This window comes from Pinus tabuliformis, chromosome 4_1 (genome assembly GCF_031772625.1).
Source record: "Pinus tabuliformis cultivar Carrire ecotype Pingquan chromosome 4_1, CPIR1, whole genome shotgun sequence".
Lineage (NCBI taxonomy): Eukaryota > Viridiplantae > Streptophyta > Pinopsida > Pinales > Pinaceae > Pinus > Pinus tabuliformis.
The window spans coordinates 440423616-440567794 of record NC_142303.1 but is presented as its reverse complement, the minus strand read 5'-3'; the positions used below and the strand labels follow the sequence as shown (position 1 = coordinate 440567794).

General features: G+C 35.9%; 1 pseudogene; it reads left to right on the top strand.

Moving 5' to 3' along the window:
* The first annotated feature begins 133109 nt into the window (after window positions 1-133109).
* LOC149176218 (ethylene-responsive transcription factor ERF017 pseudogene) lies at window positions 133110-133559 on the top strand (annotated as a pseudogene).
* Window positions 133560-144179: the final 10620 nt, after the last annotated feature.

Here is a 144179-nt window from a genome sequence, read left to right as displayed (position 1 = left end):
CTAGACTAGCATTTGGGAACTCACAGTGACAACTCACAACACATGGAAGACATGGAACCATTACTTCCAATACCCTCCCTTAATGCTTACATGACAAATAGAGAAAATAGACATTACAACAATAAATGAATCATTGTCAATTTGTCCGATATGGTCATCACTAGCACTCATATCCACTCTGAAATCTGAAGGTTTTCGCTCTTTTCTTCTCCACACTTTCAAACTTCCCACTTGATCCATTTAAGACATAATCACTTCATACCATCATTGACGTGCTTTGAGGAATTGACACTTCTCAACCTCCAGGAGCACAACAAGTCAGTCTCAATAATGAAGCATCCTATGGAACTGGCATCATCTCTTGAATATATGGTCTTCCGCTATATTCACCGTTTATCTAGGATATCATTCTAAGTACAAAATGTCTTCAGCAGACAATTCTACAACTTGACCTTGTATAAAATAACTTGTACTCACGCTCCTGGAGCACGACGGGCCACACCAACTTGACCTTATTAAGAACTATCTGTGACTAATTCTCCCGGAGCATGACAGGTCACATTAGCTTATTCAATGGTTCGTCTGTTCTTTGTGGTTCTACATCATTTTATTTTTTCACAATATAATAGTGTATTGCAACTTTAATAAAAATATAAATCACACCACACAGTACATATGAAACCCTAAAAAAAAACCCAAAATTCAATGCTAGAATCCTGTTGAAGGCTCAAAATTCTTTGCCTCAACATTATAAGGGAGACCACCTGATCGGGACCTTAGAGTAGCTCTTTTTCCATTTGGAATGGTGGTTCCAATTGGTAAAACTAGGTCATGTTACCTTTTCTCTAACTCTACCGACTTAAAGTATGATTTTCATTTACCAATAGAGAAGAGACATCAGATAAGCTCTCTTGCTCATCAGGCAAGAAAGTGATCCTTAAGCATATCTAGGGCTCAGCCAAGCCACAACTAAAGTTTGCCTCTTTGATAAGGGGACTTTTGGGAATTCAATGATTAATCTAAATGCAAACTAATCCTAGAATACAAGCAACAAGAAAGAAATCATAAACATATCTTGATTAGGAAGATGTATATCTAACCCAACCGAGAGCAAAGTAATTAAATGATTGAGATTTCAACACGTCTGGTTTATGATGAATATATGTCTAATGAAATAGTTCAATTAAGTTATAATATAATTACCAGATATGTTGTTTAGAGATCTATTAAAATTTAATGATGAACCAATAACATTAGGAAGTAGTTCTCATAATGTCAATGGAAATTAAATTAGAATTAGATGACATATTTTTGAGTAAATAGTTACTGAGAAATCTAGGTTAACCATAAGAGAAAAAGAGGTAATTAACAACAGATCTATGAAACTAATGAACTAGATAGCTAATTCAAAAATATCTTCATTTTCACATTAAACAATAGTTCTCAACATGAAAAACATTTTTACGCAAAGATGTCATTAAAAAGATGAAATTTACATTAAAACTAATAGTATTTAAAATATAAACTGATTTAAACATGGTCTCTTGCTCTGTTCCTTGAATTGATTTCCAACAATCCTTTTCAAAACATAAACTCTGCTGCTAAAAGTAAGAGCTAAAATAGTGCAAACTTTTCCTCTCATACATAGTTCAGAATGGAGAAAACAAATCCAGATAATTCCCATATCTGAGGTTGATCCTCTCTACCGACAGCCTGAAACTCTTATTACAATAATGATTTAAGAATTTAAAAAGTTGCAGAAGAGTGAACTTTGTTGTACATTCTACAAACCATGATTTATAATTTACAAAATGAATTCCAAATAGGAGAGTTGTTGAAGCGTAATTTTGCTCCAACAATTTTCATTGGTCCAAATTATTTTTCTTTTATTCTTGGATCAATTCCATTGATTTAAATCTTGTTTTCCTCATTTCTTCAACTGTCTTCCTACCAAAATCATCTAAAATTCAATTTAAAATACAAATTAAAATCAAATTATCAAATATGGAACACAAAATATCTTCAATCAAAACTTAAATAAATAAATAAATAAAAGAAAATCTAAGTTTTTCATTGATCCCTGTAAAGTTCTAATTGGTCAAGGAGAACATAGTCGAATGGATCTGTATTCAATAGAGGTTATGAACAAATGAAAATGCAAAAAATTAAACTCAGAAATTATTTTTTTAAAAAAATTCAAATTTTGATCTTCTGCTAAATTTTAGACTCATCAATTGATAAAATCTGGTTATGAAACCACTTTAGAAATATTTTCCATGATTTTATCTATCCAACGAGCCGTCCTGGGTATCATTTGGCCAAACTCAACTTATGAGCTACCAAAGTTGAAGTGTCAAAATTGTGAGAATTCTCGAATATTCGCTACCTAGGCTAAAATTAGGAAATTTTAATTAAAATTTAATTTTAAATTACAATTACAATTACCTCTTGTCTGGCTAGGGTAGCTCAAGTGGCGATGGTCGTGGAATGAAGTCTCACCGAACTAGAGATCTTGGGTTCAAATCTTGTACTACCCTCCCTCATTGCGGGGTGAATAATGGACATGTAAAATCGAAAATCAGAGTCGTACCAAACTTAACAAAAAAAATTACAATTACTTCCTAATTAATATTAATTTAATTGTAATTAAAAAATTAAATTAATTACTTACAAATTAATTATATACCATTGAAATTAATTTTAATTAAAAATCAAAATGAATTTAAAAACTTAATTAAAATTAAAATTAAAAATATATTATATTATAATTAAATTATATTAAAATTATAATTAAAATATAATATATTATAATATAAAATTTATATAACAAACATCAAACAAAAAAATATACGTGGAGATGAAATAAGAGGAGGAGGGATTTAATGGAAGAACGTGAGTTATAAGGTGAAGAACTTTATATTAAAATTAAATAATCATGACATAAAATCAAATATTGGAGGTCTGAGGTGAATACTAATACCGCAAGTTTTAAAATGCACACAAACAAAAGACCCCAATATCCGATATTTTGATATCGAAATATCGGAAGAATTTCATATCGGATTTTTTAAATATCCGGGCTTTTTGAAAATATCAAGGCTTTTGAAAAGGAAGGGAGGAGGTGAGGTGAAGTGGGGTCCACTTGGAGTGGAACCAAAAATTATACAAAAGGAACTACAATCACTTTGCGATTTTGATAATTCAGGTTTCATAATTTATTTTAAAATTATGAATTGGAATAAATTACCAAGATCTCAAAAGCACATTATTTTAATTGTTCTACAATTTGGCTACGCGATTTTGTAGGACCATTAGTGAAAATTGAAGAAATTAGTGAAAATTGACTAGGAATGAATATTTGCAATCAATTACTAATTTATTTATAAAAAATTAAATAATATACATTTTGCACATTTTTTAACCTAGGCGGTAAAAATTATCGAACTTCGGATGAGCACTATTTGCAAACCATGTAACCAAATGAGATGAAACAAGTACCGATGGAAAGCTAGAGAAAATTAGAACTCAATGAAGAAATCAAAATAGAAATCCACCGAGAATGAAAAAATGACAAAATTGTAAGACACTTAACTAGAAGAAAATATAAAAATGTGATTTAGCCAAAAATTTATGGAAAGGGTCCCCATTATTTGAATTAAATAAGTCAAAAATGGGGGGTGTTGGGTTTTCCCTACAACAAAGCCCTACATAAAATCATAGCATCAAATTTATCCATCGACTTCACCCACCCTATCACTTCATGCATCTCATAGATTCCTATCTGATGCTTAATCTTTTGCGTATACAAATGATTGAATCATCTCCCTATATCTTCTCACCATCCCTAGTAATCCAAGATCTCAAAGATGAGTGGCAAACATTTGTGGAAGAACAAAACTGATGGCCTTCCTAGATCGTCAAGAACGTTGTTATTGGTGTCCATTGATTCCATTGCCTTACAAGTTCTCCAACAGAAGGGACTATATTTCCGTTGTTCAGACGAAGCAATTCAGACAATTTTCTCAATCTTCTCAAAACCTCAATTCTGCGAACCTCTCCGTCTTCGAAGATCAAGCTCCATTCTTTGTTGAACATTCAGATCATGGAGTTGGAAATTAAGCAAGGCCTTAGAACCGCGCATCTTATGGAAAGGGTCCCCATTATTTGAAGTAAATAAGTCAAAAATCAGGGGTGTTGGGTTTTCCCTACAACAAAACCCTACATAAAATCATAGCATCAAATTTATCCATTGACTTCACCCACACTGTCACTTCATGCATCCCGTAGATTCCTATCTGATTATTAATATTATGCGTATACAAATGATTGAATAATCTCCCTGCCTCTGCTCACCATCGCTAGTAATGCAACATCTCAAAGATGAGTGCCAACCATTTGTGGACGAACAAAACTGATGGCCTTCCTACATCATCAAGAATGCTGCTATTGGTGTCCATCAATTCCATTTCCCTACAAGTTCTCCAACAAAAAGGACTATATTTCCATTGTTGAGACAAAGCAATTTAGAGAATTCTCTCAATGTGGTCAACACCTCAATTCTGTGAACCTCTCCGTCTTTGAAGATGAAGCTCCATTCTTTGTTGAACATTCAAATCGTAGAGTGGGAAATTAAGAAAGGCCGTAGAACCCCGCATCTTATAATGACATGGTCATAGGCATGATCCACCTCCTCCACGGTATTAAAGGCATTGAGCCTAATTCTAGCCTCCTGTAGTGCATGGTCCCTTATCTCCATTGCGATTTTCAAATAAAATTGAGACTGAAATAGATGGGAGTGCTAATCTATATTTAGTTTATGGGTCAGAATATAATATCATTACATCATCAAACTAATCCACTAGATCTTGAAAGAAATACTGTGAGATTCTTCTTGTTGTGGTGAATGAGGTGAATTAGACTGTAAGATCTTTGGATGCAGAACATAATAAAGAGACCTTAATTACAATGATGATATACTAATTGATTTTCCGTAGATCAATATGACTGGAGCAGCTAACTCGTGACTTCATTTCTTCACACTTTGGCTCTGTGTCTTTCTATGCTTGAATAAATCTGGATGATGGGCCTTGTTAGTGCTAAGGTGAATACTCATCACAAAGATGGATCAAGTCCATAAAAAATAGCATCCATTTATTTTGACAAGAATTAGCATAGATCCACTATGTAGAATTATAGTGATAGATGCATAATGTTTGACTTGATTGAATAGGTGGAGGGAAATTTTTGACAGAATGCACGGAGGGAAGCCAAACAGTAGTTAAACATACCTTCTAGATCTCACTAGCTGCAAATCTCCTAATAAAGGATGAAGCTAAAAAAAAAATAAACTCCCCTTAACTTTGCCTCCAAACAAGAAGATCCCAACAACCCACATAGTCTTCGCAAGTTGCAGTCGCACCTCTTCAAGAAATGTATCCCACAGCAAACAAAACACCAATATGAATCTCACAAGTTTAGTGATCTTACATGTAGATCTATAGATCTCAAAAATCGCCACAATAGAACTCTTCAGTAAAGCATCATACTCCACAAAACAATTTAGATCTACACACTAAAAATAAACTCTCACATACCTATACTAATATGTACATAAACATTAAAACATAGGATCCTTCACATCTTCTTGGCCCTGCCTTGAGGGAGTCAATCTAGTAGCAACTCTGATACCATGTTAGAAATTGAGAGACGAGAGAGATTTCACACCAAAAACACACATTTCAATATTTTGTTGATCATATTAGTTACAAACATATAATACATAATACACTAACTTCGACACATCTAGATCATGATTCCAACTCATAACATAGGGATCAACAATTTCTAGACTAATGCTTGGGAACTCACAATGGCAACTCACAACATATGGAAGACATGGAAGAATTACTTTCAATACCATTTTACTAATATTACAAACTTTCTGTTGACACCTAATCATCAGGATTGGGTGAATAAGTGTAACTGATGTAAATAAATAATAAGAAATATGAATAGTCATCGGGAGATGAAGTGAACAGTCTCTCCCTCATGTATATAATAAAGACCAACCTGAATGAATAAATGTGAATTGATTTGGAGGAGTTACTGCCTGGCCTGGCATGGTTTCCGAGCCAACTCCTGAAATTAGTTTTTGTGTAACTCATAGTGTCAGTTTCATGCCTATATTCTGCCTAGTTGCCTGAAGCCTACTCCAGGCAGTGTCATATACATTTTTGATATTGTATGTGTTTTTCAAATCTACACCCTCTTTCAAATCTGTGCCCTCTGTCAAGTCTATGCCCTCGGGAATCTATGTTGAGAGTGAGATATGAACCCATGCCGTTTCGGACCAGAACGCTGCTGCTCCATGGTTCCGTTGCTGCTCCAACATACGCTGTGTTGAGAGCAGGATATGAACCCACGGTGGTGTGCGAATGCTGAGACCTAGTGTAAACACTGGTGTAAATATGCTAGACCCATTTTCAATTAAAATTTTGTTCCATTACTGCTCCATTGCTGCTCTGTGAAGCCATTCTCACGCGTTCCCCGACTCTCTAAGGTGCATGACACTTTCTGGAAGAAAGTTGCCAAACCTTTGCTAGCGAGTCTGACTGCGTTGAACTGCGTATATTCCAGGAGCTGTGTTGAACTGTGGTAATATTCCAATTGCTTCAGCCGAGAGGGTGCTTCCACACAGGAATGAAGAACAGTAGTGCAGCGTAACAGCCTTTTGCTTTAAAATTCTCAAGCAATCGACTCTCGCTATTTTTGCAGTATATTTTAAAACATATTAGAAAGCTGTTAGTGTATAATTCTATGCGGTAAAGAACAAAAAAAATGTGGCGCCAAACATTGAACTGCTAATCTTCACATAAAATAGAATTCAGTTAATGGTAGAGGGTAATCAAAAAATTGATAGGATAAATTGATCATTATTTGTTGCAGCGTTTGTCTACCTAAATGTTGGTTGTGCTCCAAATGGATTGGAACTTGGTTGTCTGACATGATATTATTCATTGTTTTCCAAAAGAAGCATTAAAATATTTGTGCAGCTTGTTTCTTGGTTTTCATAAGAATTCAAAATATTGCTACTACAGTGCATTTTTTTCCATCAAAAGCAGAAGTATTTTTTTATAGTATGCATTCAATCATATCTATTGTGGGAATAGTTCTCACTGGCAAGGAGAACTATCCTGAGTGGTCCCGGATGATAAAACACACCCTCATTTTCAATGAGTTATGGAAGGGAGTGTGTATTGGAGATGGAGGCAAAGAGCCAGAACAACCTATCTCTGACAAAGAGTTCACCATTTGGGAAAATAAGAACAGCAAAGCCTATGCATTAATTGCAACATCTGTAAGTGAAGAGGTGAGTCGCCATATTTCGCCATTTTCAACTGCTTTCGAAGCCTTACAAAATATGAAAGAATTCTCTGACTCACATTCTGCACTTGAAGTTTTTCAACTCATGATTAAACTCTTCACTCTTGAATTGCAAAATAATGATCCTCTTGCTCTTGCATCCGATGTAAAATCTATAATGCATGATATCAAAGCCACTAAGGTTGAATTGGATATTCCTCTTATCACTTTTCTCAGGACACTTTATCCTACTTACTCCAATTATCTTGAGTCATTGCAAGCAAATGGAAATCTCAAAGATATTACCTTTGACTCTCTTGTGAAAAAATTTGCTGAAAGAGAGAAAGCTTTTGGAAAGAACACAACCCCTGAATCTTCTGAAGAGGTTGTGTGCCTTGCTCATAAAGAAAATAATCTTGCTCAAGATTCTTCCAGAGGAAGAGGTGGTCGAAGAGGAAGAGGAAGATATTTCAGAGGGAGGGGGCAGACACTCTCAAGGAGAAAAGTCAGATTTGCATTGCATATGCTGCAAAAGAAATGGATCACATGATGCCTCCACATGCAAGTTACCATGGGACAAAATTGAGCAGCAAAGAAACCAACAGAAAGGTAAAACTAATGACATAGAAAAAGGTAAAAGCACCTGAATCCACTCATTATGTTGTGGCGCAATGTAATATTGGAGTAAATGAAGAACTATTTAATGCTTCACTTGCTTCTTGGAAAAATGACTGGTTGCTTGATTTAGGAGCAACTTGCCACATGACTCATAGAAAATATTTTTTTGAAGAATTTACTGACAATGTTGATGGAGCAGTATACTTTGCAGACCAATCAAAAATCAAGCCATCAGGGCTTGGCATAGTCAGGCACAAACTGCCTGGTCTTCCAGACTTCCTTCTGTATCATGTTCTATATCTCCCATAGCTGAAGAGAAACTTGCTGACCTTAGTCCACACCCCCCAGCAAGGTCACTCCATTCATATGTTTGATGGCAAGCTTGAGGTGAGAAAATCATCTGACCACTCACTTGTCATGAGGAGAATAGAAGAAGAAAGGCTTCTCAAATTGCAAGGTACCTCTGCTTGTGCACAACATTTCTCATACAATTCTCATTATGAAGAAGGTACACTTCCATCAAGTTTATTATGGCATGCTAGATTTGGACATTTGAACTATGACAACCTCCGCTGGTTGAAGAAAAATGGTCTTGCTGATTTGCCTAAAATTCCTAGGAAACTTAAGCAATGTGATGCTTGCATTCTAAGAAAGCATAGCAAACAGTCTTTTCATGATTCACATTCAAGAGCACATAGAAAAATTGAACTCATTCATTTAGATTTATGTGGTCCAATGCCTGTTCCTTCTGCGAATGGAAATAAATATATGATGACATTTATTGATGACTACACCAGAATGTGTTGGGTTTATTTATTGAAGAACAAATCTGATGCCTTTTAAACATTCAAGAACTTTCATACATGGATTGAAAATGATGCACAATCTCATATTGGATCTATTCGCACTCATAATGGAAATAATATACTTCAAATGAATTTGAAAACTATCTTCGCCAACATGGGATCAAACATCAAACAACTGTGCCTTATAATCCCCAACAGAACGGTGTAGCTGAAAGAATGAATAGGACAATCTTAAATATGGTACGCTCCATGATGTTTTTCAAAAATGTAAAGTTGATGTTTTGGGTTGATACAGTTCTATGTGTTGTATATATAAAGAATACATGTCCATCTAATGCTATTAGAAACAAGACTCCATGATCCAAATCAGATCGATAAAGAACTGTCAAAGAACCACAACTGTATCAGGTTGGGACAAATCTCTAAAGAATTCCAAAACAGCGATCAAAAACACCCTGAACCAGTGGCAATGGCAGCCAGCGTGGAACGACGAGGACCTCGGTCAAAGCACACTGACCGAGGCCCATGGAGACTGCGCGGGAGGTCAAAGTAGCCCCTGGGAGGCTCAGATCAGGAAAATAAGGAGGTTTTTGATGCGCAATTAAGCCCGAGCACTCGGATGCATGGGAAGCCAGAGAACCACGGGCGAAAAGCGCCAAAAGGACAAAGGCAAGACCCGTGCTCTGGAAACCAACAGTATTGATCGAGGCGCCCTCAAATGGTAAGTGGTTTTGGATGTAAGCAGAGCGATCCCATTCATCGATCGATGTGTGGCAAGTGGAGGTGAGAGAAAACTGCCGTTGATCATGCGCTAATGGTCGAGCAAGTCAACCGTCTGAAACATGCGTATGGCGTCAGATCTAGAGGCCCTAGATCGGACGGCTGAGGTCATGCCCAATGGACGAAGCAGAATCGACGGAGGATTAAGCCGCGACTAGAAGGATTTGAAGTCCATTTGACCGCCACGGTGGAGGAAGAACTCATTCCACGATGTAACCAAAGAAATGAACCAACGAAGCAGGCTGGCACCATTTAGAGGAGGACATGTGGCCACTCCCTGAGAGCTGATGATGATGCCAAACAGGGAACTCCAAGTGCAGATGCAGAAGGTGATTCGACGGAGGTGGAAGAGGAACCGAACAGTCTTGGAATGAATGGCTTCAAAGCCATGAACAAAGACAGAATACACAGTCAAGTCCGAGAGACGAAGAGAGGGATAGAGAACCCCGAAGACAGAGAGACCAGAATCTCGAGAGGAGGACGGAACACAGAGAAAAGAAGACAGTAAAGGAAAACCAGAAAGAGGACAGAGGGCCGAGCTGACTAGAGGTAGCGTTGAGCACCAGAGGCTTGAGAGATCCGAGCCATCCCAGAGAGGATCTGTCCGGGCTGAGCACCACATTGGGCTCTCCATTGTAGACCAGAAGGTCACAGAGCTGGTAGGAAGAAGAAGTCTGTGTACTCAAGTGGCTTGGGGAAACCAAGAACCACCCTGCCAAGCAAATCTGTTTCAGGTGACTCATATTGAGCTCCTGCATTGTAATTCTCTGCTTAAAGACACAATGAAACAAGGGCACCACTAAAAGATGGACCGGAGATGTAGCCTTGGAGAATAGGGTGAACTCCTTATTAATTTCTTGTGTTTTTGTATTGCTTACTGTATTTCTCTGATGTCTTTCCATTTAATTGTCTGTGTATTGGCAATATGATCAATCTATTGCTTAAATAACATAGAACACACACCAGCACATGAGTCTGTAATACCTTTAATCAATAAATATTTAACTAATGTCACTCATAGGGTGAATATTAGATCAAGTGGTATCGGAGCTCTAGGTTGTAAGGTTAGACAAGCTTGTGTTGGTCTAGCTGTGAATGCTCACTAGATCAAAGCTCAAATTAGGAGAAGGAGAGTTGGTGGAAACTAATCCTGAAATTGGGAGAGTCTATCCTCGGAAGACAATGTTAGGGGAAGGTTCTGTGGTGCCAGACCCTCAATTCATAGAAAGTTTCCTAGCTATAAAGTCTATGGTAGAAGAAATGTATAAGGACTTTAGAAAGCATAGGAATGAAGACTCCTAAGGTTCTAAACAAGATAAAGTAGAAGATGAGACTCACTTCCATGATGTTCTGTATTGCAGGGTACAGAACATAGACTTAGACAAGAGTAAGATTCAGCTGGCAAGCCTACGCCTAGGAGGCACTGCCTTGGTTTGGTGGGAAGGAAAAACCCAAGCTAATATGAAAAGACATGGTAAGACCATCTCTGTCTGGAGTGAATTTGTTGCTGCAATCAAAAAGCAGTTCTATCCATTGGCCTACATAAAACAAGCCATGATGAGTTGGCAAACTCTTTGACAGTTGAAAGGGCAAGGTGTGCAAGGGTATAGTCAAGAATTTAGAAAGAGAGAATTGATGTTGGGTATCTCATTAGACTCACCAAAGACTCTTTTGAAGTACATTGGTGGTCTACACAGCTACATGAGGCATACCATCCTCATGTTTAATCCCACTAGTATAGATGAGGTATCTGTACAAGCTACTCATCTAGAAGTTAGAGGAAAGAATGGAAATCCAGAAGTTGGGGGACCATCCCAACTCACTGTAAGTAAGAGAAAGGAGAAAATAAAGCAAAAGTGGAAAGCAAGGAGGGCTAACACTGCACAGAAAAGAAAAGCTTCATGCACTCACTGTAAAAAGGATGGGCATGATGATGAGCATTGTTGGATTCTGCATCCAGAGCTGAGACCTAAGAAGTCTGAGGGAAAGAAGAAGAAGACTGCTGCAGCTATTCAGAAAGATTTGGGATCAGACTCAGGAGATGAAACAACTATAGCAGCCACAGGTATAAAAGGTAAGAATTCTGAAGCATCTACTAGTAATTCTGCTCAATCTTTTATTGATGATGAAAATGAGAGAAAAAGACATGAGCTTTTCCATATTCGAGTTATTTCCAAAAATCAAAAGATTGATACTTTGTTTGATAGTGGCTCATAAGTAAATCTAATTTCTCAAGCAATTGTAAAGAAATTGGGATTAGAAACTACACCTCACAAGAAACCATACCCATTAGGATGGTTGAATGATAAAGCACAACTACAAGTGACTAGACAGTGCAAACTCAAGTTTTCTTTTAGGTTAGCATTTAGAGATGAGGTTGAGTTAGACATAATTCCTTTGGATATATGTGGAATTGTTTTAGGAAGCCTTTACTTGTATGATAGAAAGGCTATTTTCTATAGAGCTGAGAACAAGTATCTACTTGTTAAAGATGGAATCAAATACTTTGTAAGAGCTCACAAGCTCAAGAATAATTATATTGTCATAAACTCAGGGTAGATGAAAAGAATCATAAATTCAGGCAAACAATTCTTACTGATGGTTGTAAAGGAAAAGAAACCTGATAAAACCAATGTATTTGAGGGTTGTAATGCTTAACAACAAGCTGATATAGAAAAGGTTGTTTCAGAGTATGATGTCTTATTTCAAGAACCTAAAGGTATGCCACCCAAAAAGGAAATAGTACATGATATTATTTTGTAGCAAGATGTTCCATCGTCTAACATTTGGATGTACAGGTTGTTTGCTTTAGAGAATGTTGAAATCAAGAAGAACGCGCAGGAGTTGCTCGAGAAAGGGTTCATCAGGCCTAGCACCTCACCATGTGGATCACCAATCATTTTGGTGAGAAAGAAAGATGGCTAGTGGAGAATGTGCATTGACTACCAAGCACTGAATAAGATAACAATCAAAAATCATTATCCCCTTCCTCGCATAGATGATCTTTTAGATCAATTAAAGGAAGCTGTTTATTTCACCAAGCTCTATTTGCGCAATGGATACCATTAGGTCAAAGTTGCAAAGCAAGATGCATGGAAGACTGCTTTCAAAACAAAGCAAGGATTGTATCAATGGCTGGTTATGCCTTTTGGCTTAACTAATGCTCCTGCTACTTTCATGAGATTAATGAATGATGTACTCAGACCTTTTCTTGATGATTTTTTTATTGTGTATCTGGATGACATTCTGATTTTTAGTAAAATGTGGGAAGAACATTTAAATCATGTTAAGCAGACATTAGATGTTTTTAAAAGAGAAAAACTTTATGTTAAACTCTCAAAATGTGAATTTGGTATAACCTCTCTAAACTACTTGGGCCATATAGTAGGGGGAGGTTAATTGAAAATAGATCCCTCTAAAGTGGCAGTCATTGTGAACTGGCCTAAACCCAGGTCTGCTACAAAAGTGAGAAGCTTCTTAGGAGCAGCAAAATATTGGAGGAAGTTCATTTCTAATTTTTCCTCAATCGCAGCTCCCTTACATGCTTTAACAAGATTGAATAAGGTGTTTCAGTGGGGAGGCAAACATCAAAAAGCCTTCGATACCTTGAAAGAGAAAATACCTGTACTAGCACAACTAGATCTACAAAGACCATTTGAGATCCAAAGTGATGCCAGTGACTATGCCATGGGAGCAGTGTTGACACAGCACGGTAAACCCATATGTTATCATTCTGAGACTTTTAATCCTGCAGTAGTTAACTATCCTACATATGATAAAGAATTGTATGCATTAGTTCAGAGTGTGAAAAAGTGGAAACATTACTTAATGGGCAAAGAGAGAGTAATACATACTAATCATCAACCACTTCAATATCTACACTCTCAAACTAAGTTGCAGCAATCAAGACATTACAGATGGATGGGTTTTCTACAACAGTTTCATTTAGTCATCAGATATAAAAAGGGAATACATAACAAGGTTGCAGACATGTTATCTAGACCCATTATAAATGCATCTACCATACTTAAGCATAATTCTGTGTTACATGAAAGCTACATAGAACAATATGCTCGGGATATGGACTTTAAAGATGTATATGCAACTTTCACTCAAGGCAAAAGAGTAGAAGAATTGGACTATCATGTGAAGGACCGACTCTTATATCGTTGTGGGAAACTATGTATTCCACAAACTGAGAGAGTAAAGATAATTAGGGAAGCACACACTTCTCTGATATCAGGTCACTTTGGGGTAAGTAAAACAGTTGCACAGCTGCAAAGATTCTGCTATTGGCCGAAAATGAATGAGACAGTTTCTAGATATGTAAGAGGGTGTGCCATGTGTGCTAAAAGCAAGCCCATCAATAGAAAACTAGGCTTGTACACTCCATTTCTAGTTCCTTCTCACCCTTGGGAAAGTGTTTCCATGGATTTTGTTGGAGGACTGCCTAAATCTAGGAAAGGTCATGATTATCTATATGTTGTTGTGGATAGGTTCAGCAAAATGTGTATTTTGATACCTTGTAGTAAATAGATTACAGCTGAATAGACTGCAAAATTGTTCTTTGAACATGTATGGGTTCATTTTGGATTACCCACTTCCATTGTATCTGATCGAGACACCCGATTTGTGGGGAAGTTTTGATCTAGTCTGTGGGAACTGATGGACACCAAACTAAAGAAAAGCACAACTTTTCATCCACAAACAGATGGCCAGATAGAAGTAGTAAACATGATAGTGATCTAGTTACTGAGAGGATATTGCAGCAAACATCCTAAGCTTTGGGATGAACACTTGTGTTATGTGCAACATGCTTACAAAAGAGCAAAACACTCTTCTACACAGAGATCTCCTTTTGAGACCTGTTTTGGTTTCACACCAAGGTCTCCTTTGGATTTTGTCTTTGGTAAACATACCTTGGTTGATGGACACAGTGATGTGGGCAAGGCAACTAGATTCATTGAACAGATCCAAGAGATCCACCAGGCAGTACAGGAACAACTGGAAAAGAGCCAAGCCAAGTACAAGGCTAGGCATGATAGGCATCGGATGGAGCATAGTTTTCAAGTTGGAGACCAAGTCTAGCAGTATATCAGCAAGGACAAGATGCAAGGTGAAGGTAAAAAGCTAAAGCCTATCAGGTATGGACCCTTTAGAATACTTGAGAAGATTGGTGAAAATGCTTTTTGCCTTGATCTACCAGCTTAAATGCACATCTACTCAGTCGTAAATGTAGATTGCTTGAGATTGTTTGAACCTTCAATGATTGAGGACCTTGAAGAGCAGAGTCAATTGCCTTCTATTGATGACCTGCTACCTGAATATCTTAATGAGTTACAGGAAGACACAGTGCTGGACAAGAAGGTGAGGACAATGCACATGGGATATGTGGAGTACCTCAGGATTGGGCTCAAAGGTTCAAAGTCGAGCAGTGCAAAGTGGAGTGAGATTGGGCAAGTGAGAAAACAATACCCTCACTTAGTCGATGCTTGAAAACCAAATTTTGGTGGTCTAAAAGCTTTTTCAGTGGGAAGGTCATGATCCGAATTGGATCCATAAAGAACTGTCAAAGAACCATGACTGTATCAGATCGGGACAAATCTCTAAAGAATTCCAAAACAACGATAAAAAACAACATGGACCAGTGGCAATGGTAGCCAGCGTGGAACGACAAGGACCTTGGTCAAAGCGTGCTGACCGAGGCCCATGGAGACTGCATAGGAGGTCAAAGTAGCCCCTGGGAGGCCTGGAGCAGGAAAATAAGGAGGTTTTTGATGCGCAATCTCTGGGCGAATAGGGCCAAAATGGAGGAAGCTCGAGCAATCGGATGCATGGGAAGCCAGAGAACAGCGGGCGAAAAGGTGAAAAGCGCTAAAAGGACAAAGGCGGGACCCGCGCTTTGGAAACCAGCGGTATTGATTAGGGCGCCCTCAAACGATAAGTGGTTTTGGATGTAAGCGGAGCGATCCCATTCATTGATCGACGCGTGAAAAGCGGAGGTGAGAGAAAACCATCATTAATCGAGTGCTAACGGTTACGCAAGTCAACCGCGCGAAACGTGCGTATGGCGTCAAATCTGGAGGCCCCAGATTGGATGGCTGAGATTGCGCCCGATGGAGGAAGTGGAATCGATGGAGGATTAAGCGCGACTAGAAGGATTTGAAGTCCGTTTGACCGCCACTGTGGAGGAAGAACTCATTCCACGATGTAACCGAAGAAACGAACTGACAAAGAAGGCTGGTGCCATTTAGAGGAGGACATATGGCCACTCCTTGAGAGCTGATGATGACGCCGAATAGGGAACTCCAAGCACAGATGCAGAAGGTGATTTGACGGAGGCGGAAGAGGAACCGAACAATCTTGGAACGAATGGCTTCAAAGCCATGAACAGAGACAGAATACACAGTCAAGTCCGAGAGATGAAGAGAGGGACAGAGAACCCCGAAGACAGAGAGACCAGAATCTTGAGAGGAGGATGAAACATAGAGAAAAGAAGACAGTAAAGCAAAACCAGAAAGAGGACAGAGGGCTGAGCTGACCAGAGGCAGCGCCGAGCACCAAAGGCTTGAGAGATCCGAGCCATCCTATAGAGGATCTGTTCGGGCTGAGCACCACATTAGGCTCTCTATTGCAGAACAGAAGGTCACAGAGCTGGTAGGAAGAAGAAGTCTGTGTACTCAAGTGGCTTGGGGAAACCAAGGGCCACCCCGCCAAGCAAATCTGTTTCAGGTGACTCATATTGAGCTCTTGCATTGTAATTCTTTGCTTAAAGACACAATAAAACAAGGCCACCACTGAAAGCTGGACCAGAGATGTAGCCCTGGAGAATAGGGTGAACTCCTTATTAATTTCTTGTGTTCTTGTATTGCTTATGATATTTCTCTATTGTCTTTCCATTTAATTGTCTGTGTATTGGCAATCTGATCGATCCATTGCTTAAATAACACAGAACACACACCAGCACATGAGTTTGTAATACCTTTAATCAATAAATCTTTAACTGATGTCACTCATAGGGTGAATATCAGATCACGCCATATGAAATGTGGTATGGGCACATTCCTTCGGTAAAGCATCTCAGGGTCTTTGGTTCCACCTGTTATGCCTTGATACCAAAGGTACATAGAAACAAACTTGGTGCAAGAAGTCCTAAGTGTATCTTCCTAGGGTATTCAAACATCTCCAAAGCATACCATCTCTATGATGAAGTCAATAAAAATTTTGTTGTATCTAGAGATGTAATATTTCTTGAATCATCCAAAACTGACAATGTTGTTGAGCGGCAACTTGATCACTTGGATAGATTCACAAATGCAAAATCATTTCAAGAATTTGATAATCAGATTCCACATCTTGAAGGGGGTATTCCTATACTAGATCAACATGTGGAATCTTCTTCTAAAGAACTCTCTCCCCCACCTGAAACTCCAACAACGGATGATGCTTTAAGTGATGTGATTGATAGGATTGGGAGACTCAATCTTGATTCAGTCCCAACTCAATCAACGGAGCAGCCTGGACCATCTGAGCAAGGTCCTCCAAAGTGGCTGATAAAGACACTTGAAAGTGTTCATCCTGATGAGGTTGGGAAGACAAGAACTAGAAATTCAAACTGGCAAAATGGAGGTGATGTAGATGACTCTGATTCACCTGTTGATATGGATGTTTCTTATGATTGTGAATTGAATTTGTCTACAGATTTCGAACCAACTTCCTTCAAAGAAGTTGCTTCTCATGATGAATGGAAAGAAGCGATGCAAAAGGAGTATGATGCCCTGATAAAGAATGGCACTTGGAAGCTGGTTGATCCTCCAATAGAAACCAAACCAATTGGCTGCAAGTGGGTCTACAAGAACAAGTATAAAGCTGATGGCTCACTTGACAAGCACAAAGCTAGGCTTGTGGCAAAAGGTTTTGCATAGAAGGAAGGGGTCGATTATGAGGAGACTTTTTCCCCCACAGCAAAATGGGCTACCATCCGGACACTCTTTTCCCTAGTAGCTCAGAACGGTTGGAAAGTCCATCAAATGGATGTAAAAACTACTTTCTTGAATGGAGATCTAAAAGAGAATGTTTTTATGTCCCAGCCTGAAGGATTTGCTGTGAAAGGACATGAACATAAAGTATGCAAACTTGTGAAATCCTTGTATGGCCTCAAACAAGCACCGCGAGCCTAGTATGAAAAACTAACTGAGCATCTTTTGAAACTCAATTTCAAACATTATGATCTTGATGATGCAACTTTATTTGTCAAGAAAGTTGGCAAAACAGTTGTATATCTTGTGGTATATGTAGATGATATTTTGAGGACAGGGAACAATGAAAGCTACATTGCATCCATAAATAAGAAATTGAGGAAAGGTTTTGAAATGACTGATTTGGGCTATGTTCATTACTATCTTGGTATTGAAGTAACTCAACATCCAAAGTCCATATTCCTTTCTCAAAAGAAGTACACTAGAGATCTGTTGAATAGGTTTGGCATGATAGAATGCAATCCTCTTACTACCCCAATGGAATAAAACTTAAAGCTCACATCCATTGAAGAAAAAGAATTTGAGGATGCAACAAAGTATAGACAGCTTGTAGGAAGTCTCAACTACCTAACTAGTATCAGACCAGACATTTCATTTGTTGTTGGAATCCTCTCCAGGTTTATGCAAAAGCCTTGTGAGGGACATTGATCTGCTGCAAAAAGAGTTCTAAGGTACTTGAAAGGAACTCAAGACTTTGGAATCAAGTATACACAGGTGGACGACTTCAACTTGATTGGATACTCTTTTTCAGACTTCGATGGAGACAAAGAAACTGGGGTATCTACTTCAGGTTATGCTATGAGTCTTAGATCAGACGCTGTCTCCTGGAGATCACGCAAACAATTAGTTCCAGTAGATTCCACAATAGAAGTAGAATATGTGGCAGCAGCTAAAGCAACAAAAGAAATTGTGTGGCTCAGGAAAATTCTTGAAGATTTGCAGGTAAAACAAGAATAATCGACTCCACTCATGATTAACAATACCTCGACAATAAAGTTGGCCAAGAACCCAAATTTCCATGATCGAACGAAGCACATCAATACTAAATATCATCTGATTCGACATTATGTTGAGGCCAAAACAATCCATCTCCACCATTGTTCCACTAATGAGAAAATTTCAGACATCTTCACCAAAGTTCTTGGAAGAAAAAAACTTGAACGATTCAAAACGATGCTTGGACTCACCAACATCCCTTCAGATTAAGGGGGGGGGGGGGAATGTTTACACCTAATCATCAGGATTGGGTGAATAAGTGTAACTGATGTAAATAAATAATAAGAAATATGAATAGTCACCGGGAGATGAAGTGAACAATCTCTCCCTCATGTATATATTAAAGACCAACATGAATGAATAAATGTGAATTGATTTGGAGGAGTTACTACCTGGCCTAACACTTTCATCCATATTATCACTAACAGGAACAATTAAACACTAATAGGCTCAGGGCCTAGAGCACTAGAACCTAGAGGTGCAGGTGAAGATGTTAAACATAGGATGTGATGCTTGATCTTAGCCACTTGGGTGTCCATTCTCTCCATGTGAAAACATATGTTTTAAAGAAGGAAATATGACATATTGATCAACTTCTCCTTCCATTAAAATTCTACCCATTAAAGTCTTAATTTTGTAATATAGGAATAACTGAAAATATTTCTTGCGTCAACCCCTAGTATGACTTGGATCTGTAATTAACTACCCAAATTCCTCTAGTAGCTCAGAATATCAGAGTGCATGTTGATCATTGGAATTAATTGTCTCTAATTGTTGCATCTCATCTCTAATTTCTATAATAATTACTGACTGGAAAGAGTTTTCCACCTCTCTAACATGCTCTTGATCCCATTTTTGGCCTTCAGGGCCTCGTCCACCACCCCCTTTCCCTTCTACAAATATTCATGTGTTTCCTTTTCATGTTATATGGCCAAGGAAAGTATAGTATGATACTATAAAAATCACTGACGTGGGTCAATGAATAGATATTAAATCCCAACTAAGAGACATCCTTGGCCTGCCAGATCATACACTCGCCACTCGCCACCACAAGGTCACTTTTTCCACTGGGCACTTGCTGAAGGAAACTTCCAACCAAAAAAACTCAAACCAATATTACACTATATACTTGTTGAATTTTATCCATGAGTCAAATAAGAGAGAGAAAAACTCTCTCCAAAACCCACTTGTAAATACACAAAGTTTGTGAAGATTCCTAGTGTGAGAAGAGCCACAAGCTAGATGTCAATCTGTCTTTACCCTATAGATAATTACAAGAAACAAAATCATACAAATGTTGGGCCTGAACCTCTTGGTGAAGCAATACCAAATAACTTGGGCTGAGACAGTGACAACATAAGTCCTCTTTGAGACACCACGCATGGAACCCTAGACTAAGAGTCAACTAATAGATATAGGACTAGGATTTAAATGTGGAAAAATAAAATTATACTTAGACCTTTCGACTGTTAACTTTTTCTAACAGAATATTGCATTCAAACTCCACACAAACACCAAAATAGTAAATGGGATAGTGAAAGACCCTCTCCCAGATCTTCAACCTAACTCAATGCAATCTAGTTATTTCTTTTACAACTAGAAACTGAGTCACAAGGCAATTTTACTGAAGCAAGTGCAACATATAGCACTTGATGATTTTGAATACTACTAATCCGCAGTGAAATTGATAGCCAAGAAAGAATTAGAGTTACCTATAGTAGATGTAGATACCTCTTCTAGTGACACATCCTTGGACTTTTCTTCTACATAATTGCTACAAGAGCTGACCACAATCTGCTTGCAGTGGAAGGGTGTTGATGAACCAAGGGAGCTCAATAACTGAAGATGCAATTTCAATGAACACCTCCATTTCTCTATGCACAATAACCCTACTAAATAACACATACTCTTCCCTGCTAATTGTGCCTAAATACCAAAAGAAAGCCATTGATTTCCTTGACAGGTAGAGGAACTGGTGTGCCCCCAATTGAGTTGAGCATATAACTTCTTCCCTCAAATGTCTTCTACAAGCATAAACTTCACGTGGATTTTTACTGAACAAGTCTAATTACAATGAAAAATATGTTATCTTGGATACTTAGATTATTAGATATGGTTAAGAAAATATTCGGTATGTCTTTTTGAAATATTTTAAAAACAATAAAAATTCTAATTCTTTCTATCATATCAGAGTTAAGTAAATATTTAAATATTTGTATAATAAATAATGAAAATGATTAAATTTATTAATTACTAGGGTACTTATATAAATCAAATGGCTAGTAAATTCCCACTTATTTTATGATACATCTTACATTGTTAAAAAAAAAACACATAAAAATTAACTAGATTATAAATTTATTATTATTAGTAATAAAAATAATTAATATATAAGTTAAAAGTAATTCATTTCATATGAATTTTGTTCATTTCCTATTTTTTCTAATTAATCAAATTAATTCAAAGGGAAGAAAATACATAACTATTTTGAAGATAAATCTCAACCTTTAATTTGTGAATACTACTACGAATGTTCTATAATATAATGTGGAGGTTAAATCCCTACCATCCACCTAATAATTATCAATAATTAGAGTAAAATTTTCGAAGCCCTATTCCAAAATAGACATGTCTATCAACATAATAACTATATATAGTGTACTGTTAGAGTTAATGAGAGGAATATAGTATTCAATGCATTCTTTTAGATTATCATAGTTCTAATCTAGTCTTCTAAAACGTTTTTTATTTCCAATGTAAGAGTGGATTTTAGCTACATAAGCATCATCATCTTCTATGTTGTTAAATTTCCATAAAGGAAATTTATATTCCATTAATCAAATATGATATTACATATATACAAGAAATGTTGTCTCAATATAGGGAAACTATCTTCGACACACAATCAGTTGGTTGAGAGAATATCTCAACCACACACCAAGCTAGGGAAACCACGCCTATATAATAGGAACAGACTCTTTACATAGAAATTCACAGTGGAGATAAGTGGAATTACATTTTCCAACGCTCCCCGTTAATGACTACTTGTCTCGATATCAATCTACAAGATCTACATCTAGCCTAGTCTCGTAATTACACCTTGTACCTTGTTCATGCAATTGTCGATGTCCATATAAAGGAACAACCATCTACCAGAATGCATGGGTTCCCAACCGCTGCAATCGCCAGTCTATTAGGAAGTCCTTCACATACATGGTTCATCTAACCTCTCGATGAACTCCCCCTAAATCTAAAATTTCACCTCATGGAGTCTAAAACCAATATGGCCCACCCAAGTGTATCCATCCTGCATGACATACTCTTCCAAGGTGTTAAAAATCTCTTATAGAGGGAACACATAACAAAGGGTATGCATGCCTCTCTAGGTCTTACAACAGGTACATAAAACATTTCAAGACAACAACTAGCCATTACAAAAGAGTATATGACATGTAGATTTATTCTAATTACAATATGTGACTCAAACTACACCATGAATCTATTCCACAAACTCACACTAATTCACGCAAACTTGATTGTCCATCATCCTCCAATTTCTCATGCAGCTCCTCTAATGCCATCTTCACTGTCATGTCTTCATTATATCTCATGGTTAATCTTTCCTGCAGTTAAATTTGTCTATTGTTGGAATGGGCATTTCCAACATAGACACAAACTGGTGACAATAGTTGGCCAGACTAAATGTCACAATAATACAACATCCAATTCTTTTAACTAGATTTACATGAATGAAATTTTTACCTAAAATACATGCATCTTGACAAAATAAAGATTGGAGTCAGGGCACCATGTGATTTCTCTCTGACTTCATCTTAAATCTCTAATAAATCATATGGTATGCCATCTAGAATATGATCTAGTTCTTTGGTCAAAGCATGGAATCTATAGGAAATTGCTTCACTGTCCAAAATCATGTATAGTTTTCTACCATCATGGCATATTTGAAGAAGTCTTCTCGCAGAATGGAATGTTTTTCGCAGCAAATAAAAGGACTCCACTGCCATGTAAGGAAGGGGTCCCACATTCTAACATCATCACTCTACTTTTGATTTAGAAATACTACAAACAATCGCACAGATTCGTTCATGGCTTCGTAGAACTCCATCTGAGCACTGGTCCCCACACCAATCGACGATCCATTGGTTCTTTTTAACATAACTTGTATGCCCCCATTACTATTGTAGTTGTATCCCTTATTAATATTGTTGTGCCCCTATTGTCCCCATAGAATCCCTCTATTGTTATTTTTGTGCCTTTATATTATTATTGTTAGGTCGGCTTGGTTATATTGTGACCCCTTAGACTCCTATATATAGAAAGGAGGTTTTTTCATTTGTATCATCCAAGAATTGTTCATTTGTGTAATGTAAAGGAGGTTGCCCCCTTGAAGAGGCTGAACTCTAAAGTGTTCAACTATTTTTTCTATCTTTTTGTGAGCTGGTTTCATAACATTTGGCATTAGAGCTTTGGATTCTAGGGTTTCACTACTCCAAATAAGTCATTGTGGCATTTTTGTTATAATTTTTTCTGTGATGTTTCAGAAGTGAAACAAAAAACCCATTTGAGACGAAATTGCGCTGAACCTAGGGTACAAATTTCAGAGCTTTTTGCACTATATTTGTGGAGGTATTATCTGAGGAAGTTGGCCTTTTTGCAGACTCCTGAAATGCATTCCAAACAGGTGACCTTGGGAAAATCGTCATAACATTTGTTTCGAGCATCAAATTGAAATTTCATAAGAAGTTACAGAAAGAGGACGGACTATAGTTTCCTGTGTATATTTTTTAGATACTAAGGTCATAACAGTGACACGTGGCACTTCATACAAGTTCGCTCTTCTGGAAAGGTCTATAATCAGGTCATCTTGGGAGATTGTGCATAACTCTGCCTTGGAAAATTTAAATTCGATCAGACTGGTGGCATTGGAAAGAGGACACAGAGGGCTACTGCAGGTCGAAATTTCAGAACTGGATGATCTGAAATTACAGAGATACATCAGATTCAATATCGAGCTCCTACAAAGTGAAAAAAGGTGTGTAGTTTTTTTTTAATCTTTGCATAAGCTTGGTTTGAAAAATTAGTTTGAAGGAATTCAAAGGGCATAGTAAAGCATTATTATCGGTAATTGATGCCCCAAGGAAAGAAAATGCAAACATGTAGTAAGCAACCTGAACGTTCTAGCATGACTTATGAAGAAGAGGAAGAAATGCAACATTATATATCAAAATTACGAGACTAAGTGCAACAAATGTCACTTGCACAAAAAGCAACAGAATCTAAGATGGATGGTTTAAAGAAAGATGTAGAAGCTAAGATGGATGGTTTAAAGAAAGGCATAGAAGCTAAGATGGATTGCTTAAAGAAAGGCGTAGAAGCTAAGATGGATGGCATGGAAGCTAAGATGAATGGCATGGACACTAAAATGGATGGCATGGATGATAAGATGGAAGAATTGAAGATAAATTTGAATAAGTTGCCACAAGAAATGGTCACTAATGGTGAAAGGGTAGTAAAGAAAACTCATGATGAGAACAAAAGAAATGTTAATCATGATTTCATAGACTCCGATGTTGGATCGAAGAGCCACCATATTCCAAAAATCGATATGAGGAAGTTTAATGGCAAGGATCCCGCAACATGGATACTACAGAATGATCAATTTTTCGATCTCAATAATGTGCAAAACACACAAAAGGTATGTATTGCAACTTTATATTTGGAATCAAATCAGTTTATATGGTATCAATGGCTTTTCTCTCGTAAACAAATTATCGCTTGGGCAATTTTTACGGAAGAAATGATAGCACATTATGAGGATACAAAAAACAACACTTTTTTTAGCCAATTGATAAGTCTCAAACAAAAGAGTTCAATGATGGAGCACATTGACGAGTTCCAAAAATTGAACATAAGGGTAAAAAAGATTCCAGAGGAGCATATGATTGATGTGTTCATAGGGACTTTAAAGGATAATATCCAACATGATGTTCGCCTTTGGGAACCTGATTCATTAGAGAAGGCATTCATGTTAGCAAGAAAAATGCAAAGCAAAAATATGGCAACCAGGAACCCTACCACTCACAACTATAAAGATGGAATTGTTGTTGCCCCTAGCCTTTCACAACCTATAAGGTTTACACGACAACAATTGGAAGAAAAAATAGCAAAAGGGTTTTGTTACAGTTGTGATAGCAAATACACTAAAGGTCATAAGTGTGTTGAGAAGAAATTATTCTACATAGATTGTGAAGAGGAAGAAGAAAAGGAACAAGAAATGTCAAAAGAAGAGGATATACTCCAGGAACAAAGCCGAGATAAAGAAGAAATGAATCCGACCATATCTTGTAATGCATTGGCTAGAATTACCACTCCTCAAACCATCAAGATAGAAGGACATATCAAGAAGAAAAGGGTAATAGTGTTGATTGATTCAGGAAGTACCCACAATTTTATTCATTGTAAGATAGCAAAAGAATTGAATTGCTTCCTATATCCAACACTAGAATGTCAAGTGATGGTTGCAAATGGAGGAACGATAAATTTCTCTGGAAAGTGCCATAATATCAAGCTATCCATGGGAGAATATGTATTGAATAGCCTAACGCTTTCCATTCCAATGGGAGGCGTTGATGTTGTACTAGGATTCCAATGGCTACAATCCTTGGGTACAATAGCTTTTAACTTTCAAGAACATTTCATGAAATTTTATGTCAAAGGAAATGAAGTTGAATTAAGGGGTATTGCAGCGAAACCGGGAAAGATAATAAGCTCTAACGGTATGACAAAGGTTCTAAAAAAGAAACAACGTGGTGTAATTGCACAATTATGTTCGTTAGATGTTTCCACATCGAAATCATCTATTTCTTCAGATCTCCAAAAAGTCTTCGACAATCATTCCAAGGTATTTGAGACCCCCAAAGGTCTCCCACCTATTCGTGATCATGGTATTGATTTGATTCCAGGAAGTGTTCCTCCAAACATCAGGCCATACAGATATCCCTATGCCCAAAAGAGTGAAATTGAACGTATGGTTGCAGAAATGCTTGAGGCTGGTATAATTAAACCTAGCCAAAGTTATTTCTCTGCTCCAGTGGCATTGGTGCACAAGAAGGATGGATCATGGCGCATGTGTTCGGATTATAGGGCGCTCAATAAGCTCACTATTAAAGATAAGTTTCTCATTCCTGTGGTTGATGAATTATTGGATCAATTGCATGGATCAATTTACTTCACCAAGTTAGATCTTCATTTAGGATATCATCAAATGAGAATGAAGACTCAAGACATTCCGAAAACAACATTTAGAACTCATGAGGGTCACTATGAGTTTTTGGTCATGCCTTTTGGCCTTACCAATGCACCTTCTACATTTCAAGGTTTGATGAATTCCATTTTCAAACCCTTAGAAAATTTGTGTTAGTATTTTTTGATGATATACTAATCTACAACAAGTCTTGGAAGGATCATGTTGAATAGGTTGATAGGGTGCTACAACTATTGGAGGAGAAACAGTTATATGCAAAAAGATCCAAATGTTTCTTTGGAGTACAAGAGGTGGAATATCTGGGTCATATTGTATCTCATGAAGGGGTTAAGGTAGACCCTAGCAAAATTAAAGCCATTAAGGAATGGGAAATCCCCACATCCATAAAGCATTTGCGAGGATTTCTTGGGTTGATAGGGTATTATCGCAAGTTTGTTAAGAATTATGGGAAAGTAGTAGCACCTCTAACAAGATTGTTGAAGAAAGATCCATTTTCATGGACTCCAGAAGCAACAAAGGCCTTCAAACATCTTAAAGAAGCAATGTGCCAAGCACCGGTCTTAGCTACACCAGACTTCACAAAAACCTTTATTGTGGAATGTGATGCTTTCGGAAATGGAATTGGTGCTGTTTTAATGCAAGATGAAAGACCCATTGCTTTCGAAAGTCGTCCAATCAAGGGAAAGTATTTACACAAAGCTATTTATGAGAAGGAAATGTTGGCAATACTACATGCACTTAAGAAATGGCGACCCTACCTGATGGGAAGACACTTCAAGGTAAAAACGGATCAAGATAGCCTTAAATACTTTTTAGAACAAAGATTATCCTCTGAAGAACAACAAAAATGGGTCACAAAGATGTTGGGTTATGACTTTGAAATCATATACAAAAAAGGAAAGAAAAATGTTGTGGCAGATGCACTCTCAAGAAAGGATGAGGATGTGGAAGCATTTTTGTGCGCCATTTCTATTATCCAACCAGATTGGATAAACAAAGCAAGGGAGGAATGGAAGAATGACAAAGAAGTGTGGGAACTTATTCGAAAGTTACAACAAGATTCCAGTACATCTGATACATTTAGCTAGAAAAATGATTCATTATGGTACAAATATCGCTTATACCTCTGTAAGAATTCCCAAATCAAACAAAATATTCTTCTGGAATTTCACCTTCTCCCTTAGGAGGGCACTCAATATTTTTAAAAACTTACCACAGGGTTAAGAAGGAATTTTTTTGGGATGGCCTTAAATCAGATTTTCAAAAGTTTGTGGCGGAATGTTTGGTATGCCAACAAAATAAAGCTGAAACAATTAAGACACCGGGTCTATTACAACCTTTATCCATTCCAAGCCAACTTTGGGAGGAGGTTTCAATGGATTGTATCATAGGTTTACCCAAGTCTGAGGGAAAGAGTGTCATCATGGTTGTAGTTGAGAGACTTACCAAGTATGCACACTTTTGGGCATTATCACATCCATTTAAAGCCAATATCGTTTCTACGGCATTTATGGAAACAATCCAAAAGCTACATGGAAACCCAAAGATTATTGTAAGTGACAGAGATCCCATTTTTACTGGAAATTTTTGGATAGAATTATTTTCTTGTCTTGGTACTCAGTTAGCTCATAACTCATCTTATCATCCTTAATCTGATGGGAAAACTGAGATAGTAAACAAATTTTTGGAAGGATATCTTCGTTGCTTTGTATCTGATAAACACACACAATGGGTCAAATGGTTGCCTCTGGCTGAATGGTGGTATAACACTTCCTTTCATACTACAACAAAAATGACCCCATTTATGGCACTTTATGGATATCAGCCACCATCCATCACATCACATTTAAGAGAAAATTCTAAGGTTCAAGTAGTGGAACATCACATCAAGCATCAACAACAAGTTCTCCAACTCTTAAAGGATAACCTCGTGTTGGCGCATAATAGAATGAAACAACAAGCAAATCAACATCGCAGCGAAAGAAGTTTTGATGTAGGTGATTGGGTATTCTTACGGCTACAACCATATAAACAAATGTCCCTCAAGCAAGCTAAGAAGTATAATAAATTGTCACCAAAGTATTATGGTCCGTACAAGGTGTTGCAAAAGATTGGTACTATGGCATACAAATTGGTGCTTCCTACAGCTTCTAGAGTGCACCCAGTTTTCCATGTTTCATGTTTAAAGAAGGTTATAGGCGACAAGCTCCTAGTTCAAACAATATTGCCAGAACTTGATGAGGAAGGAAAAATTATATTGGAATCGGAAGCAGTCATAGAAACAAGAAATCGACAGCTACGAAATCAATCCATTTCAGAGTATCTCATCATGTGGAAGAACTTATCCGATGAAGATTCCACATGGGAGGATGAGAATTTTATACATAAGCATCCAGAACTACTCAAGCATTGAGGACAACACTTTTTTGAAGGAGAGGGGCATGTTAGGTCCCTATAATACTAGTGATGCCCCCATTGCTATTGGAGTTGTATCCCTTATTAATATTGTTGTGCCCCTATTGTCCCCATAGAATCCCTCTATTATTATTTTTGGTGCCTTTATATTATTATTGTTAGGTTGGCTTGGTTATATTGTGACCCCTTAGACTCCTATATATAGAAAGGAGGTTTTGTCATTTGTATCATCCAAGAATTGTTCATTTGTGTAATGTAAAGGAGGTTGCCCCCTCTAAGAGGCTGAATTCTAAGGCGTTCAACTATCTTTTCTATCTTTTTGTGAGCTAGTTTCATAACATAACTCGTATCTCTTGACCGATCATAGCGGAAACTAATCCTTCTATAATGGAACCACACCCACTAACAAATATTCTGTCGATCTTAAAAATGCACTGCATTAACGAACTCTTGGGTGTGTTCAATAACCCAAAACCTAAAATGAATAGTTGCGCCAATCAACTTTCCACCAAGCCGATCCCAAACACTGGAAACTGGAAGCCTCTTGGGAGCGCCACGAGCTCCTGTGCCTCCTCTGATACCACCGTTCCACGAGCGATCTGCTATAATTTTGGTTAGCCACTGCGGTTCGTAGGCTTCCGCACTAGTTGATTTATTTTCCTCGGCCTCTGAGCCTGCTTGATTTTTATCATTAAAAGCAGTAAACGACAAAGATAGTTGCAAAGGAAAGTTCAGGTCATGTACAAGATGCTATTTCGAATTCTTGGAATCCTTTGCGGGAACGATGCAATTATGGAAATAAACTTCTCCTACATTCATGTCAAGACGCTTCTCCCATCTAAGCAGCAGAGGCATCTGAGCAAACATGACTGGTGGAGCAGATACAACCACGAATTGTGCAAGAAAAAAACTCCTGCTGCTCCATGAGCGGATACAACACCCTGCTACTCCATGCTAATTAGATCAATGCTTCTACTGCAGCCATGGGGTAGTCAATAAAAAATGGCATCACCTTGAATCCATGGCAGGGATACCTAAGTAAAAATAAATACACTCCACGCCAATAGTAGCCACAGAGTTCAGACTTGCATCCATGAAAGGGTGCCTCTGTAGAGACGAAAACTTGACCTCGACCTCGACTTCCCACATCTTTTGTTGCGACCTTCCACACTTCCACTATAAAACGACAAGAACATCTCATCTAGGTATTTGGAGGTCTCAAAAGTTGAGTTGTATTCACAACCAAATCCAGATGAATCCCTATTCATAGCATCATAAATTTACGTGTCGAAAATAATGTTTCAAAATCGTTGAATTCTATAAATGAAAGGGAAGAGAAACAGTTAACCATAAAAGCAATCAATTAAATATGAGATCAACATATCACCACGGCAATGACACGAGGGCGATCTGCTGCACACCACAATTCTGCAGTAATTCACGATCCACTACTTGGCTTCCACTGTAGTTGATAGATTAGACCCCTACCTTAGATCAAGTCGATCCGCCTACGTAAACTCGACCCTCCTCACGCTGCCTTGTCAACTGAGGATCTGATGGATCTTAGTCATAGATATAAAATTCCGCAACTCCAACTCAATCTGTTGGTTACCAACGTCACCTTCACACTGTTGCTACAATCCACGAGCAACAAATATGAACGCTACTCCTCCTAATGCAACTCTTGTGTAAAAAGTAATCAGCGAAACAATTGAATAATGGACAAACATTCGCAACCTTTCACTTTACTTATTTCCTTCATCCTAGGACGGGCCAAGCCTAGGAGGGTCCGGGCCCTTAGGGGCTCTGATAACATGTTAAATTTCCATAAAGGAAATCTATATTCCTTTAATCAAATACGATATTACATATATACAATAAGTGTTGTCCCAAGATAGGGAAACTATCTTGGACACACAATTAGTTGGTTGAGAGAATATTCAATCACACACCAAACTAGGGAAACCACTCCTATAGAATAGGAACATACTCTTTACATAGAAAGTCACAACCGAGACAAGTGGAATTACATTTTCCAACATAGGTTTTTGTTATTATGTAGTCCATTGATCACATAACTATAAAATGGGACTCTATTATGACATGTTAAGCGTATGGGATTCTATTAATAAAATATATTAGTGTTATAGTTCAATAATTTTTGTGTTTCCTTTGTTTTTCTAATTTGGTACTAGAAAAGGTTCTTCAAATTGTATTTGGGTTCAGATTCTAGAAACAAGAGTAGGAGATTTAGAAAAGGGAGTGCATCAAATTCAGTTTGAATATCTAGCACATGAAGAATTAAATTGGGTGATGTTGCATGAGAAGTACCAATGTCTTGGATTCAATGCTCCATGTCCTTCTCTAACCATATGATTTCTACAAATATTATTTTGAATCACGAGTAGTGCTTCTATAAGTGGCCTCTTTCGATCGTAACATCATATAGATTCCTATTGATAACTGACATGGAGTTGAAGGCACTTCATGTTGTCATCTCATGGTATATTCAGGCAATGTAGCTCTATCATCACCTGCAACACTTGCGAACATGTTTGGATCATAGGATTTCCATTGGACTTCAGTTTTTGGCGCTTTCGATGCTTCTAGGTCAATGGATAGCTAAGTGTAATTTAACAATGTTCGAGTAGAAAATGCATTGAACCCATACAATACAGTCGATGCTATGAGATGTTGTGTGGTATTTTTAATAGGGCAAAATATCATTGTTACTATATAATTGAGATCCAAAATCATTTTAGCATCATGGTGGTTTTTTATTTAGATTGTAAATAGTTTTTCTCATGGTTAATGCTTAGGATGTTACAACCTATTTAGATACCATGCAACAAATTTGTATAAGCATTTTGAGAATTGACATGATATTCATGGAGACTCACATGATTCAAATGACTATAGGTTATTTTGATGTTCGTATGGTCTTACATTGAGACATACAATGATTTTTCTTCTCATTGGAATAGTTGAGTGCAGGTTGGAAATGATAGGCTGGGGAAGAGACATGTTGTTGAATGTTAGGCTTGGGTTAGCATAAACCTATAACACTGTGAGATTTATTATTATTCCATGAATAAAGTAGATGATGAGCATGCAAAAATATGGACTCAATATTCATTATTATAAATTTCTTTCTTGTACGGCATGATAAATAAAGTCTTCAAGGTCAACTTAGCATGGGGAAACCATCAAACATTTAGGCACCAGATATTCACCTTAATAGTTAAAATAAGAAGAAGAGTGTGGAATGTGTAATTTGTGGGAACACATAATACCTAATATATCAACATTTTTAAAACAATGTGCTTAATATTTTGACCACTTGAATTAGATACACTACACAACTTAAACTTTCATTATTAGATTTCCTAAAAAAATTGATCTGAAAAATATATGTGAAAAAGAGTCAAACTATAGAATAGTGAAACTACTTGAAATATTTTATCTATAGGGTATTATTTTTTTTAATATATATATATATATATTCCATTGTAATATTTTATGTATGATCCACATTGAATTTTTTAATCATTAGTTATATTTTTTAAATGAATTTTTTAATCATTAGTTATATTTTTTAAATGTTACATATTGATTTTTATATTAATATTTAAATGAATTACACATAGATATTTTGTTCATAGAGTCTTGGATAAACAGTGTTGGGTTGCTTTAAGTTATTGTAGCCTCACCAATGTTCATCTTACAAAAAATATAGAGATCTAGCCTTTATTAGTTTTATACATAAATAATTGAGATTTTTTTCCCTTTAATTGTCTTTTCTTTGAAATATTTTATTTTGGTTCTCACACACACACATATACTTTTTCTCTTTATATACAATTACATTATAGTGAAATATTTTATTTCTAGCTTAGAGTGACTGTGAAATATTTTTACCACATTTTTTTATGCCAACCAACATAGATCCATCTTAAATATGGATCTAACATAAGTCGAGAGAGATCCAATTTCTTCAGTTGCAAATTTTTTTATGAGTGTACATTATTTAAATGTTTTGTATAGTTATTTATTTTTTTATTATTTAAGTTTGGCCGACATGAGCAAAATTTCAACTTTCATGATGATCCAATTTCTTCACTTGCAAATTTTTTTATGAGTGTACATTATTTAAATGTTTTGTATAGTTATTTATTTTTTTATTATATATAATTTTGGCCGACATGAGCAAAATTTCAACTTTGATGACAGATTGAGTGTTACACATCATACAGACTGACAATGTTACCAAATCACACATTGCCTCATACTAAGATGTTGAATGTGCACACATTGCCTCATACTAAGATGTTGAATGTGTCTCTGAGCTTAGAAAAATGTCATAAAACTAAATTAAAATAAAATATATTAAAAAAATTTGACCATGAAATTAGTTGTGGTATTTTTCGGCATGTGCTATTCATAAGTCATAGTGTTAGGCCCATGGTATTGTAATAAAACCTCTTTACAAGTTAATAATCTCTATAGAAAGAATATTGTTGCATGCTTAATGTACACATGTTTAAATAATATATTATTTATTTTTAAATAATAACAATAATTTAAAATAAAATTATAACTATTTTTTTTTATGATTTTAAAATCTTGAAACTATAAATGTATAACTAAACAAGTGTTTTGACCCAATATATGATGGACCATGTGTTTTTATAGCTATTAATATTTTTAATTTATATGACTTTTCAATTAATAAATAATTACTTATGTGCATATTTATTTAATTCAAAAGAATAATTAAACTACTATATATGGTTGAATTGAGGCTTCTGTGATCCATGTCGAGATTAAGAGAATTCTTCGGCTAAAGTCACATGATAAAATATTTGTCGACGTGTTTCGGACCAACCAGTGTGGTTCATCATCAGGACAAGTTGAAGAATCAGATCTAGAATGCATGTTAAATAGTTAGAGCAGAACTTCCAACAACTATAATTATTGACCAGGTAACGGCTAAATTGATTACCTAACGGCTATATTAGAAGAGGAAATGGCTAGTTATCAACCTTTTTTAAATGTTCTTTTTATCATTTAATAAAAACTTGACGTATCACATAAGATTGAATAATTAAAAAATTTACACTTCGAAAAGAAATTGATTCTTTTAATACGAATCTAGTTTTCTTAACAAACAACAATCGGTTATCTAAAAAATCAGTGACATATAGTTTAATAAAACCAATTTAAAACTCTTTGACTTTATTGTTGCCTCCCGGTATGGCCAGCCTGACGCTAGGTCTGGTCGCTCTGTAGACTTTTCTCACACTGCAACGCTATCAAACATTCTGGAGAGTTGTTTCGATCTGTAGAAAAAAATTTAGAATCAATGGTCTCTCTCCACATTACTATTATTTTGTTGTACACATGGTATTTACACTCCACAAGCTGTCCACATCGGACTTGTACGGTGTAATGGCGTCAACACACTTTGTAGAAGCGTTGTTTATTTTGCTATGAAGTGCTTGACATCAAAATGATGGAAAGGTAGAGAAGACAAAACACAATTCACACATAAAACATGAGCTGCTTCTCTTCTATTGATCACACAAAGCATAATGATTACAATGAATCTAGTGAAGGGAATTTAAACCTTTTCCAACTAGCTAACTGCCTAAAATATCTTGACATGCAAGTACATGCAATCTCACACTCAAAGTAGTCTATCACTTAACTCACTTGACTCAACACTCAAACACTCAATCATGCAATCACTCAGTTAACTGACTCTCTATTTTTAGCTAACTCCTCATGTAGGAGTAATTATCTTATTTTAACACTCCCCTTTAATTACGATTGCTAAACTAAAACATGACTCATGACAACTCAAACATGTCTGCTGGTCTATGTCTCAGCTAGGCTTACAACACCCAAGTTTTTTCTATGAAACTTAAACACATCTTGTGCTAATGACTTAGTAAATATATCAACCAATTGATCACTAGATTTACAAGGCTTCAAGTGAACTTCTCCATTGCTCACAAGTTCTCTAATAAAGTGATATCTAGTATCAATATGCTTGCTTTTCTGATGAAACACGCTATTCTTGGATAGTGCAATCGTTGAGGTGTTGTCACAATATATTGTTGTTGATCTTTGTTGTTTCTGCTTGAGTCCATCAAGTACTCTTCTTAACCACACTGCTTGACATGCTGCTGATGTTGCTGCTACATATTCTGCTTCTGTTGACGAAAGTGTCACAATGGGATGCTTCTTAGATGCCCATGAAATCACACCTGAACTGAGGTGGAACACAAAAACAAAATTTCTCTTCCTATCATCCAAACTGCCTACAAAATCACTATGTATCCAATCAATTCTTTCTTTTCTATGCTTGCATATATTATGCCACAATCTCTAGTTCCTGCTATGTATCTCAGAATTCGTTTTCTTGCACTCCAATGTGTGTCTTTTGGAGTCTCCATAAATCTGGAAATCAAACTCACTCCTTGCATGATATCCAGTCTTGTAGCTGTGAGATACATGAGGCTAACATCTAATCTTTTGAATGAAGTTGGATTGACCTCTGATCCTTCATCATCCTTGCTTAACTTTGTACCTGTTGCAATTGGTGTAGGGACAGGTTTGAAATTTTCCATCTTGAATCTTTTCAACAAATCCTTGGAATATTTATTTTGACAAATAAAAATTCTTTTTTTTCAGATTGCTCAACTTCTATGCCAATAAAATATTTCATGAGACCAAGATCTGTCATCTCAAATTCTTTCATCATGGCTGCTTTAAACCCATCTATGTCAAAATCATCTGTAAAAATCATGTCATCAACATATAACAAACAATCAAAATCTTTCCATGCTCATTTACCTTTGTTTACAAGGTAGGCTCAATGTTGCTTCTACAAGATTCATTCTTGATCATGTAATTGTCAATTCTTCTACACCAAGCTCTAGGCGCTTGCTTCAGTCCATAGAGCGCTTTCTTCAACCTGTAAACTTTGTCTTCGTTACTTTCAACTTCATATCCTATAGGTTGTTGCACATAAATTTCTTCTTCTAGAATTCCATTCAAGAAGGCTGATTTCACATCCATCTGATATACTTTCCACTTGTTCTGAGCTGTTGTGGCTAGAACTACTCTTACAGTATCCAATTTGGCTACCGGAGCAAACGTTTCTCCAAAGTCTATTCCTAGTTGCTACGAGAATACTTTTGCTACAAGTCTCGCTTTAAATTTGTCAATTTCACCTTTCTCATTCAACTTTGTCTTGTACACCCACTTCACACCAATGAGATTTTTGTCCTTTGGTAAATCAACCAAATCCCATGCAGGGAAAATTTTAAGAACCCCCCCTAAATTTATAAATATAATAAATGGGCGAATCTCCATGGTATATAGGAAAAATGGAAGGCGATTTTATCAATAATATAATATGTATATATAATTTTTTGGCGAATCTCTCACCAGGCATGGCGAATATTTTACTTAATTATAAAATCTTGTAAGATCTTGGTGAGTCTTTCACTAAATAATAAAACTTTGTAAAGTCCTAGTGAATCTTAGCATAGGCTACATGCTGGTTAAATTCCCCCATTTAAATAGGCTACATTCCAGGTGAATACCATGGGTCAATACCATGTTCCATTTTTATTTTTATTAGAATATTTTACTCAATTATAAAATCTTGTAAGATCTTGGCGAGTGTTTCACTAAATAATAAACTTTGTAAAGTCCTATTAAATCTTAGCATAGGCTACATCCTGGTTTAATTCCCCCATTTAAACAGGCTACATTCCAGGTGAATACGATGGGTCAATACCATGTGCCATTTTGGTGAATACCATGGGTCAATACCATGTGCCATTTTTATTTTTATTAATTCTAATACTAGGGTTAATAATGGTTTTTTGCATGGCATTAATAACAATCTAGTCCATGGTATTTGTCCCATAGTATTTTGGCCATAGGTTTCACCTAAATATAACCCATTTTTTGAGTGTTCGTAAATATAAGGTGACTTATGGAGTAAATATAAAAAAATATTTTATTTGTTTACCATACCTCTCGTTTATTTATATTTTTATTAATTTACCATACCTCTTTTACAAATATGGTATTTGGCCCATAGGATTCACTTAAATAAAACCTCTTTCTTGAGCCTTCATAAATAGAATGAGGGTTATGGACTAAATATAAAAAGAGGTTTTATTTATTTACGATACGTCTAGTTTATTTATATTTTTATTTATTTACCATACCTTTTGAGTAAGTATAAAAAAACGTTTTATTTATTTACCATACCTCCACTTTACTTATATTTTTATTTGTTTACACCCTTACATGTATATAAGGCGACTTATTGAGTAAATATAAAAAATGTTTTATTTATTTACCATACCTCTCATTTATTTATATTTTTATTAATTTACCATACCTCTTTTATAAATATGGTATTTGGCCCATAGGATTCACTTAAATAAAACCTATTCTTGAAAATGGGCGAATGGATTCACTTAAATAAAACCTATTCTTGAAAATGGGCGAATGGAAGGTTGTAAGTCCTAATTTCAAGGGCTAAATTTACCTGTTTTACCCTCTCCCTTAAAATAAGGTGGGCTATTTGAGGTGATTTGTAAAAATGTACTATGATATAAAATATTCGCCCACTAAAAATTTAAAACCCCTTAATTTCGCCAAAGGGCGAACATTCGCCCCTAAAATTATCCTTGATCCCATGTGTCATTCTTTTCAATAGCTTCAATTTCTTCATCCATCACTTGCACCCAATTTTCATCTTATTGCTTCTTCAAACGAAGAAGGTTGGAATGAGAACAATGCAAAATTTGAACTAACATCCAAATCATCATAAATATCTTTCAAACTTCTTGTCTTTCTCTTACCATTGCTTGATTCATCACCTAATTGATTGCTGGGAGAATCTTGATCTATTGATCTGCTTGAGGATCCATGCTTCTCTCAAAATCTTGGAGTCCTTGTTGGTGTGTCTCTATTTGGTGTTTTCACCTGTGATTCTTGCTGCTCCTTTTCTGCTACATCATCTTCTTCCATCAGTGGCACTTGTGCATCAACTGTTTTGTCTGCAGTTCCATTCCAGGACTCTTGTTCCTTGAACACAACATCTCTGCTAATTATGGTCTTCTTTGAGACAGGGTTATTCACTATAACCAATGAATATGCATTTTTCACTTTTATCATCCAATTTTCCCCTTCGCTCCTTATGCACATGTGCATAAGCTACACATCCAAATAATCTGAGATGAAATATGCTACAATACATACCTGACCATGCTTGTTCTGGTACTCTGTTCATCACACTCTTTGTAGGAGATCTGTTGATCACATAAATAGCACATGCAACTACTTCTTCCCAATACTCATTAGACAAGTTTCTACCTTTCAACATGATTCTTACCATGTTCATAATTGTCCTATTCTTTCTCTCTGCTACACCATTGTGCTATAGTATGTACTTGGTTGTAAATTGTCTTTTGATCCAATGTTGTTTGTAGTAATCATGGAATGCCTTTGAGTCATATTCTCCACCATGATCTGACCTCAATACCTTGATCTGTCGATCACTTTGGTTCTCTACTAAGGCTTTGAATTCTTTGAACTTTGCAAAAGTTTCAGACTTCTGCTTCAAAAAGTAAATCCAAGTCTTTTTGCTGTAGTCATCAATGAAAGTGAGGAAGTAGCAACTTCCACCAATCGACTATGTTCTCAAATGTCCACGCAAGTCTGTATGCACTAGCTCAAGAGGTTTCTTTTCTTTGTATGCAAATCTCTTTAGAAAACTTTCACGGTGTTGTTTTCCCAAGATGCAACACTCACAAGTACTAGCAGGTTCTTTGATGGGAGGTAATCCTTTGACCATCTGTTTCTACTACGACAATCTTAAACCAGAAAAGTGCAAGTGACCAAATTGAAAGTGCCATAACCAATAATCATCAGAACATGCAACTGTAAAAGAACTCACCTGACCACTATAATTCAAAATGAGAGGAAAGAGTCTATTCCTTGTCATCTGCACCTTTGCTATCAGCTGCTTGCTTGGGGGCTTGTCATATATAACAACTTCTTGACCTTGAAAGATAACTCTATATCCTTTCTATGTCAATTTACCAACATTTAACAAATTATGTTTGAGACTAGGAACATAATATACCTCTGAGATTGTCTTCGGCTCCCCCTGTTTGGTCAGAATGTTGACCACTCCTTTGCCATCTACTTCCACTGTCTTGTCAGTCCCAAACTTTACCTCTGTTTTCACAGATTCATCGAAATTTGCAACCAAATCCTTGTTGCATGTGATGTGGTTACTAGAACCACTGTCTAACAACCACACACTAGCAGAGGGTTCATGCATGGTATGGCAAGCTAGGAACATAGAGTTAGTACTCTATGTAGTGACATTAGCTCTCTGGTTCCCTTGATAAGCTATTTTCTTCCCACAATCACGAGCAAAATGACCAAATTTATTGCAGTAATAACATCTCACCTTTGATTTGTCAACTCTTTGATTATTGTTGAAGCTTTTGCAGTTGCTTCCATTTGCATGTTCGTGATCTTCTCGGTCATCTCTTTGACCACCATATCTCCTGCTTCGTCCTCTACCTCTGTCTCTTGAAATAGAAACTTGACTTTTGAAAGCTGTCTCTAAAGTGGAATCCTTATTTCTGTCTATCCTATCCTCATGTGATAGAAGTGATCCCATAAGCTCATCAACTGTCAATGATGCCAAATCCTTGGCTTCTTCTATGGCTGCTACCACAACATCAAATTTGGTAGACAAAGATTAGAGGACTTTCTCAACCACTCTTTGATCTTTTATATCTTCACCATAAATCTTTAACTGATTTACAATAGTTATGACCCGATTCATGAAAGAATCGATGTCCTATGTCTCCTTCATCTGCAGACTTTCAAAATCTCTCTTAGTATTCTGCAACTTAACAATATTGACTTTGGCCATACCTTTATATTTTGTCGCCAAAGTATCCCATGCTACTTTTGCTGAAGACGTGGTCATGATCTTCTGAAACACTGCTAGGTCCACTCCTTGTTGAATAAGCTACAACGCATGTGCATTATTTTTCTTGTCTTTCTTCCATTGTTCCCTCTCAGCATTAATGAGAGCTTGTTCTTCTTCTTTGTTCATAGGTTTTGAAAACCCAAACTTCACATAATCCCAAACATCATGTACCTGCAACGTGGTCGCCATATTAATGGCCCACACATCATAATCTTTCCTTGTAAACGGTGGGAATTGGAACTGCAAATTTGAGAAAGCCATCTTTCTCCAAAAATTTCTCTTTAAAAATAAACTTTGAAAAACTTCTCCTTTAATAAACTTTGCAAAACTTTTTTTTTTTTTTTTAAATACCCCTTTTAAAAACTTTAGTTTTTTTATTTAAAAAAAAAAAAAAAAAAAAACTTTTTTAAAAACCTTAAAAAAACCCTTTGAAAAAACTTTAAAACAACTTTTCACCGCACCTTTTAAAAAAAAAATCCTTTTATAGATCTTCATAAACCAATTAATAAAAGCCCTTTATCCATGCAATAAATCTCAAACTTAGTTTTCACGTATACCCTACTTTTTACTTTTCGAAAAGAGCGTGCTTATTTTGTTGTGTTGACTTTTCTTGGAGTCCATCGCAACTATCGAGGCCTTATCGATTCTCAGAGGACTGATGACAGTTGCGGACGCCGGGGCAGAATTTTTTTTTGTGACTTCTCCTCACACACTTTGGCGCTGCAAGCTATGGCTGCAGGCTCTCTACCTCTTTGGCTCTGTTGTGGTTTTGTAAGGTGACTCACAGACCGCAACTCTATTGCTCACGGCGGTGGCTATGATGCCAAAAAAACTTTTGATACTCTTCACACGATGGTAATCTGCAAATTGATGTTCTTTTTTAATTAGAGTTTGCAATTTAATTGGTTAAACCTTGCTTTGATATCAATTTGTTAGAAAAGAAGAGAATACAAAACACAATTCACACATAAAACATGAGTTGCTATTCTTCTATTGATCACACAAAACATAATGATTACAATGAACCTGGTGAAAGGTATTTAAACATTTTCCAACTAGCTAACTGCCTAAAATATATTGACATGCAACTACATGCAATCTCACACTCAAAGTAGTCTATCACTTAACTCACTTGACTCAACACTTAATCATGCAATCACTCAACTCAACACTCAATCATGCAATCACTCAATTAACTGACTCTCTATTTTTAGCTAACTCCTCATGCAGAAGTAATTATTTTATTTTAACACAACACGCTTTACCACAACATTTGTTATTTTGCTATGAAGTGTTTGCACACTAGAGCTCGCCTCGATCGCAGTTCAAATTGCCAACAATCTTTTGTTCAGATATTATTTTGGCTGTGTGATATTAGTGAGTATGGTCAGAATAAAAATTCAATGAATGGGGCCATGGTCTGTGTTATGGCCTGGCAGTAACCCTGGTACGATGACAACAGTCTAAGAATTTCATACGCTAAGGATTCCTTTCTCCCAGAAAATCTTGTACGATGACGACAGTCTAAGAATTTCATAAGCTGAGGATTCCTTTCTACCAGAAAATCTGTGGTCGTGTGAATATGCAAATCAATGATCAACTCTGTATTTTGTTTTTTAATGAGAAAAAAGTGATAATCAGTACCTGGAATTAAAAAAACAATAAATTAATAATTGATTTTGTGTATAGTGTTTAATATTTGTTTAAGTAAATCACTAAAAAAAACTATGGCACCAAATATTAATATTGAGATATTAAAGATTGAAGTGAAATAATTATTAGTTTGTTATATTTTCTTTATGTCTTGTAATTGTTTTTTTTTTTTTTTGAATCTAGGATAATGGGTAACTGGTGAGAGTTTATGCCTTGTAATTGTTACTTTCCAAACAATTTATAATTTAAGGAGTTGGAAGAATTAGAAGACTGGAATTTGGATAATTTTTTTTTAGAAACAATATTTAAATTATATTTTTGAGGATAGAAATAACACTAAATTTCCATTACTACGACATTGTTCAATGTGCTGTATGCTTCCGACAAATTGTGCAAGCTTCCTCCCCGCAGAAAGTGCACATGCCACATATCGTTCACCCACAAAAGACACATGGCCAATTTCAGTTTCTCCGCTTACAGTCCTGTATAGGATTATGTTTCACTCCTCCCCCACAACTGCCTTCAGCGTCTCCAAATATGGAGAAACCTTCCCCGCGAAAACGTGACGATGAGAGGGCCCAAAGCTAAATTCAACTTCCCCGAGTCCGTGCCCTCGATTCCTTGATCGTCTTCTCTTTCTCGTCAGCAAATTCGTGTTGCCGCGGCCAAATATGCCTTCAACGAACTCCCTTCAAGTAAAGACGAGCCCTCTCTCCACCATAAAATCGACAATAATGGAAACGAGGAGCCCTCGCGGTTATGTTCTGCTTCAGAAATGAAGCTGTGGAGCAACGAGCAGCAGAAATCGGAGGAGTTGGCATTTTGGCAATCTCTGTTTGCGAGATCAGATTCCGTTTGGTACCTTAATTTGGAAAAAATCCCGTCCATAGACGAAGCGCTGCGTTTCGAGCTCGTACCAACTTCGCAGGATGATGAGGTCGACATCTCTGTTGACACAGAGCTCTGGAACTTCGAAGACGAATAGGGTTTCTAGGACTGGACCGCCACAAAATCCAAATTCAAACTGTCCTTCTTGCCTGGGATTGGGCCACTGGGATTTGTGGGGACCAACTTCAACCCATCGACATTGTACCACAACCTCCTTACTCTGTAACCTTATCATCATTACCAACAATAATATGTAGGATCATCTTAATAAAGATGTAGGTTTTGTTAATGTACAATCATTTCAAGTAAAATGTATTTTTTGGGTTTATAGTAACTATCTGTAACAACATTGTCCCATACTTTTTTAAACAATTTAAATTCACCTTTTAACCAAAAAAATTATATGAAGTAAGAAACATTTAATATATTGATAAAAAAAAAAGACTTGAAGTTATAAATTTTCTATATTTATATCATATGCGATTTAGCGTAAGTCAATATATTGCTATTTTATTTTTTTATTGTATATTATGTATATATCTATATATTTTTCAGAGAGAAAAACGATATGTATTATATTAAGGAAATATAAATATCAGATACATGAAATTTCAGTATCACATCCATTAAGGATCATCATCATAGTTTTGGGATCCCAGCAGATTGGATCTGTAAAAAAGACTGTTCAGATAGAAGCAAAAATGAAATGCTGTATGGAGACTCGTATATAGAGCTCAGTAGATTTTACATAATGGTGAGAAAAAGCTTTTTATGTGAGCCCGCCTAGTCCTGTGGGGGCATGAGCGCCGATATAGTAGTCAGGATAGAAGATAAAGGCAGAGAGCAGCCTTGAAAAATTCTGTCATTGCGCCATTTCCAAAGGTGCCAGCATGTGAGGATGAGGAGAGCATGCCCGGAAGGACATTGTGAGCTCCACCAAACAAATGCGTCCTGCACAGAAGCAAAGGATCGGTGATGGAAACCATAAGAGAGCGAGAGATCATACCATATTACAGAGGAGGCAGGGCAGTCAAAGAACATATGGTAATTTGATTCTGGCGCAGCTGAGCAAAACTGGCAAGCGCTGGGGCCCTGCCAACCTTTTTTTTGTAAGACCTCCCAGGTGAGGTTCTTATTTGAGAAGAGGAGCCATGAGAAAAGGATGGATTTGAGGGGGCAGTGGGCTTTCCAGAGCTTAACGGGGAAGGAAGGGGAGGGGAGCGGGGATGGAGGAGATAGGGCAGTGTAGAGGCTTTTGACGGTGATGGGGCGGATCGAATTGCCAATGGACCAAGTGAGTGCATCCCTCGTCCCAATCTGAGAAAAAGCACTGTGAGTGAAACGATTGGTGAAGGAGAGCCAGTGGGAGCGAAGGCGAGGAGGCAAGGCCAATTGGAGGTCAGTTTTCCAGATAGGCTCCTGGGAGGACCATGCATGAATAAGCTTATCCCAGGTGATATGGTCCCTTGCATGGAAGAAGGAGAGAAGGGGCGGAGGGATCATGGATTCCAGGTTATGGAGGGTGGGATCAATACCAATATAGACATTAGAACCAGAAAAGATAGTCCATTTAAGATGCAGCATAAAAAAAGGATGTAGTTTTCTGAAGCAGGTCCAAATGGGGGAGCCCGTTCGGATACCGAGAGATGCCTTTCTGAACCAGTACTCAATGGATTTGCCTTTTAGATACTTTTGGTTGACAAGAGTACTCCATGGGCTGGATCCAAAGATGGCTCTGTGCAGCGATTTGCAGATGAGAGCGAGACCAAAGAATTTCATATTTAGAAGCCCCCAACCTCCCGCCTTTTTTGGCCTAGAAATAGAGTCCATGTTAGCAAGGTGAAATTTCGATTGGAAAGAACGGCCACCCCACATAAAGTTTGCAGCGATTGATTTCATTTTCCTAGAGACTGAAGCTGGAAGAAGAAAGAGATGTCCCCAGTATACCGCGAGCTGGGTGAGAACAGATTGAACCAAAATGAACCTGCCCGCAAGTGATAGAAGTCGCATTTCCCAACCTGCAATTTTGTTGTAGAAGCGATCCAGCAACCATTTCCAGTCATGACTGCGGTATCCTCTTGCTTTCAATCGAAAACCCAGATATGTGAACCCGTCTTTTATCAAGCCAAGTTTGATACCGAAGCGGTCAGCAATCCATAGAGCCAGATCAGGGCTGGTATCGTTATGATAAAGCACTGATTTAGCCTTGTTTATATTGAGACCTGTAGCAGAATGAAATTTTTGTAGAATCACAAAAAGAGAGACCCAAGTAGACTTGCACAGCATTGCAAAAATGAGGATGTCATCGACGAAAATATTGTGTGAGAGAGAGATCTCCCGACACATCTTAACAGGTCTGCACCTGCCATCTCGAACATCAAGATTGATATGGGAGCTAAGTGTATTCATTACCAGAATAAAGAGGATGGGGGAGAGAGGGCATCCCTGGCGGAGCCCCCTCTCTGCACGAAAGAAGGAAGACGGAATGCCATTGATAATGACAGAGAAGGATACACTTTCGACGCATGCCATAATCCAACTAATAGCGCGGGGACTTAAGCCAATTTTTGCTAGGAGGATTCTGAGGAAGCTCCAGTCAACACAGTCGAATGCCTTTTGAAGATCGATCTTGAGAGCAGCAGCATCGATATTTTTAGAGGAGATAGAGAAGAGGCATTCCTGGGCCATGGCGACTGCATCCAGAATGAGCCTGTCTTTAAGGAAAGCATGTTGATCATTTGTAATAAAGGAGCCGAGAACCTTTTTCAATCTTTCAGCAATTATTTTAGAAATAATTTTGTACAGCGAGTTGCATAGAGCGATCGGCCTGTAGTCCCCCATGGATAAAGACTTGTCTTTCTTGGGAATAAGCGCTATGAAGGAAGCCGATAGGGCACTGTTTATGTTCCCCGAAACACGGGAGGCGTCCACCATGTCCAGCAAGTCCTTTTTGAATAGGTCATAGAAGTGAGTGAAAAATTCTATCGGCCATCCGTCTGGCCCAGGGCTTTTGTCCTTCTTGAAGCTCTTGATCGTCTCTGAAAGCTCCCCTTCCGTAATGGGCCTCATGAAAACTTCGTTGGCGGCATCATCAAACATCATAGGAAGTTGTTCGACCGCCCAAAACATGTCGTTTAGATCACTGTTCCGCCTCTTATATTGCTCTTTGAAAAACCTTGTAGCTTCGGCAGAAATGTCCTGCTGGGAGGATAGGAGAGTACCTTCCCCATTTACAATTTGCCATATAGAGTTCTTTGTTCTTCGAGCATTTGCAAAATTGTGGAAAAACCGAGTGTTGCGATCTCCCTCCCTGAGCCACGTGGCGCGGCTTTTTAACTTCCAGGTTACTTCCTCTTTTTGCAGAAGATCATTTTTTTTCCTTTCCAAAGATCTGAGAAGGACTTTTTTGTCCAGCGACATGCCACAGGAGGGAATAGAGGAGGAGAGCCGGTCTATCTCCTGTTTAATGTCGAGAAGATCCTGTTGATCCTTCTTTTTTTGATTAATCTGCCACGATTTCGCATGATCCTTCAGCATATGAATTTTGTCTCTAAAAGTAAGAAGGAAGGCATCCTCGGATTGGAGAATGTTAGACCAACATGATCTGATGAAGTCGTTGAAGGCTTGATCTTGAAGGTGAATTCTATTTAATTTGAAGGAATATCCCATCCGGCAGGTCGAAGACGTCCATGACAGAAAGATGGGAACGTGGTCGGAGGTAAGGCCAGCTCTAGTTTTTGCGTTTGGCATGCCCCACAAATCAATAATGCTGGACTTTAAGAGAAATCGGTCGATTCTCTTTGCTATAAAGGCGGAGCCCATTCTGCCGTTGTTCCACGTCGGGGCCATTCTGTCAGGAATAATGTCGACTATATCCCTCCTTAAAATCTCCCTTCTCATTTTATGTGCGAGGTCGTCCACAGCTCTGCTTTGACCCCAGCATTCGTCTGGATTAAGGGTCAAATTAAGATCGCCTGCAATTAACAAAAATTTTATGTCTAGTATGTCAGAATTAAACAAAGAATTCCAAAAAGGGAGTCTGTTCCTGCATGGAGCGTAGATGTTCAAGAGATTGAGAATCTGAGATCTGCCTCTTATATGAGCAGAGATAAGAATTCCGGCACAACACTTGTATGCCCTTGCATTGACCAGTAGCGGATCCCACATGGCCACAAGACCTCCCGACAGGCCATCTGCATTGGTGGCGACCATGTGCCATTTGGGGAACATTCTCCGGAAATAAAGCAGAGAGACCGTGCTGGAGTGCATTGTCTCCTGGATGAAGATGATGAGGGGTCGAGCTGAAACAAGAGAATCCTTGAGTGCCTGGAATTTAGGGGCAGCACCCAGGCCCCTGATGTTGTAAGAGACCAGAAAGGTCATTTGGATGACTGTCCAGCCGTGCATGCTCTAAGGGGCTGTGGATCAGCAGATTCCATGATGGGAACTTCGACCAGAGGAAGATTTAACACACCCAGTGCAGAGGCAATCGTCCTGCCTCGGAAATGACGGCTGTCTCCTCTTTTTTTTTTTCTAACAGTGATGTTTTTGGCAGAGTTTGGGCTGATGGAAGGGAAAGACGGCCGATGGATGGTCAGCGGCTCGAGAATCGGTGGATTGCACTGAAGAAGGCGGTCTATGTCACTGTCATAGGTGTTTGATGGAGAGCCTGTAGGAGAGTTGCAGGGGGTCGGAGTCGGCCGAGGCTCATTTTCAGCAGGGGGCGAATGGGTTGGGGAGGGCGGGGATGATGAAATAAGGATGGGATGGGATCCCACAACAAAATCCGCTTTGCTCATTGCAGGGGGGGAGGGGACGGCAGGCTCCTCAAACTGTTGTGGGACTGGCTGACTGGAGAAATCTGCAGCGTCTTTTAGCTCGGACGAAAAAGGGGGGCACTTGAAATCAGCTAAGTTTGGGGATTCCGGCCTGTCCTGAATAGTCTCCTGAGTGCTTAGAAGCTCTGAAGATTTGAAGGAGAAATGAGTTCCCGATGCACTGACATCCTCAGAATGAGTTTCTGAGCCCGTTTGCCTCGGCCTTTGAGAAGGGAAGGAGAAAGGCTTGCGGCGGCGGTATTTACAATCTCTGATGAGGTGTCCTGTTCTGTGGCAGGAGGAGCACCGGAACGGGATCCCCCAAAAATCAAGCCGCTGATTAATCTTTTGACCATCCCAGGAGAGATCGATCTGGTCAGGGTAGCAGCCCTTGTAAGGCTTCTCTATGAGAATCCATGCGATTCTTTTATCCCTCTCGCCCCTGACCCATGGGTCCACGTAAACAAACTTTCCGATAGCATTTCCAATTAAGGCCATGATCTCCGGCGTCCAGAGCTCGAGCGGGAGATTAGGTAGCTTTACCCAGATCATACTATGGGAGGGAGTGTTTTTGAGAGGGTCAAAGCCGAGAAACCACCTTGACAGAGACAAAAAACTTCTCCCCGAGACCCAAGGTTTGCTGAGAACGAGATCCAGATCAGACTCCTTTTGGAAATGGAACGAGAACCAATCCTTCATAAGACGTGAGATGATTGGGGAATACCCAATTATTGGGGACCAATATTTTGAGATCCACTGCCGCATATGGTCCTCGTTCATTTCTGGGAAATACCATTTTCCCACCAAAGCATATTTCTGAAGACTATGGATTCGCTCAGAGAGGGATGTACCAGAGATCGACACTGCCTTTGGGGGGGGAGCCGTTTTCACCGGGGCATTTTTCTTGAGACGTGTGTGATCCTGACTATGGAGACCCTTTGAAAGAAGAGGACCCTTTTTATGTTGTTGATTGGCAGAATACCCGTTGAGAGGGGGGTCCCGCAGCCCAGCAGGGAGCATTGTTGACAGCGAGGCATGCCAACTGGGATTCCGGCTGCCAGTTACCCGAGCTGTTTCGGACTCAATGGCGGCAGCAAATAAAGCTTTGGTGGCAGGGGAGTCGCTGTCTTCTGCCATCCCCGACAGAGGAGAAATCCAAAAAAGGAGATCCCTCGTACTAATTTGTACCAAAAGATGATCCCAAGAAAGAAAGCCTGCAGAGAATGTAACCTGGAGATAAAGATTTCTGAGGGGAAAAGCTATGGGAAGGACGGGATTAGATCATTCTCGAGGGTATCTGGCAAGCATGACAGACGTTCACTTAAGATGAGCCCTGCTGGACAGGAAAATGAAGACTCTAGAAGTGTACAGCAAGAGGACCGATGACGATGGCCGGCCTCCAAAAGACCATGATCGAGAAAAAAAGGAGGGAGGGGCATTAATTGGCCTGGATAAGAAATCTGATTTTGATCAGGGAGACATCAAGAGTCATTGGAAAAGGTTTGAATATGGAAAAAAACGGGGTGGTTGCCGGAAAAAGGATTTGAAAATTACCGGAGGCCTGAGAGGCAGCAGAGGGATTCAAAAGGAGGTCTGTGGAGTCAGGGATTCTATTGCATTTCAGACCATTTGTTGCAGTCAAAACAGCAGCAAAAAACCTGAAAGACGCACCACCACTTCCCTATACGAAAGCGGATGTCTTTGCAAGGACTGTCAATGTAGAATGAGGATTTTAGCCTGATTAGGAAAGCTATCAACATCCCTGTGGCGCAAAATAGACAGGAGGTCTACTGATTTCGAGAGCCGTATGAGACAGGCCCTTAAGGCTAGACAGACCGTTACCTTCCGAAACAGTCGAGAGAAGGAAGAGAACACCACTATCGATTTGTAATAAACGATAGACCAACAGCCAGCAAGAGTATGTAATAGATTACACAGTTACAGCATGTAGAGGATTATACTATTACACAGAAAGATGTATAGTAAAATAACGGAAAATAGTGGAACGTAAAACGTCCATAATCTATCAGCATGCTAAATAGAAAAACTGACAAAAACACTAAAAAGAGAGGATGAAACCTTAACTGACCTGTGAACGGAGACGCGCAAAACGCCAACGACGGAGAGCCGGGAGCCAGTGAAGGAGTAAGGACCGCCAGCCCGGCGGGCTGGAGGAGGAAAACCCCTGATAGCTGAAGAGAGGAAGGTTATATAGCAGAGAGGGAGAAGCTGCTAAGCAACATGTGTCCGGGAGACTTGCATGTCGGGAAAGCAAGTGAGGAGCCACGTTCCGTGATGCTACGAGAATGCTACGTGGGGATATTGAGATCTCCTGGACATGCAGCAGGTGAGGGTGGCATACCAAAAAGAGCTAGTGGCCTTTGAGGATTTCGATGACTGGCTGCATGTTATTCGGAAAGCTCCAAAGGCGAGGGATGCAAGAGAGTGATTGGTCGGCCGCCTAGTAGGATGCAGTGTGAGGTACCGGTTGGTAGGAGGATAACTGGTTGCTGGAGAGAAGCTCACGAACATTCATGGCGTCCCTGATTGGCCGCTCCGTCTTGACGCGCGCTCCGAAATCATGTATATGTATATATATATATATATATATATATATATATATATATATGATGTTTTTCATAAGAGGCCCTTTACAATTTTTATATAGGAAAATGTTGTAACTAAAAGTTAAAATATAATGTTGATTTTTTTATTATTAAAATTAGATAAGAGTTAATGTAATTTTTTATTGATATTTTTTAAGAAATGAATTATTTTTATTTTTTTAATGTAAAGATTAAAAAAATTTCAAACTTCAAAAAATTTAATTTGTTATTATTCCTATAAATATTTATTAGATATCAAATTAAAATAAATAAATATTAATTCTTAATAATATTATTTACATTTATATAAATTTAGTACTTATAAATAAATGAAAATATTTATTTTATTTTATTTTTAATTTTAATAAAATATTTATTATTATTAGGTGGTATGTCTTTGTTTATTTCAGAGATTATGTTTTATAATTTTTATAATTTATTTTTTTTCATGTGATATGTATAGCATTAATTATATATATGTTTATTAAATTTTAATTTACAAAATATAATAATTATAAATAAAAATTTATATTTTTTTCCACACTAAAAATAATAAAATTTTATTAATAATTAACAAAAATTATATTCTATAATCATATTCTTCAAAGTTAACTAATTTTCTAGAAGCTTTTTCATAAATTCTTCATACATATTTATACCCTTCAAACCATACAAATAAGACAAAAATTATTAATGAGATTGTTCGTCCTTTAGTCCTACTTAAAACTTTAAAAGACGGAAAATGAAAATAACACTGTATTCGGGGGGAGAGAATGATCAAATCTCCCTCCCACTTTAAAAGACGGAAAATAAAAATAAAACTATATTCGGGGGAGAGAATGATCAAATCTCCCTCCCATGCCCAGGAGAGGATGGCCCGGAGCGTGGCTATATGATTTAGTCATGTAATACCATTGATCACTTAGTCATGTAATACCATTGATCACATTTGAGACGTGCCAAAAATATTTTTCCAAAGTAAGCACCACTTTAAAATATTATAGTTATAAATATTAATTTTAATTTATTCTAATATGATATGAATATAATATTTTATTAATGAAAATAAAAATTTAATAAATTGAATTGATTTATTATTAGTTTTTATTGAATAAATATTATATTTTATCATTATTTTTTTATTTGTTAGAAATTAAGAGACGATAGAAATTCACTTCGACACATCTAGATTATGATTTCAACTCATAACACAGGAATCAACAACTTCCAGAGTGACGCTTGAGAACTCATAGTGACAACTCAGAATACATGGAATACACGGAACCATTACTTTCAATACCCTCCCTTAATGCTTATATGACAAATATAGAAAATAGACATTACAATAATAAATGAATCGTTGTCAAATTTGTCTGATATGGTCATCACTAGCACTCATATCCACTCTAAAATCTAACGGTTTTCGCTCTTTTCTTCACCACACTTTCGAGCTTCCCCTTGATCCATTTAAGACATAATCACTTCATACCATCATTGACGTGCTTTGAGAAATTGACGGTTCTCAACCTCCAGGACCCCAACGGGTCAGTCTCGATAATGAAGCATCCTATGGAACTGCCATCATCTGTTGAATATATGTTCTTCCGCTATATTCGCTTTTTATCTAGGATAACATTATGAGTAAAAAAATTTCTTTAGCACACAATTCTACAACTTGACCTTGTATAAAATAACTTGTACTGACGCTCCCGAAGCACGACAGGCCACACCAGCTTACCCTGATTAAGAACTACCTATGACTAATTCTCTCGGAACATGACATGTCACATTAGTCTATTCAATAGTTGGCCTGTTCTTTGTGGTTCTGCATCATTTGATTTTTTCACAATATAATAACATACTACAACTTTAATAAAAATACAAACCACACCACATAATACGTATGAAACCCTAAAAAAAGACCCAAAATTCAATGCTGGAAGCTTGTTGAAGGCTCGAAATTCTTTGCATCAACATTATAAGGAAGACCATTCGATCGGGACTTTAGAGTAACTATTTTTCCATTTGGAATGGTGGTTCCAAATGGTTAAACTAGATCCTGTTACCTTCTTTCTAACTCTGCTGGCTTAAAGTATGACTTTCACTTACCAATAGAGAAGAGACATCATATCAACTTTCTTGCTGATGAGGCAAGAAAGTGATCCTTAATCTTATTTGGGGCTCAGCCAAGCCAGAACTAAAGTTTTCCTCTTTGATAAGAGGACTTCTAGGAATTGAATGATTAATCTAGATGCAAACTAATCCTAGAATGCAAGCAACAGGAAGGAAATCCTAAACCTATCTTGATTAGGAAGATGTAGATCTAACCCATCCGAGAGCAAAGTAATTAAATGATTGAGATTTCAACACGTCTGGTTTATGATGAATATTTGTCTAATGAAATAGTTAAATTAACTGATATTATAATTACCAAACATGTTGTTTAGAGATCTGTTAAAATTTAATGATGAACCAATAACATTAGGAAGTAGTTCTCATAATGCCAATGGAAATTAAATCAGAATTAGATGACATATTTATGAGTAAATAGTTACTCAGAAATCTAGCTTAAGCATAAGAGAAAAAGAGGTGATTGACAATAGATCTATAAAGCTAATGAACTAGATAGCTAATTCAAAAATATCTTCATTTTCACATTAAACAATAGTGCTCAACATGAAAAGCATTTTTACGCAAATTTGTCATTAAAAAGATGAAATTTGTATTAAAAATAATAGTATTTAAAATACAAACTGATTTAAACATGGTCTCTTGCTCTGTTCCTTGAATTGATTTCCAACAGTCCTCAAAACATAAACTCTGCTACTAAAAGTAAGAGCTACAGTAGTGCAAACTTTTCCTCTCATACATAGTTCAGAATGGAAAAAGACAAATCCAAATAATTCTCATATCTGAGGTTGATCCTCTCTACCGACACCCTGGAACTCTTATTACAATAATGATTTAAGAATTTACAAAGTTGTAGAAGAGAGAAGTTCATTGTACATTCTAAAAACCACTATTTATAATTTACAAAATGAATTCCAAATAGGAGAGTGGTTGAAAGTTAATTATACTCCAACAATTTTTATTGGTCCAAATTATTTTTTCTTCTATTGTTGGAGAAATTCCATTGATTTAAATCTTCTTTTCCTCACCTCTTCAACTATTTTCCTACCAAAACCATTTAAAATTCAATTAAAATACAAATTAAAATCAACACACCAAATATGGAACACAAAATATCTTTAATCAAAACTTAAATAAATAAATGGAAATCTGAGTGTTTCATTGATTCTTGTAAAGTTCTAATTGGTCAAGGAGAACATAGTTGAATGGATTTGTATTCAACAGAGGTTATGAACAAATGAAAATGCAAAAAATTAAACTCAGAAAATTAATTTTGTTTAAAAATTTAGAGCTTGATCTTCTGCTAAATCTTAGGCTCATTAACTGATAAAATCTGGTTACGAAACCACCTCAGAAATATTTTCCATGATATTATCTATCCAACGAGCTATCCTGGGTATAATTTGGCCATGTATATCTCAACTTATGAGCTTTCAAAGTTGAAATGCTAAAATTGCCAAAATTCTCGAAAATTCGCTCCCTAGACTAAAATTAGGAAATTTTAATTAAAATTTAATTTTAAATAAAATTGAAATTACTTCTTAATTAATATTAATTTAATTGTAATTACAAAATTAAATTAATTACTTACAAATTAATTATACACCATTGAAATTATTTTTAATTAAAAATAAAAATGAATTTAAACAATTAATTAAAATTAAAATTATATTATATTATCATTAAATTATATTAAAATTATAATTAAAATATAATATCTGATAATATATATTATAATATGAAATTTATATAACAAAAGTCAAACCAAAAAAACATACGTGGACATGAAATAAGAGGAGGAGGGATTTAATGGAAGAGCCGGAGTTATAAGGTGAAGAACTTTATGTTAAAATTAAAAAGTTATGACATAAAATCAAATATTGGAGGTCGGAGGCGAATACTAATACGGCAAGTTATAAAATGCACACAAATAAAAGACTCTGATATTTTGATATCAAAATATCGGAAAAATTTCATATTGGATTTTTTTAAATATCGGGACTTTTCGAAAATATTGAGACTTTTGAAAAGGAAGGGAGGAGGTGAGGTGAAGTGGGGTCCACTTGGAGTGGAACAAAAAATTCTACAAAATGAACTACAACCACTTTGCGATTTTGATAATTCGGGTTTCATAATTTCATTTAAAATTAGGAATTAGAATAAATTACCAAGATCTCGAAAGCACATCATTTTAACTTTTCTACAATTTGGCTCGACGATTTTGTAGGACTTTTAGTGAAAAATGAAGAAATTAGTGAACCTTGAATAGGAATTAATATTTACAATCAATTAGTAATTTATCTACAAAAAATTAAAATAATATGCATTTTGTACATCTTTTAACCTAGGCGGCAAAAATTATCGAACTTCGAATGAGCGCTATTTGCAAACCGTGTAACCAAATGAGATGAAACAAGTACCGATGGAAAGCTAGAGAAAATTATAACTTAATGAAGAAATCAAAATAGAAGTCTGGTGAGAATGAAAAAATGACAAAATTGTAGGACACTTAACCAAAAGAAAATATAAAAAGGTGATTTAGCCAAAAATTTATGGAAAAGGTCCCCATTATTTGAAGTAAATAAGTAAAAAATGGGGGGTGTTGTATTTTCCCTACAACAAAGCCCTACATAAAATCATAGCATCAAATTTATCCATCGACTTCGCCCACACTATCACTTCATGCATCCTGTAGATTCCTATCTGATGCTTAATCCTTTTCGTATACAAATGACTGAATCATTTCCCTGTCTCTACTCACCATCCTTAGTAATGCAAGATCTCAGAGATGAGTGCCAACCATTTGTGGACGAACAAAACTGATGGCCTACCTAGATCATCAAGAACAATGTTATTGGTGTCCATCGATTCCATTTCCCTACAAATTATCCAACATAAAGGACTATATTTTCATTGTTCAAACGAAGAAATTCAGACAATTCTCTCAATGTGGTTAACAACTCAATTCTGTGAACTTCTCCATCTTCGAAGATCAAGCTCCATTCTTTGTTGAACATTCAGATTGTGGAGTGGGAAATGAAGCAAGGCCTTAGAACCCCGCATCTTTTGAAAAGGGTCCCCATTATTATAAGTAAATAAGTCAAAAATGGGAGGTGTTGGGTTTTCCCTACAACAAATCTCTATATAAAATCATAACATCAAATTTATCCATTGACTTCTCACATGTTATCACTTCATGCATCCCGTATATTCCTATCTGATGCTTAATCCTTTGTGTATACAAATGACTGAATCATCCCCCTATCTCTACTCACCATCCCTAGTAATGCAAGATCTCAAAGATGAGTGCCAACTATTTGTGAACAAACAAAACTGATGACCTTCCTAGATCATCAAGAACGCTGCTATTGGTGTCCATCGATTCCATTGCCCTACAAGTTCTCCAACAGAAAGGACTATATTTCCATTGTTCAGACGAAGCAATTTAGACAATTCCCTCAATGTGGTCAACACCTCAATTCTCTGACCCTCTTTTTCTTCGAAGATCAAGCTCCATTCTTTGTTGAACATTCAGATTATGGAGTGGGAAATTAAGCAAGGCCTTAGAACCCTGCATATTATAATGACATGGTCATAGGCATGAGCCACCTTCTCCATTGTATTGAAGGCATTAAGCCTAATTCTAGCCTCCTGCAATGCACGGTCCCTTATCCCCACTGATACTTTCAAATAAAATTGGGACTGAAATATATGGGAGTTCTAATCTATAGTTATTTATGGAACTTCAAACACAAAATTAAAACATATGAGCCTGAAGAATAGGATTCGAGCGCCAATATATACTTATCTGATAGTTTATGGGTCAGAATATAATATCATTACATCATCAAACTGCTCCCCTAGATCTTGAAAGAAATACTATGAGATTTTTGTTGTTATGGTGAATGAGGTGAATTAGACAGTTAGATCTTTGAATGTAGAACATAACAAAGAGACCTTAATTGCAATGATGATATACTAATTTTTTTGGTAGATCAATATGACTTGAGCAACTAACTCGTGACTGCATTTCTTCACACTTTGGCTCCGTGTCTTTCTATGCTTGAATAAATTTGGATGACGGGTCTTATTGGCACTAAGGTGAATATTCATCAGAAATATGGATCAAGTCCATATAAAATATCATCCATTTATTATGACAAAAACAAGCATAGATCCACTATGTGGAAATATAGCAATGGATGCACAATGTTCGACTTGATAGAATAGGTGGAGGGAAATTTTTTATATAATGCCCAAAGGGAAGCCAAAAAATCGTTAAACATACCTTCTAGATCTAACTAGCCACAAATCTCCTAATGAAGGATGAAGTTAAGAAAAAAATAAACTCCCCTTAACTTTGCCTCCAAACAAGAAGATCCTGACAACTCACACAGTCTTCGCAAGTTGTAGTCACACCTTCTCAGGAAACGTATCCCACATTAAACAAAACACCAATATGAATCTCACAAGTTTATTGATCTTACACATAGATCTATAGAGCTCAGAAACCGCCACAATAGAACTCTTAATCATCATACTCCATGAAACAATTTAGATCTACACACTCGCTCACAAAAACAAAAATCTCACACACTAAAAATAAACTCTCACATACCTATACTAATATGTACATAAACATTAAAACATAGGCTCCTTCACATCTTCTTGTCCCTCCCTTGAGGGAGTCAAGCCAGTAGCAGCTCTGATACCATGTTAGAAATTGAGAGACGAGAGAGATTTCACACACAAAACACACATTTCAATATTTTGTTCATCACATTAGTTACAAAAATATAGGACATAACACACTAACTTCGACACGTCTAGATCATGATTCCAACTCATAACATAAGAATCAACAACTTCTAGATTGATCCTTGGGAACTCACAATGACAACTCATAATACATGGAATACATGGAAGAATTACTTGCAATACCATTTTACTAATATTACAAACTTTCATCCATATTATCACTAACAGGAACAATCAAACACTAATAGGCTCAGTGCCTGGAGCACTAGAACCTAGAGGTGTAGGTGAAGATGTTAAACCTGGGATGTGCTACTTGATCTTAGCCACTCGGGTGTCCATTCTCTCCATGTGAAAACACATGTTGTAAAGAAGGAAGTATGAAATATTGATCAACCTCTCCTTCCATTAAAATTCTGTCCATTAAAGTCCCAATTTTATAATACAGGAATAACTAAAAATATTTCCTGCGTCAACCCCTAGTATGACTTGGATCTGTAATTAACTTCCCAAATTTCTCTAGTAGCTCGGAATATGAAAATGCATGTTGATCATTGGAGTTAATTGTCTCTAAGTGTTGCATCTCATCTCTAATTTGTATAAGAATTATTGACTAGAAAGAATTTTCCACCTCTCTAACATGCTCTTGATCCTCGTTCTGGCCTTCAGGGCCTCGTCCACCACCCCCTTTCCCTTCTACAAATCTTCAATTGTTTCTTTGGCATGTTAACTAGCCAATGAAAGTATAGTATGACACTAGAAAAATCACTGACGTGGGTCAATGAATAGATATTAACTCCCAACTAAAAAACATCCTTGCCCTATTAGCTCATACACTCGCCACCACAAGGTCACGTTTTCCACCTAGCACTTGTTGAAGGAAACTTCCAACCAAAAAAATAAAACCAATATTCCACTGTATACTTGTTGAATTTTGTCCATGAGTCAACTAAGAGAGAGAAAAACTCTCTGCAAAACCCACTTGTAAATACACAAAGTTTGTGGAGATTCCTATTATGAGAAGGGACACAAGCTAGAGGTCAATCCGTCTTTACCCTATAGACAATTACAAGAAAACAAATCCTACAAATGTTGGGCCTGAACCTCTTAGTGAAGAATTACCAAATAACTTGGGCTGAGATAGTGACAGCATGAGCCCTCTTTGAGACACCATGCACAAAACCCTAGACTAAGAGTCAATTAATAGATATAGCAATAGGATTTAAATGTTGAAAAATAAAATTATACTTAGGCCTTTCGACTGCCAACTTTTTCCAACAGAATCTTGCGTTCAAACTCCACACAAACACCAAAATAGTAAATGGGATAGTGAAAGACCCTCCCCTACGTCTTCAACCTAACTCGGATACAATCCAATTGTTTCTTTTACAACTAAATAATGAGTCACAAGACAATTTTGTTGAACCAAGTGAAACATATAGCATTCGATGATTCTGAATAATACTAACTCGCAGTGAAATTGATAGCCAAGGAAGAATTAGAGTTACCTTGAGTAGATGTAGATACCTCTTCCAGTGACACATCCTTGCACATTTCTTATAGTCAATTGCTACAAGAGCCAACTGCAATGTTCTTGTAGCGGAAGGGTGTTGATTAACCAGGGGAGCTCAATGACTGAAGATGCAATTTCAACGAACATCTCCATTTCTCTATGCATAGTAACCCTACTAAATAGCACATACTCTTCATATGATTTTTTTTCATTTCCTATTTTTTCTAATTAATCAAATTAATTCAAAGGGAAGAAAAGACATAACTATTTTGAAGATACATCTCAACCTTTAATTTGTTAATACTACTAAGAATATTCTAGAATATAATATGGAGATTAGATCCCTCCCATCCACCTAATAATTATCAATAATCAGAGTAAAATTTTGGAAGCCCAATTCCAAAGTAGACATGTCTATCAACATAATAACTATATATAATATACTGTTAGAGTTAATGAGAGGAATATATTGTTCCAATGCATTCTTCTAGATTATCATAGTTCTAATCTAGTCTTCTAAAAAGTAGTTTGTTTCCAATGTAAGAGTGAATTTTAGCTACATAAGCATCATCATCTTCTAGGTTGTTAAATTTCCATAAAGGAAATCTATATTCCATTAATCAAATATGATATTACATATATAAACGAAGTGTTGTCTCAAGATAGGGAAACTATCTTGGACACACAATCAGTTGGTTGAGAGAATATCTCAACCACACACCAAACTAGGGAAACAACTCCTATAAAATAGGAACAAACTCTTTACATAGAACGTCATAACTCAGACAAGTGGAATTACATTTTCCAACACTCCCCCTTAATGACTACTTGTCTTGATATCAATCTGCAAGATCTACATCTGGTCCAGTCTCGTAATTACACCTTGTACCTTGTTCATGCAATTGTTGATGTCCATATAAAGGAACAACCATCTACCACAATGCATGGGTTCCCAACCGTTGCAACCGCCAGTCTACTAGGAAGTGCTTCACATACATGGTTCATCCAACCTCTCAATGAACTCCCCCTAAATCTAAAATTTCACCTCATGGAGTCTAAAACCAATATGGCCCACCCAAGTGTTTCCATCCTGCATGACACACTCTTCCAGGGTGTTAAAAATCTCTTACAGAGGGATCCCATAACAAAGGGTATGCATGCCTCTCTGGGTCTTACAGCAGGTGCATAAAACATTTCGAGAACACAAATAACCATTACAAACAAGTATATGACATGTATATTTGTCCTAATTACAATATGTGACTCATACTACACCATGAATTTGTTCCACACACTCACACTAATTCACACAAACTCGATTGTCCATCATCCTCTAATTTCTCATTCAGCTCCTCTAATGCCATCTTCACTGTCATGTCTTCATTATATCTCATGGTTAATCATTCCTAAAGTTAAATTTTTTTATTGTTGGAATGGTCAATTCCAACAAAGACACAAACTCTTGACAATAGTTGGCTAGACTAAATGTCACAACAATACAACATCTAATTATTTTAACTGGATTTACATGAATGACATTTTTACCTGAAATATATGCATCTTGACAAAATAGAGGTTGGAGTCAAGGAACCATGTGATTGCTCTCGAACATCGTCTTAAATCTATAATAAATCATATGGTATGCCATCTATAATATGATCTAGTTCTTCGGTCAAAGCATGGAATCTACAGGAAATTGCTTTACTGTCTGTTGACGGTGCCGGATCTGCCAACATCAGGGGATCACCCCGGTATGAAGTCCCAAATAGACCTCACACCGTTTGGTGTGGGAGTCCCATGCAGTACGTGGCTTGGTTGCCATTATCTTAAGGATTTGCCTCAAATCTTTCTTGTCAGCACATGAGAGTGGTCTGCTTTGCCTTCGAGAAGTGAGGTTCACATGCCTGGTGAGTGCTAGTGTACTCGTGTCAATGGTTCTTTCACTATAATGGGAGAGGGTGAAAGTGAGTCCCAAGTTGGTTGGGATGCAGTCCCAAATCGACTAGGAACACACAGCACAACAAGCCGTTCACAACTTCCAGAGGAGCAATCCACATGGATGCGGCAGTCACAACATACAAGGTAAGATAACACGTACAACACTCAATGAATGAGTCCGAACGAGTCCAACAGTTGTCACAGAAAGCTTCATGTGAAAGGTCTGTCTGATGTCTTGGAGAGTAGTCTACATGGGTGAGACAACATTAATAGCATATACAACACATTTCCATTCATAGATTATGTATTACAACAAGTGAAATAGTTCAGATGTAGAACACCGGTTAAAGCAACATGCATTACAAGTGTTAAATATTAGTCTTACAACAGATACAATACATGTGTGAAAACTTGGTGGCATGTTAGTAGGCTTCTCAATTAAGAAAAAGTTCGAAGACACATTGTTACACCATACATCACTAACCCCGAGTGAGGGGCATTGGAGCCACTACTTAATCCTCAAAGAAAAGATTACAGACTCTCTTGGCTATGTGGGAGGAGCTGAGGTGAAAAGTCTTTTGCAGGTACAAATGAGGGGTTATTTATAGCCAAGAGTGAAAACTGACCCTTGTGGCTGCTCGACTACCCTCATGACTGTTTGACTTCCATGACTTTTCGACTTTACATGACTCTTTGAACAACAAGTGGGTCTCTTGGACTTCCACGTTACATTACATTGATTGACAACATAACCCATAATGGAGATGTGGGTGACATGACTCATGACATGACTCGACATGACAGTGCTGGTACATTCGTGCTACTGCTAGAGTGCATGTCAAGCTACAGTGCTGCTAGGTGATGGATGTCTTCATGGTGTATCACAGCTTCACTTCCACATGGCAAAGTGCGTGAAGTCTTCGATGGTGTTTGGTTCGTTTGATGATGCTTAGGCATGTTGCTCCTTGCTTACATGTTGGAAGGCTTGATAGGCTCATCTGTTCATGAAAGTTCCATGTCTTTCCGTTCGTCTGTTCGTGAGCACATCTTGTATGTTTGCTCGTCTGTCCATCCGCGAACATATCTTTGCATGATCATCCATTCACAATCACATCTCTTCGCATGCATCATTCATTCATCTTTTGGTGAACCTGTCCTTCTGCATGTGCTCCATTCATTCATCCCATTCGTCATCTTGCGATGTTTGTTGGTGTACATATACTTGTAGTCACTCATGACGAGACAACATGAAATCCAAAACCTCATAGTCTACCACAACACATGATCATTTCAGATGCAGGTGACTGGTAGAGGCAGCAAGGTTGTTAAGCGGGATGATGGCTTGAGGCACTACTGATGAAAACTGCACAAGAGTCACTAAGTGATGGATATGGGCAATCCAAGTCAACAGTGATTGTCTGCGAGGTCTGGCTCGGCTAGAAGGCAAAATTGCGCAAATTTTGGGAGGGATAATCCGAGCGGCAAGAAGGCAAAGTAGGAAAGATCTGCATAGTTTCCAGAACGAGCAGGTAGCAGGGGTTGGAAGGCAAAATTTGCACAGTTTTCTAGAGGAACAAGTCAGGCTGCAAGGAGGGCTAACAGGCAGAGATTGCGTAGTTTTTGGGAGGAATTGCCAGGCAGCCTGGCAGCCAAAACTATGCAATTCCCAAAGGGAACTGGCAGTTGGTTGTTAGGGTCATTGGCAACAAAAACTGTGCAATTCCCATAGGGAATTGGCAATTGTCTGCTGGGGTCATTAGCAGCTGAAACTGCATAATTCCTGGAGGGAATTCTCGGTCTGTTGCTAGGAGCTATTGGCAAACAAAACTGCACTGAGGCTGGGAGGTTGAACTACTGGGCCGCAAAAGGTCTACTCATGAAAAGTACGCAATTGCTAGGATTAGCTGTCGGTCGACTACTGGGATGACTGACTGGGAAAATTGCGCATTTTTCCGAGGGAGACAAGGATGGGAACTTGGTGTCTGTCCGACTTGTCTACGCAATTTCCTCAGTCAGCTGAGCAAGTAAGATCAGTGGCCTCTACACAATTTCTGAGGGGATTCAATCCCGGGGTGACTTCCGAGTCTGACTATCCAGGTGGTCAGTATGAAAGTGGATTGAATTGCTTGCAGGCAGCGCAACTTGAAAGGACTTGCTTGATTCTTCTCCATTGTTCTGGTTGACATTCGATCGAGTCGATGGTGGGGTGATGGTCTGGATGTCATAGGGGAGTCTGGTTGTCAGAACTTCAGCAAAAATGACTAAGTGTGTGAATGATTGAAAGATGAATAGGTGATCATGCAAACACACACTCACATGACTCGACAACGAAATGACTGAAACCATCTAGACACACATGTTCAACATGACTGATTGACGGTGCAAGTGAAAAGCGCGACACTCGGGATTGACCGTCCATTGATCGAGATGATGCTTGCATGACATTGAATGTGACTCCATGTGTGAGTGCGACAGATGCATTCATAGAGAACACAACAAGAACATACGAAGTGAAGACTTTGAGCATAACCAAAACATGGTCGCAAGCATGACTTAGACACCAGCATGCAAAAAATTGAATGAAATGAATAAGCAAGGTGGATGCAAAGACTCACATGAGATCACGGAGTGAACTCGAGTGTGTGCAGTCATCAAGTGAAACTCTCAAGGGAGGCTTTGAAATTGGGTGCAAGCCAAAATTTTGGAGGGTGGTTGTATCCGCTACAACACTTGGTGACATACTTGAAGAACTCCAACTTCTCTGGTTCAGTTCATTGCTAGCACAGGGCCTTGGTCTTTCGGGGTGTATTGAATCGCTGTGTGGGTTACCTCAGCTTTCCCACTTATCCCATGGACATACATGGTCAAACCTTTGACAACATAGTCAAACACAATCAAAAGTTCAGCTTGATCTCAGTGTTTCGAATTCGGGAAGGGTAGTTTAGCTCGCGAGTTGAAGATTTTCATAGTATAAGTTTTCATCTCTGGTGTTGTTCTGCTATGAGTAGGCCTAGACAGTACCTTGGCAGAGTCATGCAGGAACACACACATTGCTCCACTGCTAACGAGCCTAGACAGTACACCAGTGGAGTTGCATGCTTCACCTCTTCGTGTAGGAAGCCTTTCTCTTCTTTCGCCTTTGTTCTTTTCAAGAGGATTGTGCGTAGGCACTTATTTATTTTTGGGGTGGAAGAGGGATCTTGACTTATTGAGAGAAGAAGAGGTTGTTCCTTCAGAGAAGCATGTAAGACCTCTAACATAGGTTTGCTCATTTAGATTTTCCCCTTCTCCATTTCTACTAGTTGGATGAGCTTGAACACACAGAGCAGAAGGCTGAGTATAGGCATGGGGCTTCCCAGTGTGGACACAGGTTCATGGTTGGACCAAAACTTCCCTTGCAGACGATTCGTATTTTCCGTCAAGACTTCATCGGCTGAAGGTTATAACCAAGCACAGAGAAGACGGACACAAGACTGGCCAAGTGCTGTAGTGTCACAAGTCTCTTCAAATTTCAACCACATACTCTATTCAAAAGCCAGAACGTAGTAGTTGGCAGCACTTATTTTCAGAAACAAAAATAGTAATATACCAAGCAAACAAAACAAACGTAAACAAAAATAATAAGCAAAGAAAATAAAGTGAAAATAACAACAAGCAAGCAAAGCAACCAAGTCAGCAAGCAAACTATCATGCAAACCTAAAAGCAAAGACAAGCGAAGAAGCAAACACTACTCCTACTCCTACGTTAAATGGTCAGGGTTATGTGAAATAAAATTTCCAATGAAGCCACCGTAGGCATACCCGACCTATAGTCACAAAGATATGAGCGATTAAAACAGATAAAAAATAGTGTGCAACAGAAAATGAAAAAACTATAAAACCTTGCACACAAGAGAGAAGGTCTCACATGTGGGTGGAAGAATGTGTCACAACCACCCAACACACATGCTTACCTCTTCTGTGACTACCATTTTTCAACCAACCTCAAAGGCCTCTTGCGAGTGTGTGTTGTTCTACAGCAAGTTTCTCAGCGAGTGCGAGGAAGGACTGAAGCTTGTTACCTACAACATGACTTGCTGGGTAAGATTGTTCCAGCCATTAAGCGATTGGATCATAAGACCCGTGATGGATGTTCTGAAAGATTTGTGATCTTGGAGAAGATGGATTCCTGATTCAAGAGACAGGATCATGATGGGAATCTAATACAGATAGATATATCTGGTCATTCTCATCAGTCATGTCAAGACAGTGAGGGCCTGCCATAGCCATCAGTGCAGACCGAAGTGCCTCACTTGCTTGATAAAAGTCTAAGAAGAAAGATGTTACATGGTGAAGATCATAGTGCGTGGAGCGACTATCATTGGATGAATGATAAGCTACATGACAACCACCCAATATAGAAGAGAAATCAAACCAGTCAGTCGAGATGTCGAATTCCCAGTTTGACATGAACAAAGAAACCTTTTGAACAATTGTACGAACTCTCTGTATGACGGAACCAAGTTCGTTGTGCGCTAGGCATGATAGAACACCCACCTGTAACTGGTGAAAAAGTGCGAGGCATCATGGTCATCACAGAAATGTAGAAAGGATGCCAACACTGTGAATGTGTGAAACAGGTTTGGGTGTGGCGAAATGAGAGTGACTTGATTCACGCAATAGGTTGTGCACTCGTCATCACACAGGGAGATTTCTGGTGTGATGAGTGGGCAGATTTGACGTGCAAAATTTCCAAAAAGACCAAGGAGTTAATTACGAGAGAGAACATCAGATAAGTGTGATTTCGGATAGAGATGATTAACTTCACTATCCCATGATTGGATGAGGGATGGACACTCCCAACCTGAACTGGATGTAAGAGAGTTGCATGAAGACATACATGTTGTAATGGACTCATGGATTTGATCATTAGCGAAAATATGAAATTTTGAAATATCATACCACAAACAGTAAATATTCTTTACACGGGGATCCACGTCGAGTGCAACCATGCAGATAGATAGATTGTGCATGAGAAACAAGATCTGATTTGGTTTGTCAGGCTTACCAGAGTTGCGAGGTCCTGACATAACCATCAACGGATGTTGAAGTGCCTCGAATCCCTGGCATGTCCCGAAACTTTCCAGAATTGAAAAATTGCATTTTGGGATGTGAACCAGATCATGCATGGCTTGAGGATGGCTGTTGTTACTGATTTCAAAACTTCTCTTAGGATGACAACCATCTCTGTCACAAGCTTCATCAAAATTTTCAACAAGCTGACTTGACAAGATGTTTTCATGCAACACACAAGATGATGACGAGTGGGAAGAGTCCTGTGTGTTGAAACGATTTTCATCATGGACAACCTCATTACCTTGTGTCAATCAAGGAGATAACTCAGAAGATGAAGAAGGAAGAGGATTCGGAGTGTCTTCGGCGCATGTTGATATGTTGTGAATGATATGACACACAGGCAAGTGAGGTGCAGAGGAAGCTTCAATATGGATGTCTATTTGATCGGTGCGCATTCCATATCTGAGTTAAAGTGTACATGAGATGAAAATAGATCATATGATGTGCTTGGGTGTTCATCACAACATATAAAAGTGTGGGACTGATGACATCGCAAGACTGGAGGTTGATTGAAAGAATTGATTGTTCATGATGTTTCACCAAGATTCACGGATCGAGGATCGATCAAGAATGGAAGCTCAATGTTTTGAGAGGAATTGATTGTATCTTCACCATCCTGCTCCTCTGCTTGTATGATGAGACTGCCTTGCACATGACTGCAAGCCAGCAACTCGAGAATCAAGAGAGTGCGCACAACTAGCTTGTGAAGTAGATTGCTCAAGCGAGTCATGGTGTGAGGAGTCATGGCTTGTAGATGATGGAGGATGGTAGAGATGCATATTAGACTCAAGATTTGGATTAGGAACGGTGATGTCCTCTTGCAAAATGGAGGGATGATTTTTTGCCATAGACTTTCCTAACCATTTTGGAATTTCCTCCGTTGGGGCAGGAGACAGTTGAGCAGATGGATTGGGAAAATGCTGTGCAGATCTCTCAGCTTTGCAACCGCTGCGAGGGGGCACCCTCTTCGAAAGATGGGGTGTCTCGTGATCCGCAAGAGTTAAGGAAGAAGGGAAATTGGGAATTTTACCATTACAGGAGACATGAACCAAGCATTTCAGCTCTTGGCTCACGAAGTTAAGATCCACAAAATGCGAAGGAATTTCATGACATAGGTGAAGGAAGCAGGTAGAAAATTCCCTAACTAATTCACCAGGCTTCATTCTTAAATGAGAGATTATTTCATAGACATCTTAGTGGTCACTTATCAAAGGCTTGATGGAGCTCTATGACAAAAGTGAGAAGGGAATGGACGGAAGCAGGTGGCAGGGTCTAACACCACCGATTAGCACGACCTTCAAGGGTGAGGAATAAGAGTATACAAACAATCTCATCACTATCGATTTCATGAGATTCACAGAAATGAAGAAAATCAGAAATGTGCTTGGTTACGGACGTTCTGTCCTCATCGTCAAACTTTAACAAGGACAAGTGATCGAGAAGCTCATCGGGGATTGATAACTAATTAAGGGAGAAATGAGAGAAACACCCCGGGAGCACGAATTGTGTATTATTCATTGGGTAAGAGATTCAACCCATATGTATGGGCTCAACTTGTCATTTGGCCCTCCTTCTAGTGCCAAAATGTTGACGATGCTAGATCCGCCAACATCAGGGGATCACCTTGGTATGAAGTCCCAAATAGACTTCACACCATTTGGTGTGGGAGTCCAATCTGGAATGATGTCTCGGTTGCCATTATCTTAAGGGTTTGCCTCAATTCTTTCTTGTCAGCACAGGAGAGTGGCCTGCTTTTCCTTCGAGAAGTGAGGTTCGTGTGCCTGGTGAGTGCTAGTGTACTCATATCAATGGTTCTTTCACTGTATATGGAGAGGGTAAAAGTGAGTCCCAAGTTGGTTGGGATGTAGTACCAACTTGGCTAGGAACACACAACACAACAGGACGTTCACAACTTCCGGAGGAGCAGTCCACACGGATACGGGAGTCACAACATACAAGGTAAGATAACACGTACAACACTCGATGGATGAGTTCGAATGAGTGCAACGGTTGTCCCAAAAATCTCCATGTGAAAGGTCTATCTGATGTCCAGGAGAGTAGTCTACATGGGCGAGACAGTGTTAACATCATATACAACACATTTCCATTAATATATTATGTATTACAACAAGTGAAATAGTTCAGATGTAGAACACAGGTTAAAGAAAAATGCATTACAAGTGTTAAAGATCAGTCTTACAACAGATACAATACATGTGTGAAAATGAGCTGGCCTGTTAGCAAGCTTCTGAATTAAGCGAAAGTTCCAAGACACATTGTTACACCATACATCACTAACCCTGAGTGCGCGACATTGGAGCCACTACTTACCCGTCAAAGAAAAGATTACAAATTCTCTTAGCTATGTGGGAGGAGATTAGGTGAAAAGTCTTTTGTGTGTACAAATGAGGGGGTATTTATAGCCAAGGGTGAAAACTGACCCTTATGGTTGCTCGACTACCCTCATGATTGTTTTACTTCCATGACTTTTCGACTTTACATGACTCTTTGTACAACAAGTGGGTCTCTTGGACTTCCATGTTACATTACATTGATTGATAACATAGCCCATAGTGGAGATGTGGGCGACATGACTCGACATGACAGTGCTGGTACATTCATGTTGCTACTGGAGTGCTTGTCGAGCTACAATGTTGCTGGGTGATGGATGTCTTCATGGTGTATCACAGCTTCAACTTTGCATGGCAAAGTGCTTGAAGTTTGCGATGGTCTTTGGTTTTCTTGATGATGCTTAAGCATGTTACTCCTTGCTTACATATTGGAAGGCTTGACAGGCTCATCTGTTCACGAAAGGCGCATGTTCGCCCATTTGTCTGTTCATGAGCACATCTTGTATGTTTGCTTGTCCATTTGTCCGTGAACATATCTTTTCATGATCATCCGTTCGCGAGCATATCTTTTTACATGCATCATTCCTTCATCCATTGGTGAACCTCTCCTTCTGCATGTGCTCCTTTCGTTCATCCCCTTCGTCGTCTTGCCACGTTTGTTGGTGTACCTATAGATGCAGTCACTCATGAAGAGATGTTATCAAATCCAAAACCTCCTAGTCTACCACGACACATGATCATCTCAGATGCAGGTGACCGAGAAGGGCAGCAACGTTATGAAGCAGGATGATGGCTCCGGGAACTGATGATGAAAATTGTCCAAGAATCACTGAGTGATGAAGATAGTGGCAGAGGAAAGTTCAGGTCATGTACAAGATGCTCTTTCGAATTCTTGGCGTCCTTTGCGGGACCGACGCAATTATGGAAATAAAATTCTCGTGACTTCATGTCAAGACGCTTCTCCCATCCAGACGGCAGAGGCATCTGAGAAACCACGACTGCTGGAGCAGACACAACCATGAATTGTGCAAAAAAAAACTCTCACTACTCCACACTAATCAGATCAATGCTACTACTGCAGCCATGGGGCAGTCAATGCAAAACAACATCACCTTGGATCCACAACAGGGATACCTCAATAAAAATAAATACACTCCACACCAACAATAGCCACATAGTTCAGACCTACAGCCACAAAAGGTTGCCTCTACAGAGACGACAACTTGACCTCGACCTCGATCTCCCGCGCTTGTTGTTGCGAACTTGCATGCTTCCACTATAAAATGAGATGAAAATCACATCTGGGTATTCAGAAGTCTCAAAAGTTGATTTGTATTCAAAACCGAATCTAGATGCATCCCTATTCACAACCTCATAAATTTATATGCCCAAAATAGTGTTTCCAAATCGTTGATTTCTCCAAATGAAATGGAAGCGAAATAGTTAACCAGCTAACCGATCGGTTAACTATGAGATTAGCATATCACCGCACCAACAACACGAGGGCGATATGCTACACACCACAATTCTGCAGCAATTCACGATCCACTACTCGGCTTTCGCTGCAGTTGACAAATTCGACCCCTACCTCAGATCAGGTCGATCCACCTACGTCAACTTGACCCTTCTCATTCTACTTTGCCAACTTAGGATCTGTTGGATCTCAGTTACAGATCCAAAATGCCGCAGCTCCACCTCAATCTGCTGGATACCAATGCCACCTTGGCATTGCTACTACAAACCACGAGCAGCAGATCCAAAAAATCCTCCTCTTGATGCAGCTCTTGTGTAAACAGTAATCATCAAAACAATTGAATAATGGACAAAAGATCACACCCTTTCACTCTACTTATTTCCCTCAGCCCAGAACGAACCAAACCCCGGAGGGGCCAGGTCCTCAAGGGCTCTGATACCATGTTAAATGTCCATAAAGGAAATCTATATTCCATTAATCAAATATGATATTACATATATACAGGAAGTGTTGTCTCAAGCTAGGGAAACTATCTTGGACACACAATCAGTTGATTGAGAGAATATCTCAACCACACACCAAACTAGGGAAACCACTCCTATAGAATAGGAACATACTCTTTACATAGAAAGTCAGAACTGAGTCAAGTGGAATTACAATTTCCAACATAGGTTGTTGTTATTATGTGGTCCATTAATCCTGTAACTCTAAAATGGGACTCTATTATGACATGTTAAGTGTATGGGATTCTATTAATAAAATATATTAGTGAGATAGTTCAATCATTTCTGTGTTTCCTTTGTTTTTCCAATTTGGTAGTAGAAAAGGTTCTTCAATTGTAGTTGGCTTCATCAATCTCGTAACAAGAGTAAGAGATTTGGAAAAAGGAGTGCATCAAATTCAATTTGAATAGCTAGCACATGAAGAGATAAATATCCTTCTTGAACCATATGATTTATGCAAATATTAGTTTGCATCACGAGTAGTGCGTCTATAAGTGTCCTCTTTCAATATTAACATCATATAGATTCCTATTGATAACTGACATGGAGTTGAAGGCACTTCATGTTGTCATCTCATGGTATCTTCAAGCGTTGTAACTCTATGATCACTTGTATCACCTGTGAACATGTTTGGATCATAGGATGTCCATTGGACTTCAGTTTTTGGTGCTCGATGCTTCTAAGTCCATGGATAGCTAAGTGTAATTTAACAAAGTTCAAGTAGAAAATGCATTAAACCCATACAATACAGTCGATGCTATGAGATGTTGTGTGGTATTGTAATAAGACAAAATATTAGTGTCACTATATAGTTGAGATCCAAAATCATTTTAGCATCATGGTAGTTTTTTATTTAGATTGTAGATAGTTTTTCTCATGGTTATTGCTTAGGATGTTACAACCTATTTAGATACCATGCAACAAATTGTACAAGCATTTTGAGAATTGACATGATATCAATGGAGACTCACATGATTCAAATGACTATAGGTTATTTTGATGTTCATATGGTCTTACATTGAGATATACAATGATTTTTCTTCTCATTGGAATAGGTGAGTGCAGGTTGGAAATGATAGGCCGGGGAAGAGACATGTTGTTCAATGTGAGGCCTGGGCTAGCATAAACCTGTAACATTGTGAGATTTATTATTATTCCATCAATAAAGTAGATGATGAGCATGCAAAACTATGGACTTAATATTCACTATTATAAAAAAAATTCTTGCACAACGTGATAAATAAATTCTTCAAGGTCAATTTAGCAAGGGGAAAACATCAAACATTTAGGCACCGGATATTCACCTTAATAGTTAAAATAAGAAGAAGAGTGTGGAATGTGTAATTTGTGGGAACACATAATACTTAATATATCAACATTTTTAAAGCAATGTGCTTAATATTTTGACCACTTGAATTAGATACACTACACAACTTAAACTTTCATTATTGGATTTCCTAAAAAAATGATCTGAACAAATATATGTGAAAAAGAGTCAAAATATAGAATAGTGAGACTACTTGAAATATTTTATCTTTAAGGTATTTTTTTTTTTTAACACACACACACACACACACACACACACACATATATATATATATATATATATATATATTCCATTGTGAATTTTTAATCATTACTTATATTTTTTAAATGTTACATATTTATTTTTATATTAATATTTAAATGAATTACACATAGAGCTTTTGTTCACATAGTCTTGGATAAATAGTGATGGGTTGCTTTAAGTTATTGTAGCCTCACCAAAGAAAGATAGACATCTAGATTTTATTAGTTTTATACATAAATAATTGAGAATTTTTCTCTATTATCTTTTCTTTGAAATATTTTATTTTGGTTCACATATATAATTTTTTTCTTTATATACATTTGCATGACATTGAAATATTTTATTTATAGCTTAGAGTGACCATGAAATATTTTTACCACATTTTTTTATGCCAACGAGCATAGATCCATCTTCAATATGGATCTAACATGAGTCGAGAGGCATCCAATTTCTTTACTTGCAAATTTTTTTATGAGCCTAGATTATTTAAATGTTTTGTATAGTTATTTAATCTTGGTCAAATTAGAAAAATTTCAACTTTGATGACAGACTGAGTGTTACACATCATACAGACTAACAATGTTACCAAATCACACATTGCCTCATACTAAGATGTTGAATGTGCAAACATTACCTCATACTAAGATGTTGAACGTGTCTATGAGCTTAAAAGAATGTCATAAAACTAAATTACAATAAAATATATTAAAATATTTTGACCATAAAATAAGTTATAGTATTTTTGGACATGTGTTATTCATAAGCCATAGTGTTAGGCCCATGGTATTGTAATAAAACCTCTTTACAAATTAATAATCTCTATAAAAAAAATATTATTGCATGTTTAATGTACACATGTTTAAATAATATATTATTTATTTTTTAAATAATAATAATTTAAAATAAAATTATAACTAAATTATTTTTTATGATTTTAAAATATTGAAAATATAAATGTATAACTAAACAGGTGTTTTGACTATATAATGAACCATGTGTTTTTATAGCTATTAATATTTTTAATTTATATGACTTTTAAATTAATATATAATTACTTATATGCATATTTACATAATTCAAAAGAATAATTAAGCAACTATATATATCTATAAAAACAAAATGGCATAAAGTCATCTTAAAACTTAAATCAAGTTTTTTTGTTGCATAAAGTCATCTTAAAACTTAAAAACAAAATGGCATAAAGTCATCTTTAATTTTATTGTTGCCTCCTGGTATGGCCAGCCTGACACTAGGTATGGTCGCTCTGCAGACTTTTCTGACACTGCAACGCTATCGAACATCCTGGAGAGTTGTTTCGATCTATAGAAGAAAATTTAGAATCAATGGTCTCTACACCGGACTTGTACGGTGTAATGACGTGAACACATTTTGCAACAGCATTTGTTATTTTGCTATGATGTGCTTGATGTCAATACTCTTTACAGCAGCATTTATTATTTTGCTATGAAGTGCTTGCACGCTGGAGCTCACCTTGATCGCAGTTCAAATTGCCAACAATCTTTTGTTCAGATATTATTTTAGCTGTGTGATGTTCGTGAGTGTGGTCAGAATAAAAATTCAATGAATGGGGCCATGCTCTGTGTTATGGCCTAGTAGTAACACTGGTACGATGACGGCAGTCTAAGAATTTCATACGCTGAGGATTCCTTTCTCCCAGCAATTCTGTGGTGACATGAATACACAAAGGCCTTGTCTAACTTTTTTGCCATGAAAGTTATGGAAATTTGAGCTATATTTTGAGAAAATCTGGAAGAGATTTTTATAAATCCATGTTACAGTGATTAAACTTTAAAATTTTAGGTGTTTTAGACATTTTTGATGTTATTGAATCCATTTCAATCATAAAAACACTGCTTCTATAAGTTTTTTTTTAAATTTTTTTACTCTAATTCTAGCCACTTTTGACCATCCAAACAATTCCTGAGCCTCCATAAACGATTCCATATAGAAATCAATGATCCAGTCACTATCTTGTTCTTTTGACCAGAATAAAGTGATAATCATTTGATGGAATAAAAAAACAATAAATTAATGATTATTGCTTTTGGCAACAATGCATTTTATATCCACTCTTTTTTGGGGAAGATCTTTATGCAATTTCTCATGATCATTATTTGGATGTATCAAGTTCCTCTAAATCGATGGAACATTTAAGTTCCAATGATCAATTAAGTTTCCTAACTATAAAACGTTTGATTGGTCAAATACGTCAACAAAATCATTCAATTGTTTTATTCGTGAATTGCGATTCAAATCCATTAGCTGATTGCAAGAAGAGTTTCTATTCTGAATCGGTACTAGAAGCACTTACATTGGTCCTGGAAGTTCCGTTCTCTATATGGTCAAAATACTCTGTGGAAGGGATGAATGAATGAAAGAGTTTCCGGTCGATCCATTCAATATTTCCCTTCTTAGAGGATAAATTCTTGCATTCAAATTCTATATTAGATGCATGAATACCCTATTCTATTCATCCAGAAATTTTGGTTTGAACCTTTCGTCGCTGGATCCTAGATGCTCCCTCCTTGCACCCATTACAATCTGTTCTCTACGAATATAGAAATAGTCCAGAGAATTTACAAAGATCAATTATTGTCGTCCCAAGAGTAAATACGAGATTCTTCCTATTCCTGTGGAATTATTACGCTTGTGAATGTGAATCCATTTTATTTTCCCATCTTAAACGATCCTCTCATTCACGATCGTTGTCTCATGGATCTTTCCCTCAGCGAACTCATTTTCATCGAAAGATAAAACATATTATCATATTTTCTCGTCGAAATTCACTGAAAAGTATCTGGTCGTTGAAGGATCCTACAATTAACTATGTTAGATATGGCGAAAGACCTATTATAGCTATAAAGGGTGCTCATCTCCTAGTTAAAAAATGTAGATATTATCTTCTAATTTTTCGGCAATTTTATTTCTATCTTTGGTCCGAACCGTATAGGGTCTGTTCTCATCAATTATACAAGAATTGTTCTTCTTCTCCAGGTTATTTTTTGAGGGTTCGGATGAACCCTATTTTGGTCAGAACCAAAATGCTAGATGAGTTATTCATCGCTGATATTATTACCGATGAAATTGATCCAATAGTTCCGATTGTACTAATAATTGGATTATTGGCTACATAAAAATTCTGTGACATATCAGGGTAGCCAATTAGTAAATTGTCTTGGACCAGTCTAACAGATGATGATATCCTCGATCGATTCGATCAAATTTGGAGAAATATTTTTCATTACTACAGTGGATCCTTTGATCGAGATGGTTTATATCGTATAAAGTATATACTTTCATTATCATGTGCTAAAACTTTAGCCTGTAAACATAAAAGTATGATATGTGTAGTTCGGAAGGAATTAGGTCCACAACTCTTTAAAAAATCATTTTCAAAAGAACGAGAATTTGATTCTCTACCTTTTTCATCAAAAGCGGTGGCCTGTTTGCAGAGAGAATGAATTTGGCATTAAGATATTCCCTAGATAAATCCCCTAGCTAATTCCTGGCAAAAGATATAGGATCTGAAAATAGAAAACTTATTTGACCAATGAAATGCTCTTTGAGTAATTGCCTCGATTTAGAATCATTTTGATTTTTCTATCTGAGAACTAAAATGATTATGAAATAGATACATTACATGGGGAAAGCCGTGTGCAATGAGAATTGCAAGCATGGTTTGGCGAGAGATTTCTTTCTCTTACTGATACCGAAGGAGTAGATCATCCACTCCATCCGACGAGCTCTGGGTTTGAGTCCCGGGCAACTTGGATCAAATTTCTGATAGGTACCTCTTTGCACTTATTCTGGTTCTGGATCTAATCAAGTTTTTTTCATATTTGTTTCTATTCACAGGGAACGAACTATCACACTACGGGTTCTCCAGAAAGGTGATAAATAATTTCTATTCCACTCATATCAATTTATTAATAATTTGGTTCCAGAATTGCGTTGCACTTCGTTATAGCGAAAAAAAAAATAAAAAATACTTATTCGATCTTATCTGTTCTCATTCCAATTGATCTTCCATTTCTGGAACCAGGAATAAAGAACTTGATGGAGTATCTAACCACAGATAGATCTATAGAGTGTGGAATATATCTATAAAAGATAGAGTCTATCTAAAATACCTCTATATTCTATCCATATAGGATAGATCAATATCTATCCTTTTGGGATAGATATTGAAATTCCATCCCAGATATTGGTTGACATTGATACATGGATCATATTATACTATAAAATAATGAGCCTTATGCTTGGGAGCCTCTGATGATTTTATAAACGAAGTTCTGACCATGATCGCAATTATAGAAAGACGTGAAAGCGAAAATTTATGGAGTCGCTTCTACGACTGGATCACTAGCACTGAAAACCGTCTTTACATTGGATGGTTTGGAGTCTTGATGATCCCTACCCTATTGACCGCGACCTCTGTAGTCATTATTGCTTTCATCGCAGCTCCTCCAATAGATATTGATGGTATTCGTGAACCTATTTCTAGTTCTCTTCTTTATGTAAAAAATATTATCTCCGGTGCCATTATTCCTTCCTCTACAGCTATCGGTTTGCACTTCTATCCCATCTGGGAAGCAGCTTCCGTTGATGAATGGCTATACAATGGGGGTCCTTACGAGGTAATCGTTCTACACTTCCTACTTGGTGTAGCTTGCTATATGGGTCGTGAGTGGGAGCTTAGCTTTCATCTAGGTATGCGTCCTTGGATTACTATTGCATACTCAGCTCCTGTTGTAGCTGCTATTGCCATTTTCTTGATCTACCCTATTGGTCAAGGAAGCTTCTCTGACGGTATGCCTCTAGGAATCTCTGGTACTTTCAATTTCATGATTGTATTCCAGGCTGAGCACAATATCCTTATGCATCCATTCCACATGTTGGGTGTAGCTGGCGTATTCGGCAGCTCTCTATTTAGTGTTATGCATGGTTCTTTGGTAACTTCCAGTTTGACCAGGGAAACTACTGAGAATCAGTTTGCAAATGCAGGTTACAAATTTGGTCAGGAGGAAGAAACCTACAATATTGTGGCTGCTCACGGTTATTTCGGCCGATTGATCTTCCAATATGCTAGTTTCAACAACTCCCGTTCTTTACATTTCTTCTTAGCTGCTTGGCCCGTAGCAGGTATCTGGTTTACCGTTCTAGGCATAAGCACTATGGCTTTCAACCTAAATGGATTCAATTTCAATCAATCTATAGCTGACAATCAAGGCCGTGTAATTAACACTTGGGCTGATATCATTAATGATGCTAACCTAGGTATGGATGTTATGCACGAATGTAATGTCACAACTTTCCTCTAGATCTAGCCGCTGTTGAATCTATTTCAATAGGTGGATGATACTTTGATGGAATGTTATCATGTATTGCTTAATTGAAGCATACCAAGCCTTTCATTTTATTGAAAGGCTTGGTATGCTTCAATTGTTTGGTGTTATTCTTCATACTTCTTCCCATTCCATCAATAATGGATATGTGCAGTTCCCGTGCATCTAGCATGAATTGAACCCGCGAGTTCGCCAATTATGAGTTGGGCGCTTTAACTATTCAGCCATGGATGCTGGATAAATATCATCAACATATTCATTCTATAATATGAGTATAGACTCAAATCTAAAATTGGGTAGTTCGGGATTGGGACCCATTTACATTCTTTCTTTCTCTCATACTTGATTCATGTCAAATATTCTCAATAGACATTCAAATAACATTTCATTGAATTAATTTGATAATAAGCCATACAACTTGTTCGAGAGTTGATAGTTAGTCATCGATCTTGCTTTGATCCCCTATCAGAGGTCACCGACCCACATAAGAACAAACGTTAGCTCATTTTTTATTCTTGGAAGGAATGACTATAGATAGAGAAATTGGGTTTTTCCGGGGCGGACATAGCCAAGTGGACCAAGGCAGTGGATTGTGTATCCACCACGAGCGGGTTCAATTCCCTTCGTTCGCCCATAAAAGAAGATCAAAAAAGTCGGACTGGATCCGATTTGTTGTCATTTTCCTTCCTATTTAAGTGAAATAAATTATATCCATGGGACATAATGGTATCGGTTGGTTGACACGAGATTTACAATTATATGAAATCAATATATGCTATAAATATTCTATTTATTGGGATAAAACAAAAGGGAGAGGTGGGGAAGGTGGGGGGGGGGGGTGGGGTTCAAATAAATGAAAAAAAGAAGAAGACCCTAGATAATCAAATTGGAAGAGATACAAAGTTATCCATTTCTATGCAATCCATGGACCAAATCCAATTTGATTAGATTGTTAATTCAAATCCTTTCACGTTGGGAGCACCTTATAAAGCTTTTTGATCCTATAATTCTCGGTACATTGCTTTTACTCAATCTACGGAAAAGCAATCCATATTTTTTGGTCAAAGGTATAGTAGTACTTACATTATTGATCCTCATATATCGCTTCAATCATCAAAGTAGTATGATTGATAGAAAAAACTTCTATTTGATTAAACTCTTTCCTATCCATAACTTTATGGAACTTGGAAATGAAACGCCGGAAGAATATTTAAATCCTTTCACTCAAAATTGGTTTAGATTTCCACATCTTTTACTATCTTTCCAATTGAAAAGATATTACAATTGGCATTTTGATCCCATTAGTTTCAATTCAGGATATGGCAAGAACACGAACAAGAAGGATGAGATGATCTCGAAGAATCAAGGACCGAGCGAAACTCATTCGGAAAATGATGAGAAAGATATCAATTTGAAGATCGATTCAACTCTTAATTCAACCGAAAATGAGTATTGGAAACCTGAAAAATAACTTTATGAAGATCCATTCACAAGTAATAAAACGAAGATTGAGCAACGAAGAAAAATATCAATTTTTTGGGATCTTTCTTTTATTGAAAGAGAACAAACAAAAATAGAATCGGATTTGTCCTCAAAGTGTTTATCAAAAGATTATCCAATCTCTTGGGCGAAAGAATTATTTACAGAAGATCAAAGATACACAGAAGATAATTCCTTTCCTTTGGAGAGGAAAAGATTCATTGAAAATTTTACAAAATCAATTTGTTATTCTTTTTTTTACATATTGCCAATAGATGAACCGTGTATGGGTAGTCCTAGTGCTACTAAAAAGCCCATTGAAGATTTCAACTTATCCAAAACGTTATTGAAAAAAAAAAATGTTTTTTCCCAAGATTTAAGGGATTCAAAATCCTATTCATTAATGAATAGGATAGTTGATCTATGGAAGATCAAAACATATTTTGAAATTGAAAATCCTTCCTCGAATTGTGCTATGGAGAGTTTTACTCTGCCTTGGAATCTATTTTCTGCATTCTGTAATCAAAGCAAAGGAAAATACATATTGCACAAAAATTGTCTGGAAATGACAGATCAATTCACTCTATCAATAACTAAGCCTAGTCAGGTTCATGATAAAATTTCATTTTATATTTATTATAAAATGAATCCATTATATGAACTCAACAAGAATGGATCGTTGAGATCGGATCGAATCTTCAATCACAGAGAAATTTGGAAGAATCAATCTTTATGGGTCCTACTCAATATTATTGATAAAGTGGATGATTATTTAGATCAAATAATCGACAAACAATTGAGCCAAATCGATTCCAAAAATTGCTTGGAGATAGGAACTCCCTTTAACAATTATAGAACTGAAGCTTTGGGTTGGTATGAATCAATTAAGTATAACATTGACAATAGGCATTCAAAAAATTTATTAAATAGATTCTATTTTATGAATAGGCTCAGTCGCTTTTTAAAGGATCAAATTAGAACAAATTTGATGGAAAATGAAAATTTGAATAATGTAACGAAAGATACAATTGATCGACATTCATCAAGTTGGAAAAAATTAAGAGAGAATGGTTCAACCATTCTATTATTCGAATTGATAAACATATCAAACAGAATTTGAATGTGTACAAATGGTCCAATCAGACTGAATACTTTATTAAATATTTGAAACAGGTTTTTTCTAAAAAAACTATTTTCAAATAGTGTTCCATCCAATTGAATTATGTACTAATACTAATCGAGATTCAATTGGTTGGTCTGTGATTTTCTCCCTTTCTAAAAGTACTGTAAAGATCTTAAACTCGAAGTTCGATATCATTTTGAACTTAAATTCTAAGTTCGACATTTTAATTTCGTTTTTTGATTTTGCATTTCATGGGCTCCAAAGTCTGAATTATAGACTATTAAATCAGTTGTTAGATCCAATTGGTACTCTAATCGTTCTTTTAAAAAATTTTAAAACCTTTCTTTTGTATGACCATAATCTTTCACAAAGATCGAAATTATTGATTGATGAAGGAACAATTGCACCATTTGTTACGAATAAGATACCAATTAATCCATTGATTATTGACTTTTTCGATAATGAAAATAATCGCATGGAATCATTTGATAACTCTTATTTTTCGACGATATCCAATGATCGAGACAATTGGTTGAATCCTGTGAAAGTATCTGATCAGAGCTCATTGATAGCTTCTTTTCACGGAGCAAATACGCTCCAATTTTTTGATTATTTGCATCATACTCGGCTAAATTATAGGAATAGATTACCTTCTGATATGAAAAGATTTTATATAAAATGGAATAATTTTACATATGGACAATTATTCAATCTTTTGATCATCCACAACAATCTATCTTCCTTGCCCATTGGTGAAATAGGACCCGTTCACTCAGAAAAAGAGACTATTTCATTCATCAAATCACAAGTATCTAACATATTATTACCTAAATATTTAAAACGAAAACAAATTGGTGACCAAACGTTTGTATTAATCTATGATTTGTATAGATCCTTCAATTTACTAACTCGATTGAATCCATTTGTTCGTGACAAGAGATATCTTTCTTCGATCGAAGAGATTTGTACAATGCCTTTAACAAAAGAACAAATAGTCAATTTGTAAAAAACTTTTTGCCAACCTTTTCTTAATAGATCCGATTCAGAAGAAAACAACTTTGATCAGTGCTTTAAAAGGGGTTTCAGTTCAAACGTGGGTCTTATTCAAACTCGATCGTATCAAGATGATTTACTATCCGAAATGTTTTCCAATAAGAACTAGGAAATTTTTCCTCGTATTCAAGATTGTTTTGTAACCGAATGTTTAAAAAACATAATAGTAAAGGAAGACATAGATGGAAGGAGTACCCTTTCTAATTCATCTAAAGAGGGACATAAGATTTATAGGATCTCTCAAATAGATAGTATTTTTTCAAAATGGGATTTGTTCAAAAAATATATGCCCTGGTTTTTTACCTTTGCATGGTGTAAATATCTTGAAAATATGCTTTTAGATACTCTTTCGGAGATATTACTACATGGCAGTTATCCATTTGTATCTATTTTGCAAAATAATAAGCATAATATTTTGCTTAAACAAAATATATTGTGGGAACTTTATCATCCATTATGGGAACCTATACAATGGAAATTGAGAACGAATCTTATGAATAAGTTTTTTTCTTCCAAGTAATAATTTCAAGTATTTTTTCCCTTCCTGCAAGGATTTTTTCATAGAGGAAACTAGTGATCGAGAGAAGTCATCAGTTCCATTCATATGGGCACATATGAGATTACTAAATGCTCGGGGGCATAAATATGGGATTCTTATCCCTTTTTTCATTCTTGGGTATTCTATTCTTCAATATTTGAAAGTTATTTCTTTCATATTTATCAATATAAACATATACTTTGAACTCATCAAGTATTTAAAGCATCCATCATACGTGATAGAGTTGCAAAAAATGATTAATCCTGATGTGCCTAATAGCTTTCTCTATTATATAATAGACAGATCCAGTTCTCTTTCACAGATTATGAATAGTTTTTTTTCTATGAAGAGGAAGAGGAAGAGGAAGAGGAAGAATAGAAATCTAAAATTGCTTATAACTATAATAAGAGAGTTGAATGGATTGTGCTCTAGTATGGATATCTCTGAAAAAGAGATACGCTTACTAGTTCAGTTTCTAATGACGGAAAAAAACCTTTTTCAATTTGAATCAAATTTTACTTACAATCATAATTTCTTCAAGAATGAATTTGGAGATCAAATCATTAGACAACCAAGGTTTATTCACATATGATATTTGGCCTACAATTATAAAAAAGGTCTAATTAATTACGTGTTCAATCCATTTTGTTTAGCAGAAAGCTGGGTATTCCTTACTTTTGTCAGAAGATTACCTCTTCACAAATATTGTGTCAAACCAACCCTGCATTTCATGGAAAACATTTCTCACTCCACTCAGGATCATTACTTTCCAAAGGGATTTTACTGATAGGTCCTATGGGAACTGGCCGATCCTATTTGGTCAAAAGTCTAGCAGCAGACTCATATGTTCCTTTAATAAGAATATCTCTAAAGAAGCTCTGGTATGGTAAGAATTTAGATTACCCTGTTGAACGTATTCCTACTGAGTTTGATCCTTTTATGAAAGACAAAATGGAAGATTTCCATATTACCTTAGAATTGGCGAAAAGCATGTCTCCTTGCATAATATGGATTCCAAACATTCATGAACTGAATTTAAATGACGCAGCTAACTATTTATTTGGTTTTGGCTTCACTGACTTGTTCCTTAGTGTATTAATGAACAATCTCTTTAGATTTATAGATGGTGGGAAAGATTCTATGAGAAATATTCTTGTTATTGCTTCGACTCATATCCCCCAAAGATTGGATCCAACTCTAATAGATCCAAATCGATTAGATAGATTGATCAATATTTGAATGCTTGTTATCCCACAACGACAAAGGGAATTTCCTATTATTTTATGTAGCAAAGGATTATACTCGGGAAAATGTCCGAATGAATTTGGATCTATAACCATCGGTTATGATGCACGAGATCTAGCAGCACTGGCCGATGAAGCCTTAATACTTAGTATTACCCGAAATAAATTAGTTATAGACACTAATACAATTTCATCCGCTATTTATAGGCAAATGTTTCATTTAGAATCTATGGATAATCAGGTTGGATCCAGTCAAAATGACGAAAAAAATATCTACAAAGTAGGAAAGGATTTTATGCAAAATACGCTTAGAAGAAATTCTCCCATGAATACTCTATCTACCAAAAAGGAATTATGGAAGAAAAGGTTTTGTTATTTGTCCGAATGGTATTTAGAACCTTCGATTTCTGAAACAACTATGAAGGAATTGACCATACTTCCCCATATTTTGGGTTGCTTGGCCAGATCAGCGGCTCAGGGTTCTTGGTCTATATTAGAACGAAATAAATAGAATTGGATTCCTTTCGATAAATTAACTGAGCATGATATTGATATAGCTTCTAGTCTTTTAGAAAGTATTCTGGTGGAGTTTCCATTTTCGAGAGAAAGGCTTGACTGCTTCCAATCATTAATTCATCGCCAAAGATGGCTCGGAACCAATAGGTTATTATCTAATGAATCTTTTCTTTATAATACTCTATTCGAGAGTTATCAATATTTATCAAATTTGTTCCTATCTAACAGAATGTTATTGGATCAAATTACAAAGACATTGTTGGAGAAGAAATGGCTTTTTCCCAATGAAATTGAACACTCAATTCATACAATAGGATTAAGATTTGATATCAGGTGGGAGAATCTGGAATGAAGTAAAAGAAAATTGACCGGGTAGTAGGGTCGTGGGAATCAATGAGAGGTTCTACATATGCTCCAATTTAAGATCCTATAAAGACTTGATAGATCTTTAATTTGAGTTTCCTCACTCCGAAATCTCGACCATGTAAGAGTAAGCATAGTCTAGTAGATAATATCTCATTAAGTTAACTAGACTATGCTTACTCCTTATTTCCTCGATTTCAGTTCTATCATTCTTCTTTTCCCACACTATTTGAAGAGAGGAAAGGATAGAGTCATAGGATCCGACATGGATATAGTTGGTGAGGTTCGGTCGTAACCCCCGTATATTGCAAGATCTTGAGAGAGGTGGTATCTGGTCAATCTATGTATCAATCTTCTCAATCTGTGTCCTTAATGAAATATACCTCATAATACGAGGGTGTATTCAGAATGGACTTCTCATTAGGTAGAGAATACTTGATCCTACATGTGATCCACTGTCCTATTCCAACAACGTTAACTTGTAGGTAATCGATCATCGGAGTACCTTGTATCAACAGAGAATCTATCTCAATCTATTGAGATACTCTACGAGATTTTCCATTGAATTGCTCATTCATTAAGCATGAGCAATATTATGCCTTGAAGAGGACTCGAACCTCCATGCTCTTAAGCACGAGATTTTGAGTCTCACGTGTCTACCATTTCACCATCAAGGCATCCCAAAAGGAAATTATATTCCATTCATATATATATGAAAAATATCCTAATCTATGAATGAACATATGTTAGAGATAGCGTATTCGACTATTGATATACGATTGGTCATATAGGTTCATCATTTTTTTTTTTTTTTTTTTTTATCTGGAGGAGATTTCCTATACATAAACAAGACGACTGAACATCTTTTCTTTTTTAATTCAATAGAAACCTAAAGAATTGAATATGGTACAAAATAAAAAATATTTTCAAAAACTTTAACTTTTTTCGGTAAAAGTGATGTCTTGGTCCGAGTGGAGGTAGGGGTAACAGTCCTTTTCTTTCTCTTTTTGACATGTCCATAGAAACATTTATAAAAAAGAAAGATAGATATCTATTCAATCTATTTTATTAGAGAGGTAATAATTTGTAAAATTAATCGCACTTCTTCCCTTCATAAGGGGTCCATTGATGAAAAGATACAGGAAAAAGTAAAGTTCTGACCCAATTCCTATAGTTATGGATATAAGCACAATCCAAATTCCTGGAGAGTTATACATTTGTGTATCTATGAGATCATTTATTGTTTCTTGAAGCTAAATCTTTCCCCTGGATAGACCATATAGCTAGAAAGACCATAAACCAGAATGAAAGAAAAGCAAATGAAACTCTTTCAAACGATCTCAGGGTATAATTGAAAATGAAGTTTTCACTTTGTACATGTCAGATCATGAATTAGTAATTTCTTTCAATCTCCGAAAGACTAGAAAAAGTTTCTAACTTCCAAGTTTAGGAGATTTACATAATCTCATGAATAGGATCAAATATTTCTCCATAATCTATCTCCTTTTTGCTTAAGGAAGCCTTCCCAAGAGGACTTAGATCTATCTATGATTTATATTTTTTTCTTTTTATTTTTTCTCTTTTGTTCAGATAAACATATTGTCCGATCTGAATGAGAATCAATTTCTAATTTATCAGAATATGTAAATCCACTATATAGATAGGTAGATCTCGATAATGTTTATGAGTTAACGAAAATGTGCAAAAGCTCTATTGGCTTCTGCCATTCTATGAGTCTCTTCCTTTTTGCGTATATCATTGTCATTCCCTCTAGCAGCGTCCATTAATTCATGACTCAATTTGAAATTCATATTTTGACCTGGACGTTTTCGAGATGCACCTAATAACCAATGAATGGAAAGTACTTTTCCTTGTGTTGATCTTATCTCACTGGGAACTCAATAAGTCGATCCACCCACACGTCTTGCTTTTACTGTTACATTGGGAGTTACTCTATGTATTGCTTGGCGTAGGACAGATAATGGATTTTTATCCATCTTTTGTTGAATCTTTTTGATGGCTCGATAAAGAATTCGATAAGCCAATGATTTTTTTCCATTTTTAAGAATACCGTTAACCACCATGCTAACTAATCAATTATGATAAATAGGATCAGATTTTGCAGTTTTTTTTTTTTTTTTCTTTTCTGTAGTACTTCACCGTGACATGAGTGTGAAAAAGGTTCAAGAATCTATTTCATAAAGGCTGAAAATCATTAATTTTTTTCTTTTTTACTCCATATTGTAGGGTGGATCTCTAAAGGTATGAAAGATCTCCCTCCAAACCGTACATACGACTTTCGTCGAATACGGCTTTCCACATTAATATCTACATAGATGAGATATATTCTTTATGCATATAATTCTGTTTACTCACTCTCAATTGAGTATCCATTCCCTTTCTTTCTTTCGCTATGATTGGAAATCCTGTATTTTACATATCTATACGAGCAAGTCCTTAGGCTTACAAAATAGTGTATAAAAAAGTGTTTCAAATCATTACTATTTGACTTGAACCCGTTCTAAAAAAGTCAAGGTATTTTCGAATTTTCTGTTGAAACAATCAGAGAAAACAAACTTCGAAAATGATTTCGATATTCAACCTTGGACATATAATAGTTCCAATGAAAAATAAGATCTGACTTTGTTGGAATAAATCACTAAAAAAATTATCACAACAAATATTAAAATATTAAAGCCTGTGAAGTGAAATAATTATTGGTTTTCTATATTTTCCTGATGGCCTGTAATTGTCACCCTCCAAACAACTTATAACCTCTATTCAACTTCCTGTATCCTTCTGAGATAAATTGTTCAAGCTACCTCGTCGCAGAAAGTGCACTAGCCACCTATCGTTCACCCACAAAAAGCACATGGCCAATTATCGCTTCTCCCCTCCCCACTGAATTCAAGGGTTATGTTTCACTCCTCGCCACTTCAACGATCCCCCCTCAACTGCCTTCAGCGTCTCCAAATATGGAGAAACCTTCGTCGCGAAAAGGTGACGATGAGCATCCTCTACCAAACGAAGATGTCGGGAAAACATCTCGGCAATTTAAAGGAATTCGACTCCGAGAATGGGGGAAGTGGGCATCCGAAATTCGGATGCCGAAATCGAGAGAGAAGATATATCTGGGTTCCTACCGTATAGCCGAACAATAAAATTGACAATAATGGAAAAGAGGAGCCCTCACCGTTACGTTCTGCTTCGGAATGCAGCAGAAATCGGAGGAGTTGGCCTTTTGGCAATCTCTGTTTGCGATAGCAGATCCCAATTGGTACCTTAATTTGGAAACAATCCCGTCCATAGATGAGGCGCTGGGCTTGGAGCTCGTACCAACTTCGCAGGCTGATGAGGTCGACATCTCTGTTGATACAGAGCTCTGGAACTTCGCCGCCACAAAATCCAAATTCAAACTGTCATTCTTGCCTGGGATTGGACCACTGGGATGTGTGGGGACCAACTTCAACACAGACATTGTACCACAACTTCTTTACTCTGTAAATTTTTCTTTTAACAACAGCAGGACAATATACTCAATTGATTTAAACATTGATTGTGTAGGTTTCATCCAACGCTCTGCCTCACCACACATTTATCATCATTACTAACAATAATATGCAGGATCATTTTAATAAAGATAGGATCATTTTGATAAAGATGTAGATTTTATTAAGCACAATCATTTCAAAACATTTTTTTGGTCTTTTATAACTATTCAAGTTAATTTTGGCTAAAATTTGGCAAGGGAATTTTTAGAATGTCAGCGATGCAATTGGTAAAAACCTCGTGTCCCATACTTTTTTAAACAATTTAAATTCACCTTTTAACCAAAAAAAACTATATGGTTGGATTCTAGTGAGAAAGTAAGAAGCATCTAATATTTCAATTGTTCCTTTTACTAAAAATGTTTTCCTACCCAAAAAAAAGACTTGAATTTATAAATTTTTTATATTTATATTATATGCGATTTAGGCTAAGTCAATATGTTGCTAAAAGTTAAAATATGTAATTTCCCATTTATATTTTTAAGAAGCAAACTCTTTTTTGAGTATAAAGGTAAAAAAAAAAGATGGACTTCAAAAAAATCAGATTCCTTATTCTTCCTTTAAATATTTATTAAAGGTTGAATTAAAATAAATAAATATTATTTACATTTATATAAATTTAATACTTATATACATGAAATAATTTATATTTTTAATTTTAATAAAACCTTTATTATTATTATGGTGTTATGCTTTTGTTTTTCTTAGGAAGTCATGTTTTATAATTTTTATAAATTATTTTTTTCATGTGATATGTATAGCATTAATTATATATATGTTTATTAAAATTTAATTTAAAAATATAATGATTATTAATAAATATTTATATTTTAATTTATTTATTTTTTCACAAGAAAAAAATAAAAATTTATTAATAATTAACAAAAATTATATTCTATAAGTTGACTAATAAGTCCATTATATTCTTCAAAATTAACTAATTTTCTAGAAACCTTTTTATAAATTCCTCCTATCATCCATACATATTCATACCCTTCAAACCATACAAAATAAAACAAAAACTATTAATCAGGTGTTAGTCCTTCAGTCCTACATAAAATAACTTTAAAAGACAAAAAAATAAAAATAAAATTGTATCCTGCTGAGAGAATGATCAAATCTCCCAAGGGCAATCTCCCAAGGGAAGGGCGGGAAGGACCAGGAGAGGATGGCCCGGAGCGTGGCTATATGTTGTAGTAGTCGTAATATCATTGATCACCTTTGAGACGTGCCAAAAATACTTTAAGGTTTTTTTAATATATATATATATATATATGTTTTGAAATATTATAATTATAAATATTAATTTTAATTTATTCGAATATCATATAAATATAATAATTTTATTAACGAAAAAAAAATTTAATAAATTGAAATAATTTATTATTAGTTTTTATTAATTTTTATTGAATAAATATTATATTTTATTATTTAAAATTTTATTTGTTAGAAATTGAAAGACCATAGAGATTACACACACAAAACACATGTTTCTATATTTTATTCATCATATTAGTTACAAATATATAGGACATAATAAATTGATTTCGACACATCTAGATCATGATTTCAACTCATAACATAAGAATCAACAACTTCTAGACTAGCGTTTGGGAACTCATAGTGACAACTCACAACACATGGAAGACATGGAACCATTACTTCCAATACCCTCCCTTATTGCTTACATGACAAATAGAGAAAATAGACATTACAACAATAAATGAATCGTTGTCAATTTGTCCGATATGGTCATCACTAGCACTCATATCCACTTTGAAATCTGACGGTTTTCGCTCTTTTCTTCTCTAAACTTTCGAGCTTCCCACTAGATCCATTTAAAACATAATCACTTCATACCATCATTGACGTGCTTTGAGGAATTGATGCTTCTCAACCTCCAGGAGCACAACAAGTCAGTCTCAATAATCAAGCATCCTATGGAACTGGCATCATCTCTTGAATATACGGTCTTCTGCTATATTCATCGTTTATCTAGGATATCATTCTAGGTACAAAATGTCTTCAGTAGACAATTCTACAACTTGACCTTGTATAAAATAACTTGTACTCACGCTCCCGGAGCACGACGGGCCACACCAACTTGACCTTATTAAGAACTATCTTTGACTAATTCTCCTGGAGCATGACAGGTCACATTAATCTATTTAATGGTTTGTCTGTTCTTTGTGGTTCTACATCATTTTATTTTTTCACAACATAATAGCATACTGCAACTTTAATAAAAACATAAATTACACCACACAATACATATGAAACCCTAAAAAAAGACCCAAAATTCAATGCTAGAATCCTGTTGAAGGCTCAAAATTCTTTGCCTCAACATTATAAGGGAGACCACCCAATCGGGACCTTAGAGTAGCTCTTTTTGCATTTGGAATGGTGGTTCCAACTGATTAAAATAGGTCCTGTTACCTTTTCTCTAACTCTACGAACTTAAAGTATGATTTTCACTTACCAATAGAGAAGAGACATTAGATCAGCTCTCTTGTTGATCAGGCAAGAAAGTGATCCTTAAGATTATCTAGGGCTCAACAAAGCCACAACTAAAGTTTTCCTCTTTGATAAGAGGAATTTTAGGAATTCAACGATTAATCTAAATGCAAACTAATCCTAGAATACAAGCAACAAGAAAGAAATCATAAACATATCTTGATTATGAAGATGTATATCTAACCCAACCGAGAGTAAAGTAATTAAATGATTGAGATTTCAACACATCTGGTTTATGATGAATATATGTTTAATGAAATAGTTCAATTAAGTTATAGTATAATTACCAAATATGTTGTTTAGAGATCTATTAAAATTTAATGATGAACCAATAACATTAGGAAGTAGTTCTCATAATGTTAATGGAAATTAAATCAGAATTAGATGACATATTTATGAGTAAATAGTTACTCAGAAATCTAGTTTAACCATAAGAGAAAATGAGGTAATTAACAACAGATCTATGAAACTAATGAACTAGGTAGCTAATTCAAAAATATCTTCATTTTCACATTAAACAATATTGCTCAACGTGAAAAACATTTTTATGTAAAGATGTCATTAAAAAGATGAAATTTGCATTAAAAAAAATAGTATTTAAAATACAAACTGATTTAAACATGGTCTCTTGCTATGTTCCTTGAATTGATTTCCAACAATCCTTCTCAAAACATAAACTCTGCTGCTAAAAGTAAGAGCTACAATAGTGCAAACTTTTCCTCTCATACATAGTTCAGAATGGAAAAAACAAATCCAAATAATTCCCATATCTGAGGTTGATCCTCTCCACCGAAAACCTGAAACTCTTATTACAATAATGATTTAAGAATTTAAAAAGTTGCAGAAGAGAGAAGTTTGTTGTACATTCTACAAACCACTATTTATAATTTACAAAATGAATTCCAAATAGGAGAGTTGTTGAAGCGTAATTCTGCTCCAACAATTTTCATTGGTCCAAATTCTTTTTCTTCTATTGTTGGATCAATTCCATTGATTTAAATCTTGTTTTCTTCATTTCTTCAGCTGTCTTCCTACCAAAATCATCTAAAATTCAATTTAAAATACAAATTAAAATCAAAATATCAAATATGGAACACAAAATATCTTCAATCAAAACTTAATTAAATAAATAAATAAAATAAAATTTTAGTTTTTCATTGATCCCTGTAAAGTTCTTATTGGTCAAGGAGAACATAGTCGAAAGGATCTGTATTCAATAGAGGTTATGAACAAATGAAAATGCAGAAAATTAAACTCAGAAAATTAATTTTGTTTAAAAATTCAAATTTTGATCTTGTGCTAAATTTTAGACTCATCAATTGATAAAATCGGGTTATGAAACCACTTCAGAAATATTTTCCATGATTTTATCTATCGAAGGAGCCATCCTAGGTATCATTTGGTCAAGTAAAACTCAACTTGTGAGCTTTCAAAGTTGAAGTGTCAAAATTGCCAGAATTCTCGAATATTCACTACCTAGGCTAAAAATAGGAAATTTTAATTAAAATTTAATTTTAAATTAAATTACAATCACTTCTTGTCCAGCTAGGGTAGCTCAAGTGGCGATGGTCGTGGAATGAAGTCTCACCGAACCAGAGATCTTGGGTTCGAATCTTGTACTACCCTCCCTCGTTGTGGGGTGAATAATGGACATGTAAAATCGAAAATGAGAGTCCTACCAAGCTTAAAAAAAAATTACAATTACTTCTTAATTAATATTAATTTAATTGTAATTAAAAAATTAAATTAATTACTTACAAATTAATTATATACCATTGAAATTAATTTTAATTAAAAATCAAAATGAATTTTAAAACTTAATTACAATAAAAATTAAAAATATATTATATTATAATTAAATTATATTAAAATTATAATTAAAATATAATATATTATAATATAAAATTTATATAACAGACGTCAAACAAAAAAATATAAGTAGACATGAAATAAGAGGAGGAGGGATTTAATGGAAGAGCATGAGTTATAAGGTGAAGAACTTTATATTAAAATTAAATAATCATGACATAAAATCAAATATTGGAGGTTCGAGGCGAATACTAATACCGCAAGTTTTAAAATGTACGCAAACAAAAGACCCTGATATCCGATATTTTGATATCGAAATATCAGAAAATTTTCATATCGGATTTTTTTTAAATATTGGGGCTTTTTGAAAATATCAAGGTTTTTGAAAAGGAAGGGAGAAGGTGAGGTGAAGTGGGGTCCACTTGGAGTGGAACCAGAAATTATACAAAATGAACTACAACCACTTTGCGATTTTGATAATTCGGGTTTCATAATTTATTTTAAAATTAGGAATTGGAATAAATTACAAAGATCCCAAAAGCACATTATTTTAATTGTTCTACAATTTGGCTGCATGATTTTGTAGGACCATTAGTGAAAATTGAAGAAATTAGTGAAAATTGACTAGGAATTAATATTTACAATCAATTACTAATTTATTTACAAAAAATTAAAATAATATACATTTTGCACATTTTTTAACCTACGCGGTAAAAATTATTGAACTTCGGATGAGCACTATTTGCAAACCATGTAACCAAATGAGATGAAACAAGTGCAGATGGAAAACTAAAGAAAATTAGAACTCAATGAAGAAATCAAAATAGAAATGCAGCGAGAATGAAAAAATGACAAAATTGTAAGACACTTAACTAGAAGAAAATATAAAAATGTGATTTAGCCAAAAATTTATGGAAAGGGTCCCCATTATTTGAATTAAATAAGTCAAAAATGGGGGGTGTTGGGTTTTCCCTACAACAAAGCCCTACATAAAATCATAGCATCAAATTTATCCATCGACTTCACCCACCCTATCACTTCATGCATCCCATAGATTCCTATTTTATGCTTAATCTTTTACATATAAAAATGACTGAATCATCTCCCTATATCTTCTCACCATCCCTAGTAATCCAAGATCTCAAAGATGAGTGCCAAACATTTGTGGATGAACAAAACTGATGGCCTTCCTAGATCGTCAAGAACGCTGTTATTCGTGTCCATTGATTCCATTGCCCTACAAGTTCTCTAACAGAAAGGACTATATTTCTGTTGTTCAGACGAAGCAATTCAGAAAATTTTCTCAATCTTGTCAAAACCTCAATTCTGTGAACCTCTCCGTCTTTGAAGATCAAGCTCCATTCTTCATTGAACATTTAGATCGCGGAGTGGGAAATTAAGCAAGGCCTTAGAACCACGCATCTTATTGAAAGGGTCCCCATTATTTGAAGTAAATAAGTAAAAAATGAGGGGTGTTGGGTTTTCCCTACAACAAAGCCCTACATAAAATCATAGCATAAAATTTATCCATTGACTTTGCCCACACTGTCACTTCATGCATCCCATAGATTCCTATCTGATTATTAATATTATGTGTATACAAATGATTGAATCATCTTCCTGTCTCTGCTCACCATCCCTAGTAATGCAAGATCTCAAAGATGAGTGCCAACAATTTGTGGATGAACAAAACTGATGGCCTTCCTACATCGTCAAGAACGCTGCTATTGGTGTCCATCAATTCCATTGCCCTACAAATTCTCCAACAGAAAGGACTATATTTCCATTGTTCAGACGAATAAATTCAGACAATTCTCTCAATGTGGTCAACACCTCAATTCTGCGAACCTCTCCATCTTCGAAGATCAAGCTCCATTCTTTGTTGAACATTCAAATCGTGGAGTGGGAAATTAAGAAAGGCCTTAGAACCCCGCATCTTATAATGACATGGTCATAGGCATGAGCCAGCTCCTCCACGGTATTGAAGGCATTGAGCCTAATTCTAGCGTCCTGTAGTGCACGGTCCCTTATCTCCACTGCGATTTTCAAATAAAATTGAGACTAAAATAGATGGGAGTGCCAATGTATATTTAGTTTATGGGTTAGAATATAATATCATTACATCATCAAACTGATCCACCAGTTCTTCAAAGAAATACTGTGAGATTCTTGTTGTTATGGTGAATGAGGTGAATTAGACTGTAAGATCTTTGGATGCAGAACATAACAAAGAGACCTCAATTGCAATGATGATATACTAATTGATTTTCCATAGATCAATATCACTAGAGCAGCTAACTCATGACTTCATTTCTTCACACTTTGGCTCTGTGTCTTTCTATGCTTTAATAAATCTGGATGACAGGCCTTGTTAGTGCTAAGGTGAATATTCATCACAAAGATGGATCAAGTCCATAGAAAATAGCATCGATTTATTTTGACAATAACGAGCATAGATCCACTATGCAGAAATATAGTGATAGATGCACAATGTTTGAATTGATTGGATAGGTGGAGGGAAATTTTTGAAAGAATGCCCGGAGGGAAGCCAAATAGTAGTTAAACATACCTTTTAGATCTCACTAGCTGCAAATCTCCTAATAAAGGATGAAGCTAAAAAAAAATAAACTCCCCTTAACTTTGCCTCCAAACAAGAAGATCCCAACAACCCACACAGTCTTCGCAAGTTGCAGTCGCACCTCTTCAAGAAATGTATCCCATAGCGAAAAAAACACCAATATGAATCTCATAAGTTTAGTGATCTTACACACAGATCTATAGATCTTAGAAACCGCCACAATAGAACTCTTCAGTAAAGCATCATACTCCACAAAACAATTTAGATCTACACACTCGCTCACCAAAAAAAATCTCACACACTAAAAATAAACTCTCACATACCTATACTAATATGTACATAAACATTAAAACTTAGGATCCTTCACATCTTCTTGGCCCTACCTTGAGGGAGTCAATCCAGTAGCAACTCTGATACCATGTTAGAAATTGAGAGACAAGAGAGATCACACAAAAAACACACATTTCAATATTTTGTTGATCACATTAGTTACAAATATATAATACATAACACACTAACTTCGACACATCTAGATCATGATTCCAACTCTTAACATAGGAATCAACAACTTCTAGACTAATGCTTGGGAACTCACAACACATGGAAGACATGGAAGAATTACTTTCAATACCATTTTACTAATAGTACAAACTTTCTATTGACACCTAATCATCAGGATTGGGTGAATAAGTGTAACTGATGTAAATAAATAATAAGAAATATGAATAGTCACCAGGAGATGAAGTGAACAGTCTCTCCCTCATGTATATAATAAAGACAAATCTAAATGAATAAATGTGAATTGATTTGGAGGAGTTACTGCCTGGCTTGACATGGTATCCGTGCCAGCTCCCGAAATTAGTTTTTGTGTAACTCCTAGTGTCAGTTTCCTTCCTATATTCTGCCTGGTTGCCTGAAGCTTGCTCCAGGCAGTGTCATATACGTTTTTGATATTGTATGCGTTTTTCAAATCTGCTCCCTCTGTCAAGTCTGCACCCTCGGGAATCTGTGTTGAGAGTGGGATATGAACCCACGCTGTTTCGGACCAGAACGATGCTGCTCCATGGTTCCATTGCTGCTCCAACATATGCTGTGTTGAGAGCAGGATATGAACCCACGCTATTGTGCGAACGCTGAGACCTGGTGTAAACGATGGTGTAAATACGATGGACCCATTTCCAATTAAAAATCCGTTCCATTGCTACTCTGTTGCTGCTCTGTGAAGCTAGTCTCATGCGTTCCCCGACTCTCTAAGGCACATGACACTTTCCAGAAGAAAGCTGCCAGAGCTTTGCTAGCCAGTCTGCCTGCGTTGAACTGCGTATATTCCAGGAGCTGCATTGAACTGTCATTGAATTGTGGTAATATTCAACTGTGGTAATATTCCAATTGCTTTAGCCGAGAGGGTGCTTCCACACAGGGATGAAGAATAGTAGTGCAGCATAATAGCCTTTTGTTTTAAAATTCTCAAGCAATCGACTCTCCCTGTTTTTGAAATATGTTCTAATACATATTAGAAAGTTGTTAGTGTATAATTCTATGCGGTAAAGAACAAAAAAAACGTGGTGCCAAACATTGAACTACTAATCTGCACATAAAATGGAATTCAGTTAATGGTAGAGGGTAATCAGAAAATTGATAGGATAAATGGATCATTATTTGTTGCAGTGTTGGTCTGCCTAAATGTTGGTTGTGCTCCAAATGGATTGGAAATTGGTTGTCTGACATGATATTATTCATTGTTTTCCAAAAGAAGCATTAAAATGTCTGTGCAGCTTGTTTCTTGGTTTTCATAAGAATTCAGAATATTGCTACTACAGTGCATTTTTTTCCATCAAAAGCAGAAGTATTTTTTTACAGTATGCATTCAATCATATCTATTGTGGGAATAGTTTTCACTGGCAAGGAGAACTATCCTGAGTGGTCCCGGATGATAAAACACACCCTCATTTTCAATGAGTTGTGGAAAGGAGTGTGTATTAGAGACGGAGACAAAGAGCCAAAATAGCCTACCTCAGACAAAGAGTTCGCCATTTGGGAAAATAAGAACAACAAAGCCTATGAATTAATTGTAGCATCTGTAAGTGAAGAGGTGAGTCGCCATATTTCACCATTTTCAACTGCTTTCGAAGCCTTACAAAATCTGAAAGAACTCTATGACTCACATTCTGCACTTTGAGTTGTTCAACTCATGATTAAACTCTTCACTCTTGAACTGCAAAATAATGATCCTCTTGCTCTTACATCCGAAGTAAAATCTATAATGCATGATATCAAAGCCACTAAGGTTGAATTGGATATTCCTCTTATCGCTTTTCTCAAGGTACTTTATCTTACTTACTCCAATTATCTTGAGTCATTACAAGACAATGGAAATCTCAAAGATATTACCTTTGACTCTCTTGTGAAAAAATTTGCTAAAAGAGAGAAAGCTTTTGGAAAAAAGACAACCCCTAAATCTTCTGAAGAGGTTGTGTGCCTTGCTCATAAAGAAAAGAATCTTGCTCAAGATTGTTCCAGAGGAAGAGGTGGTCGAATAGGAAGAGGAAGATATTTCAGAGGCAGGGGGGGCAGACGCTCTCAAGGAGAAAAGTCAAATTTGTACTGCATACACTGCAAAAGAAATGGATCACATGATGCCTCCACATACAAGTTACCATGAGACAAAATTGAGCAGCAAAGAAACCAACAGAAAGGCAAAACTAATGACACAAAAAAAGGTAAAGCACCTGAATCCGCTCATTATGTTGTGGCACAATGTAATATTACAGTAAATGAAGAACTATTTAATGCTTCACTTGCTTCTTGGAAAAATGATTGGTTGCTTGATTCAGGAGAAACTTGCCACATGACTCATAGAAAATATTTTTTTGAAGAATTTATTGACAATGTTGATGGATTTTTATTTTTGTGGAAAAACCTGTGAACAGTTTTGAAACCAACGTTTTGGACTAGCTTAGTGAGTCCATCATCAGGGCAATGAGATTTGTATTAGAGAAGAGAGAGCGTGAAATTACAGAGCTTATTAATAGTTATTGAAAAAGATTTTAGATGTCTTCTTTTGTAGTCAGCTTACAAATGATTAATTAATTAATAATTATTTTATTTATTTAAGTATTAATTTTATTTATTAATTATTAGTATTATTTATTTATTTAGTTTTAGTTTTATTTTATTATTGTTTCTATATATATATATATATATATATTGTTATTATTATTTTATTTATTTATTTATTATTATTATTATTTATTTATTTATATATTTTATTATTATTATTATTATTTATTTATTTATTTTTATTTTTTTTATTTTTTACTTTTTTTTTTGAAATTTATATTACCTGTTTACTATCCTAACTATATGTTAATTGTTTTACTAGAATGTATATAATTTTAAAGATTAGTTAATTTTTATGTTAACTAATTTATTATGTGATCTTGTTAAATTTTATTTAAAGGATTAGATAGGGAGCTAGCTATGATAGGTTATATTTATCTATTTAATTAATTAAATAATTTTGTTTATTTATTAATATTAATATTTATTTATTTATTTTTATTTTTATTTTATTTATTTATTTATTTATATAATGAATGGAGCAGTATACTTTGAAGACCAATCAAAAATCAAGCCATCAGGGCTTGGCATAATCAAGCTCAAACTACCTAGTCTTCCAGACTTCCTTCTGCATCATGTTCTATATCTCCCACAACTGAAGAGAAACTTGTTGTCCTTGGTCCACATCCGCCAGCAAGGTCACTCCATTCATATGTTTGATGGCAAGCTTGAGGTGAGAAAATCATCTGACCACTCACTTGTCATGAGGGGAATAGAAGAAGAAAGGCTTCTCAAACTGCAAGGTACCTCTGCTCGTGCACAACATTTCTCATACAATTCTCATTATGAAGAAGGTACACTTCCATCAAGTTTATTATGGCATGCTAGATTTGGACATTTGAACTATGACAGCCTCCGCTTGTTGAAGAAAAATGGTGTTGCTGGTTTGCCTACAATTCCTAGGAAACTTAAGCAATGTGATGCTTGCATTCTAGGAAAGCATAGCAAACAGTCTTTTCATGATTCACATTCAAGAGCACATAAAAAACTTGAACTCATTCATTCAGATTTATGTGGTCCAATTCCTCTTCCTTCTGCGAATGGAAATAAATAAATGATGACATTTATTGACGACTACACCAGAATGTGTTGGGTTTATTTATTGAAGGACAAATTTGATGCCTTTCAAACATTCAAGAACTTTCATACATGGATTGAAAATGATGCACAATCTCATATTGGATCTATTTGCACTGATAATGGAAAAGAATATACTTCAAATGAATTTGAAAACTATCTTCGCCAACACGGGATAAAACATCAAACAATTGTGCCTTATAATTCCCATCGGAACGGTGTAGCTGAAAGAATGAATAGGACAATCTTAAATATGGTACGCTCCATGATGTTTTTCAAAAATGTAAAGTTGACATTTTGGGCTTATGCAGTTCTATGTGTTGTATATATAAAGAATAGAAGTCCATCTAATGCTATTAGAAACAAGACTCCATATGAAATGTGGTATGGGCACGTTCCTTCGGTAAAGCATCTCAAGGTCTTTGGTTCCACCTGTTATGGCTTGATACCAAAGGTACATAGAAACAAACTTGGTGCAAGAAGTCGTAAGTGTATCCTCCTGGGGTATTCAAACATTTCCAAAGCATACTGTCTCTATGATGAAGTCAATAAAAAGTTTTTTGTATCTAGAGATGTAATCTTTCTTGAATCATCCAAAACTGACAATGTTGTTGAGCGGCAACTTGATCGCTTAGATAGATTCGCAAATGCAAAATCATTTCAAGAATTTGATAATCAGATTCCACATCTTGAAGGGGGGATTCCTATACTAGATCAACATGTGGAATCTTCTTCTGAAGAACTCTCTCCCCCGCCTGAAACTCCAACAATGGATGATGCTTTAAGTGATGTGATTGATAGGATTGGGAGACTCAATCTTGATTCAGTCCCAACTCAATCAATGGAGCAGCCTGGACCATCTGAGAAAGGTCCTCTAAAATGGCTGATTACGACACTTAAAAGTGTTCATCCTGATGAGGTTGGAAAGACAGGAACTATAAATTCAAACCGGAAAAATGGAGGTGATGTAGATGACTCTGATTGACCTGTTGACATGGATGTTTCTTATGATTGTGAATTGAATTTGTTTACAGAATTCAATCCAACTTCCTTCAAAGAAGCTGCTTCTCATGATGAATGGAAAGAGGTGATGCAAAAGGAGTATGATGCCCTGATAAAGAATGGCACATGGAAGGTGGTTGATCCTCCATTAGGAACCAAACCAATTGGCTGCAAGTGGGTCTACAAGAACAAGTATAAAGCTGATGGCTCACTTGACAAGCACAAAGCTAGGCTTGTGGCAAAAGGTTTTGCACAGAAGGAAGGGGTTGATTATGAGGAGACTTTTGCCCCCACAGCAAAATGGGCTACCATCTGGACACTCTTTTCCCTAGCAGCTCAGAACAGTTGGAAAGTCCATCAAATGGATGTAAAAACTGCTTTCTTGAATGGAGATCTAAAAGAGAATGTTTTTATGTCCCAGCCTGAAGGATTTGCTATGAAAGGACATGAACATAAAGTATGCAAACTTGTGAAATCCTTCTATGGCCTCAAACAAGTACCACGAGCTTGGTATGAAAAACTAACTGAGCATCTTCTGAAACTCGATTTCAAACATTATGATCTTGATGATGCAACTTTATTTGTTAAGAAAGTTGGAAAAACAGTTGTATATCTTGTGGTATATGTAGATGATCTCTTAATGACAGGGAACAATGAAAGCTACATTGCATCCATAAAGAAGGAATTAAGGAAAGGTTTTGAAATGACTGATTTGGGCTATGTTCATTACTATCTTGGTATTGAAGTAACTCAACATCCAAAGTCCATATTCCTTTCTCAAAAGAAGTACATTGGAGATCTGTTGAATAGGTTTGGCATGACAGAATGCAATCCTCTTACTACTCCAATGGAACAAAAATTAAAGCTCACATCCATTGAAGGAAAATAATTTGAGGATGTAACAAAGTATAGACAGCTTGTAGGATGTCTCAACTACCTAACTACTACCAAACTAGACATTCCGTTTGCTGTTGGAATCCTCTCCAGGTTTATGCAAAAGCCTTATGAGGGATGTTGGTTTGCTGCAAAAAGAGTTCTAAGGTACTTGAAGGGAACTCAAGATTTTGTAATCAAGTATACATAGGTGGACGACTTCAGCTTGATTGGATACTCTGATTCAGACTTCGATGGAGATAAAGAAACTAGGGTGTCTACTTCAGGTTATGCTATGAGTCTTGTATCAGGAGCTGTCTCCTGGAGATCACGCAAACAATCAGTTCCATAAGATTCCACAACAGAAGCAGAATATGTGGCAGCAGTTGAAGCAACAAAAGAAATTGTGTGGCTTAGGAAAATTCTTGAAGATTTGCAGGTAAAACAAGAACAATCGACTCCACTCATGATTGACAATACCTCGGCAATAAAGTTGGCCAGGAACCCAAAGTTCCATGATCGATCGAAGCACATCAATACTAAATATCATTTGATTCGACATCATGTTGAGGCTAAGATAATCCATCTCCGCCATTGTTCCACTAATGAGCAAATTGCAGACATCTTCACCAAAGCGCTTGGAAGAGAAAAGCTTGAACGATTCAAAACGATGCTTGGACTCACCAACATCCCTTTAGATTAAGGGGGGGAATGTTGACACCTAATCATCAGGATTGGGTGAATAAGTGTAACTGATGTACATAAATAATAAGAAATATGAATAGTCACCGAGAGATGAAGTGAACAGTCTCTCCCTCGTGTATATAATAAAGACCAACCTGAATGAATAAATGTGAATTGATTTGGAGTAGTTACTTCCTGGCTTGACACTTTCATCCATATTATCACTAACAGGAACAATCAAACACTAATAGGCTCAGGGCTTGGAGCACTAGAACCTAGAGGTGCAGGTGAAGATGTTAAACATAGGATGTGATGCTTGATCTTAGCCACTCGAGTGTCCATTCTCTCCATGTGAAAAAACATGTTGTAAAGAAGGAAATATGACATATTGATCAATTTCTCCTTCCACTAAAATTCTACCCATTAAAGTCTTAATTTTTGTAATATAGGAATAACTGAAAATATTTCTTGCGTCAACCCCTAGTATGACATGGATTTGTAACTAATTGCCCAAATTCCTCTAGTAGCTTGGAATATCACAGTGCATGTTGATCATTGGAGTTAATTTTCTCTAATTGTTGCATCTCATCTCTAATTTCTGTAATAATTATTCACTGGAAAGAGTTTTCCACCTCTCTAACATGCTCTTAATCCTAGTTTTGGCCTTCTGGGCCTCGTCCACCACGCTCTTTCCCTTCTGCAATATTCATTTGTTTCATTTTCATGTTAGCTGGCCAACGAAAGTATAGTATGATACTAGAAAGTATAGTATAGTATGATATTAACTCCCAAATAAGAAACATCCATGGCTTGCCAGCGCATACACTCGCCACCACAAGGTTACTTTTTCCACCGAGAAATTGCTAAAGGAAACTTCCAACCAAAAAAATTCAAACCAATATTCCACTATATACTTGTTGAATGTTATCCATGAGTCAACTAAGAGAGAGAAAAACTCTCTCCAAAACCCACTTGTAAATACACAAAGTTTGGGAAGATTCCTAGTGTGAGAAGGGCCACAAGCTAGAGGTCAATATGTCTATACGCTATAGAGAATTACAAGAAAAAAAATCATACAAATGTTGGGCCTGAACCTCTTGGTGAAGCATTAACAAATAACTTCGGCTGAGACAGTGACAGCATAAGCCCTCTTTGAGACACCACGCACAGAACCCTAGACTAAGTGTCAGTTAATAGATATAGGACTAGGATTTAAATGTGGAAAAATAAAATTATACTCAGACCTTTCGACTGTCAACTTTTTCCAACATAATATTGCATTCAAACTCCACACAAACACCAAAATAGTAAATGGGATAGTGAAAGACCCTCCCCTAGATCTTCAACCTAACTCACATACAATCCACTTGATTCTTTTACAACTAGAAAATGAGGCACAAGACAATTTTACTGAACCAAGTGCAACATGTAGCATTCGATGATTCTGAATACTACTAACCCGTAGTGAAATTGATAGCCAAGAAAGAATTAGAGTTACCTAGAGTAGATGTAGATACCTCTTCCAATGACACATCCTTGGATTTTTCTTCTACATAATTGCTAGAAGAGCCAACCACAACCTGCTTGCAAATGTTGATGAACTGGGGGAGCTCAATAACTGAAGATGCAATTTCAACAAACACCTCCATTTCTCTATGCACAGCAACCCTACGAAATAGCACATACTCTTCCCTGCTAGTTGTGCCTAAATGCCAGAAGAAAGCCATTGATTTGCTTGACAGGCAGAGGAACTGGTGTGCCCCCAATTGAGTTGAGCATATAACTTCTTCCCTCAAATTTCTGCTACAAGCATAAACTTCACGTGGATTTTTATGGAACATGTCCAATTACAATGAAAAATATGTTATCTTGGATACTTAGATTATTAGATATGGTTAAGAAAATATTCGGTATGTCTTTTTGAAATATTTTAAAAACAATAAAAATTCCAATTCTTTCTATCATATCAGAGTTGAGTATATATTTAAATATTTGTATAATAAATAATGAAAATGATTAAATTTATTAATTACTCGGGTACTTATATAAATCAAATGGCTAGTAAATTCCCACTTATTTTATGATACATCTTACATTGTTAAAAAAAAACACATAAAAATTAACTAGATTATAAATTTATTATTATTAGTAATAAAAATAATTAATATATAAGTTAAAAGTAACTCATTTCATATGAATTTTTTTCATTTCCTATTTTTTCTAATTAATCAAATTAATTCAAAGGGAAGAAAAGACATAACTATTTTGAAGATAAATCTCAACCTTTAGTTTGTGAATACTACTAAGAATGTTCTAGACTATAATGTGGAGGTTAAATCCCTACCATCCACCTAATAATTATCACTAATTAGAGTAAAATTTTGGAAGCCCTATTCCAAAATAGACATGTCTATCAACATAATAACTATATATAGTGTATTGTTAGAGTTAATGGGAGGAATATAGTGTTCAATGCATTCTTCTAGATTATCATAGTTCTAATCTAGTCTTCTAAAACGTTGTTTATTTCCAATGTAAGAGTGAATTTTAGCTACATAAGCATCATCATCTTCTATGTTGTTAAATTTCCATAAAGAAAATTTATATTCCATTAATCAAATATGATATTACATATATACAAGAAGTGTTGTCTCAAGATAGGGAAACTATCTTGGACACACAATTAGTTGGTTGAGAGAATATCTCAACCACTCACCAAACTAGGGAAACCACTCCTATAAAATAGGAACAGACTCTTTACATAGAAAGTCACAACTAAGACAAGTGGAATTACATTTTCCAACACTCCCCCTTAATGACTACTTGTCTCGATATCAATCTGCAAGATCTACATCTGGTCCAGTCTCGTAATTACACCTTGTACCTTGTTCATGCAATTGTCGATGTCCATATAAAGGAACAACCATCTACCACAATGCATGGGTTCCCAACTGTTGCAACCGCTAGTCTACTAGGAAGTGCTTCACATACATGGTTCATCCAAACTCTCAATGAACTCCAACTAAATCTAAAATTTCACTTCATGGAGTCTAAAACCAATATGGCCCACCCAAGTGTATCCATCCTGCATGACACACTCTTCCAGGGTGGTTAAACTCTCTTACAGAGGGAACACATAACAAAGGGTATGCATGCCTCTCTTGGCCTAGTCTCGTAATTACACCTTGTACCTTGTTCATGCAATTTTTGATGTCCATATAAAGGAACAACCATCTACCAGAATGCATGGGTTCCGAACTGCTACAACCACCAGTCTATTAGGAAGTCCTTCACATACATGGTTCATCCAACCTCTCGATGAACTCCCCCCTAAATCTAAAATTTCACCTCATGGAGTCTAAAACCAATATGGCCCACCCAAGTGCATCCATCCTACATGACATAGTCTTCGAGGGTGTTAAAACTATCTTATAGAGGGAACAAATAACAAAGGGTATGCATGCCTCTCTGGGTCTTACAACAAGTACATAAAACATTTCATGACCACAACTAACCATTACAAAAGAGTATATGACATGTAGATTTATTCTAATTACAATATGTGACTCATACTACACCATGAATCTATTCCACAAACTCACACTAATTCACACAAACTTGATTGTCCATCATCCTCCAATTTCTCAGGTAGCTCCTCTAATGCCATCTTCACTGTCATGTCTTCATTATATCTCATGTTTAATATTTCCTGCAGTTAAATTTGTCTATTGTTGGAATGGGCATTTCCAAAAAAGACACAAACTTGTGACAATAGTTGGTCGGACTAAATGTCACAACAATACAACATCCAATTCTTTTAACCATATTTACATGAATGAAATTTTTACCTAAAATACATGCATCTTGACAAAATAGAAGTTGGAGTCAAGGCACCATGTGATTGCTCTCTGACTTCATCTTAAATCTCTAATAAATCATATGGTATGCCATCTAGAATATGATCTAGTTCTTCGGTCAAAGCATGGAATCTACAAGAAATTGCTTCATCATCCAAAATCATGTATAGTTTTCTACCATCATGGCATAGTTGAAGAAGTTTTCTCGAAGAATGGAATGCTTTTTGCGGCAAATAAAAGCACTCCACTACCATGTAAGGAAGGGATCCCACATTCTAACATCTGCACTCTATTTTTGCTTAAGAAATACTATAGACAATCACACAAATTCGTTCACGGCTTCGTAGAACTCCATTTGAGCACTGGTCCCCACACCAATCAACGATCGACTTGTTGTTTTTGACATAACTCGTATCTCTTGACCAATCATAGTGGAAACTAATCCCTCTATAATGGAACCACGCCCACTAATAGATATTATGTCGCTCTTAAAAAATGCACTGCATCAACGAACTCTTCGATGTGTTCAATAACCCAAAACCTAAAATGAATAGTTACACCAATCAACTTTCCGCCAAGCCGATCCCAAACACTGGAAGTTGGAAGCCTCTCAGGAGCTTGATTTTTATCATTAAAAACAGTAAATGACAAAGATAGTTGCGTAGGAAAGTTCAGGTCATGTACAGGATGCTCTTTTGAATTCTTGGCATCCTTTGCGGGAACGATGCAATTATGGAAATAAACTTCTCCTGACTTCATGTCAAGATGCTTCTCCCATCCAGACGACAGAGGCATTTGAACAACCACGACTGGTGGAGCAGATACAACCACAAATTGTGCAAAAAAAAAACTCCTGCTACTCTATGAGGGGATACAACATCCTGTTACTCCAAGCTAATTAGATCAATAATGCTACTGCAGCCACGGGACAGTCAATCATAAATGGCATCACCTTGAATCCATGATGGTGATACCTCAGTAAAAATAAATACACTCCACACCAACAATAGCCACACAGTTCAGACTTGCATCCATGAAAGGGTGCCTCTACAGAGACAACAACTTGACCTCGACCTCGACTTCCCACGTTTTTTGCTGCGACCTTCCACACTTCCGCTATAAAACGAGAAGAAAATCACATCTAGGCATTTGGAGATCTCAAAATTTGAGTTGTATTCAAAACCAAATCCAGATGCATCCCTATTCACAACATCATAAATTTACGTGGCGAAAACAATGTGTCAAAATCGTTGAATTATCTAAATGAAAGGGAAGTGAAATAGTTAACCAGTAAAAAGATCGGTTAACTATGAGATCAGCATATCACAACTCCAATGACACGAGGGTGATCTACTGCACACCACAATTATGCAACAATTCACGATCCACTACTTTCCTTCCGCTGCAGTTGATAGATTAGACCCCTACCTCAGATCAGGTCGATCCACCTATGTAAAGTCGACCCTCCTCACGCTGCCTTGTCAACTAAGGATCTGGTGGATCTCAGTCACAGATCCAAAATTGTGCAACTCCAACTCAATCCACTGGTTACCAACGCCACCTTCGCGCTACTGCAACAATCCACGAGTAGCAAATACGAACGCTACTCCTCTTGATGCAACTCTTGTGTAAAAAGTAATTAGCAAAACAATTAAATAATGTACAAACATTCACAACCTTTCGCTCTACTTATTTCCCTCATCCCAGGACGGGCCAATCCTAGGAGGGTTCGGGCCCTTAGGGGCTCTGATACCATGTTAAATTTCCATAAAGTAAATCCATATTCCGTTAATCAAATACGATATTACATATATACAAGAAGTGTTGTCTCAAGATAGGGAAACTATCTTAGACACACAATCAGTTGGTTGAGGGAATATATCAACCGCACACCAAACTAGGGAAACAACCCCTATAGAATAGGAACAGACTCTTTAAATAGAAAGTCACAGCTGAGACAAGTGGAATTACATTTTCCAACATAGGTTGTTATTATTATGTAGTCCATTGATCACATAACTATAAAATGGGACTCTATTATGACATGTTAAGTGTATGGGATTCTATTAATAAAATATATTAGTGAGATAGTTCAATAATTTTTGTGCTTCCTTTTTTTTTTTTTTTAATTTGGTACTAGAAAAGGCTCTTCAATTATAGTTGGCTTCATCATTCTGGAAACAAGAGTAGGAGATTTAGAAAAGGGAGTGCATCAAATTCAGTTTGAATATCTAGAACATGAAGAATTAAATTGGCTGATGTTGCATGAGAAGTACCAATGTGTTGGATTCAATGCTCCATGTCCTTCTCTAACCATATGATTTCTACAAATATTATTTTGGATCACGATTAGTGCTTCTATAAGTGGCCTCTTTTGATCATAACATCATATAGATTCCTATTGATAACTGACATGGAGTTGAAGGCACTTCATGTTGTCATCTCATGGTATCTTCAGGCGATGTAGCTCTATGATCACTTGCAACACCTGCAAACATGTTTGGATCATAGGATGTCCATTGGACTTCAGTTTTTGGCGCTTTCAATGATTCTGGGTCAATGGATAGCTAAATGTAATTTAACAAAGTTCAAGTAGAAAATGCATTGAACCCATACAATACAATCGATGCTATGAGATGTTGTGTGGTATTTTAATAAGGCAAAATATCAGTGTTACTATATAGTTGAGATCCAAAATCATTTTAGCATCATGGTGGTTTTTTATTTAGATTGTAAATAGTTTTTCTCATGGTTAATGCTTAGGATGTTACAACCTATTTATATACCATGCAAGAAATTTGTACAAGCATTTTGAGAATTGACATGATATTCATGGAGACTCACATGATTCAAACAACTATAGGTTATTTTGATGTTCATATGGTCTTACATTGAGACATACAATGATTTTTATTCTCTTTGGAATAGTTGAGTGCAGGTTGGAAATGATAGGACGGGGAAGAGACATGTTGTTGAATGTGAGGCTTGGGTTAGCATAAACCTGTAACATTGTGAGATTTATTATTATTCCATCAATAAAGCATATGATGAGCATGCAAAAATATGGACTCAATATTCATTGTTATAAATTTATTTCTTGTACTACGTGATAAATAAAGTCTTCAAGGTCAATTTAGCAAGGGGAAACCATCAAACATTTAGGCACCATATATTAGTTAAAATAAGAAGAAGAGTGTGGAATGTGCAATTTGTGGGAACACATAATACCTAATATATCAACATTTTTAAAACAATGTGCTTAATATTTGACAACTTGAATTAGATACACTACACAACTTAAACTTTCATTGTTAGATTTCCTAAAAAAATTGATCTGAAAAATATATGTGAAAAGAGTCAAAATATAGAATAGTGAGACTACTTGAAATATTTTATCTATACAGTATTTTTTTTTAATTACTATATATATATATATATATATATATATTCCATTGTAATATTTTATGTATAATCCACATTGAATTTTTCAATCATTACTTATATTTTTTAAATGTTACATATTTATTTTTATATTAATATTTAAATGAATTACACATAGAGATTTTGTTCATAAAGTCTTGGATAAATAGTGTTGGGTTGCTTTAAGTTATTGTAGCCTCACCAATGTTCATCTTACAATAAAATATAGACATCTAGCATTTATTAGTTTTATACATAAATAATTGGGATTTTTTTCCCTTTAATTGTCTTTTCTTTGAAATATTTCATTTTGGTTCTCACACACACACATATATACTTTTTGTCTTTATATACATTTACATTACAGTGAAATATTTTATTTATAGCTTAGAGTGACCATGAAATATTTTTACAACATTTTTTTATGCCAGCCAACATAGATACATCTTAAATATGAATCTAACATGAGCCGAGAGAGATCCAATTTCTTCACTTGCAAATTTTTTTATGAATGTACATTATTTAAATGTTTTGTATAGTTATTTCTTTTTTTATTATTTAATTTTGGGCGACATGAGCAAAATTTCAACTTTGATGACGGACTGAGTGTTACACATCATACAAACTGACAATGTTACCAAATCACGCATTGCCTTATACTAAGATGTTGAATGTCTCGAGCTTAAAAAAATGTCATAAAACTAAATTAAAATAAAATGTATTAAAAGATTTTGACCATGAAATAAGTTGTGGTATTTTTGGACATGTACTATTCAAAAGTCATAGTGTTAGGCCCATGATATTGTAATAAAACCTTTTTACAAGTTAATAATCTCTATAAAAGAATATTGTTGCATGGTTAATGTACACCTGTTTAAATAATATATTATTTATTTTTAAATAATAATAATTTAGAATAAAATTATAACTAAATTATTTTTTATGATTTTAAAATCTTGAAAATATAAATGTATAACTAAACCGGTGTTTTGACCAAATATATGATTGACCATGTGTTTTTATAGCTATTAATTTTTTTAATTTATATGACTTTTCAATTAATAGATAATTACTTATTTGCATATTTATTTAATTCAAAAGAATAATTAAACAACTATATATATAAGAACAAAATGGCATAAAGTCATCTTAAAACTTGACGTATCACATGAGATTGAATAATTAAAAAATTTACACTTCAACAAAAAAAATTGGTTCTTTTAATACGAATCTAGTTTTCTTAACAAACAACAAACGTTTATCTAAAAATTCCGTGACATATAGTTTAATAAAACCATTTTGAAACTCTTTGATTTTATTGTTGCCTCCGGGTATGGCCAGCCTGACGCTAGGTCTGGTCGCTCTGCAGACTTTTCTGACACTGCAACGCTATCGAACATTCTGGAGAGTTGTTTCGATCTGTAGAAAAAAATTTAGAATCAATGGTCTCTCTCCACAAGCTGTCCACACCGGACTTGTACGGTGTAATGACGTCAACACATTTTGCAGCAGCATTTGTTATTTTGCTATGAAGTGCTTGCACGCTGGAGCTCGCCTCGATCGCAGTTCAAATTGCCAACAATCTTTTGTTGAGATATTATTTTAGCTGTGTGATGTTCGTGAGTGTGGTCAGAATAAAAATTCATTGAATGGGGCCATGGTCTGTGTTATGGCCTGGCAGTAACACTGGTACGATGACGGCAGTCTAAGAATTTCATACGCTGAGGATTCCTTTCTCCCAGAAATTCCGTAGTGATGTGAATAAGCAAACGTCTTGTCTAACCTTTTTTTGGGCATGAAAGTTATGGAAATTTGAGCTATATTTTAAGAAAATTTGAGTTTTTTTGGCCAGGAAAGTTATGGAAATTTGAGCTATATTTTAAGAAAATTTGAGCTATATTTTAAGAAAATTTGACAGAGAATTTTGTAAATTCATGTTATAGTGATTAAATTTTAAAATTTTAAGTGTTTTAGACGTTTTAAAATTTTAGGTGTTTTAGACATTTTTAGTGGTGTTGAATCCATTTCCATTATAAAAACACTGCTTTTATAAAAAAAATTAATTTTTTTACTCTAATTCCAACCACTTCTAACCATCCAAACAATTCCTCAGCATCCATATACAATTCCATATGAAAATCAATGATCAAGTCACTATTTTGTTCTTTCTAATAAATCAATTGATGGAATAAAAAAACAATAAATTATAAATTAATGATTGACTTTGTTGGAATAAATCACTAAGCAAATTACCACAACAAATATTAAAATATTAAAGCCCGTGAAGTGAAATAATTATTGGTTTACCATATTTTCCTGATTGCCCACAAAATGCACATGACCAATTACCGCTTCTCCCCTCCCCACTGAATTCAAGGGTTATGTTTCACCCCTCGCCACTTCAGCGTCTCCAAATATGGAGAAACCTTCGTCGCGAAAACGTGACGATGAACTTCGCAGGCTGATGAGGTCGACATCTCTGTTGATACAGAGCTCTGGAACTTCGAAGACGAATAGGGTTTCTAGGGCACGTGTTCCGCTACAAAATCCAATTTCACACTGTCCTTCCTGTCTGGGATTGGGCCACTGGGATTTGTGGGGACCAACTTCAACACAGAAATTGTACCACAACTTCTCTACTCTGTAAACTCTTTTTTAACAACAGCAGGACAATATAATCAATTGATTTAAACTTTGATTGTGTGGGTTTCATCCAACGCTCTGCCTCACCACACATTTATCATCATTACTAACAATAATATGTAGGATCATTTTAATAAAGATGTAGATTTTATTAATGCACAATCATTTCAAAAAAAATTGTACCTTTTCGTCTTTTATAACTATTCAAGTTAATTTTGGCTAAAATTTGGCAAGGGAATTTTTGGAATGTCAGCGATGCAATTTGTAAAAACCTACCTTTTTTTTAACAATTTAAATTCACTTTTTTAAGCAAAAAAAAAAAAAACTATATCGCTAGATTCTAGTGAAAAAGTAAGAAGCATCTAATATTTCAATTGTTCCTTTTACTAAAAATGTTTTACGACCCAAAAAAACAAAAAAGACTTGAATTTATAAATTTTCTATATTTATATATGCCATTTAGGCTAAGTCAATATGTTGCTATTTTAATTTTTTAATATATATATATATATATATATATATATATATATATATATAATGTTTTTGCATAAGAGGCCTTTTACATTTTATATAAGAAAATGATATAGCTAAAAGTTAAACTAAAAATTAAAAATATGTAATTTCTCATTGATATTTTTAATAAGCAAACTCTTTTTAGTCCCTGCCATGGCCAGGGACTATTGTAATCGGAAACCACAATGTTAATATTAATTGAGCTGTCTGTGAGCTACTTGTTACCATCAGTTCGTGGATTATAATGAAAGTTTTTAAATACATAATAATTTACTATCTTATTTGGCCTCTTCCCGAGGCGGGGAGGCAAAAACTTAGGTTATATATATTTATGTTTTTCTTATCATTGATAGATCAGCTATAGATCAGCTTAATGCTAGCATTAATGCTAGGCATTTAATGCTTGGGATTGGGATGTTCTCTGATATCATGCATGCCTAATGCTTGGGATGTTCAATTGTCTTATTTTAGACAGACAGGTGGTTTGTGTGGCTTGCATGAAGATGAGTGTGGTGAGAGGAAGATGCATGTGGCGAGAGGAGAGGAGGGTTGCATGAAGATGCGCGTGGCCAGAGGAGAGTTTCTTTGCAACATCTATGGGTACCGAAACTGCTACCATTACCTTTCTCTCTGCAACAACTATGGATACAGAATTCAAATGTCTCTGCAACAGCTATGGACACTGAATTGTTGTGCCACAGCTATGGATACTGAATTGTTGTGGATACCGAATTCAAATGTAAGGATAAAGATAATTACCTTTCTTTGTGGCTTCTGTAGCATACTACAATCACACCAGCAGCATAGGCGGTTGACCAAAATGATGACTCGACAAACTTGCAGAAGCACAGATGCACCCAAAGGCTCGGTTCGGTTGGTATGTATCCGAAAGTAAGCTTTCTGTTGTCTACCCTTTCCTCTTCTTCATTCTTATTATGTGCTTCTGATATGGGCTGTCCTTACTGCTGCCCTTTCCTCTTCTTCATTCTTATTATGTGCTGACCTTTACTTCCAATACAGAGAGGAGACACAAAGACACAGAACGTATTGACGCAATACAAAGACACAGAACGAGCTGACCTCTGCCTCTGCGTAATTTCGTCTTCCTGTTGATTTGCTATGTTTCTCAGATTTGCTTTGTGTTTTTCAAGAACTACAACTACAGACTAGCACATGGAATCCATCCAAGAGCTACGGTACTGTTGGCAGAGGACCCAGACACGGAGTTGTTGGCAGAGCACCCAGATATGGAGTGGTGACTGTTCTATACACCCGTATATGGAGTGGTGCCTGTTTTGTACGTGTCAGCCAAAATCAAGACATATAGCCTCGTTCAAAGGAGAAAAAATGAAACAAATATACATTATTAGGCAAGCGAAAGGAAGACTTAGAGGGAACCAAAGTATGTTGTATTCTTGTTATGCTTTTTCTACCTATTAGACTTTGACACTTTGAATAACAGAGAATAAAACAACAATTTTTCTGTGCTTTATGTGATTCAAATGCAAATATTCAAATTACCCTCTTTGCCTAAGAACAAGAATAGTTCATATAACAATTTATCATTTTCGAGGATTTGGTGAAGTCGAATGATAATTTGTTCCTCTTTGAGACTAAATTTGCCATGTTTTATTTCAGGTGTTAGATAAATCCTGCACGACAACATACAATTCAATTTGTTAACCACCGGAATCCTGTAGGACAACATACAATTCAATTTTTTAATCCTCGAAAGTCCTTTAAAACATTAGCATACACTCACAACTTTGACACAATACTTAGAGTTTATTGCCAGGGTTTATCGCCAGGTCTAGTGAGAAATGGAAGAGTGCATTAATGAATGACTCATCCCCAGAACTTAAGGCGCCAGAGCAGAAGCCTAAAGATCAACCTATCTCAGCACTGTCTTGGCATCTTAGATTAATACACTCAGTCAGCTTGCCTCTGCTGGCCACGATTCTTGGGGGGTTCTTGTTGTGCAGGCCTCTGAAGCTACTATTTCTGTCTGTCTTTGTTGATGGTGAGGTTGTCTCTACCAGCCAGCTTGCAATTACCTTACCCAAGAGGATGGTGAGGCTGTCTCTACCAGCCAGCTTGCAATTACCTTACCCAAGAGGAGTAGTGACATAAACAAAGGTGGCAGATCCGCTCTTTTATGGTCCTATTCCAAGTCCCTGATCGAATTCCAAGCGCAGATCCTGATCTAATCCGAAGTCCAAGCGCAGATCCTAAAGAATGCCATGATCGAATTCCAAGTGTAGATCATAAATATCCAGACGCAAAAATGTCAGGGCAGGCAAGCTGAAACAACCCGTTGTTGTTGCGGTTGCAACTTTGATAAGCTGGTGCTTTTACAGTTTTTATTTTCTCTTACCACATGGTTGTCTTCTTCAGAGACATGAAGACAAGTTTCATTTTCATGCGACATGTTTCATTTTCATTTTCTATGAGCATGCCACATTTCATTTTCTTTCTCTGACCACATGGTTTCCTCTGCCAGGTGTGATTGTTTGCCTTCTTTCTATTACCGTTAGCATCTGGTAATAGACGTATTATTGTGTATTAGTGTGGAATGGACGAAATCGGTGGTTATACCGTTGTTGCTCCTCGTAGTCCTCTGGGATGCTTTGTACAAAGTTCATGAGTACCTTTCGTGTGATCCTGCTAGGCCGTCGGTTCAACGTCTTGCATACGATGTGTAATCCGATATCGTCAAAGACTCACATTGCCGGGCTAAGTGGGTTGTTTACACCTGTGATGGTGCCACCACTTGCAGCTGTCGTAAGTAAGCCCACTATAAACCTGTTCTCTTATCATTGTACCAGCGAATGCGCCAATTGACCAAGCAAAAGCACTTGATAGCCGGGTTGTTTATTCAAGGTATTGATCCATACTTGTGCTCTTATCACTGTACCAGCAAATGCACCAATTGACCAAGAAAAAGCATTTGACAGCCGGGTTGTTTATTCAAGGTATTTATCCATGATATAAAGGCATAAAGAGTGGCACTAATGCGTTGATAGCATTCATGAGCTACATACAAATTATTCATATATATAATAATTAAATAAAACACTCCATTGGGATAAATGAGATGTTGTATTGTCTCTCACACCATTGCATGATTCTTGTGTAAAGAAACCTAACTACACATATTCAAATTGAGAGCCAACCTAACTATTTATACTCGAGAATAACTATTTATGACATCATCTAGTATCTTCGCATTTAAAACATAAAAGGGTGGAGCCAACGTAACTATTTATACTGGAATATGAAACTATTTATGACGTCATGTAGTGTCTTCGCAATTAAAACATAAATCGCGAATAGTGATGGAACCAAAATTACTACCTATACTCAGATAGTAAACTATTCCTTTCAATTGCGATTTACTTTCAATTTTGACATGTAGTTAAAGGAAGCTAAGCTACATGGTACTAATAAAACCTCAAAAAACCATCAGTCTCAACTTGTCATGAATTGAATGATTCTTTGGGTAATTGTGGATCTGGATGCGAGTCAGAGCTAGCCACCCAAATGATTTTAGAACGGAGGAAAGGGATGACGTCTGGCTTCAGAAAGGCCCTCGATGTTCGGTCTATCTTGATATAAAGTCCTCCAAGAACTTTGGCTTTGCCTGCGATTTAACAACACTACCAACACTATGAACTTGATACGCTTCCTAAATTTTCTAACAAAATCCCCAAGGCAGGGACTAGCTGCCATGCAACCTCCCTTGTTTTGAGTATAAACGTAAAAAAAAAGTTAGACTTCAAAAAATCCGATTACTTATTCTTCCCGTAAATATTTATTAAAGGTTGAATTAAAATAAATAAATATTAATTTTTAATAATATTATTTACATTTATATAAATTTAATACTTATATATATATATATATATATATATATATATATATATATATATATATATATATATATATATATATATATATATATATACATATATCTATATGAAAATATTTTTATTTTAATTTTAATAAAACCTTTATTATTATTATGGTGTTATGTCTTTGTTTTTTCGGAGATCATGTTTTATAATTTTTATAATTTATTTTTTTAATGTGATATGTATAGCATTAATTTCAATCCCGCATTCTCTTTCCCGCATGAAGGTATGCATTTACGCTTGCCTCCTTGTTGGTGGTTAATCGCTAACTATTGTCGGAATGGTCACCAATTATTCGATAACGCTCATGGTTGATTGATCCCTACTGCTTCCCCATGATGAGGTCATGAAAACCTTCAGTCACTTCCCCTTTAGGGTAATGAACAATTTCCAAATCCTCAGTAACTTGGTGCAAAGGCCCTAAAAAAATATATACGATGAAAAATTTCAACACTTGAGCCCGGCATGTGGCTACCAACATGTCAAAGCCAACCATGGCTCTAAACATAGGTATATTTGCGACAGGTTTCTCATCTCACATATATTTTCAGATCAATGTTCTTCTTCCATTAAGATATGCAATGCTAGCTAGATACAGGATGGTTCCATTTTCTTCATTTTCTGGTTCAAGTGGTGATAATTCAAGTAAGGCACAAATTGGTCTTGCCCGATAGGTTGAAGCCTTGATGGGGCCCCTACTTGAGCCTTAAGCATTGAACCTTAATGGGGCCCCCAAGCCTTGAGCCTTCCTTGATCTTCGATCCATCCTTTGTATCATTAACATAGAAAGTCGAAAATGTGCATCGCCAAGGTACATCGCCGAGGTACATGTCTGTTCTTATCTCTATTTGAGATAGGGCTTATCACCGAGCTATCAACAAGGAGGTGCCCAAATAGTTGATGGATAAAAATGGCAAAAAATGGCCCGAAGAAAACTAAACACAATAAGGAACAAGCACACATTGCGACCCACTAGTTGGGGTCTCGAGCTACCATCCTCTTATCTAGCTACCAACTGGTAGCTCAGATACGGAGGTGAGATCAATACCTATTGGTTCATGGCTACCAACCCGTACCAGTACAAGTTGGCTCAAGATACGAACCCTCTCGGGCAACTAAGGCGAGCTCAATTCAAGTGGTTGGCCACTCCCTCTACCTTACCCATGGATGGCAGTCCCGTTACCTCACCATAGATTGTTTTTAATAAAAAAACCCTGGGTTTAAAACCCATCCATCCCATTTAAAAACAACTAAGAGATACTTTTATCTCTTAATGTTGGGATGCCCGGCTATTGGTTAATGTAATTTCCAGGGAGCCACCATCCCTCGTCTATGCTACCAGGAGTCATTACTCCTGAGGATCGAGCTCGACTTTAGGGATTATCATTTCCAGGGAGTTAGGTCTTAGGTAGAGCCCACGGCCAATTGCACCCTACAGTGAGGTAACCTCAGGAGGAGGTGATGGTATTGGTAAAGTAAAGAGGGAGTCAAATAGGACACTTGAACGACATTCTGGCTAAGACATCTCCAAGCTAGCAGAGAGATCATAGCCAGCTTCAAGGGGACAAACAAGAAACCTAATAGGGGATACTGGCTAAGCTATCTCATGAAGCAGGGTCTGAAATCTAAGAAGCCGACTCGATGATCCCAAAACTTGAAGCTTGAAGGGGGGTACTAAAAGGGGGGTTACTTTTTTTCATTACCCTAAAGGGGAACACTTTTGTGTATGTACTTTTTATACTCTTCTTGAACACATGGTCCATCCTTCCATTCTTCCATGCTTCTTTTTCCTCGCCACAATCCTTCCCCGCCAATACTATCCCTGAACAAATGGTACTGTAAGGGGCTTGTTTGTTCCATCCCCGCCAATACTATCCCTGAAAACGTTGGGCTGTAGGTTCGGGGCTTCTCCAATACCCTGAAAACATGGAGCTTTGGTAGGCTGTGGGTAAGAGACACCCATAACGTCTATAGGCTGCTTAGTGATAGGCGTGTCTAGGCGAATAGTGTCTAAGGTCGTGGCGTCTATCTGGGGTGTGTAGGGGAGTGGTGTCTAAGGTAGTGGGTAAGGTTCCTGCAAGACCATCCTACTTAAGTCAAGCGCTTAGTACCTGCTACAATTCCCACTTCAAGGTCAGCTAGCCGTAAGATAGAGCAAATGAACCTGGCCTATCGACGAATTAGGAAATGAGAGAGAGGAAAGATGGCATATGGGAAGTAGCTAGGAATATATACTTCCTGACCCCAGCCTATCAAGAACTAGTAAATTGGAAAGTGAAAAGGTGTCATATCCAAGTGGTCATTATTAGAGTTCAATACGCTTTCAAAAGTGGGGAATTTCACTAGTGGAAAGGTGGCCTATCAGTTAGAAATTAGTAGCCCTACTACCCGCTAAATTGGAGAGTTCAAACGCTTTCAAAAGTGGGAAATTCAGTACAGAAAGGTGGCGTATCAGTTAGAAATTAGTAGCCTTGGAACCTGGTAAATTGGAGAGTTCAAACGCTCGTCAAAGTGGGGAAATTCATGAATGAAAAGGTGGCGTATGTAGGATGCCAAGCCGAGTAGCCCAGTCGATTATTCTAGCCAAATAACACCGCAACCACAGTCGAGTATCCTGATATCCAAGCCAATTCTATCAGTGGAGTAGCCAAGCCCGGTATTCCATCACACTCGTGATCCCAGCCCCTAATCCCAGGCGAGTAGAGATAGTAGCCCTAGTAGAGTGGCTAAGTATAGAGAGAGTAGCCAAGCCGAGTAGCCCAACTGAGCAACCCAACCATGTAGCCCAGCCCAGGTAGGATCTATTGTTCCATATTGATAAGTGAGGTAGGCATCGAGGTCGAGGTTAGAGACGGTCAAGTTTGAGGGCTATGTTTGGCAAGGGGGTTTCCAAGGCCTGTTGGTTCGCTGCTTTCTTTCAGTTTGCTGACAAGATAAAATATCTCATCAGGTAGGTGAGACTGTGGCCTTGAGGTTATATCACCTGCCTAGGTTTGTTTAGCATAAGTAAGATCTATTGGACAAGCAACAATCAACTACTTTCAGGTATCATGTGTCAGCTTTCATCAATCCCAACCGATATCTCTTTCCCAACCAAGAAAATAAATCAATATAGTGAGCAAGGAGCACATAGCTAATCGCACACCGGTTCATTTCTTCTTCCAGCCCACCTCTTCAAGTAGCCCATAATGGCAAGGATGCCCTGCTAGCCCATTTCTCCGTCTCCCAACTAGCAGGATCAGCCCACCAGCCAGCCTCATTTCGTTTGTCTCGCCACACATTCTAGCAAAACGTCCTAGCAACACTGACCAGCTTCGTTGGGTTCTTTCGTCAAGCCCTGCAGTAAAAACTACTAGCCGCCTAGGTCTTACCGTATGGACGAGCACTATGGACTTCCTTCCAGTTGTGTCCTTATAGTATAGACACTTGTTTCCTACAGTAAGCTCTTCAGTGGTCTTGCCTGATGGGTTGAAGCCTTGATGGGGCCCCTCCTTGAGCCTTGAGCCTTAAGCCTTGATGGGGCCCCCAAGCCTTGAGCCTTCCTTGACCTTCGATCCATCCTTTGTATCATTTATATAGAAAGTCGAAAAGGTGCATCGCCAAGGTACATGTCTATTCCTATCTCTATTTGAGATAGGGATTATCACCGAGCTGTCAACAAGGAGGTGCCCAAATAGTTGATGGATAAAAATGGTGAAAAATGGCCCCAAGAAAAAATCGAAAGATGGCCCCAAGAAAACTACATGCAATAAGGAACGAGCACACATTGCGACCCACCACTTGGGGTCTCGAGCTACCGTCCTCTTATCTAGCTACCAGCCGGCAGCTCAGATATGGAGGTGAGATCAGTACCTGTTGGTTCATGGCTACCAACCTGTACCAATACAAGTTGGCTCAAGATATGAACCCTATCGGGCAACTGAGGCGAGCTCAGTTCAAGTGGTTGGCCACTCCCTCTGCCTTACCCATGGATGGCAGTCTCGTTGCCTTACCATACATTGTTTTGAATCAAAACAACCCCGGGTTTAAAACCCATCCATCCCATTTAAAAACAACTAAGAGAAACTTTTATCTCTCAATGTTGGGATGCCCGGCTATTGGTTAATATAATTTCCGGGGAGTCACCATCCCTCGTCTATGCTACCGGGAGTCATTACTCTCAAGGATCAAGCTCGGCTTTAGGGCTTATCATTTCCAGGGAGTTAGGTCTTGGGTAGAGCCACGACCAATTGCACCCTATAGTGAGATAACCTCAGGAGGATGTGATGGTATTGGTAAAGTAAAGTGGAAGTCAAACAGGACACCTAAACGACATTCTGGCTAAGACATATCCAAGCTAGCAGAGAGATCATAAACAGCTTCAAGAGGACAAACAAGAAACCTAATAGGGGATACTAGCTAAGCTATCTCATGAAGCCGGGTCTGAAATCTAAGAAGCCGACTCGACGATCCCAAAACTTGAAGCTTGAAGGGGGTTACTAAAACGGGGGGTACTTTTATGTTTATTAAATTTTAATTTACAAAATATAATGATTATAAATAAAAATTTATATTTTTTCACAGGAATTTTTTATTTATTTATTAATAATTAACATAAATTATATTCTATAAATTGACTAATAAATCCATCATATTCTTCAAAATTAACTAATTTTCTAGAAACCTTTTTATAAATTCCTCATATCATCCATACATATTCATACCCTTCAAACCATACACAATAAAAAAAAAAATATTAATCAGAGTGTTAGTCCTTCAGTCTTATATAAAACAACTTTAAAAGACAAAAAACTAAAAATAAAATTGTATTCTGCTGAGAGAATGATCAAATCTCCCAAGGGCTAGGAGAGGATGGCCTGGAGCGTGGCTATATGTTGTAGTAGTCGTAATACCATTGATCACCTCTGAGACGTGCCAAAATACTTTAAGGTTTTTTTAATATATATATATGTGTGTGTGTGTGTGTGTGTGTTAAAATATTATAGTTATAAATATTAATTTTAATTTATTCTAATATTATATGAATATAATAATTTTATCAATGAAAAAAATTAATAAATTTAAATAATTTAATATTAGTTTTTATTAATTTTTATTGAATAAATATTATCTTTTTTTATTTAATATTGTATTTGTTAGAAATTGAAAGACCATAGAGATTACACACACAAAACACATGTTTCTATATTTTATTCATCATACTAGTTACAAATATATAGGACATAATAAATTGATTTCGACACATCTAGATCATGACTCCATTTCATAACATAGAAATCAACAACTTCTAGATTGGCATTTGGGAACTCACAGTGAAAACTCACAACACATGGAAGACATAGAACCATTACTTCCAATACCCTCCCTTAATTCTTACATGACAAATAGAGAAAATAGACATTACAACAATAAATGAATCGTTGTCAATTTGTCCGATATGGTCATCACTAGCACTCATATCCACTCTGAAATCTGACAGTTTTCGCTCTTTTATTCTCCACACTTTCGAGCTTCCCACTTGATACATTTAAGACATAATCACTTCATACCATCATTGACGTTCTTTGAGGAATTGATGCTTCTCAACCTCCAGGAGCCCAACAAGTCAGTCTTAATAATGAAGCATCCTATAGAACTACCATCATCTATTGAATATATGGTCTTCCGCTATATTCACCGTTTATCTAGGATACCATTCTGGGTACAAAATGTCTTCAGGAGACAATTCTACAACTTGACCTTATATAAAATAACTTGTACTCATGCTTCTAGAGCACGATGGGCCACATCAACTTGACCTTATTAAGAACTACCTGTGACTAATACTCCCAGAGCATGACAAATCACATTAGCCTATTCAATGGTTCGTCCGTTCTTTGTGGTTCTACTTCATTCTATTTTTTCACAATATAATAGCATACTACAACTTTAATAAAAACATAAATCACACCACACAATACATATGAAACCCTAAAAAAAGACCCAAAATTCAATGCTAGAATCCTGTTGAAGGCTCAAAATTCTTTGCTTCAACATTATAAGGGAGACCACCCGATCAAGAACTTAGAGTAGCTCTTTTTCCCTTTGGAATGGTGATTCCAACTGGTTAAACTAGGTCTTGTTACCTTCTCTCTAACTCTACCGAATTAAAGTATGATTTTCACTTACCAATAGAGAAAAGACATCAAATCACCTCTCTTGCTGATCACGCAAGAAAGTGATCCTTAAGCTTATCTAGGGCTCAACCAAGCCACAACTAAAGTTTGCCTCTTTGATAAGAGGACTTTTAGGAATTCAATGATTAATCTAAATGCAAACTAATCCTAGAATACAAGCAACAGGAAAGAAATCATAAACCTATCTTGATTAAGAAGATGTAGATCTAACCCAACCGAGAGCAAAGTAATTAAATGATTGAGATTTCAACATGTTTGGTTTATGATGAATATATGTCTAATGAAATAGTTCAATTAAGTGATAGTATAATTACCAAACATGTTGTTTAGAGATCTATTAAATTTTAATGATGAACCAATAACACTAGGAAGTAGTTCTCATAATGTTAATGGAAATTAAATCAGAATTAGATGACATATTTCTGAGTAAATTGTTACTTAGAAATCTAGTTTAACCATAAGAGAAAAGGAGGTAATTAACAACAGATCTATGAAACTAATGAACTAGATAGCTAATTCAAAAATATCTTCATTTTCACATTAAACAATAGTGCTCAACATGAAAAACATTTTTACGCAAAGATGTCATTAAAAAGATGAAATTTGCATTAAATATAATAGTCTTTAAAATACAAACTAATTTAAACATGGTCTCTTGCTCTGTTCCTTGAATTGAATTTCAACAATCCTTCTCAAAACATAAACTCTGCTGCTAAAATTAAGAGTTATAGTAGTGCAAACATTTCCTCTCATACATGGTTCAGAATGGAAAAACAATTCCAAATAATTCCCATATCTGAGGTTGATCCTCTCTACCAACAGCTTGAAACTCTTATTACAATAATGGTTTAAGAATTTAAAAAGGTGCAGAAGAGAGAAGTTTTTTGTACTTTCTACAAACCACTATTTATAATATACAAAATGAATTCCAAATAGGAGAGTTGTTGAAGAGTAATTCTGCTCCAACAATTTTCATTGGTCCAAATTCTTTTTCTTCTATTGTTGGATCAATTCCATTGATTTAAATCTTGTTTTCCTCATTTCTTCAACTGTTTTCCTACCAAAATCATCTAAAATTCATTTAAAATACAAATTAAAATCAAAATACCAAATGTGGAACACAAAATATCTTCAATCAAAACTTAATTAAATAAATAAAGAAAAGAAAATCTGAGTTTTTCATTAATCCCTATAAAGTTCTAATTGGTCAAGGAGAACATAGTCGAATGGATCTGTATTTAATAGAGGTTATGAACAAATGAAAATGCAGAAAATTAACCCTCATTGCACGCTATTGTTCGGTGCCTTTGGACGATGCAATAGTATTCTCAACTGTCGGATTTCGCGGGGTGAATCAACCGTCGGGAATGATCATGCAGTTTTGTGGGGCTGGGTCGTTAAACACCGAACTATTGCATGATGGGATATCGTCCTCGGCTGTTGGATTAAGCATTGAGAATGGACGGTTACGATTAATAGTTGCTAGTCTGTTGTGCAATTGCGTGGGAAGATTCATGGATTGTGCACAGGACTTTGTCTTTTGACCAAACTTTTGGTGTATTCTAAGGGTTTAGATATTATTTTTGTAAGGTTGGGGGTTCATACCTTTGGCAGTTAGAACTTAAATTTTCTGGGGTCCACAGTACTTTGTGGACGGTTGTACATTATGTAATTTATTTTCTGGCTTAATGGAAAAGAAGGATCGACTCTTTCTTCAGCAAAAAAGGAAATGCAGAAAATTAAAATCAGAAAATTAATTTTGTTTAAAAATTCAAAGTTTGATCTTCTGCTAAATTTTAGACTCATCAATTGATAAAATCTGGTTATGAAACCACTTCGGAAATATTTTCCATGATTTTATCTATCCAAGGGGCCAGCCTGGGTCTCATTTGGCCAAGTAAAACCCAACTTATGAGCTTCCAAAGTTGAAATTTCAAAATTGCGAGAATTCTCGAATATTCATTGCGTAGGCTAAAATTAGGAAATTTTAATTAAAATTTAATTTTAAATTAAATTACAATTACTTCTTGTCCAGCTAGGGTAGCTAAAGTGGTGATGGTCATGGAATGAAGTCTCACCAAACCAGAGATCTTGGGTTCGAATCTTGTATTACCCTCCCTCGTTGTGGGCTGAATAATGGGCATGTAAAATCGAAAATGAAAGTCCTACCAAGCATAGAAAAAAAATTACAATTACTTCTTTATTAATATTAATTTAATTGTAATTACAAAAATAAATTAATTACTTACAAATTAATTATATCCCATTGAAATTAATTTTAATCAAAAATCAAAATGAATTTAAAAACATAATTAAAATTATATTATATTATAATTAAATTATATTAAAATTATAATTAAAATATAATATTTATTATAGTATAAAATTTATATAAAAAACATCAAACAAAAAAAATATACGTGGACATGAAATAAGAGGAGGAGGGATTTAATGGAAGAGCGTGAGTTATAAGGTGAAGAACTTTATATTAAAATTAAATAATCATGACATAAAATCAAATATTGGAGGTCGGAGGCGAATAGTAATACCACAAGTTTTAAAATGCGCACAAACAAAAGACCCTCATATCCGATATTTTGATATCGATATATCAGAAAAAATTCATATCGGATTTTTTTAAATATCGGGGCTTTTTGAAAATATCGAGGCTTTTGAAAAGGAAGGTAGGAGGTGAGGTGAAGTGGGGTCCCCTTGGAGTGGAACAAAAAATTCTACAAAATGAACTACAAACACTTTGTGATTTTGATAATTCGGGTTTCATAATTTATTTGAAAATTAGGAATTGGAATAAATTACCAAGATCCCGAAAGCACATTATTTTAATTGTTCGACAATTTGACTGCACGATTTTGTAGGACCATTAGTGAAAATTGACTAGAAATGAATATTTACAATCAGTCACTAATTTATTTACAAAAAATTAAAATAATATACATTTTGCACATTTTTTAACCTAGGCGATAAAAATGATCGAACTTCAGATGAGCACTATTTGCAAACCGTGTAACCAAATGATATGAAACAAGTACCGATGGAAAGCTAGAGAAAATTAGAACTCAATGAAGAAATCAAAATAGAAATCAAACGAGAATGAAAAAATGACAAAATTGTAGACACTTAACTAGAGGAAAATATAAAAATGTGATTTAGTCAAAAATTTATGGAAAGGGTCCCCATTATTTGAAGTAAATAAGTAAAAAATGGGGGGTGTTGGGTTTTCCCTACAACAAAGCCCTACATAAAGTCATAGCGTCAAATTTATCCATTGACTTCACCCACCCTATCACTTTATGCATCCCATAGATTCCTATCTGATGCTTAATATTTTGTGTATACAAATCACTGAATCATCTCACTATATCTTCTCACCATCCCTAGTAATCCAAGATCTCAAAGATGAGTGCCAAAAATTTGTGGACAAACAAAACTGATGGCCTTCCTAGATCGTCAAGAACGATGTTATTGGTGTCCATCGATTCCATTGCCCTACAAGTTCTCCAACAGAAAGGACTATATTTCCGTTGTTCAGATGAAGCAATTTAGACAATTTTCTCAATCTTGTCAAAACCTCAATTCTGCGAAGCTCTCCGTCTTCGAAGATCAAGCTCCATTCTTCGTTGAACATTCATATCGTGGAGTGGGAAATTAAGCAAGTCCTTAGAACCACGCATCTTATGGATAGGGTCCCCATTATTTGAAGTAAATAAGTAAAAAAATGAGGGGTGTTGGGTTTTCCCTACAACAAAGCCCTACATAAAATCATAGCATCAAATTTATCCATTGACTTCGCCCACGTTGTCACTTCATGCATCCCATAGATTCCTATCTGATTATTAATCTTATGCGTATACAAATGTCTGAATCATCTCCCTGTCTCTGCTCACCATCCCTAGTAATGCAAGATCTCAAAGATGAGTGCCAACCATTTATGGATGAACAAAACTGATGGCCTTCCTACATCATCAAGAACGCTGCTATTGGTGTCCATCGATTCCATTTCCCTACAGGTTCTCCAACAGAAAGGACTATATTTCGATTATTCAGATGAAACAATTCAGACAACTCTCTCAATGTGGTAAACACCTCAATTCTGCAAACCTCTCTGTCTTCGAAGATCAAGCTCCATTCTTCGTTGAACATCCAAATCGTGGAGTGGGAAATTAAGAAAGGCCTTAGAACCCCGCATCTTATAATGACATGGTCATAGGCATGAGCCACCTCCTCCATGGTATTGAAGGCATTGAGCCTAATTTTAGCCTCCTGTAGTGCATGGTCCCTTATCTCCACTACAATTTTCAAATAAAATTGAAACTGAAATAGATGGGAGTGTTAATCTATATTTAGTTTATGGGTCAGAATATAATATCATTACATCATCAAACTGATCCACCAGATCTTGAAAGAAATACTGTGAGATTCTTCTTGTTGTGGTGAATGAGGTGAATTAGACTATGAGATCTTTGGATGCAGAACATAACAAAGAGACCTTAATTGCAATGATGATATACTAATTATTTTTCCGTAGATCAATATGACTGGAGCAACTAACTCGTGACTGCATTTCTTCACACTTTGGCTCTATCTTTCTATGCTTGAATAAATCTGGATGATGGGCCTTGTTGGTTCTAAGGTGAATATTCGTCACAAAGATGGATCAAGTCCATAGAAAATAGCATCCATTTATTTTGACAAGAACATGCATAGATCCACTATGTAGAAATATAGTGATAGATGCATAATGTTTGACTTGATTGAATAAGTAGAGGGAAATTTTTGACAGAATGCTCGGAGATAATCCAAACAGTAGTTAAACATACCTTCTAGATTTCACTAGCTGAAAATCTCCTAATAAAGGATGAAGCTAGAAAAAAATAAACTCCCCTTAACTTTGCCTCCAAACAAGCAGATCCCAACAACCCACACAGTCTTCACAAGTTGCAATCGCACCTCTTCAAGAAATGTATCCCACAGCAAACAAAACACCAATATGAATCTCACAAGTTTAGTGATCTTACATGCAGATCTATAGATCTCAGAAACCACCACAATAGAACTCTTTAGTAAAGCATCATACTCCACAAAAAAATTTAGATCTACACACTCGCTCACAAAAAAAAATTCTCACACACTAAAAATAAAATCTCACATACCTATACTAATATGTACATAAACATTAAAACTTAGGCTCATTCACATCTTCTTGGCCCTACCTTGAGGGAGTCAATCCAGTAGCAGCTTCGATACCATGTTAGAAATTGAGAGATGAGAGAGATTTCACACACAAAACACACATTTCAATATTTTGTTGATCATATTAGTTACAAATATATAATACATAACACACTAACTTTGACACATCTAGATCATGATTCCAACTCATAACATAGTAATCAACAACTTCGAGACTAATGCTTGGGAACTCACAATGACAAATCACAACACATGGAAGACATGGAAGAATTACTTGCAATACCATTTTACTAATATTACAAACTTTCATCCATATTATCACTAACAGGAACAATCAAACACTAATAGGCTCAGGGCCTGGAGCACTAGAACCTAGAGGTGCAGGTGAAGATGTCAAACATAGGATGTGATGCTTGATCTTAGCCACTCAAATGTCCATTCTCTCCATGTGAAAACACATGTTGTAAAGAAGGAAATATGACATATTGATCAACTTCTCCTTTCATTAAAATTCTACCCATTAAAGTCTTAATTTTGTAATACAGGAATAACTAAAAATATTTCTTGCGTCAACCCCTAGCATGACTTGGATCTGTAATTAACTACCCAAATTCCTCTAGTAGCTCGGAATATCAAAGTTCATGCTGATCATTGTAGTTAATTGTCTCTAATTGTTGCATCTCATCTCTAATTTCTATAATAATTATTGACTGGAAAGCGTTTTCCACCTCTCTAACATGCTCTTGATCCCAATTTTGGCCTTCAGGGCCTCGTCCACCACCCCCTTTCCCTTCTACAAATATTCATTTGTTTCTTTTTCATGTTATCTGGCCAAGGAAAGTATAGTATCATACTCAAAAAATCACTGACGTGGGTCAATGAATAGATATTAACTCCCAAATAACAAACATCCTTGGCCTGCCAGCTCATACACTCGCCACTCGCCACCACAAGGTCACTTTTTCCACTGGGCACTTGCTGAAGGAAACTTCCAACCAAACAAACTCAAAGCAATATTACACTATATACTTGTTGAATGTTATCCACGAGTCAACCAAGAGAGAGAAAAACTCTCTCCAAAACCCACTTGTTAATACACAAAGTTTGTGAATTTTCCTAGTGTGAGAAGGGCCACAAGCTAGAGGACAATCTGTCTTTACGTTATAGACAATTACAAGAAAACAAATCATACAAATTTTGGGCCTGAACCTCTTGGTGAAGCATTACCAAATAACTTGGGCTGAGATAGTGACAGTATAAGCCCTGTTTGAGACACCATGCACAGAACCCTAAACTAAGAGTCAACTAATAGATATAGGACTAGGATTTAAATGTGGAAAAATAAAATTATACTCAGACCTTTCGACTGTCAACTTTTTCCAACAAAATATGCATTCAAACTCCAGACAAACACCAAAACAGTAAATGGAATAGTGAAAGACCCTCCCCCAGACCTTCAACCTAACTCACATACAATCCAGTTGTTTCTCTTACAACTAGAAAATGAGTCACAAGACAATTTTACTGAACCAAGTGCAACATATAGCATTCGATGATTCTGAATACTACTAACCTATAGTGAAATTGATAGCCAAGAAAGAATTAGAGTTACCTAGAGTAGATGTAGATACCTCTTCCAGTGACACATCCTTGGACTTTTCTTCTACATAATTGCTACCTTGCAGTGGAAGGTTGTTGATGAACCAAGAGAGCTCAATAATTGAAGATGAAATTTCAACGAACACCTCCATTTCTCTATGCACAGTAACCCTACTAAATAACACATACTCTTCCCCGCTAGTTGTGCCTAAATGCCAGAAGAAAGACATTGATTTCCTTGACAGACAGAGGAACTGGGGTGCCCTCAATTGAGTTGAGCATATAACTTCTTCATTCAAATGTCTGCTACAAGCATAAACTTCACGTGGATTTTTACAGAACAAGTCCAATTACAATGAAAAATATGTTATCTTGGATACTTAGATTATTAGATATGGTAAGAAAATATTCATTATGTCTTTTTGAAATATTTGAAAAACAATAAAAATTCCAACTCTTTCTATCATATAAGAGTTAAGTATATATTTAAATATTTGTATAATAAATAATGAAAATGATTAAATTTATTAATTACTAGGGTACTTATGATGATGATGATGATGATGATGGTTAACGTCCACTGAGACCAAATAATGGTCTATCGGACCTAAAGAAACAAATTATCTATTTTGATTTAAGATTTTATTCCTATGCTCAAAAAGCTTGGAGAGAAGCCTCCCGAGCTCACTATAATTTTGACATTGTAAAAGGCTAGGAAGGTCAGTATTGTAGCAAAGATTGTGAAACTGAGATCTAATGTGGTTATACGCGGGGCACTCTAAGAGGAAGTGGTTTTCATCCTCGATGTTCCTATTCTCACATATATGGCAGATCCTTTCCGTCCATGGCGTTTTAGGAACTGCCCAACGACCTGTTTCACTATGGAGCTCATGAGAATTCGTTCTAATCTTTGCTATATTAATTTTCTTCTTTGAGCTAGTTAAAATAGAGAGATACTTTTGATCTTCTAGGGTGGGGTTGATGACCTTCTTATAATAACTCAATTTTCTTTTAGCCGCTAAGTCTTTCTCACACCACATTTTTTTTTTGAACTTAGAAGTAACAATATCTTTAATGTTATTTATGTTTTGCAATGCATCATTTTCGTTGATCTCCCAATAGTTTAACCAGGCCCTTGTGTCTTTATGCCACCCTCGATTGAGCCTTAGGTGGTTTTGGCTAGAATTTAAAGCTAGCTTAGGAAGTCTATGATCGTCTATGTTACTGATTTTGTGTTTGTACAACAGAAACCTAAGCATAGCTAGGCTCTCAATAGGGGAAAGACCTGCTTCTATAAGGAGAATAGGATAGGGTGTATTACTTTTAATTTTTAGGTTATAAGTTATAAAACGCTTCTGGATTTGCTCAATCTTTCTCCATGATTCTCTGGAGATGCTACAACCCCAAACCTCACAGCCATATAAGATAACAGGAGTGACTAAAGTTTCAAAGAGGAACTTCTTTTTATCCCACATTACAAGGTTTGCTATTTTACAATTATTTTCAATACCAAAGTAAGCTTTCCACCCCCCATTAATCCTTTTCTCAATGCTATGGTTCCAGTTGAGCTTGTGATGAATATCAATTCCTAGGTACTTGTAAGAATACACTTCCTCCAAGTTATTATTGTCATACATAAAATTAGCGTAAGTGTCTTTCTTGGATTTGATAATCATAACTTTTGTTTTGTCAGTGTTAACAGTCATACCCATGGTAGAGCAGAAATCCTTAAGAAGCCTGAGTTGCTTATTAAGATCAAATGGGCACCTTGCCAAAAGAACAAGATCGTCAGCATAAAGAAGAAGGATGACGACTATCCCAGCTAAGATTGTGCCATCACATCCTGCTTCCTCTAAATAGCCTTCGAGCTTATCGATGTAAATGCCAAATAGGGTAGGTGAGAGGGGGCAACCTTGTTTAACTCCGATGTTACACTTAATATCTTTCGACCACCCTTCATTGCTCTTTAGCTTGGCAATTACATTCTCGTATAACCTTATAGCGACAGCTCTCAACTCGAGAGGAACCTTTAGCTCTTCTAATCTATTCCAAAGGTTGTATCTAGGAACCGTATCGAAAGCCTTTCTAAAGTCCACAAAGCAACAAAATAAATTGGATTTATAATTACGACATTCCTCCGCAATGATCCTAAGCGTAACAAGGTGGTGTGTTGTTGAGTGATGCCTTCTAAAACCTGCTTGGCCTTTAGCCTGCTTACCTTCACTTTCAAGCCATATGCTTAACTTCTTTTCGAAAATACTACCATATAACTTGGCTAAGAGAGGGCTGATCATAATTGTTCAATAATTAGAGGGGCTATTTGTATCCTCACTTTTAAAAATAGGGATAATGAGGCTCTTAGTCCAAGGTTTAGGGAACCCTTGCTTGACTGCTTGATTGAAAAGCTTGTGGATGTGGGGGATGAGGACAAGACCTCCAATTTTTAAGATTTCCGCTTGGTAACCTTCAATGTCCTTAGCTTTCCCATTAGCGAGGTGATTAACCCCAAACTTAATGTCTTCTAAAGAGAAAACTTCTTTCGTTGTGAGAAGGGTTTCCAAATTGTCCATGACATTTGGAGATTCATAAAGCTTTTTAAGATAGGAATTCCAATCGTGAAGAGCAATTTTATTATTATCCTTAGTCTTCCTAGTTAGAATCTGCCTCCAAAATTTCTTAGGAGCTACCTTAGAGAGGTGTAAGAGATTCTCCTGTCTTTGACGAATGTACTGCCTCTTTTTCCTTTTAGTTAGGGCTTTGTATATTTTTATCTTGTCCATTTTAAGAGATTCATCAACAGCTTCCTTAATTGCTCTCCTTGCACTTTTACAATCTTTGTCATACCATGGATTGGTTTTGCTATTTCTTTTATTATTTGAAACTTCAATTGAGAACTTGTTAATAGAATATGAGAGGGTTGTAGTAAAATTATGATAGAGGTCTTCTATGTTGTCTATATTAGATAAAGGAAGAAAATTAGTTTTTAATTCATTTAGAAAGAGATCATTTTTATTTCTATCAAATATTAAGTTCTTTTGGCTATAAGTATTATTTTCTATGGGAGCTCTATGCATGACAAAATTGAGAGTTATAAGTAAAGGCCTATGATCAGAGTCAGGTTCGTGGTCGTTTAAGATGTCAAAATTTATTATTTCGTTGTATAATGGGAGATCGGAAATAACGTAGTCTACCACGCTGCTACCAAGTCCATGGATGCAGGTCATCTTGCTAGAATTGGGCCACTTCTTTAGACCGTTGCAAATTATGAGATCCTGAGCGCTACAGAGCTTGACTAGCTCCGACCCAAACAAATTTTCCCCTAGATCTTCAGAGTTCCTTTTGTACCTGCTAGCCAGAGTAGGGTCTTCGTCTAACCAAAGAGGATTAGGGTTGGAATGATTGCTTAGAAAAATAGCTTGGTTGTTTGAAGTTCGAGCATTAAAGTCACCTATTAAAAGGATATTACCGTCATTCCTTAGGCTAGAAATATCATTCTCTAAACCATTGTAAGGGTTAGTTTTATCTAGATTCTTCTTCTTATAGAAGTTAGAATTAATGGGGGGAAAATAACATATTGCTATGTAGGACTTTTTATTATTAATGTCTTTGATCTCTATCCAACTATATTGGTTGTGAGGGTCGTTTTTATAAATCCTAACATGGGGGGAGATGTTCTTCTTAATGTAACAAGCTATTCCCCCAATGCCTCTACGAGAGGATCGCTTGTTCCATGTAGACCATAGCGTAAAGCCATCTATGTTAGGGACCTTAGATTCTTCGTGCTCCCAAGTTTCAACAAGCAAAATAATATCAACATCATTTGAAATCCAACTTAGCTTGGGGCCTTTGTTCCATGGGAAGCCCCGACAATTCCAAGAAAGGATCCGGAGCATGTTTAATTGCTATTGATTACTATCTTTTTGGTTTCTATCTCGAATAAAGGCTTTTCTATTTCTGATTATTGCCCATTTTCCTTCCTTTCTAGCTTATTTTACCTTTTGAACCTCCTTTCTTAATTCTGCTTGGTCTTCTGGAATGAGATCTTCATTTATGAATATTCCCGTTCCTTTTAGACTTGAGGTTTTACTAAGTATGTCGTGCTTATGATCAGTGGAGCTCACCTTTATGCGGATTAGTCTTCCTTTATTCTCGGTTAATTTCCCCAACCTTGTTGCTTCTGTGAGACACAATGTTTCAATTTGTAATCTATTATGTAGTTCTGTCTGGGCTAAGGCTAAAGTATCCTCATCTACTTCCTCTTTTAAACCGAATATTATAAGGTTTAAGGCCCTTTTGTTACGTTCGTGGTCTAATTCTATTAATTTTTTCATTTCATCTTTAATTGGTTTGATATCTAATTTATCTACCACATTATTTAGGGTGAGGCGGCTATTAACTTTTTCTTCTAGTTCTTTAATCATGTCTTTCATTTTAAGGCTCTCTAAAGTATCAACATCTCCTTGTTGGGATGGTTGGTTAGTATCTTGGTTATGTTTTTCTATAACCTGCAGTCTAGTCTCCATTGCCTCCATTTTATTCTCTAGTAGTTCTATTTTATTTTCTATTTGTTTTTGGATCGTGTCTTCAAGAGATGCAAATTTATTTTCCAGCATGGCTTCTAACTCTTTTTGTAGCTTGGCTTCTCTTTCTTCTCTACGTTTCTATAAAGACTCTATATACTCATAAAGGCCTTGTAGAGTAACTGTGCTAGGTCTTCCCTTGGTAATCTTTGGTAACTGTGGTGAAATATTCATACTTGAAATTATATGAGCAAATATGTATTAGAAAAAGAAAAAGATAAGGAATGTGTGCACCTGATATCAGAAAACCTGACTGCAGATCGCCTGTCTGCCCTTGGTAATCTTTGGTAACTGACTGCAGATCGCCCGTGCCCACCGCAACCCGCAGACTCTTTCACCGAGCCTCAGAACACTTTCACCGAAGAGTATGTTTTTAACTCTTTCACCGAGCCTCAGAACTCTTTCACCGAAGAATATATGCGAAGAATATATAGAGTAAGAATATATGCCAAGAATATATAGAGTATGTTTTTAACTCTTTCACCGAGCCTTAGAACACTTTCACTGAAGAATATATGCGAAGAATATATAGAGTAAGAATATATGCCAAGAATATATAGAGTATGTTTTTAACTCTTTCACCGAGCCTCAAAACTCTTTCACCGAAGTATATATAGAGTACGTGTTTAACTTTTTCATCGAGCCTCAGAACACTTTCACCGAAGAATATATGCGAAGAATATATAGAGTAAGAGTATATGCCAAGAATATATAGAGTATGTTTTTAACTCTTTCACCGAGCCTGAGAACTCTTTTAAATCAAATGGCTAGTAAATTCCCACTTATTTTATGATACATCTTACATTGTTAAAAAAACACATAAAAATTAACTATATTATAAATTTATTATTATTAGTAATAAAAATAATTAATATATAAGTTAAAAGTAATTCATTTCATATGAAATTTTTCATTTTTTATTTTTTCTCATTAATCAAATTAATTCAAAGGGAAGAAAAGACATAACTATTTTGAAGATAAATATCAACTTTTAATTTGTGAATACTACTAAGAATGTTTTAGAATATAATGTGGAGGTTAAATCCCTACCATCCACCTAATAATTATCAATAATTAAAGTAAAATTTTGGAAGCCCTATTCCAAAATAGACATGTTTATCAACATAATAACTATATATAGTGTATTGTTAGAGTTAATGGTAAGAATATAGTGTTCAATGCATTTTTCGAAATTATCATAGTTCTAATCTATTCTTCTAAAACGTTGTTTATTTCCAATATAAGAGTGAATTTTAGCTACATAAGCACCATCATCTTCTATGTTGTTAAATTTCCATAAAAGAAATTTATATTCCATTAATCAAATATGATATTATATATACATGAAGTGTTGTCTCAATTTTTTTTGGAAACAATATTTAAATCATATTTTTGATGATAGAAATAAATTCAACACCAAATTTCCATTACTTCTAAACAAAAAAGCAGCATAATCATTAGACTACACCTCGGTTCAATGTGCCATATCCTTCCGACTAATTGTGCAAGCTTCCTCCCCGCAGAAAGTGCACACGCCACATATCGTTCGCCCACAAAAAACACATGGCCAATTTCAGTTTCTCCACTTACAGTCCTGTATATATAGGGTTATGTTTCACTCCTCCCCCCACAACTGCCTTCAGCGTCTCCAAATATGGAGAAACCTTCCCCGCGAAAACGTGACGATGAACATGCTCTACCAATCGAAGATGTCGGGCAAACATCTCGGCAGTTTAAGGGAATTCGACTCCGAGAATGGGGAAAGTGGGTATCTGAAATTCGGATGCTGAAATCGAGAGAGAAGATATATCTGGGTTCCTACCATACAGCCGAACAGGCGGCCTGGGCCTTCGACGCCGCAATGTATTGCCTGAGAGGGCCCAAAGCTAAATTCAACTTCTTCGAGTCCGTGCCCTCGATTCCTTCATCGTCTTCTCTTTCTCGTCAGCAAATTCGTGTTGCCGCAGCCAAATATGCCTTCAACGAACTCCCTTCAAGTGAAGACGAGCCCTCCCTCCACCATAAAATCGACAATAATGGAAACGAAGAGCCCTCGTGGTTGTGTTCTGCTTCGGAAATGAAGCTGTCGAGCGACGAGCAGTAGAAATCGGAGTTGTTGGCATTTTGGCAATCTCTGTTTGCGAGATTAGATCTCGTTTGGTACCTTAATTTGGAAAAAATCCCGTCCATAGACGAAGCACTGGGTTTCGAGCTCGTACCAACTTCGCAGGATGATGAGTTCGACATCTCTGTTGATACAGAGCTCTGGAACTTCGAAGACGAATAGGGTTTCTAGGACTGGACCGCCACAAAACCCAAATTCAAACTGTCCTTCTTCTTGCCTGGGATTGGGCCACTGGGATTTGTGGGGACCAACTTCAACCCATAGACATTGTACCACAACCTCCTTACTCTGTAAACCTATCATCATTACCAACAATAATATGTAGAATCATTTTAATAAAGATGTAGTTTTTGTTAATGTACAATCATTTCAAGTAAAACGTATTTTTTGGGTTTTTAGTAACTATTCAGGTTAATTTTCGCTGAAATTTGGCCAGGGAATTTTTGGAATGCAGTGATGCAATTTGTAACAACCCATACTTTTTTAAACAATTTAAATTCATCTTTTAACCAAAAAAATTATATGTAGTAAGAAACATCTAATATATTTATATAAAAAAAGGACTTGAAGCTATAAATTTTCTATATTTATATTATATGCGATTTAGGGTAAGTCAATATAGTGATGTTTTAATTTTTTATTGTATATATATATATATATATATAGTTTTGATATAGGAAAATGTTGCAGCTAAAAGTTAAAATATAATGTTGATTTTTTATTATTAAAATTAGATAAGTGTTAATGTAAATTTTTATTGATATTTTTAATAAATGAATTATTTTTATTTTTTTTGATGTAAAGATTAAAAAAAAATTCAGACTTCAAATAATCGAATTTGTTATTATTCCTATAAATATTTATTAGATGTCGAATTAAAATAAATAAATATTAATTCTTAATAATATTATCTACATTTATATAAATTTAGTACTTATACATAAATGAAAATATATATATATATATATATATATATATATATATATATATATATATATATATATATATATATATTTAATCTTAATAGAATATTTATTATTATTATGGTGGTATGTCTTTGTCTATTTCAGAGATCATGTTTTATAATTTTTATAATTTATTTTTTCCATGTGATATGTATAGCATTAATTATATATACGTTTCTTAAATTTTAAATTACAAAATATAATAATTATAAATAAAACTTTATATTTTTTTCCACACCAAAAATAATAAAATTTTATTATTAATTAACAAAAATTATATTCTATAATCATATTCTTCAAAGTTAACTAATTTTCTAAAAGCTTTTTCATAAATTCTTCATAGATATTTATGCCCTTCAAACCATACAAAATAAAACAAAAATTATTAATGAAACTTAAAACTTTAAAAGACGGAAAATAAACATAAAACTGTATTCGAGGGAGAGAATCATCACATCTCCCTCCCAGTTTCAAAGACGGAAAATAAAAATAAAACTGTATTCGGGGGAGAGAATGATCAAATCTCTCTCCTATCGGCGAGGAGAGGATGGCCTGGAGCATGGCTATATGATTTAGTCATCGTAATACAATTGATCACCTGGGAGACATGCCAAAAATATTTTTCCAAAGTAAGCACCACTTTAAAATATTATAGTTATAAATATTAATTTTAATTTATTCTAATATGATATGAATATAATATTTTATTAATCAAAATAAAAATTTAATAAATTGAATTGATTTGCTATTAGTTTTTATTGAATAAATATTATATTTTATCATTATTTTTTTATTTAATATTTTATTTGTTAGAAATTAAGAGACGATAGAAACTCACTTTGACACATTTAGATTATGATTCCAACTCATAAAACAAGGATCAACAACTTCCAGACTAACGTTTGAGAACTCATAGTGACAACTCACAATACATGGAAGACACGGAACCATTACTTCCAATACCCTCCCTTAATGCTTATATGACAAATATAGAAAATAGACATTACAACAATAAATGAATCGTTGTCAAATTTGTTTGATATGGTCATCACTAGCACTCATATCCACTCTGAAATCTAACGGTTTTCACTCTTTTCTTCACCACACTTTCGAACTTCCCACTTGATCCATTTAAGACATAATCGCTTCATACCATCATTGACGTGCTTTGAGGAATTGACGCTTCTCAACCTCCAGGAGCGCAACGGGTTAGTCTCGATAATGAAGCATCCTATAAAAGTACCATCATCTGTTGAATATATGGTCTTCTGCTATTTTCACTGTTTATCTAGGATAACATTATGAGTAAAAAATGTCTTCAGCACATAATTCTACAACTTGAGCTTGTATAAAATAACTTGTACTGATGCTCCCGAAGCACAACGGGCCACACCAGCTTACCCTTATTAAGAACTACCTATGACTAATGCTCTCGGAGCATGACATGTCACATTAGTCCATTCAATGGTTGGCCTGTTCTTTGTGGTTCTGCATCATTTGATTTTTTCACAATATAATAACATGCTACAACTTTAATAAAAATACAAACCACACCACATAATACGTATGAAACCCTAAAAAAAGACCCAAAATTCAATGCTAGAAGCTTGTTGAAGGCTCGAAATTCTCTGCATCAACATTATAAGGGAGACCACCCGATCGGGACTTTAGAGTAGCTATTTTTCCATTTGGAATGGTGTTTACAAGTGGTTAAACTAGATCCCGTTATCTTCTCTCTAACTCTACTGGCTTAAAGTATGACTTTCACTTACCAATAGAGAAGAGACATCATATCAACTTTCTTGCTGATGAGGCAAGAAAGTGATCCTTAAGCTTATCTGGGGCTCAACCAAGCCAGAACTAAAGTTTGCCTCTTTGATAAGAGGCCTTCTAGGAATTGAAAGATTAATCTAAATGCAAACTAATCCTAGAATGCAAGCAACAAGAAAGAAATCCTAAACCTATCTCGATTAGGAAGATGTAGATCTAACCCAACCAAGAGCAAAGTAATTAAATGATTGAGATTTCAACTCGTCTAGTTTATGATAAGTATTTGTCTAATGAAATAGTTCAATTAACTGATATTATAATTACCAAACATGTTGTTTAGAGATTTGTTAAAATTTAATGATGAACCAATACCATTAGGAAGTAGTTCTCATAATGCCAATGGAAATTAAATCAGAATTAGATGACATATTTATGAGTAAATAGTTACTCAGAAATCTAGTTTAAGCATAAGAGAAAAAGAGGTAATTAACAATAGATCTATAAAGCTAATGAACTAGATAGCTAATTCAAAAATATCTTCATTTTCACATTGAACAATAGTGCTCAACATGAAAAACATTTTTACGCAAAGCTGTCATTAAAAAGATGAAATTTGCATTAAAAATAATAGTATTTAAAATACAAACTGATTTAAACATGGTCTCTTGCTCTATTCCTTGAATTGATTTCCAACAATCCTTCTCAAAACATAAACTCTATTGCTAAAAGTAAGAGCTACAGTAGTGCAAGCTTTTCCTCTCATGCATAATTCAAAACGGTAAAAGACAAATCCAAATAATTCTCATATCTGAGGTTGATCCTCTCTACCGACACATTGAAACTTTTATTACAATAATGATTTAAGAATTTACAAAGTTGCAGAAGAGAGAATTCCGTTGTACATTCTACAAACCACTATTTATAATTTACAAAGTACATTCCAAATAGGAGAGTGGTTGAAAGGTAATTATGCTCCAACAAATTTTATTGGTCCAAATTATTTTTTCTTCTATTGTTGGAGCAATTCCATTGATTTAAATCTTCTTTTCCTCACCTCTTCAACTATTTTCCTACCAAAACCATTTAAAATTCAATTAAAATCAACATACCAAATATGGAACACAACATATCTTCAATCAAAACTTAAATAAATAAATGGAAATCTGAGTGTTTCATTGATCCATGTAAAGTTCTAATTGGTCAATGAGAGGTTATGAACAAATGAAAATGCTGAAAATTAAACTCAGAAAATTAATTTTGTTTAAAAATTTAGAGCTTGATCTTCTGCTAAATTCTAGGCTCATTAACTGATAAAATCTGGTTATGAAACCACTTCAAAATATTTCCATGATTTTATCTATCCAACGAGTTGTCCTGGGTAGAATTTGGCAAAGTAAAACTCAACTTATGAGCATTCGAAGTTGAAATGTTAAAATTGCCAAAATTCTTCGATCCCTAAACTAAAAATAGGAAATTTTAATTAAAATTTAATTTTAAATAAAATTAAAATTACTTCTTAATTAATATTAATTTAATTGTAATTACAAAATTAAATTAATGACTTAAAAATTAATTATCCACAATTGAAATTATTTTTAATTAAAAATAAAAATGAATTTAAACAATTAATTAAAATAAAATTTATATTATATTATCATTAAATTATATTAAAATTATAATTAAAATATAATATCTTATAATATAAAATTTATATAACAAAAGTCAAACCAAAAAACATACGTGGAAATAAAATAAGAGGAGGAGGGATTTAATGGAAGAGCGGGAGTTATAAGGTGGAGAACATTATATTAAAATTAAATAGTCATGACATAAAATCAAATATCGGAGGTCAGAGGCGAATACTAATAACGCAAGTTATAAAATGCACACAAACAAAAGACTCTGATATTTTGATATCAAAATATCGGAAAAATTTCATATCGGATTTTTTTAAATATCAAGACTTTTTGAAAATATCGAGACATTTGAAAAAGAAGGGAGGAGGTGAGGTGAAGTGGGGTTCACTTGGAGTGGAACAAAAAATTCTACAAAATGAACTACAACCACTTTGTGATTTTGATAATTCGGGTTTCATAATTTCATTTAAAATTAGGAATTAGAATAAATTACCAAGATCCTGAAAGCACATTATTTTAACTTTTCTACAATTTGGCTCAACAATTTTGTAGGACTTTTAGTGAAAAATGAAGAAATTAGTGAACATTGACTAGGAATTAATATTTACAATCAATTACTAATTTATTTACAAAAAATTAAAATAATATGCATTTTGTACATCTTTTAACTTAGGCAGCAAAAATTATCGAACTTCGAATGAGCACTATTTGCAAACCATGTAACCAAATGAGATGAAACAAGCACTGATGGAAAGCTAGAGAAAATTAGAACTCAATGAAGAAATAAAAATAGAAATCCGGCGAGAATGAAAAAATGAAAAAATTGTAGGACACTTAGCCAAAAGAAAATATAAAAAGGTGATTTAGCCAAAAATTTATGGAAAGGGTCCTCATTATTTGAAGTAAATAAGTAAAAAATGGGGGGTGTTGTGTTTTCCCTATAACAAAGCCCTACATAAAATCATAGCATCAAATTTATCCATCGACTTCGCCCACACTATCACTTCATGCATCCCATAGATTCCTATCTGATGCTTAATCCTTTTCGTATACAAATGACTGAATCATTTCCCTATCTCTACTCACCATCCCTAGTAATGCAAGATCTCAAAGATAAGTGCCAACCATTTGTGGACAAACAAAACTAATGGCCTTCCTAGATCGTCAAAAATGATATTATTAGTGTCCATCGATTCCATTTCCCTGCAAGTTCTCCAACAGAATGGACTATATTTTCATTGTTCAGACAAAGAAATTTATACAATTCTCTCAATGTGGTTAACAACTCAATTCTGTGAACCTCTCTATCTTTGAAGATCAAGCTCCATTCTTTGTTGAACATTTAGATTGTGGAGTGGGAAATTAAGCAAGGCCTTAGAACCCCGCATCTTATGAAAAGGGTCCCCATTATTTTAAGTAAATAAGTAAAAAATGGGGAGTGTTGGCTTTTCCCTACAACAAAGCTCTACATAAAATCATAACATCAAATTTATCCATTGACTTCTCCCACGCTATCACTTCATGCATCCCGTAGATCCCTATCTGATGCTTAATCCTTTGCGTATACAAATGACTGAATCATCTCCCTGTCTCTGCTCACCATCCTTAGTAATGCATGATCTCAAAGATGAGTGCCAACCATTTGTGAACGAACAAAACTGATGGCCTTCCTAGATCATCAAGAATGCTACTATTCGTGTCCATCGATTCCATTGCCCTACAAGTTCTCCAACAGAAAGGACTATATTTCCGTTGTTCAGACGAAGCAATTTAGACAGTTCCCTCAATGTGGTCAACACCTCAATTCTTTGAACCTCTTTGTCTTCGAAGATGAAGCTCCATTCTTTGTTGAACTTTTAGATTATGGATTGGGAAATTAAGCAAGGCCTTAGAACCCTGCATATTATAATGACATGGTCATAGGCACGAGCCACCTCCTCCATCGTATTGAAGGCATTGAGCCTAATTCTAGCCTCCTGCAATGCACGGTCCCTTATCCCCACTTCTATTTTCAAATAAAATTGAGACTGAAATAGATGGGAATTCCAATCTATATTTATTTATGGAACTTCAAACACAAATAAAAACATATGAGGCTGAAAAATAGGATTCGAGCGCCAATATATACTTATCTGATAGTTTATGGGTCAGAATATAATATAATTACATCATTAAACTGCTCCCCCGGATCCTGAAAGAAATACTGTGAGATTTTTCTTGTTGTGGGGAATGAGGTGAATTAGACGGTTAGATATTTGGATGCAGAACATAACAAAGAGACCTTAATTGCAATGATGACATACTAATTTTTTTCATAGATCAATATGACTTGAGCAACTAACTCGTGACTGCATTTCTTCACACTTTGGCTCTGTGTCTTTCTATGCTTGAATAAATCTGGATGACGGGTCTTGTTGGCACTAAGGTGAATATTCATCAGAAAGATGGATCAATTCCATAGAAAATAACATCCATTTATTTTGACAAGAATGAGCATACATCCACTATGCGGAAATATAACAATGGATGCACAACATTCGACTTGATAGAATAGGTGGAGGGAAAGTTTTTACAGAATGCCCGAATGGAAGCTAAATAGTTGTTAAACATACCTTCTAGATCTCACTAGCTACAGATCTCCTAATGAAGGAAGAAGCTAAGAAAAAAGTAAACTCCCCTTAACTTTTCCTACAAACAAGAAGATCCCGACAACTCGCACAGTATTCGCAAGTTGTAGTCGCACCTCCTTAAGCAACGTATCCCACATTAAACAAAACACCAATATGAATCTCACAAGTTTAGTGATCTTACACGTAGATCTATAGATCTCAGAAACCGCCACAAGAGAACACTTAACTAAATGATCATACTCCATGAAACAATTTAGATCTACACACTCGCTCACAAAAAAAATCTCACACACTAAAAATAAACTCTCACATACCTATACTAATATGTACATAAACATTAAAACATAGGCTCCTTCATATCTTCTTCTCCCTCCCTTGAGGGAGTCAAGCCAGTAGCAGCTCTGATACCATGTTAGAAATTGAGAGACGAGAGAGATTGCATACAAAAAACACACATTTCAATATTTTGTCAATCATATTAGTTATAAATATATGGGACATAACACAGTGACTTCGACACATCTAGATCATGATTCCAACTCATAACATAAGAATCAACAACTTCTAGACTGATGCTTGGGAACTCACAATGACAACTCACAACACATGGAATACATGGAAGAATTACTTGCAATACCATTTTACTAATATTACAAAATTTCATCCATATTATCACTAACAAGAACAATCAAACACTAATAGGTTCAATGCCTGAAGCACTAGAACCTAGAGGTGCAAGTGAAGATGTTAAACATGGGATGTGCTACCTGATCTTAGCCACTCGGGTGTCCATTCTCTCCATGTGAAAACACATGTTGTAAAGAAGGAAATGAAATATTGATCAAGCTCTCCTTCCATTAAAATTCTGCCCATTAAAGTCTCAATTTGATAATACATGAATAACTGAAAATATTTCTTGCGTGAACCCCTAGTATGAATTGGATATGTAATTAACTTCCCAAATTCCTCTAGTAGCTCAAAATATGAAAATGCGTGCTAATCATTGGAGTTAATTGTCTCTAAGTGTTGCATCTCATCTCTAATTTCTATAAGAATTATTGATTGGAAAGAATTTTCCACCTCTCTAACATGCTCTTGATCCTGGTTCTAGCCTTCAGGGCCTCATCCACCACCCCCTTTCCCTTCTACAAATCTTCAATTGTTTCCTTGGCATGTTAACTAGCCAACGAAAGTATAGTATGATATTAGAAAAATCATTGACATGGGTCAATGAATATATATTAACTCCCAACTAAAAAACATCCTTGGCCTGTCAACTCATACACTCGCCACCACAAGGTCATGTTTTCCACCTAGTACTCGCTGAAGGAAACTTCCAACCAAAAAAATCAAACCAATATTCCACTGTATACTTGTTGAATTTTATCCATGCGTCAACTAAGAGAGTGAAAAGCTCTCTGCAAAACCCACTTGTAAATACACAAAGTTTGTGAAGATTCCTATTGTGAGAAGGGCCACAAGCTAGAGTTCAATATGTCTTTACACTATAGACAATTACAAGAAAACAAATCCTACAAATGTTGGGCCTGAACCTCTTACTGAAGCATTACCAAATAACTTGGGCTGAGACAGTGACAGCATGAGCCCTCTTTGAGACACCATGCACAAAATGCTAGACTAAGAGTCAACTAATAGATATAGCAATAGGATTTAAATGTTGAAAAATAAAATTATACTTAGGCCTTTCGACTGCCAACTTTTTCCAAGAGAATCTTGCATTCAAACTCCACACAAACACCAAAATACTAAATGGGATAGTGAAAGACCCTCCCCTAGGTCTTCAACCTAACTCAGATACAATCCAATTGTTTCTTTTACAACTAAATAATGAGTCACAAGACAATTTTGCTTAACCAAGCGCAACATATAGCATTCGATGATTCTGAATACTACTAACCCGCAGTGAAATTGAAAGCCAAGAAAGAATTAGAGTTACCTTGAGTAGATGTAGATACCTCTTCCAGTGACACATCCTTATACATTTCTTCTAGTCAATTGCTACAAGAGCCAACTACAATCTTCTTGTAGTGGAAGGGTGTTGATTAACTAGGGGAGCTCAATGACTGAAGATGTAATTTCAATGAAAACCTCCATTTCTCTATGCATAGTAACCCTACTAAATAGCACATACTCTTCATATGATTTTTTTTCATTTCCTATTTTTTCTAATTAATCAAATTAAGTCAGAGGGAAGAAAAGACATAACTATTTTGAAGATACATGTCAACCTTTAATTTTTTAATACTACTAAGAATATTCTAGAATATAATATGGAGATTAAATCCCTACCATTCACCTAATAATTATCAATAATCAGAGTAAAATTTTGGAAGCCCAATTCCAAAATAGACATGTCTATCAACATAATAACTATATATAATATACTGTTAGAGTTAATGAAAGGAATATATTGTTCCAGTGCATTCTTCCATATTATCATAGTTCTAATCTAGTCTTCTAAAAAGTAGTTTGTTTCCAATGTAAGAGTGAATTTTAGCTACATAAGCATCATCATCTTCTAGGTTGTTAAATTTCCATAAAGGAAATCTATATTCCATTAATCAAATATGATATTACATATATACAGGAAGTGTTGTCTCAAGATAGGGAAACTATCTTGGACACACAATTAGTTGGTTGAGAGAATATCTCAACCACACACAAAACTAGGGAAACCACTCCTATAAAATAGGAACAAACTCTTTACATAGAAAGTCACAACTCAGACAAGTGGAGTTACATTTTCCAACACTCCCCCTTAATGACTACTTGTCTTGATATCAATCTGCAAGATCTACATCTGGTCCTGTCTCGTAATTACACCGTGTACCTTGTTCATGCAATTGTCAATGTCCATATAAAGGAACAACCATTTACCACAATGCATGGGTTCCCAACCGCTGCAACCGCAAGTCTACTTGGAAGTGCTTCACATACATGGTTCATCCAATCTCTCAATGAAATCCCCCTAAATCTAAAACTTAACCTCATGGAGTCTAAAATCAATATGACCCACCCAAGTGTATCCATCCTACATGACACACTCTTCTAGGGTTTTAAAACTCTCTTACAGAGGGAACACATAACAAAGGGTATGCATGCCTCTCTTGGTCTTATAGCAGGTGCATAAAACATTTCAAGAACACAAATAACCATTACAAAAGAGTATATGACATGTATATTTGTCCTAATTACAATATGTGACTCATACTACACCATGAATATGTTCCACAAACTCACACTAATTCACACAAACTCGATTGTCCATCATCCTCTAATTTCTCATTCAACTCCTCTAATGCCATCTTCACTGTCAAGTCTTCATTATATCTCATGGTTAATCATTCTTAAAGTTAAATTTGTCTATTTTTGGAATGGTCAATTCCAACAAAGACACAAACTCATGACAATAGTTGGCCAAACTAAATGTCACAACAATACAACATCCAATTCTTTTAACTAGATTTACATGAACGACATTTTTACCTGAAATATATGCATCTTGACAAAATAGAGGTTTGAGTCAAGGAACCATGTGATTGCTCTCAGACTTCATCTTAAATCTATAATAAATCA